Raw genomic sequence first — 144,179 nt, 5'->3', positions numbered from 1 at the left:
GAAGAAAGAGTTGTTAATAGGGAGGACTGCAAGAGGTAAGCACTGCATATGAATACTTGAATGTTTGATGTGAACCGGTTGCATTTGCATTGTGCTTGAGAATGAACGTAATGTAGTCCATATATTGATGGTTGCTTGTCATTTATTTGGCTCATTGAATCTTCATTGAATCTTCATTACTACATTACTACATTATTATTGTTGCTTGAATCCTCCATTATCCCTTCTATTGAATCCTCACGTCAATCTATCCTCCCCGCCTGTACACACATAACACAACCAGTTATACCTTCTAACCCACCTTCACCACTCCATTCTCCTTCACCTGACTCTATGCCATCTATGGTCTAAAACATCACATCCCGTCACCCATTACCTCTCACTAAACAAATTCACCTTCTCACCATTTTCTCCATCCCCGTCAACAATTTATCACCTAACCTTTCACCATACTCACTGCCACCAACACGCACTCTACCACCATCAGTTAACTTTTCGTTCTTCATCTTCTTCCTTCACCTGCACAAAAACTAGAGAGAACAGAAACCCAAAACCAGAACCCACATGCTTAGAACAACAGATTCACATCCTCTCGATCATCTTCTTCACGCCGTAACCCAAACCAAACTTTTCACCACGAACCAACCAATCTCACACAGTACGCCAAACAATCGCGTCTCAAATTAGAAACAGAAAACCAAGAGAATCGGCGATTCGAAGCTCTGAACAGGAGTGTGGTCGCGTGTGGTCGCGAGAGTGGATGAGGGATGGTCGCGTGGTGAGGAGCCGCGGAGTCCTCGCGCACCAGCGGCGTCGCGATTCCCTCGACGGTGACGGCAGGACCGACGACGACCTTGAGGTGGCTGAACCCGCTGACGACGGTATCCGGCAAGCGAGACCACGCGGCCATGAAGAGGATCGGTACAGCCCCTGTTTGGAACGCAATGGAGAAGCGAAGGAGTCGGTGCAGGAACGTTTCGCGCGAGGTGGAGTGAAGGGCGATGGTGTCGCCGGTGAAGCCTCCGGCGGAGGTCGTTAGTGCGGCTAGGTGGAGGTTCGACGGAATGGGCAGCTGCTCGAGAGAAGGGGGCCTGATGTTGGATGGGGTTTACGAATTAAGAAGAGATTAGGGTTTTAGTTGGTTTTAGGAAGAGCTGAACTGCTGCGCGCACCCCCTTTCAATCTTCGCACCCCTGCCCACACTGCATGCACCTGCAATTTTATGTTTTGGACTTGTTTATTTTCTCCATTGCACCCCCATTTTAATCTCAGCACACTCCCATATCTCTTGTTTGTTTTGGGCCTGTTTTTGACCCTTTGTTGTTACTGATTGCAATTTATGTTTCACTACACACACCTCTAGTAACTACTTCCTGCACCCCTAAGTTCACTAACTCCACCACTCATTTGTGTATTATTCCTATTTTAGACTTGTTTTATTTTTATCCCCACTTTTGATAAAGACACCTCATTTACTTCATGCACCTCCCACTAATTACTCATGTACCCCCATATTTTATTTTCCACTTTTATCCTTTTTTAAAATAATTTTATCCTTTTATAAATTTATTTATTTATTTTATTTAAAAAAACAAAAAGAACAAATATATTTGAAAATTATCAAAATTGCAAAAAAAATAGAAAAAAATCTAAAAGATAAAAATGTCCTCTTTTACTTTATTGTGTATGTCCAGTCGCTCGCACCGTGTGACACTTATTTTCTAAAAATACCAAAATATTTTCTTTTCTTTTGGTGTATGTCCGGCCCTTCGCGTCGTGTGACACTATTTTTTCAAGTAATTCAAAAAATATAAAATTTCAAAATATAAAAACATGAACATTTTCAAACAACTACATCTTTTTTAAAGAACTACGTAACCCTGATTTCTCATCTTGAATGAGAATACGTAGGACCAAGGTCAATCCTTGTCGGGCCCAAAAAATTAAAAAAATATATTTGTTTCTTTTTAGCATTTTTGTCTTATTATTTTTGGGGAAAATTAATATTTTGAAAACCACATCAACTTCGCTTTTTTAATTAAAGGTACCGCCCTCGGGCGGGCGCGGTAGGATGCTAACACCTTCCCTACGCGTAACCGACTCTCGGATCCAAAATCTGGTTTTTCGCAGACTTGTCTTATCTTTACGGTTTTCCATAATTTTCCATAAATAACTGTGGTGGCGACTCCAAATCTCTTTCAAACTCGTTTTCTTTTTCGGTTCGTCATCCCGTCGCGATTCCGGTTGCGACACACATATATGCAAATTTCCGCAAGAAATTTCCTGGCAAAAACCTTAAAAGACTGTTATGGAAGGTAGCTGCAACAACTCACCCTCAAGCATGAGAGGCCACAATGAGAGACATGAAAAAGTTGAATGAAAATGCCTTTAAACATCTTATTGCCATTCCTCCAAGGCAAGTTATTCATGTTTTTCTGATTGAACAATATTAAGTTTTATGTACTCATTTTGCTTTGGTGTGACAGATTTTGGTTTAGGTCCAGGTTCATAGGGCAGACAGTATGTGACACACTGATGAACAATATGAGCGAGGCATTTAACAGTACAATCATCAATGCAAGAAGTAAGCCAATCATCACCATGATGGAAGACATTAGAATTTATCTTATGAAGAGATGAGTCAAAAATAGAGTCAACATTAAAAAGGCTGAAGGTTCCATCTGCCCCAAAATCAAAAACAGACTGGATAACGAATTAGAGAAGACAAAATATTGGATACCTTGGTTAGTTATGTTTCCATAAAATATGATGTTATTTAATGTGTATATTTCAGATTTTAACTGTTATATTTTGTTTTGGTAGTTGGGCTGGAGAGAAATTGTTTGAGGTTAACCACGTGTCCATGATTGGTGACAAGTTCGTGGTCAACCTAGACAAATTGGAGTGTATATGTAGAAAATGGACAATCACGGGAATACCCTCTTGCCACTCAATCACTGCTATGAGGTTCATCAATATCAATATAGAGCAACATATACCTCACTGGTTTTTGAAATCAACATATGAGGAAACATATATTCCACTGATATATCCAGTCAATGGACCTATGGTTTGGGAGATGAATTCAAATATTGATGTTTTGCCCCCACCAAAGAGGATATTATCAGGGAGACCTAAAAAAAGAGAAGACTTGAGAGTTGGGAGTTGCATAAGGATTCTACACAACTGAGACAAGGTGGGACTAGAAAAAGGTGTGGGATATGCAGACAAATAGGTCATAGAAGAAATGGTTGTCCCCAAGCCCCAAAGGAGCAGTCAACAATCACAACCACCAACACAAGGACCTGGAACAGAACAACCAATTCAGCAATCACAACCACCAATTGAGAGTCCTGGAACACAACCCCCAATCCAGTCCACAGCTGAAGCAACAAATGATACTCCAATTCAGCCCCCAACAGAAGCTCCTCCTGGACCACAACAACCAATTCAGTCCACAGCTGAAGCACCAAATAATACTCCAATTCAGCCCCCAACAGAAGCTCCTCCTGGACCACAACAACCAATTCAGCAACCAATTCCAACAACTATTCCAACACCTCAAATTAAACCGGGTGCAACACAACAAAGTCAAGCACCACCTCCACGTACTAATCAGAGACCGAAATTGGCATTTAAAAGGGGCCCAATATGGAAGCCATGATTCAGAAACTGAATGTTTTTTCTTGAAGAATTTGGACCTTCTTTTTGTTTTTTAAAGTGTAATTTGTAATTGACTACTTGGTTTATATTGGGCTTATTTTGAAAGACAAATTATTTTGATATGCCCAGGTTATGTACTCAGCACATGATATTCACTTCTAGTTTAATGAATGCATTTTCATCCATCTTTACTGTTATGGTTCATCTTCTATATGCATCCAATTAATTACAGGAGATTAAATTTTAAGATGTAACCACAAGTTGAACACACTTTTCATCACCAACAATTTCACTTCCAATTCATTTAATAATCATTCATTACAACTTCATTGAACACAAAGTACATACCCAAATACAAACCATATTTAACCATTGAAAAAGTTAAACCTTCACGGATTTTACAAAACAAGAACATCAAAGTAAAAAGTTAAACCATCCTATTTTTTTAATAATACAAACAGAAGAAGGATGACAATTAAACCCAACAACCCAATTATCCTAAACAAGTACATCAACCACTTCTCGGAATCAGTCAAATCTTTCTCCAGTTGACGTATTCTTTGGCTCTGTCTAGCAATGGTTGCATCTCTTTCATCCCCATTATCTTCAGTGCACCATTTGAAGTAGTTGCAGCCTTTGAAATCTTCACCAACACTCCGCTATTAACAAAAAACAAAGAAAAAATGATTTTCAACAACAAAACTCAGCCCAAACGAAAATAAAAGTCATATATCAAACCTTGTAGTGAGCGCACCCCCAAAATTGTTTCCCACAATTCTTCGTTGTTCTTGCAACTCTTAACACTGCAATCTCCCCGCAATGGCAATGTGGTGTTCCACCCACTGACCCAGATATAGTACCAGGAGAAGAAACACTGTGATTATGTGACCCACACTAATAAGACGACCATGGATGACTAAAACCACGCGACATTTCCCTAATCGCTAGCGACTTGACCCCTGCAGCAAATAAGCTTCACGGTCACTGCACCAATCCAACAATGAAGAAGAAGATGAACATGGGAATGGGAAATTAGGGTTTTTTCAATGGGGACAATCAATTGAAATAGGGCATGACACGTTACCCACCCATTGCCACTGTACAATTATTCTCATTGACACGTATCCGTTCTGCAATGCCACATCACTGTTCCGTTAACGGCGGCGTTTCTGAAAACTTAACGGGATGGACTACATTGATGCAAATTAACTAATTTGGGTACTAAATAGATGCAAAGTTAAAAACGGATACCATTTAGACACATTCGTACGAAACTGGTACGTTACGACTAATTATACTTTTTTTTAAGTCGGATACATCAGAGTTGGAGGACAAATATTTGTTTTTTTTTTTTTGTGTTTGATTTTGTATTTCATAGACGAGTAAACTATAAAACCTACAATATTTTATGCAGGTTTCAAAATTGACCGTAATTATTAACAAAGTTAACTAAAGTTTTAAAGTCTCCGTTAAACATGAAAGGTTTTAATCAATTAGAATAAAAATATTTTATATCTATTTTATCTTCCAAAATCACCGAAAATATCTCCCATGCATAATCTATTCGAACGTCCATCGTATCAAATCTAAGATATGTTGTGATATTTAACTATTGACATAACATAATCCTGAACATCTAACAAATTAAATATGTTTTATAATTTGTTTTTCACTCACTCAACTTTTTTCCTCTACTCTTATATGGTGTTATGCGGATGAAATAACAAATTATTGAAAGTTGTATTATGTTCCACTAAAAATTAGGATTATAAGTCAATGTATAAATTAATGATTTATGTTGTAATTATATTATATTTTTATCTTTCGAATACTATAATATAAACATTTTAATTTTTATATTATTTTTTAGTTTTTAATTAAAGAAAAAACTTTGCAAACTAAAATGAATTAATAAATTCAAAATATTAATTGATCTTGTTAAACTAGTGTAATTAACTGAAGCAGATACTTGATTCAATTTGACATTTCATTAAGTGCGATCATTATAGGCTCCAATCTCTCAAAAAATAATAAAAATGTATTAACAATCACGCAAATTAAATTCTTAGAAGGAATCAAATAAAGTGTCAACAAACAATCATTTAAAATAAGTGTCTCTATATTCTTATATATTGTTGCATATGTTCTTCATAATGTCCAATAGTTGTTCATAATATTTATCCCTTTCTTCATAAACCTCTTCAAGCTCTACTTTCAGTTGTTCCATTTCTTCAGAAAATTTCTCAAGCTCAACTTTCTGTTGTCTGATCTTTCTTTCGCACTCATCTCTTTCTTCAGAGACTCTCTGAAGCCCTACTTTCAGTTTTCTGATCTTCTTTTCATATTCATCTTCTTCTTCTTCATAGACTCTCTCAAACTGTTGTTTGATTTTTATTTTTCTGTCTGTAAAAATATAGGAATTAAAAGGAAATAAGTCAGTTTCAAATTTTGACAACAATCAAATAATTTTTAAAATCTTCTCACGTCAAAACAATTTTATAAGAAATCTTTAACAAATTATATATATAAAAGAAGCATATAAAAGATAGGATGTGAAATCGTGATTGGAGCATACCTCTCTTCCTCTTTCTTTCATCTGAACCTAATGCTAGGTTTTTGTTTCTGGATTGATCCCTATGCGCCATGTTACAAATGCAGAAAAAAAGATTATGAAAATGTGACGTTTTCGTATATTTATAAATGAATCTCGGGTGCCATTGTATGAATTTTTAACAATAATATCTTAACTGATTTTTCATTCTAGTGATAACCTCACTGAATTAATTATGGATTTTTTTTTATTCTTTGTAATGTATAAAAATAATCAAATTATATATATATATATATATATATATATATTTCTAAAGAAGTTAAATACCATGAGGATTGACTTGTGTTTTTAGTTTTTAGAATTTAGATAAAAATATGATCAATTTAAAAAAAAAAAATCATTAACTAAGATATTTGTTTTCAAAAATTTGGAAGATTATAACCAATTTTAACATAAATATATCAGAGAATATATTGGTAGTTTTTAAATGAATCTTTACCATAGAGATCGATAGAATAATATAGTAGTATTATAAGAGATTTTGATTTAACTAAAAGATCAAAGATTTTAGTATAAGATAAGAGGTTTATATTTTTTATCATATTTGTAACTCAGGAATCTATGATTTGTTACTCAAATTATTCATTTTCTATTTATTATCTGTTTAGAATTTCAAACAATAATCAAACTAATATTCACATTCGATTTAAATTGATTTTTATTTATTGACCATAAAATTATTAAACAGTTTTAAAAGAAAATGAATAGAAACAATATTATAATTCTTTAACTAATATTATATTATTTTAAAATTTCTCATATTTATATATAAATTACATAATCTCGTAATAAAAAAATATAATACAATTTTATTAACATGTTTTGAAAAATATAAGTTTATATTATTACAATAAAATAACACTGTACATCGGTATTTTAAAAGTTATATTTTTCAATGTTAGATGCTAATGAGTTTTAAACATATAATATTGCATTTAAACATAATAAACCATTTCGTTTGAAAAAATTGCTTAATTAATAAAAGTAAATACAAAAAAGAATGACAATACCTTTTTTTTAGTCAAATTAATACTATGATTTATCGCATACAAAAGCCTATATATACATCACTGCCATGAAAAGGTAGGGATCATATGAACATTATATCCAAAATTAAAAAATAAATAAAAATTGTAGTGTCAGAATTTGCTTACAATCTTTTATGAGTAGTTTAATGGGTTAATTAAGGCAAGTCACGAAACCGAGATGATGAAAGCCAATAAATAATTGAAGCTATGAAACATTATTGGATTCTCTCTCTTCAACATTTGATTTTGACAGCCATAGCCATAGAAAAACCATAGCATTCATATCGTGAAGCAGTGACCACTGATACCTTCACTACTTCACAAATTTTTCATTAAAAACACTAAAAAGTTCTGACACACCACTCAATCATGTCGCTGTCGCAACTCCAAAAACTCTTCCTCACAACTCAGAAAGAAAGAGTAAAGAATAACAATAATTTATTTAATCTACTCCTATTATCATCTATCTATAATCTATATACACAAAAAAATGTCAGCCAATGCAATTTAACATCCACGTTGAAAATATAGTGTCACGTGTCACTCTCTGATTCGTCACTAGCCGAAGACCTTCGATGAGACCTATGGAGCTTCTCACTCAAACTAACAAGAACCTGCCACGTGGCGTCGCCATACTCCATCTCCTCGTTGAAAAGTAGGGCCTGCCTCGTCCGCGGGTCCCACAAGTTCCTCTGAATGTCACTCAGGTTCGTCGCTGCCACGCGCTCAAGAATCTTCCCCAACTTCCCCACGTCCCTCTCCGCCACCGTCAGCGATATCTCCGACCAACGCACGGTGGAGGAAAACGGTAACCGAATCCCATCCGCAATAATAACCGGCACACATCCCAACGCAACGGATTCAACTAACCTCGGACTCCACGGAGCCCACCCTAACGGACACAAACAGAACACCGACCGAGCAATTTCCAACTGGTAACCGCTAAACCTGTGCCTCTGCAGGTAAAACCTCCGGTCACCGTTGAACTTCCGCCAAATCTCCGTTCTCACTCGCCTTCACAGAAAAAAGAAATCGGAAAAGAAAACGGTCAATTCTTTTTCAACCAAAACGCATCATTAGTCAATGATTTGACTAAATTAATATTTGTTTAATTAATGATTAGTGGGGTCACTGGTAATTACCTGCTGTAAAACCGTCCACTGATGTTTTTAGGATGCAATTCCATTTTCCCACGGAAAAACACCCAAATTTCTCGCGGGCCGTTAACCGGAAAATTCTCCAGCGTGCTCCGTACACTTTCCGGCGAAACGTAAGGCGGTATCACCACGTTCTCCACGTCTTGACAAGGATGCCTGTGAACAACGCCGAATGTCTGCAACACAATGGAGTTCTTCAAAATTTGGGGTATTCCATTAGCAATGGCCGCATCCTCCTTCAAAGCACAAAAGTCAATCAGAAAAACGACTAACTTTATCAGACAATATACTCAACCGATGTGGGACATTGGCATTTTACCAGGCTGTGGAAACACGCACCGAAGTCGTGGGAAGCGACGAAGACGTGGTCGCGTCCCTTGCTGCGGTTCCAGAAAGGGTATTCCGTGGACACGAGGTTGACGGCGGAGGAGATAATAGAACGCGCGTGCCCAATCGCGGGGAAACCGTTCACGGCGCTGAAGTTGCAAGAGACGTAAACGGGTACGAAGAAAAAATCAGCTTCGTAAGGGTCAAACGTGCGAACCTCGCTCGTTAACAGTGCCCTGTGGATGGCCACTTCCGACGCGAATAAATGATTGCTACACCTCTTGTTTGCGAGCCAACCAGTGTTGAACTTAGGAGGAAGCTCGTACACGAACATCTTCAGATTCTTCAACACCCCTGCAACGAAACGAGTAGAAATAAATTCCAAAACTAAACCATTAGTGAGCTGAAAATGCTGACGAGTGTGTAATGTTACGCCACCTAGAGAGTTGGTTGTGGAGTCGATAACGGCACGGGGGACAGCGTGGGACTCGGAGTTTGAAACATGGGACGATGTGTTTGGAGAGGTTGGTGCCGTGTTGGGGTTGGTGGTGATGAGATAGGACGTGAAGAAATAGAGGGAGAGAGAAAGCCAAAGAACCCATTTGTAATATGTATGAAAGAAACTGTTTTTCTCTTGTAGAGGCTTGTTCCCTGGTTTGTGCAGAAGCTTCATCCCAACAAAGAAAACCCTGCTTTTGGGGGGTTTCTTTTGCTCTGACATTTCTTTCAAAATAAAAAAATTTACGGAAAGACAGCAACCTAGGTTTGAAGAAGTTCTTGAGAGAGGTCTTTCCAATTCTGGTCTGCGAAGAAGTGAAACCAAAGAGATGAAGAAAGGTGGAGGTTTGTTATCATCTCGTTTTTGCAGCAGAACATGAACAAGTGGGGATATATTTAGTTTTATCTTAATAAATCCTTTGAAACAAAAAGATTGCAGCTTTGGAATTCCGAAATCCAATTCTTCTTCCCTAATTACTGCTGAAGGTGCATTTAACTAACATGGAAACGAGAGTTGTTTGTGTTTGATTAAGGGGTCACATGGGGATGATGGATGAGCTTGTAGCTCGGCGGAAGCATCGGTTACTGTGTTGCTTTTGGTCCTCTCAGTATTTGTCGTCTTAAATGATTGGTCCAATCTGCTTTTGGTTTTTCCTCTGTTGCCATGTTATAAAACTCATATTTTATTCATCGTATTCTTGATTATTATATTGTAATAAGATAAGAATTGCATGGTGATTTTAATAAGCACAACATGATATCAAGTGAAATGGTTGGAAACCGTAGACCACGGTGCTTGCAGATAATGCAATAATGCCGAGCAGAGAAAAAAATAGACAGAAAGATATTTTTATAGTTATGAATGAATAAAAGTCGGTAAAGTGGCTTAAATATGTGAGTGGTTCCCATCACATCTAAGATTAGAAACATTAATGGCATGAATCTGGTCATTAAGAGTAAACTAACGGTTGGAAAGTTCGAAAAGAGATCAGAATTCAAAAGGAACGGAACATATTAGAATTTACAGGTAAAATAAAGTTTGTAAGAATTAATATATATATATATATATATATATATATATATATATGAATGAGAGAATGTTAACCGGTGCATTAAGATATTATTTAAGAAATAATAAATATGTTTTGATATCATCATTTTTATATTAAAAGTTAAAATAATTAAATACATTAATTAAAATAGTATAAATGTACATAATAAATTTTAGAAAGACAAAAATATTTTTTTAAATTTTTAGACAATAACTTACTGTTATAAAATAAAGATTATGGAATTTTTAAGGTCTTTACTAAAAAGAAAAAAAAATCAATTAAGTATCAAATTGACACTTTAATTGTACTTTTTTTGTAACATTTTTCTATGTTTAACACTAATTATTTTTGTTGGGTTTTTTGTTAATTTATACTTTTTTATGTTTTTTTAATATTTTTAGATGTTTAATACTATTTTTTGTTGGTTTTGTGTTAATTTAAACTTTCTTATATTTAATTATATTTAATTTTTAGTAACATTAAAATATAGTTATTTTATTATTTAACTAGATTTTAACTTTTATTTGTGAACATTAAATAAAATATTAAATACAAATGTATAATATTTATGGGCATTTTTGTCCTTTAAAGAAAATAAAGTTGCATTAATGGTTATTAGGTCAGATTTTATTTAATATTACACTTACCTATGTATTTTTGTAGGTGTAACACCCCATTTAATTAATAAAGCTAATAAAAGGAAGCGTCACACAAAATAATATAGAAACACAAACTAGGAGTTTAAACTTTACTCCTTACAATATCGAAAGGAAGTTCGAAAAGAAAAAGGGCACACCAATGATGTCAAACAAGTACAATGATAAAACAACAGTATTTGGAAATAAAGTCCAAGAGCAAAAGTCACATGGGCCAAAGCCCTAAAGGAGAGCCCAACTAACAAAATTCATCCCAAACAAGCTATGCAGCGGAACCATCACCTCCCTGTTGACCACGGGTGTTCCTCGCATATGCTCATATCAATAAGTTGATGATCATTGCAAAAGAGAGAACCACACAGCAGAACACACAACAAATAACAGAAGGGTAAGCTAGAGCCAAAATAGTTTTATCATGCAATCAGATACACTTTCACTGTCAATTATACATACATCATCCAAGCATGTTATGACCTTCCAAACAATACACTAAGTCTCGACACGACTTATCCAGATACGTATAATTTAGTCGGATTCAGCAGATGCTTACACTTGTGGTGGATTTCTCTGCTCACCCCCGAGCTAAGTGTTACAAGTGTCACAATCCCTCAATCCCCCACACACAAGGTTAGCCCTTAATGAGTTTCAGGCCTCTACTACTCTCACCACAAGAGTCAGTCCGCTCTACGTGAGACTAACTGACTCCTTAGAGTGTCAGGTGCAACCTTACCTTGAATCCTTACCAAATTATATAGATGGGACACCACCATGAACTCCCACTAACAGGGGTCATGGAATTACGTCCCGACCACTAAAGCACCACCATAAGGTATCACCTCGAGGCTCATGGAATTACGTACCACAGACCAATCATACTCAATCAATCAAGTAATATTTATTAAGCACATAAATCTCATGTCAACCTTTATAACCAATCCTCATTCATAATCAATGTTGAATCCATACCAACTCCTCCTTCCCAAACCATGTATATAGAATTTCATTTCATCTCAATACCATGCCACCTTAATTACCAACCATCTCATACTCAGTTCATGCCAAACTCATGTTAACTCAACATTTCAGCCCATATAATCAAGTCTCATAAGCATAATCATACATTTCATACTTAAGATAGAGTATACCAAGCCAAGCATACAATTAACAACCCAAAAGCATGGAAGGAATAGTCATGGAGTGAAATCTCATGCCAGTCTCACTCAAGCTGCAGGTTCTCGCTTAGGCGAGACTGTCAACAGGGGCCCTATGAGACTCACGAGTTCTCGCTTAAGCGAGCCACTACTCGCCTGAGCGAAACACTCCTCACCCAAAGGCGAGGTTCCTCGCCTGTGCTACACATGCAGCAACGTGCCTTAAGCCCCCACGGGTCCTCGCTTAGGCGAGTCTCTCTCGCCTAAGCGAGATGGTGTCTTGCTCAAAACGAGAGCTTTCCGCCCGAGCGAGAGCTCGAGCGCGAGCTCATACCTGTTTCTGCAAGTCCCTAGGAGAGACTGGGTCGCTTGGGCGAGAACGCTAGGTCTCGCCACTGTTCTTCTTGCAACAACCATACAATCATACCCCAAACAACAATACACGTCCATTCAACATTTTACAATAGCACAACAACCATACATTCATGAAAACAGTGGCAAATGAGCAAGAAGCGGATTTAAACAACAGATCCATAGCTTACCCTTACTTGGAAATAAGCTAGCAGAACATCCCGACGCAACCTCGACACCGAACAATGGAGCGGAGCAGTTCTAGGAACAAAATATGAAGCTGAAAAAAAAGTGGAACAGAACATAACGAGGTCATTGGGATTAGTCTCAAGGAAATGCTAAAATAACACTAGAGGAGGACCATTACGAGCTCAGAAGCAACTTACATGGAGTGGAAGAGCTTGAGTTTGCTTGGAGAGGAGTAGGAATCAAACCCTAGTAGAGGTTCGCAGTTGCTGAAAGAGGAAGTAAGGGAGAACTATTTTTCTGAAATGAAAAGAATGGGTGGGTTAGGGCATATTTGGGTCATTTAGCTCCTTATGGGCCAACCCTTAGGCCCATAAGATTTTGGGGCAACCCTTAAAGATTGGGGCTGAAATAAGAAGGTCTTACAGTAGGATCTCATGTATATTAATTATCCTTAACCAATGTCATAAGGAAACTAGTTAACAAGATATATATATATATATATATATATATATATATATATATATATATATATATATATATATATGATTATAATTACTTGTTTGGGAGACAAGATCAAACATTGACCAAAAATTTAATGGAACATGTTCTTGATAGATAGTATTTGAGAAAGAGAATGAGATTTTAAAAAGTGAATTACTGTTTTTTAGTAAGAGAATTTTGGGTTTTAAAAGAAAATAAGAGAAAGATTTTTCAACATCTAATATAACAACTGAAAAAGAAATTCGAGTAATTACTTTATATATATATATATATATATATATATATATATATATATATATATATATATATATATATATATATATATATATATAAAAAGTAAATTGTATTACTTATTGTGCTTTAAGGGATTAAAGGGTGAAGTTGATATTGTTCTCTTTAAAGAATTAAGAGGTGATTCTAAAGTAGATTAGAGAGCGAAGTTCTTGAAAGTTTGTGATTGAACTGAGTGATGTGACTTATTAAAAAAAATTAATAAATAAAAAATGAGATTATCAAATTATCCCTAATGTTAAAAGTAATATAAAATGTTATATAAATGATTTAGAATAATTTATTTAATTTTTATTGATTGTGTGAATTAATAAAAAATATATTTATAAAAAATAAATAATAAAATTATTTGGTATTAAATTAAATTTGACATTTACCAAATTAATGTTTATGGGAAATAATTTATTTACATTTTATATTTTCTGTTGTTTTGAATAGTAGTCTTTCAAGTATAAAATTTTTGGTTTATTTGATACGAACATATTTTTTTAATTTGATTATGTTTGTTAATAATATAAGTAACGATTTTTAAGAAATTTGTTTTCTTTTGTTTAAATTTTATAGAATTATATATTCTTAACTTTTAAATGTTTAAATGTTTATTGATAATATTTTTTTTTTAATTTTATTAATGAATTAAAACTAAAATTATATATATTTATTTCTTACAAAATTAAAATTGGTAAAATCAAGAAACTAAATTATCTAAAAATTTTAAAACAAATAATATTTTCATATGACAAGTAAAAAAATATATATCAAAATTTAAAGACTACCATAAATTAAAATCATTTTTTTAACTATTTCATTAAATAATTAACAAAATATTTGAAAACCAAATTTTATTGAATAATTTAAGATTAAAAGATAAATTTATGTAAAAATTAAAAATTAAACGTACAAATATTTTTTTATACATTAAACACGATTAGAATAAATTCTAAAATTAATTTAAACATTATAATTTTTATTTTGTTTTCCTGATAAGTAGAAAATAATAGTATTGTATGTAGATGTGAAAAAAGAATAAAGATGATGAAGGTAGAAAAGGGAAAAATAAATATATTGAGGATAAAGTGGTAATTTCTTACCCATCACCCTTTAGTCTCTTCAATAGTAGTGGGATGAAATTTTTTAACAATCTCTCTATTCCACGTCTGTCATTCCCTTGCATCACCCTAAAAAGAACAAGGTGCTCACCATCTATGCCTTACTATCCATTCCTTACATCCACTCAAAAGAATAGGACCTCAGTGACAATCACCGACCAACGATACTTCCTAAACACACCCGATTTTATACCCATTACATCCGGTCTGAGCCCAATTGTATGATGAGTTCGGCCCACTCACCTTATATGAAGTAGATAAGTACCAACGATAATATTACCCAAAAAGATCGGCACTAGATCGGTCGATGCCACGCCAAACCATCTGCAACTCTAGGGTGGTTGAGAACGGATCGACAACGGTCCAGGTATAAGAGAAAGGGGAGAGGCATGAGAAAAGACAAGTAAGAAAGGACAAGTTAGATAGAGCACTTCTAGTTACGAGCATTTGTAAAGTTTATTTCATTTCAATAGAAAAAGAATGTTTGGTCTTGTTGTGTGTAACTTGGTTGGTTGTCGGTAGGGTCGCATAAGATCGACCTCATCATGAACACACCTCGATCACACTTCGACAAGAACACTTATTATTCAAAAATCTTTGAAGATAAACGATTTTTAAAAACACGTTAGATAATCTCTTTTTTTTTTTGAAAAAAAAAGTAATTTCAATTTTTTTTTTCATTTCAAATTGCCTAATCGCTCTACTGTACCATTATGGTACCTTAGACTTGCAGATGAGGTAATATGGCTACTAAATAAGGGTAAAAAGGAACATAAACATCATACTTTACTAGTTTAATGCTTACGTAGTGTTTGAATTCAGGAAATGATTTGAAGAAGAGTGAATTGATGAATTTGAAGAGACAAAGTGGATTGTGGTGTTGTTTGAATTAAATGGTTTGAAGGGATAGAAGAAGAGATTTGAAGAAAATTTGTGTGAAAGTTATTCAAATCGAATCGATTCGTGCGATTCGCACTTGTATTGTACAATTCTAGAGCAAAAACAATACGCCTCATGATTCGTATGTGGATAAGCTAAATCATATCATATTGTACGTTTCGCGACCGATAGTTGGTACTCACGGACCTTTATTACTTGTGGGTAGTGAGTAGGAGATATTTTAATTACCCGTTTATAAATGGATGAGGTGCAAGTATCTTACATGCAAATATTTGTTATATGTAAAAAATTAAAATTAAAATTTAATTTATATTTTATTAATTTAAATTTAATTAAAATTAAATTTTAATTTATAATGGGTTAAATTTAATTAACATTAAAATTATATTTAATTTAATTGATATTTTATTTTATATTTGTTATTAATTTTATTTAAATTTTATTTTAAAAATTTATAAAATATATTTTTTTAAAATATGCATAAATATCCATAAATTTTTAAAAAAGTAATATTTTTTAATTGAGTATCGATGAATTTTTAAATTTTCAGTTAGATTCATTAGGATATAAACAATCAGTTTTTTAGTGCCAAAATAAACAATACGAAAAACAAAATTGTTTTATATTTGTGACCCTTATCATCCCTAACTAGACACCATTATATCATTATTGTTTCTTACATCCTTTCAAGTTTCTTCCTACACTCTATCACTTTAATTTGTTTTTTGGAACATAATAAAACACTTTCGGAAATTCTTTTCAAGAAAGCAATCACTCCTCTCAATCATACGGAAATTTCCGGTAACCTTTTGATGGGGTGAGTCAAAATTTGATAGGGTGTAGGAAGCTACAGCCTTATATCATTCGAAACAAAGGCCCAAAGATATAAGCCCGTTAAAACCAGGAAATAAAAAATATGCAGAAGGACACGTTTCTTAATTACTAACCCATAGTTTACCCAATCCATTGAAAAAAAAAAAAACCTCAAGCACGCTTTTTTATTAGTACAATAATAACTATTAATGCATCCTCGAAAAACATTTCTGCAAAACTACATTCAAAAGTTTGTGAAAATTTTCTTTTAATTAATAATATTTTTCTTAAAATTCCGAATCATCGCAACAGAAGAACTTAATATCAAAGCTGGCATTAGTGCCCCAGGGCTACTTGTAAACTATTCATAACAAATTTCTAATGACTTAAAAAATATTAAAGATTTATTAGTTATTAAGCAATTTGTAGAGACTTTATTACAATATTTTCATTCCTTTAAAGTATCAAATACCTTTCATTTTTATTATAATATATTGTCATTTTTATTTTTCTCAAATATATAACTTTTTAGCATTCAAATTTATTTTTTATGTTATTGCAAAGCTTTTCCGATTTGATGTTCTGATAATTCATTAAATATTTTAATCATGTAGCAATAAAATGATAGTCAGGTATAATTTATTTAAGTTAAACAAATAAAATGGTATTAAAAATCAAATATTTTAATTATATAGCAATAAAATGACAGTGGGGTATAATTTATTTAAGTTAAGTAAATAAAATAGTATTAAAAAAATTATAACTGAGTATAATTTTTTTTATCTGAATAGAAACACAATTTCAGAATAATGCTGACTGACACTTGTCTATGGAAAATATATTTTAATACGTAATTAATTTACAACTATCTAAATCAAGCATAGGATTAAATGAAGAAGTAGCTGAATGTTTGGTGTAACTTTAGATGGAAAAGAATATTAAAATTAAAGAAGAAATCTGTAAGTTAGTCGAGAGTTTTTTTTAATACACATGAATTGGCAGTTTAGAGTTAAATAAAGATAAGTAACATATAATATCATTTTGAATCACTTATCTTTAATAAAAATAATAATAAAATTGGGTGAGAAAACATTAATGATTCTACATTAAATATTTAAGTTGTCTATTCATTGAAGAACCCTTTAGACATAAAAGTCAAGTTTTTCAGAAAAAATTAACTCAACAAAAACCAAACTCGTTCTAAGAAGTTGACATGTAGCTGGAGATGTCGGAAGAATCAAGATAAACATGTAGTTTGACCTATTGACTATTCCACAAATATAATCAATGATAATTCTGATGATGATAAATATACTGAAAACATGAAAGAAAAAAAAAGTTACCCTTTTAATAAAGTAATATATTTTTTGTTTGTTTAGTTTTTTTTTATAGAAGTTATTTATGGAAATATGTTATAATTGGTAAAATTAATATGAAACAAGGATAAAAACAACATGTGTATAAGAAGTAAAAGGTAGGACCATGGCTCTTTAATTATATTTCTAACATTTTAGTTTTTTTTTTTGGTATAGTACGTATTCTTTTACTGCTTTCACAAACATTGCAAGAAAAGAGAAGGTTGAAGACAAAAGGTTAGTTCTCTCTCCATGTCAAACAGATGAACCTATTGACTTCTTTCACTAAAAATGGGTCACACAAATTCAATCAATTCCGTAAGAATTATTAAATAAATAACATTCTAGGTGATGATTTTCAAACCTATTTTTCTTAACTCTAACTCATTTAATTGACAATTTTAGTATTTATTTTTCCTAATTATTATAATAAATTTTTTTATTGATTGCAATTAACTGTATTTACTAAATTTACTAAACTAGTTACATTCATTAGTACTGGTGTGGAGATTGATTAGGCCGGTATGAATCAATTGGACCGATGTGGGCCTTTCATTTTATCTCTGGACTTTGAATACCCAACATATGAACACACCTTAGTTAAGCCCGTCAAATTTTAGTCTTATTAGGAAAAAAAAGTTTTAGAGAGCCTTTGAAAACGTTCTTTATTTTTATAAATTTTTATTGAAATTGAAATTTGTCTTCGTTAAAAGTTTAATACAATTTGATTCTAAATTTTAAAAATAAATAAATATAATTATTTTAATTTAGTTGGAATTATTTTTTTTGTGTTTTACTCTTGAACTCGTTTCGAGTATAAGGACCTTGCACATATATAAAACACTCAATTTATCTTGGTTCTCTTCTTTTTGTGGCTTCATCTGCTCAGCAGCCTTTCTATCTCTCCGTTCGGTTGTTCAGATGATCAGGGTATTGTCGATAGTGCTCTGATGCTTAAGTCAGTTCAAGTTCGTTTGAGTGAATGCAATTAATGCTATAATAAATGCGAAGTAAAAGTCCTTACGAACTTACCTTACCATGGGTTCCTATTTATAGTGTTTGACATGGACCTGTGATTAGAGTTTTCTTAATCACGGTCCAATTGCTTCTTAAACTTGATTACTGACCTGTTTTGCTTTAATTTGCAATTATCTGATTACGCCCGCTCGACCGATGGATCCGTGCGTGCTGTCGAAGGCCACCTATTTAGATTATGGCGACAAAATTTCCCTGATAGATTGGATCATCACCGACGTGGTCGTTCGATTACTCAGGTGTTGCGGGCAGATCATGGCAACTTGGATTGTGAGCTTCCTAAAAAGTACTCCGGAGAGATTTTCATATCAACTACCACTGGATATACTGTCTGTAATAGACGATCTTCGACCGCTTATCCTCGAGCTTTCTGGCCGATGGGTCGGCCAGAGGCGTTGATAGGTCATGTAGTACAAAAATGTTTGTAATGCTTGACATATATTATTTATAATATTTGACATATTTCGATTTAAATATAAGACTAACGCTAAATTGAGAAATCAGACTGAAGAATTTTTCATGATGGTTAAGCCATGTGAACTTTATCCGGAGAAGTGATTAGTGAGGAAAAACAAGTTGTGGAAGCATGTGAAATGGAACTGATAGTCAAGACCATAACTTTTGGTGGTGAGTAACAAAGCACCATTTATGTTTATTCATGTGTCTTGGGATAACTAACATGTCTTGCTGAGAAACGTGTGGGACCTAATCTTATGTACTTTATTCCATTTTGATTCCAAATCACAGTGCCAAAACCTTAACTTTTGGTTTTCGTTTAGACAATGATGTCAATTCTAATTACTCTAACCTTCGCACAGATTCTTTTGGTTACCCTCAACTACTGTCGTTATGATGGAAACTCCTCTCATCATAATCAGATTTCAACTGCATTCATTTTTATGTTTTTTCTTTCTTTCTTTTAGAAATTTCTCCATTAACTAAAACAAATATTATAAAATTCACAAGTAACTAAAATCTTATATTTTAGGATTGTTATTGTTGTTGGTCGATAATTTAAAAACCACAAGATGTAACTCTAAGAGCACCAAATACCAATTCAAATTCCTCACATGCCAAGCCATGGATCCCGTACCAACAAAACCACTATTGTGCAGTCGTTTTTCTCGTCCAGACCCAAAACCGCGTCCACCCACGGATTTTCTTTTATTATTTATAACTATATAAATATCTTAAAACTTCATATATTTTCGTAAAGGGTCAACAATATTCAGGTTTGACAAGACTGCTTAACTATAACTTTGTTTTTCCTTTTACCAAAATTTAACTAGTTACATACTTAGAATTTGATGACGATCCTAGCAGTTTAATTAAAATAATAAAATATTGTTTTATATTAAATATATTTTTAATTTTAAATTTAAACGTCAATTTAAAATTCATCTTGTATGAAAATTAGATATATTTTGATTTTCAAACTTTGAAAATAAATTGATGTAATCAATTTTCTTATCGATACTATTTCTTTTTAACTTGTTAAATGATATTTCAAGCTAAAATTTGAGTTGAAACATGTCAAAACAGTATAAACACGCTATCAAGAAACTTGTTTGACACATAACAAAAGAATAACGTAATTGTGTTAAAAAGATCATATTTATTCATTTTTAAAGTCTGATAATAAAAATGTATCAAAGTTTAAGACATAAATAAATTTCAATTTTATATCAAAGTTCAAAGACTAAAAATATATATAACCATACTATTTCTTCATCTATGAGTATTCTTTAAGGAAATTTAACTATTTTGACCTAATAGTCTACTACTAATACGCATCATATGGTTGTATTTTTCTTACCTTCACACGTAGTGTATAGACATATGATTTATACTTCTTTTTTTAGCAAGTTAAAGTTTTGCATTCATAAGTAATGGTATTTCTCATTCTTGATTAATATCAACATATGTTTAATGAATAAAAAATATCATGACATTCCTCGGCATTTTTTAAACAATTATATGGTCGTTAATCCAATTCTATTTAAACCACTAAAATATAGTTCAGTGAAGAGAGATATGAAGTTAAAGTTTATAAGTTAAACATATTATCAAAATGGAAAAGGTTTATATTTAACAAGCTCTACTCTAATAATATTTCATAAGTATGTATTTGCAGATATTGTTCACACATTCGGTTCTAATAATATTTGTCATGCACTAAAACAATTTAAGATATTTTTTCACACATAGTCTGATAATAAATAGTAAGATGTAAACTTTTTCCCAACAGAGAGAAAGGGACAAAAACGAAAACACAACTGTATATAATATGAAAGAGAGAAAGAAGGAAAAATAATATTGTTGACAAGTGGAAAAAACGAAGAGATAAATAAGACTTTCTGAAAAAAATAGATGAAAAAGCCTTAATAAGTAAATGAGACATTTTTCAAAAGAAAAAAAAACTGTTTGTTTAGTATGTATATAATAACATCATTATATAATTACTACATTTTTGTTTATTTAAATAATAATTTGAAATAAAGAAGCAGCTGAGTTAATATATCAATTAATAGTATACATAAAGGAGTAATTAAAATTAAGAATGAATAATAGCATAATGAAGTAAATATTAACTTTAGTTAAATGGGTGACCAACGTGCGTGTTAACTAACCACCGCTTGGGATTCCAAAGATCTATAAAACATGATATGATTGGAGATGGAATTGACGACCCACCTAAAGACTTTAATAAAAAAGGGTTTTCTCTAAGTGACCCATTTTTCTATTTTTTTTTTTTACTTTTTTTCTGCTTACAAAATTATGTGAGTTAATGGACCCCACACGGTTTAAACAAAGTTGGCATCCATGATTCTCTTGGATTCTTCCCGACATGTGTTACCCGTCAAGACCCCACTCATGACTTAACCACTTATCTTTCCGAATATTAACATTATTTTCATCGAGATTTGGGAATTCATTAACATTAGGTTAAGAATTCTTGGTCTTATTTTAAAATATATTTATGGATATTAATCTGAATGTTTTAAAATATATTAAGAAATTTAATATATAAACATTGAAAATTTCATGGTAAACATACAAAAATAAATAAAGTTTCTAAAGTGGTGATTTAGGTGTATATGTATGAGAGTTAAAAGTGGAGGAGTCAAAAAGGTGTAGAATGTGGCTTTATCCAACCACACTTTTGATACTATAACTGCCACAAAAGAAATTCGTTAATTCTTTTCTACAGTCACTGTTTTCTCTGTAATTAACTTTTGTGATCACTTTGATGTGTAGCGCGCCAAATTATTCTTCAACCGCTAAACATTCCTTGCTAAGTATCGTCTTTTTCTTTCTTTTGTTATCAACACAGGTTATTAAAGCGATTCCCTTTGTATCCTTAACCTAGGCATCCATCAAATATTTTCAGTTTTTTTAATAAACACTTTCTACTTCAAATTCATTAATTAGTTTTTTTAGATAAATAAACGTTAATTATTGCTATCAAAAAGATTACTAGGAACTTAAATAGTTAACTTTGTATCCCCTAAATTCATTAGTATGTGTTTTAGTATTAATTTTTTTTAAAGATAGGTGTAGTTGAATAATTTAAAGTTCCATCAAACTCTAAATATAAAGAAATACAAGTGACCTTTTGGGGTGTGGAAGATAAATAATCTAATAATAATTCCAGAAAAAACTCTCGAGAGTATCTTAAATCCATTTAAGGAAATAAAACCAACTACTTAGTTAATATTTGTCCAAAGTCAAATATTGTCATGTCTATTTTGATGCAATGAACCTAACGATCACTTTTAAATTTAGGGTTAAATATGTTTTTTTGTCACTTAACTTTCACTAAATTTTGGAATTAGTCTATTCTGAAATTTTGAATTAATTTAGTACTTCATCTTTCAAAATACGTGAATTTAGTCATTTTAATCAAATTTTGTTAGGTTTATTTGATGTTTCGTACGTATTTCAGAATTATATTTGAGTTGTTTATATTATTTGACACATTTTTGCTTTAATGTTAAATCAAATATCATTATGAAACGCGCTTGAAATGTTAAATAAACTTAACAAAATTCGATTAAAAGTATTAAATCCACGTATTTTGAAAGTTGAAGGACTAAATTGGTTCAAAGTTTCGAAATGAACTAATTGCAAGATTCACTGAAAATTAAGGGACAAAAATATATTTAACCCTTAAATTTATAAGAATGAGATAAATTATTTCATTTTATTTCTGTATTTAAAACTAAATGATATAAGCAATAAAATACCATCATTATACATTTTAAGATGATTTTTTGTGGTGGAGTAAATGTGACTCCTAAGACATTGATGTCCAAACAAATAATAAATCACTTGACTCTCACGTGTTTGTGTTTATGTCTGCAATGAATTTCTTATCCATGCTTGAGCAACATGGGCATTACCATATTTGGTCGGCAAAGTACAATCTCAAATTGCAACCTTAATGGGGAAACTCTCATTCATATTTTTCTTCTTCCATTCCCTTATTTCATAACACATTACAATACTTTGTAGGCTTGCAAAGGGTTCAAACTCATTCCTTCCCAACCATTTCTGCACTCCAAATTGCCAACCAGATCATACCCTTTCTATATGCTCACGATAATGTGGACCCAATGCTTGTGAAAATAATTCACATAATAAATTAATTAAAGGTGTTGGGTATGGTGTGTGATGTCTTTTCCAAATAAATTAATTAAAGATTGTATGGAATATTATGGCTTGCCTTTTCGTTATTTGATTGATTAATAACCATAATTGCTAGTATCATGCCTGAATAAGAAATTATTATGGCTTCATGACATGCCTAAGAAATACAATTATACACTATCACTCTAATAATAATATACACACCTTTTAGAGCGACCGGTATGCTAACTACTAACTAACATTGAATTTTTTATATGGTGATTGAAGGTTATGAAACAAGAAACCTTGTGGACATGGAATTATACTGGATACAAGTAGGAACATGTCTCTTTGCACGCTTCCTAATTGTGTATCATAGCATATGTCACACCCTAATTCATCAACGCCATAAATTAATTATAGAAAGCCATTAGTGGACAGCACAAAGACCAAAAGCTTCTCAAATTATTTAGTTAATCCTTCGAGTGGACAACATATCAAAGAGATCTCTTTTTACCATATTCTAAAGATTCTGTTTAAAGTTTGTTATGTTTGTTATTGTACATATAGGTAGAAATAATCCAAGTGTGAATCAAAATTTTACATTAGGTAAAAAGGACAAAGTTAAACATTAGATAAGAGAAAAGAGCTATAAATCTATTGTCTTAATATTTTTGGTTAAAAGTGGTGTTAGATACCTTATTTGTGTAAGACTAAAACTAATGTCATATATATAGCACAACAATCTCTCAATGACAATCCATATGAAAAAAATATAATCCATCACATACATGTTGCGAACATTGAGCATAGGAATTGTAGAAGACTCGATAATCTTTTAATGACTTTTGTTGGGAATAACAAATAAGAAAATAATCTCTTCAAAAAGAAGTATACCCTTCTAGCAAAAACATACCCAATAACTCTTTGTGGATAAAACTTGAAACCCTTCTTGTGTAAAGTTTTCTTGCAAAAATTGTAAACGTTCCAATGATACAAAACTACTCAAATTTTCTATACATCCAAGAGATCTATTAAGTTATTAAGGTACGGTGACAATTCTAAAAACATCTTTTTATTTTTATAACACTTTTCTACTATTCTATTTTTATATTACTCGATATGAAATTTTAATAAACATCCACTAAAAATCAGCAACTTTGATATTATATTAAAAAAAACATTGAATCATGATGATGCATTGTTTATAAAAAAAAGTTATAACTATATATAATAACAAAACATACTAATAACCAAACAATGAAGAAAACAAAATATTTGATCATATATAATACTTATCATATTTAAAATATCTGAAACACCAAATAACTGATCATCTATAATATTCAAACTATTTAATTATATGTTATTCTAATAAATACTTGGAGCATTATATATAGTCTTGAATAGAAATAGTTATGTCATAACTATCATTTATAATTTTTGTTTCACATATAAGAACTAGATACAACATAATCCAATTAGAAAAATATGAGAGGAGAAATCTATCTCACTGTTCACCAATGAATATGATAAGAAAAGTGTTGAAAACATAAGCAGGGTTTCAAGGTCCTTCCTGTCTGGCATCTTCCCTACCCAGCAAGTTTATTGACCAATTAAGGTGTCCTTGCACCAATGCTTAAATGTGCCGCTTCCTATGCATTCATTCACACACTTCACCATACACACACATAACTATTCTTTTTTTCTACCTAAATGTTTAGGTAAATTGGTTCCGACAACTCACAAGAATTAAAATCAACTCTTTTAATTTACTCAGATTTATTAACTAGAAGAGAGAAACAACCACACTGACTCTTTTTTTTTTTTTTCTTCATGCTGTTAGGTTTATATAGGAGATTTATTGGGAAGATACAAATACCAATGAGACCTGAGTTCAACCACTTAAGACATTGACACCATTCTCAACCTAAAATCTTAAGACAATAGATTTATTGATCTTTATCATTATATAATGTTATACTTTTTTATTTCTAACTAATGTAAAACTTAAACTCATATTTAGATTTTTATCATATATCAGTGTTATTTTGAGTCATTTTGAGAGGTAAAAAAACCGAACATAGGCACAAGTAAAAACTAGGATGGGACATAAAGTTGCGGCGCCTCATTTTATTCCCTTTGGATTTGGCTTTTTTATCATCAACTGGATTTTCCTGTTCTCTTTCTTCAAAGTGAAAAAATATGCATGTGAATAATTAGTAGGTGAAGAATATGATAAGTCATCAACGAATTAACTAATTTTTACCCTCATCATTTGTTTAACAGCTACCGGTTGTTGTCTTGTAGGTTGGAAACGTACGTACACGTGTCTTGTAGAAGAGTGGATTTGTTACATTATAATAAGATTTAGGGTACCCTACGAACTGGAACAAAAATGTCACCGATGTTCCTACAAATTGCTGGGTTAGGGTCTTGATTAAGTCAAATGGAAGCCCCTTGCTTTCCTTAAGGTAGGACTTTGTTGTTTGAAAGGGGTCCATCGCCTTTCTTTGGACAAATATAGGTGGGAAAGTTTGGTTACCAGCTCCTTTTTCTGACCAATGAAACTATAATAATATTCCTTCACCAGTAATTGATATATTAACAAGCTCATGGAAGCAGACAAAGATTGAAGGGAATAATGTCTCTTAATTAGGCTTTTGTATGTAACTGTTAGCTAGCTTATTAGGTTATTTTGTATCTGCTATCTCTCTGTACCAACTGTTTCTAGTCTTTTTTATAAAACATGAAAAAAAAAAAAAAGTTATGGGGTAATAGTATTCTAAGCACGTGGAGATACTTAAGAAGTCAAAGATGAGTGTGCATTGAGATGTTTCATAAATACATATTTTCTTTCATATACTAGGTTTGTCAAAAAGGGCATGCTGAAAAATTAAGTTGCTTTCTGTTTTTGTAAAGATTGATTCTGAATGAGTCGCATGCATGATGCACACCAAAATGCAAGTCAAGAAAAGAGTTATCGATAACAAGCACGCTTAGCGATTTGAATTATACACGATTACCGTTCAAGAAATGCAAGGGAAACAAGATGATCTTATCCTTCTATATTGCTTGATTTTCCTCTCCTCTCTCCTTTGCTTTTTCTATAACAAAATCAAACGTAACAAATATAGATCATCAAAGAAACTTGTTATTTTGTTAATATAGTATAGTGTAGTGCTTACAAGTGTTATAAGACAATAATATATTGTTAGATCTTTCGAGAGAGGATCATTAGGGAGATACAACACCAATGAACATGAGCTCAATCCACATATAAGAAATTGACACCACTTTTAACTCAAAATCTTAAAACGATGAGTTTATGGGCTTTGTTCTTATATGGTGCTCAACTTTTTCATTTTTACTCAATGTGAGACTTAGACTCACACTTGGATTCTCAATAAATATATATATATATATATATATATATATATATATATATATATATATATATATATATATATTCTAAATGATGACAATGAATAATATCTTATTTTAACAAACTAATATATTAATTTGTTCTAAACTTGTTAATAAAATAAAATCCAACATTATCTTATATGGAACTCGTACTGATAAGTGTTTCACTCTCATAAGGACCATACTCACCATAACAAAAGAAAATGGGTTTATAACAAATCAAGTTTGAGCTACCTACGAGATACATTAGAGGAAGTGTTTATACTTTAGTAAAGAAGAATTAAAAATGTAAGGTTATGTAAACATAGATTTTGGAGGTGAAGTTGATAATGGAAGAAGAACCATTAGTTACATTTTTGTTATTACTGTACACTACAAGAAAGTATAAATGTAGCTTTCAAATATTAATGTTGGCTAAATTATGACACTACTAAAGTTGGCTAAAGGACTCTATCACAATGCAAAAAACATTCGTTTTTCAATGTTAAAAGGGATAAAATTATTTTTAACCTTTTTAATAAATAAATATTTGGGTTCATATTGATTTAGTAATAGTTTAGTTTGCATTAATTCCGCATAATGTTAGACATCAATAGACTTAACTCTAACACCATACGAAAAAAAAAATTAAGTGTAAAATTAATTTTACGTTTTTTCAATAAATAAATATTTGTACTAGTATCGTATAAGTACGAAGTTAATTAATATTAACTAAAATAAATACGATTAGCGTTAATTTAGTGAACTCTAACAAAAATAAATAAGTTTAATAACGACTAAACTAACCCTAACTTAAAAGAAATAAAACAAACATAAACTTAACCGAAGTTCATTTAAATAAATATAAATATTAAAAGTAAATAAAATTAGTCAACTTAAATAAATACTAACAATAAATACATGAAGAGTGAAAAAAAATATTTTTTAATTTATTTAAATTGTGAATTTAGAGACATGATTAGCTGAGCTCAATTATTTTGAGTATTGTAAATATAATTACTTAAAATGTATGTTATTTCCTAAGAGTGTATCTAGTTCTTAGGCATTAATTATGAAAAACAAAACCTTATCATCGCATTCATACATTGATTATTTACTCTTTTTCTTGCGTTCACAGTTGAAAAAAGGGAAGATTTTTTTAATCTTTCTCATTCAGATTTTTAAGGGTAGGCACGTCGTTAAATAGCAGGTTGAAAATTTAATAGAATAATGAATCAATTCTGAGTTATTTTTTTATATATTAAGTGGGGATTAATCTAGTTCAAGATAGAAAACTTTATTGAATAGAAAAATCAACGTAGTGGGTTTTTCCTTTCATCAACGTAGAATGAACTATTTTATTTAAACTAGCAAACAAAAATTCTCTCGAAGTTCCAAGTGTGAGTTAGAAGAAACGTACCTAATTGGAAACTTATATAATTGTTTAATGTGATTATACGAATTAACTTTGAAATCCTTAATAAACTTCAATTTAACTCCAGTGACTAGTCTGTTCAGGCAGCTGCTAGTATATTATTATGGACATAGATGAAAAATTTGTCAATATTTTTGGCAAAAAGTATTATTCCTAACTCAGCTGCTGAAAAAGTCAAGCGAAACAAAAAGTTACAATGATATATGCAAATTCAGTAACATTGTCCATGGATTTAGGGTACAAAAAACTATTGAAATTTTGAAGGAGTTTCCATTTCAGAATATAAATGATAGAACACGATATTACATTTTTAGATGGGAAGATATTTTCACATCCAATAATAATTATAATAGTAAGGGTTAAATATGTTTTTAGTTCTTTTAGTTTAAGTGAAATTTAAAATTAGTCCCTTTTCAAAAAATTTGACCAATTTAGTCATTCATCTTTAAAAATACGTAAATTTAGTCCTTTTAACCAATTTTTTTTAAAGTTTATCTGACGTTTCAAGCATATTTCATGATAGTTTTTGAATTGTTTACACCGTTTGATACATTTTAGCTTCAATGTTAACTCAAATATTATCATAAAATGCGTCTAAAACATCAAATAAACTTAACAAAATTTGATAAGAATGATTAAATCCACACATTTTTAAAGATAAAAAACTAAATTGATATAAAGTTTCGAAGATGAATTAATTCCAAAATACACTCAAACTTGAAAACCAAAAACATATTTAACCCTAATAATAATAAAAAAAAAGCCACTTAACAACTTACAAATGATTTTAATGATATAATAATATATATTAACATTTTAAGTTAATTAAAATACTAACATACTAATTGTTTAGTGATTGTTTTAAATTAGTGGTGTTAAAATATCAATAGCAGTTACTACATAAATGTACATATTGACTAAGAGATACCTTGAAGAGAAAAAAATAGATAATGATATTAATAAATTGGAGATGCGATATAAATGTTGTTGTCCTGAAGATATGAATGAGTCCTACCAATAGACTCAGCCTGAATTTATTACAACTCTACAACATTTCGGGAGACTTCTAGTTTTACGCAAATTTCTTTTTTTTTTTTCAAAGGGAAAAAGACATGATTTGAGTATAATTGGTTTTCCTAAGTTAAATGTCATGTTCATTCTCGTTATTATTATTGTTGTAAATTGTTTTCCACGGTTACTACGGTCACTTTCAAACATTTTGTGTTACCCAATAGTATGCAAAATGGCCAGAAAAGCATAGTAATAGACGTGAAGAGGACGTGTCTGTGATAGTAGCTTCTTGTTCCCGCTTTTACTGCTCCTTTTTTCTTCCCGGCACTACTACTATCCCTTTCCCTTTCTCTTTTTCCCATCACACACACACACATACAATTGAAAATCAAAATACCACTGCCACTGCTACTAGGATTTTGCCTCTCTTTGCCTTTTGGCTTTTTATGTGCATTTCTTTTCTTCCCACAAAACCCAACAACAGTGACATCGACCACTTCTTATAAAACACCTTGTTCCTTCACACATAACACTCCTAACTCTCTCTCTCCATTTTCCTTTCCTCTTTCAAAACGCAGATATTTATATAATTATCCAAATTGGGAACCTGAGAGCATGGACAACCAGCGTAGCCCTCTTATAACTTGGGCTTACTACTTCCAGGGAAAGGTACCTACTTTCTTTTACCCTTTAACTATACACACTTCAATGTATCATCAGCCTTAAAACAAGTTAATGGGGGCTCATAATTGTTTGAATTTCAGCACTAATTTTCCCTGTTGTTTGTGTACAGTCAATGGAGGAGCTGAGACAGTCTGTGATATGCACAACGGTGGAGCTTGAACAGACCAGGGCTGCAGTGCAAGAAGAGCTCAGAAAGAGAGATGAACAACTACTGAACCTAAAGGAACTGCTGAGCAAAACCATGAGAGAGAGAGATGAAGCGCAGGAGAAATGCCGGAGACTGCTCTTGGAGAAGATAGTTTTCCAACACCAACAACAAGCAGCTCCTGTGTCTGGGATTTCTAGCATTGAGGATGAGCCGAGAAGAGGAATTGACTCCAACAATGGCCTCTCATCATCGGATTGTGAAGAGAGCATTGTTTCCTCTCCGGTCATTGACCATCATCTCTCTCAACAACAACAACATCAACATCAACATCAACCCCAGTTACAACCACAATCCATGATTGAGCTAACACCAGACAAACCATTACCAGAAAAGGGGAAGCTCTTGCAAGCAGTCATGAAAGCCGGTCCTCTCCTTCAGACCCTTCTCCTTGCAGGACCTCTTCCCCAATGGAGACACCCTCCCCCACCACTTGAGTCCTTTGAGATTCCCCCTGTCACCATACCCTCACCACCACCACCACAATCACAATCACAACCACACCTCCTCCACCATGATTCCTTTCTTAACATTGACGGTAGCAGCACCACAGCCAACTGCGGAAGGGTTAGTCGGAAAAGGGTTTTCTGTGATGGCTCTGATTCTCCCACCGAGACCAAGTACCAGAGGCTTCTACTTCACTGACTTACTTCCCACAAGTCGGATTCACATATTTAGTTTCTAATTTATATATATATATATATATATATATATATATATATATATATATATATATATATTTATATATATATTTATCCGCGCAAGTTTTAGGATTAGAGGGTAAGAGTAACAAGCTTCTGTACAGTGGTTGTTCACTTGTTCTAGGACAGAACACAAGTTATCGGGATTTAACTCATTGAGAGAGAAGACAAGGATGATGAAGAAGAAGTGCTTGGTTTTGGTGAAGATTTGTCCTTGGCATTTTCAACTCTTTTGCTTCCTAGGGGCCTATATTTGATTTCTTTTAAATTATTACTATCATGTAACAAAGATACTGTAGTCCAACAAGCATTTAGTTTGAGTGTGTGTGGGTGTGAAGTGAGATTGATTGATCTCTGTAAGATCACATCAACAATTAAGAGAAATGGTGTGGAGTTGGTGGGTTGTGGAGATTAGTGTGTCCAACGACCAAAGGGAAGGTTTTTGAGTTCTGCTTGTCGGGTTGGGTGGACCCATAATTTAGGAACACAGGATCTGTTACTGGTGTGGTGTATCATTATGTTAAGCCTTTGTTAGGGTTGTTATCATTATGCAGGTCTAATCTTGTGCTTTTCCAAATACCCTTTATCATTATATTAGTTAAGTCCGTGTTTGGCATCTAAACTTGTTTTAACTTACATGCTTCTATAGTCTTAATTTGAGTTCACAAATATCTGTTCTGTACATGAGCAGAAAATGTTGACTACTATCATGCTCAATGAAAGCATGGCAATTGGGGTCGAAAAAAGAGAGATTCTGCAGACAAACGTAACATGCTGCATTATGGTATAAAAAAGGGGTTGAATTATATTGTGCGCAAAAGAAAAGGTTAAATTATATACCAAGAACATTTCTTATTTATGTAGCAGCAGGTTCCTTGTCCCTCACTTTCTTCCCGTGCCATACATCTCTTTTCTAAAAAAGAACCAGTTACATTTTAATTTTGTCCAACATGTACAGTTCTATATATAAATAAAAATTCATACATAAACAAAAGACAGAAAAATATGAATCTGGTCGAAAAATAATATAAGAATATTCTGCATGTTCTTTCTAGAAAACTCATATTGTTACTGAGGTGTCTTGGCCACACTGTTGGAAAAATCTTGTAACTGAACTGTGCCTGAGCTGTTGTCTTAATCACTGTTACAGCCTAAGGAATGGGTGCAAACTTTTAGCATTACTTTCCTAAAATTGATTATTTTCTCATTGATTGTTTCAGTGTTAATTTTAGCATAACGTAATTTACAATTAAGCACACCAAGATAAAATAGTTAGAGTCTCAATTCCGAGTCTTAAAAGTGCAACCACATGACAAACTTTACTACTGTGCTGAGTTGAATTTTTGAGGTGCCTGATATGGAAAAAAGAATTGTGAATTCGTCCATCCATTTTTCTTAACCCTTTAATCAACCGCTCACACACCGTTTTCCCTCGTCAGTGTGAACCAATTTATGCATGTAACACCAGCTAGTGAAATGTTTAAATATACATTTTGTTCCATACAAGTACAAAGACAATCCTCGACTTTATACATTCTAGACGAGTCCATCTCGACCTTCTAAGATGGTATATGTTTGACTCATAAGTTGATAGTCATTAGTATTTATTATCATATGATACATCAGGCTGATTTTGGAATCGAAGTATCTTCTGCAGACACATCTTCCATTATAGAGTTCGAGGACGAATATCTTTGGAGTTGGAAAGTACATATCCCTTAAAATTGTGATACTTGAAGCATCTTAGAAGATTTTATGGGATCTAGTTGAGTCCCATAAAAACAACATTGTAGGTAATAAGTTTGAGTGGTATGTTACATTACATAGTATTAAGGTAATGTACTAGAGTGATTTTTTTTTTTTTTTGCAATATTGAAGAGCTTAAGTTTTTGACCTCTGATGATTGTGATTTTGAGTGGAAAGAAAGAAATTAAGAATGTGTTACTTTCAATATAGCTAGCTAGCAATGATTTTAAGCGTTGCGACAATGTATATCCTTTGGAGAGATGGAAAAAACGCGCTAAGGCACATTGTGGACAGTGAAGTAAGGCGCAAATGGCGCCACTCATGCATCACTAAACAACACAAACCTTCACACTTCGGTCAATCAATGAGGAACTAATCTGCCATACAAACACAACTAACTTGGACCTAAGTTTGACATTGAGAAATCCAGGTCCATGCAGAGGCCCAATCTACAGGCCCACTTACCAGCTTGCATTCAAAAGGATTCTGAATTAAAAATAAAAGATAAAAGTATGGAAAAAGGGAATAGAGATGATGAGTGAAGTGAAGTGTGGTGTAGGTTAGGTTACTCCAGGGAACGCGGAGGCTTGAATATTTGGTTGATTTTATAAACCAAATTGTTCAAAATATTAGGCAGAGTTCCACGTTGAGTCAATTTTTTTCTCTTCTCACTCAAGTCCATCGACATTGCCACGTCACATTCGGTCTTCAATGCAAACACATTAAATTATGCAAATTTTATTTAAACTTAATTGAAGTAAATGAATATCTTCTTCCAAGGGTTCATATGTTGTTATAAGATATTTCCTTTTTTCTCCTTCGTAAATTCCTAATGATATCTCCCTTCACATTAATTTGTAACTTTGTTGGGGAGATAATTATACGCCTACTTTTAACTTGGCATCCTAATTTACATAAAATCATAAATAGTCTATAGGTTAAAATACTCCATTGGTCAATGTTTTTGTTGAAAAATCTCAAATAGGTCCTAAGATTTTTTTTTTTTAATTTCAATGAGGTCCATATTTTTGAAAATGTGTAACAATTAGGCTCATTCCGTTAGTATGGTGGTAACGGTGTTAAAGATATGTCACGTGTCAGCTTCTCATTTCTTTGAATTTTGAATTTTTTTTAATTTTTTTAATTTTTTTTTTTGAAAATTATTCATGCCTGTGTCACATCAATATTGTGCCACGTGTCAAGTCAGTAAGGTAACACGTGTCAAGTCATTGTTTGAATCTCAATTTGGTCCACATATTTGTTATTTTAATTATATTTCAGTCCATTTTTTTTAATTTTCAATTTCATCCTCTCCAAATTGAGATTAAATTTAACTTTTATATAAATTTTATAATGATATTTTTATTAAACATTTTAATAATATTAAGTTTATTTTATATTTTGTTTTAAAATTTTAGGGTTAAGTATGTTTTTAGTCCCTAAACTTTGGTCAAAAATTGAAATTCGTCCCTGGTCGAAACTTTAATAAATTTTGGTCCCTAAAATTTAAAAAGGAATGAATATAGTCTTTTTAACCCAATTATGTTAACTTTTTTCAACATGTCGAATGTGTTTAATGTTAATATTGGAGTTGTTTATTCCGTTTGACACATTCTCGGCTCAATATTTACTGAGAAATGCGTTCGAAACTTAAAAAAAAGTTAACAAAATTGGGGTAAAAGGACTATATTCATTCATTTTTAAAGTTTAGGGACCAAAATTTATCCAAATTTTGGCTAGGGACGAATTCCAATTTGGGGTCAAAGTTTAGGGACTAAAAACATACTTAACCCAAAATTTTAAAATATTTATTTTAACTTGTTACAAAATTGTTTTAAATAATTTATATACAAATATTAGAGTTGGTTTAAAATTAACAATTTTATAAATTTAAATATAAAATTTTAAAACAATTTTGTAGAAAGTTAAAATAAATATATTTAAAAAAATTTCAAAAATGGACTGAAATGTAATAAAAATAACAAATATATGGACCAAATTGAGATTCAGACAATAATTTGACACGTGTCACCTTACTGACTTGACACATGGCACAATATTGACGTGACACGTGGCATGAATAATTTTCAAAAAAAGTTTTAAAAAATTTAAAAAAAAAATTTAAAAAATTTAAAAAATTTTAAAAAAATTCAAAAAAATGTGGAGCTGACACGTGGCACATCTTTAACACCATTAACTATATACTAACGGAATGGCATAATTGTTACACATTTTAAAAAATATGGACCTAATTGAGACTAAAAAAAATCTTAGGACCTATATGAGATTTTTCAACAAAAACATGGACCAAAACCTAGTCTATATTTTAAAACTCATCCATCAATCTAACCCATTAAGGCTTACTTAGTAATGGGATTGTGGATAATTTCTATGGAGCTTTTAGTTCAATCTCCATTACAGTCGTCGTACACACACATACAAAAATAGTTAATTTAATCTTCAAAATTATGTATTGATTAATTTATTATCTAACCTCATTAAATAAAATCAAGTTAAATCTTGAATTTCGTAACAAATTAACGGGATCCCAGGCATTAGAAACTAAATTAATTGACACACACTGAAGTTAAAAGAATCAAATTAATTGATACTTAACTAATTTAGTATTAAAACTCAAACTAATAAGATATTATGTTAAACATTAAATTATTACGCTCACATTTAAAAAAAAAAAAAAAAAACCTGCTAAACCATGGAACTAGACAAAAAAAACAAGCTGCCCAACTAACTTAAGGCCCAACTCATATAGTCTGTTCGAAACTAGGAAACTAAAGCCCTATGAATATAATTTGGCAATTACTTCTTGCACCGCATATTGTTTTCCTACACCTCATTATTTTGAAATTTATTTATTGAAACACAATAAATAATTCTGATTATTTTTTGGAAGTCAATCATTACTTCCTTTTAAAAAAAAAATTGATGGGGTGGGAGATGAAATTTACGAGGGAGGAAGCAATTGCCATATAATTTACATGCTCCATAAGAAAGTTATAGTGATGTTAGGGTAATCTTTTTCACATTTCTTTTTAGGGTTAAATATGTTTTTCTCCCTCAAGTTTCAGCGAAAATTGGAATTAGTTCTTCTTCAAAACTTTTGACCAATTTAGTCATTCATCTTTCAAAATGCGTGAATTTAATCCTTTTAACAAAATTTTGTTAAGTTTTTTTGACGTTTCAAGCGCATTTCATGATAGTATTTAAATTATTTATACTGTTTGACAAATTTTTGTTTTAATGTTAACTTAAATACTATCCTGAAATGTGCTTGAAACGTCAAATAAACTTAACAAAATTTGGTTAAAATGACTAAATTCACGCATTTTAAAAGATGAAGGACTAAATTGGTATAAAGTTTTGATGAGAGACTAATTCCAAAATTTACTAAAACCTAAGGGACCAAAAATATATTTAACCCTTCTTTTTAAGGGAGAAAGAAAATTAAAATAAATTTTTTATGAGTTAATTCGTAAGAACTTTCTCACGTAATATTTCTTTTAAAATTTTTAATAAGTTAATTTTAATTTATAAAATAGTTATTTTATTTTTCTTTTTTTATAATAGTGTTTATACAAAAACTCCAAACCGTTATTTGGTTCATACAAAAACGATCCATGAGAAATTTGGGAGAGAAAATCGATAAAATATCTTCTTTTTTTCTCTAGATTAAATTACGTATTTTTCCTTTACTTTTTCTCCCTCGTTCGAGAACATAGAAATTTCAAACTCTAAGTAACTATCGTGGAATCCTTTAATGATTCAAATGACAATAACTTAACTTTATCAAAAAAATAATTTTATACCACTTCTAACAACTGCCATCTCAATTGTATAATAAAGCTCAACATAGACTAAATCTTCTTTTCAAATCTTCAAACTTCACCTTTCAAAATTCTGAGAGTACTTGAACTCTTCTTCAATCGGTCTTAAAAGCATTTAAAATTCTACTCCGTATATCTTTTTTTCCTTAAATGTTCCTTCCAAGTTCCATCATTAACAAAATATTATACTTCTTTTTTGGCCAAGTACCATTAATGCAGTTATCCTTACTTCAAGAGCTGAACTTGTCATTAAATTAGTTATCACGAAAAATCCACAGAAAGAGACACAGAAGTTATGAAGAAGTGAAAGAAAATGAAATGCATTTTCATTCTGTGCCTCTGTATGAGATTGGATTAAATGTTTGACGGTGGTATTAAATTTGGTGCCTGTGGATAAGGCAATAAGGTATTAACTCTAAGGAACCGAACAAGGGCCTTATTATTTTTCACTATCCTCTGCGTATGTGGTCTAGAAAACAGTTGTAAAATGTTGTATACTGATATTGTGCAGATAGAATTTTGTTTAATGGCGAAAAAGTTGGTGCTTGCTGAGACGTAGTGAATGTTGCATTGCAATTAATCAGTTTACCCTTGTTGAAGGGAAGAAGCATATCCATTTTGTTGTCACGAGCCATCAGGTTCCTATCTCTGTCTTAGACACTTACACGCTGTTCCTTGGTAGGTTTAGTTGCCTTCAACGTGGGCAACTAGAATGATGGCTACAGCACTTTCTACTTGCAAGTTGCCCCTCAGTATAACAACATTTAATGTCCCTCACCTAAGCAAAAGTTGGCCCCTCAATATAACAAGAGATCAATTTTCTGTAAATTTAAGGAGGAAATATAGACGAGGACGAACCTCCGATCATTATTGTGATCGAACGCTTACCACTAGGTCAAAAACTATAATCATCAGTCATGGTGCAACTCTTTTTACTTAAGAGTGTAACATAAGCTCAAGCACCATGATTTATTTGATTGTGATCCGGTCTACTTGGTCTCTATCACGGAATAATTGATACCACTTACAATATTATTGTCACGAAAATCCTTTAAAACGAGTAATTTCCTTATTTGATTTGTAGGTCTTAGTTAACCATACTTCTGTTTTAATCTAACTTCAATTCTAGAGTTTGTGTGCCTTCGTGATTTGGGCATTGACATATCCAACATTTAATGCTACGCAAGCAGGAAATTCAAAGTTGAGTTTGGTTTAGTGAAGTTGAAAAATGCGAGAGAACTTTTAGCTGTGGCAGTTACCGTACGTTGTTACTGATGTATTAATATGACCTAAAAAGTGAAAATTGAGTAAAGAATGAAGAGGAATATGCAACAACAACCACTGATCCTGTTTCATAGTCCTACTTTGCTCGTTATGACATAGACAGAATATTAACATATTCGTTTCATTCTTACACGAATAATTACCTTTACAGTATATTAGTTTGATGACTGTCAGTGTACAATCTAGAATCAGAGCTTGTGATAAATGTCCATTTGTTGATGAAAAAGTGTGCTGTGTTATCCATGTGGAGTTACTGATACTTATATGCATAAACCAATTTCATCGGCAGACATTTTCGTTGTCACAATAAATATTCCTTCTCTACGATGAGGTATCTTTTGCAGGGACTAGGAAACAATGTCTGCATCAGGCTTTTTCATAAAGCCTATCCTTTTACACGTCTACACTCAAACCAGTTTTTTTTTTAAGAGATTTTATAAACTTAACTTAAACTTATAAAATTCACATATACTATTTAAAATCGAAAGATATACATTTTGAATTTGAAATTAATGAATGGTCCAATAATAATTCGATAAATGACACAATAGATCTTACACAATCAAAAGAATTAAGATTTATTTATTGAAAGTCTCACATCGACTAAAAATAAGGTCAATTCACAATATATAAGTAGGTGTAATTCTTATTTTACAATTAGATTTTGTATGGTTGAATTAGGTTTAAAATCCACTTCTAAGTATCAGTCTTATGCATTAGTAAGGTATTTTGAAATTCAAACGGTATGAAGTATGATGGTGAAAGCATGCAGCTTAATTTAGCGGTGTTTAATGGTAACAGTAGTTGTGCAGGTACAGAGAGGAACAAAGTAGGTAAGGGAAGTGAAACCAATTTGCCCCATCCAGAAACTAAAGTGAAAGCTTGGAATGCAAAATAAAGAATGGCCCACGATATTCATGAAAATTCGTTACCAGTGCAACTTTTCATAGATCTTCGTAAAATAAAGCACAGAGAGAAGATGAAACAAAAGCAAGTCAAAAACTGTTTTTAAGTTGTCATTGACAAGGGCCATTGCTATGTGATGACAAGTGTTGCTTTTCTTTATTCTTTCTTTTTCTTTTCTTTCACAAGTTTTGCACTTTGTTCTGCAATATTCTCAGATCATTCATGCTATGTTACCATTGTTTTGCACTTTGTACTTTCATTGTTGCAGATTCATATTTTCTGCTAACTAAACATTAACATGGGTTGCTTACCCTCAAAGAAATAATAAGTGATAAAGAAAAATTTGTGTGATGTATTTATATGTTTCTTGAATCTATAGATGAATAAATATAAATATATTAAAATATTATGTTATCCTTTAATTTTTTTAAATAATTAATTATTATATCATATTAGTATATTCAAACTCTGCAGTAAAAATAATATTTTTAGAAATATTGATTCAGAATACCTTGAACACTTGTTTCTAATGTACGTATATATCTTAGTATTTCAAATTAAGTATCCGAGTATTTCAGATCAAATAGGTATGAAGACATTCATAAAATGTTTATAAATATACTTACGAATTATCTATTAAAATCTTGAAATCCACACCACAAAAATAGTGTTATGATGCAAAAATAGATGGTCTATGATCTGATAATTGACTCGGGTGACCTTGCCCACTAGAGTACAATTATATGCAATTATAATGTTTTATTTTTACATATACACATACACATGTCCCATACCCCAAATTAAATATGATAAGACAAAGTTTAGTAACCTCATTGGCATAGATGAATAAGCTCAAAAGTAACAGTTTAAAAACTTAGGCTAAAGTATTTTATGAAATAATCCTTATAACTTTACTGAAATTTTGATTGTTAAGTTCTTAAAACTTGCAACAAAATATCAACAGTTTATTAATAATTAAACACTTTTAAAAATAAATGTCATTGACACAATAACTTAGTACTAGAATAACTTTTTATACATTTCCTGGTTACAAAAATAAAATAAAAAATCCTAGACTAATTTCACAAACACTGTAACTCCTGGTACTAGAATTATAATGTGTCAAGGCAATGTTAAGGTTAACGGTCGTTCAAATTTAGGAAAAAAAAAAAAAAATATATATATATATATATATATATATATATATATATAATGTTTAACTTAATAAATTTAAATGGCTATTAATTAAGAAACTGGTGCAACTACATAGACAAATATATTACTTAATCAAGCACTTAAATATTGTTTAAATAGTTTTTAGCACCTAAGAAATTGTATAGAAAATTAAATAGTAATATTGGTTTAAAGTGTGGGTATAACATTGAACTCGTTAAACATACTAACTGAAAAATATTTGGTTTAGTTTTTAGTTTGAAAAATAGGAATAAAACGAAAATGTTTATTTTATCCAAATATAATATCATATGTCTTTGTCTTTAAGTTAATTGATAATTAACCGACATTTATAAGTATGACTTTTGAAGGATTGTTTTACCGTTTAATTGCATTACAATTTATATTTGTCATTATATGCTTTATAGTTATGAAAAACATAATAATAAATCTGCACAGTAAATTTAATATTATAATATTATATAATTATTTGTAATTGTGATAATAAAATTATATTGTAAATATGGCAGTAATTATGCAGAACCAAGAAGATTTCTATTTAACAAATTTTCACTTATCAATAATTTTGTAAGAAATTTTTTTAAACTTTATAGTAATAAAATCTGGAAAAAACGATTGAAAATAAATTTTGAAATAGTGAATTACTTTTTTTTTTCGAATCTTATGTTAAACTAAAGTCAAATAAAAAATATAATTTTCTTATATTTGGAATTGAAACAAATGATCATAAAGTAAAGTTGATTAAAATATAGTTGAAGCAAGATGAAGATACTTTGGAGACAATATTTAGAAAAAACCAAAACAGAGACATTAATGTTGGTATGGATCCGTGCAACCGCGGAGGTTCATCACATGAATCATGGGAGCGGGTGCTATTAGGTTTGCTAATATTAGTCTGAATTCATTGTTTTAGGTACTTTGAAAATTTTAATGGGTGGGTTATGGGTTTTTGTATTATTAACAATTTTGTAATTTTAATTATTTAATTTATTAATTAATTTTTTTAATATGATACATTGAAAAATTATATATTCAATTATTATGTTATATTTAATAATTATAATTTAGTTTTTAAGTCTTAAGCATAAGTTATACTTTTATTATATATTTTACATAATTTATCCTGGTGGCTCGACCCGCCACGGGTTGATCATTTAGTGAGTCAACCCAACCTGATTCACTTATTAGTGAGCCCAAAAAATTTAACTCGACCCGACCCATCTTGACGAGTTAAGCAGCTCGGCTCACGGACTCATTTAATTAAAAAAGCTACAATTTTTTTTTTGGTCAAAACTAAATTATAACTATAATTAAAATCTAAATAAACTTTAATACAAACTAAAATAAAAAAATATCAAATTATTTGTGTTGGCTATAAAAATAACCTAACATGACCCAAATATAAAATCCAACTTAACAAAAAATACTTGTATGACCCTTTATTTGCGGGTTGGTGAGCCAACCCGACTTGTAAGGCCCCATTTCTTTTCTGCTCTAGAGTTGGTGGGCTGCCCTTGTAAGTGGGCCTAAAGGTTGGCCCAACGTATATAAACCCTGCTATGTTGCCCTAATCCCATCTCACACTCACTCTTTCAGAAATCAGCCGTCAACCCTCTCACCAAAAAGAGCTCTGCTAGGGTTCGTTTCTTCATCTCGAACAAGTCCGCTCAAGCTCCGTTTTTGTTTTCTGCTCCTTGTAAGTGATCCCCAATCTCATGCCTTTTCCACGTAAGAGCTATTTTCTGTATTCCTTCACTTAAGGTTCCATAATAACGTTGTTCTGCTACTGTTCAGTCGTTCCGCCAGTTTTCCAGCCCGTCTCTCGAACTGCCGTGCTCCAAGGTCCCGCGTCGAAGTTCTGTTAAGCCGCTTTCCAGGTACGGGAAGTTAGGGTTTTAGTTTCGAGTCATTATTCTGAACCGTGTACGAGTTGGTTGCTGATTTTATGGTGTGATATTTCGTTCTGATATGTTAGAGTGTTTTGCATGAGTAGTTTGGATGAAGAACATGGCTGTACAGTGAAGAACAGTGGCGAGACCTGTTAATCTCGCCCAAGCGAGTCCAACTCGCCTAGGCGAGATGAAACAGGGAGCTCACCTAAGTTTTTGCATGAAAGGTCGCCCAGGCGACTCGCTTAACTTTTGAGCGAGCAGGCAACTCGCCCAGGCGAGAGGGATCTCGCTTAAGCGAGATCCCGTGTTGCTCATGCCCTTGTTTTTGTGCTCTCGCCTAGGCGAGGGGGAGGCTCGCCTGAGCGAGCACGTCTCGCCTGAGCGAGATGCTGGGCGAGGCAGTGCTGTGATTTGGATGTTTGATGTTTCCCGAGTGATCTATTTTGGTTGAGTATGATTGTGTGATGATGGACAGGTATATAATAGAATATTTTGCATGTTTTGGCATGAGTTATGAACAACGTATGACGGGTTGGATATAATATTGACATGTGAAATGAATGAATGGGTTGGAACTAAAGGGATACGTGATTAATATGAGATGAGACCCTAGACTCATGGGGTGGTGATGATCAGAGGTATGAATTCGAAATTTGACGCGTATGAGGAATTAATCTCAGGGGTTGGTATGAAAATGTAAATATGATTTTAATATTCTCTTATTGCTGAATTATGAATGTTGGTCCGTGTCAGCGTATAAATTCCTTGGGGTCTCTAGGTGAGACCTCCGGGGTCGCGCTTCAGTGGTCGGGACGTAATTCCATGGCCCCTGCTAGTGAGTGTTCATGGTGGTGCCCCATCTGTATAACTAGGTAAGGATTCAAGGTAAGGTTGCATCCTGACGCTCCGAGGAGCCAGTTAGTCTCACTTAGAGCGGACTGACTTTTGTGGTGGGAGTAGCAGGACGCCTGAAACTCATTAAGGGCTAACCTTGTGGTGGGATAGATTTTGATTCATCGTAACACTGGTAACACATAGCTCAGGATCGAGCGGCTCAAGATCGAGCAGAGGTATCCACCACAAGTGCAAGCATCCGCTGAATCCGACTGAGTTATACGTATCCGGATGAGTCGAGTCGAGTCGTAGTGTATTGAATGAGAGTCATAACATGTTTGGTTGATTACATAGATGTGAGATGATGAAAATGCTTTTAACTGTATGATGCATATGTTGTTGGCTCTAGCTTACCCGTTTTGTTGCATGGTTGTGTTGTATGTGGCTATTCTTCCTCGCGATGATCATCAACTTGGTTGATGGGAGCAGATGGGCAAGGTTCTCGTGGTCAGCAAGGGAATGGTGGTTCAACAGCTTAGCCATCTGGGCTGGAGTCTTTTTTATTCATGATTTCCTTAGGGCTACGGCCCCTGTATCGTCTTATGTTTTCGACTCTACACCCCTTGTTAGAATTATATCTGTTTTCTGTTGGCAATCGTGGTGTGCCAGGTTGTAGGGGTTACGTAAGGACCCCAAGACTACGCTGCTATACTTTATCGCGTGACGTTTCCTTTAATTTCGATTAATAATTAAATGGGACGTTACACGACTTATCATGAGTTGAACCCGGGTGAATCGGGTCAAAAATCAATCTGTATTAAAATTTATAAAAAAAAAAAATTAACCAAACCCAACCTGAAACCATGGTGGACGGGTTAACGAATTCTAACCCATTTTGACAGCTATATGTAAAACAATATTTTTTGAAACAAATTTTCACTTTAAATTTTAACATAGAAAATGCAATGCAGAAAATGAACTAAGAGTAATTTAATCGGTCTTGTTTAAACCTACTAGATAAATATTTAGAAAGATAGGTTGAGGAGATTAATTGGTGTTATCCTTATTGTGCTTTCAAAATATTATGTGGATATTTTAATTTTTTTTCATATATTTTAAAATATCAAAATTAGTGTTTATAAATATATTTTAAAAAACAAAATAAAAATAACATAAAAAACAATGAAAAATAAAAATTCGTGACTACGATTTTTTCTTCTTCTTATTTTCAGAATTTTTTTAATTCAATGCAATACTTTCAAATCATAATTAGATTTTTAAGATAACTAGTAGGTTATATAAGAAGAGAAATCAAATTAAAATTATACAACTTTTATTAAATATTACATTATTTTGATATTTTAGATTGAAACATGTTTTTCAGAATTAATGTTGGATTAAAAATTTCTTTAATATAGATTATATACATAAAATTTATATTATTTTAAAATAGTTTATTTTTTTATATAAATAAAACATAATTTCTGTTTACTAAATTAAAATAAAATATAGTGAATTATGAGTAACTTGTTCACATATATAAAAATAACTCATATTTTACATTAATCTTATATCTTAGCAAGTGATTTATAAGTATCTAAGTTCCATTTTTACTACCCAATTTCCTTGTTAATGTGAGAATTTTATTGGTGAAACTTGATCCACGGAAATTCTAATTCTTTTTAGCACACAATCTTTAAGCATATTGATATATCTCGTCGAATCTTGAAACATATAGTAATTTTGTTTAGTTAGGTAGATTCAATTCATACAAGTTTTTTTTCTTATATACAAAATATAATCATAGAAGAGAATGATTAAGAAATAAAAAAAAGGCAAAAGGAAAAGTAAGTGTAAGAGCATAACATAAGAAGCATGTGTCCATCAAATCAGCCAAAAGATTACAGGAACTAAGCTGCAACCTTCACTTCACTTCCTGTCTTGTCTCTGTTTCAATCTCAATACAAACTTTCTCTCTCTAAAAGCTTTATATTCTTCACTTCACACTCCACTTCAAACATCACAAACCTCTCTCTCTCTCTTCAATTCTCTTCTTATTCTAATTTATTTGGAACTTTGTAACAGTTCACGTTCTTCTAGGCGCGACCTTTCATAATTTGCAACTAAACGAACCAACGTGACCACATAGATTCCTGTACGATCTTTCTTATTGCTTACTTTTTTTACGCAGGTCTTTCTTTTATTGTTTAATTATTGGGTTGTTATTGCTGATGATTTTCCAGGTTCAATAAGATTTATGGTGGAAGAGAATTAATAATTGGACCCAGTAGCAAGTTGCGGAGAAAGTTTGAATTTTAACGAGATTGTGAATGTGGGCATGGAAGCACGGATGAGAAAGTACCGACAATTGAGTCCAGAAAGGGCCAAAGTGTGGACGGAAAAGTCTCCAAAGTACTATCAGAATCGGAAGGTGCCGGTCGTTTACTATCTTTGCAGGAATAGGCAGTTAGAACATCCTCATTTCATGGAGGTTCCTCTTTCATCCCCTGAAGGGTTGCTTCTGAGAGGTACTTTTATTTTATATTAAAAACGGAAAAGTAGAAGCTTTTTGTGATTTTTGTTCTGTTTTTGTTTGTGGGGTGTGGTTTTTTGAGGGGTTCTCTGTGTGCAGATGTGATTGAGAGACTAAACGCTTTGAGAGGTAGAGGCATGGCTTCTTTGTATTCGTGGTCTTGTAAGAGGTGAGGAAGAAGTTATTTAACTCCTAATTAATCAGTATCTTCTCTTGGTGTTGATTTTGTATAAATGAATAAATGCCGAGAGTTGATTGATAGGGTCTGTTCTTGTACCTTGTTTCTTGTTTCTCTTCTGCATTTTGGGAAAGTCAACGCAGGATGATGTTCATTTCATTTGTTTTCTTTCTCAGAAGCATAGTAATGGAAGAAATCGAGAGTATCTTTTCCCAATGTTCATTGTTTTAGTTGAATGAATTAGTTGAGATTGTTGAGCTTTTGTGTTGTTGCTTCACCCCATGATCTGATTTTCATCATGTATGTTTGTTTATTATGTTATTCAGAAGCTACAAAAACGGATTTGTGTGGCATGATCTCTGTGAAGACGATCTAATTCTACCTGCTCATGGAAATGAGTATGTCCTCAAAGGTTCTGAGCTATTTTACGAATCAAATTCAGGTTAAGAATGTTATTTTCAATGTTCTGTTTGTCTGAATCATGGGGTGTTTTCTTAGCCCCTGTTGAGATCTTATAATGATTGTGGATTTGGCCTTGCAGAACGTTTTGACCCTAATGTGAAAACACAGAACCTGAAGCAGTTGCCGGAACCTGTTTCTTGTAGGAGCCATGATGAGGCTTCAACCTCTTCCAGCATGAATGAGAAAGATACAAGAAACTCCCAAGAAGATGATGAACTTTCGCCGAGACAACAAACCGGTTCATCTGATGTGTCTCCTCAGTCTAGAGCTGGAACAAGTGATTCTCTTAGCTTACCATTGACAGAATACAAAATCTACAAGAATGATGGATTAGCAGATGCTTCAACTCAGACAGAAGAAAACATTGGCAAGCCCGAAACCCAGAAAACCTGTACCAGAGGTGTATCAACCGAGGAAGATGGATCATTGGATCAGGAATGCCATGAAATAAGTGATACTCAAGTGAAAGACAACTCTGAAATTGGTAGGGATACTATTTCTCCACTCCCTTCAACTTCTAGTCCATCATCTTCTGGAGGAAAAACTGAGACTTTGGAGTCCCTTATAAGAGCTGATGTGAGTAAAATGAACAGCTTTAGGATCCTAGAAGAGGAGCGTATTCGAATGCAAACCAATGCAAGGTTGAAAGCCTCAAGCCTACTAATGCAACTGATCTCATGTGGGTCTATATCTGTGAAAAACCATAGTGTTGGCCTTATTCCTTCTTACAAGACCAGGTTTTCCAATTCCAAATTCCCCTCCCCGTTGTTCTCAACTTCTGTTATGTTTGGGGAATTTGACTGTCTGGCAGAGAAAACGAAGGTGATGGGCCTCAAATTGGAAGACAAAGAATATTACAGTGGGAGCGTAGTGGAGTCTAAAGTACTGAAGGAAGAAGGTGGACATAATGTTGTTCAAAAACACTCTTCTTCTTACAGTGCTGAGAGGTAGGTTTTGCTTTCAATTCATTTCTTGCAACATGACAAATTAGCATTAGGTAGAGTTACTGTTTCCATTCCCAAAATCATGGTTTATCACATATTGCTGTCTGGTTTGTTGCAAATGGACCACACTAGTCTTTAATTCGGATAACTCTTGTTCAAACCTTAGGAAGTGTGTTTGAGGAGTGACCATTTTTGTTGCGTGTTATTCTTTCAAAAATAAATAATGCTGGATTGTGACATAGTACACAAATAGAAAATGTCTGAATCTGGTGTTAAAATGCGTATGTTACTTGGAGTGTCCGGATTGAGCCAAACTAAATGAATGATTTTGTAGTTAGAAACACAAAGGATCCTCTGAGATGCTAGTTAATTATCAGTACCAACTCAAAACTCAGATGCATTGACTACACTATTATATACAAAACAACTTTAAACAGTTTAGCAGCATCTGTCAAGTCTAATAACTTTGTCAGTTCAGAACTTGTTCAAGGTGAAAAAGATCATAAAAATTTTCTCAAATTCTTTATTTTTGAAACTTGTTTTCGAAACAGACAATATTTAAGGGAATATACTGCTTTCACATGCTTACTTAGATCTATATTTATGATATACCACAGCAAGATGATTCAAGGGAGGCTTCAAAAGCACAAAAGAAGGGCCTTCATTGCTTTTTAATAAAGTCATTGTTGAAATAAAATAGATATCATTAGAACTTCCAATAGCTAGCATCCTCCCACAGGAGAGATGGAGAAAAGAAAAGTAAAAAAGCAAAAAAGACTGAACAAATGGAGGATTTGGTTCTCTTTAGTTTTCAACTCCTATCATGTGAAACACTTAACTCTGAGAAAAAGGGACCTATGGAACAATAAAGAACAATAAGGCTTTTATGTTTTGTATGCCAGAAAAACTGTCGGGGATAACATCCTAGTTTGATAATATATTTTGCAGTAGAGTTGATAGAACCCCCATGGGAACGAGTAGCATTTCTTACAAAGTTCCACTATCTTGTATCACATGCTACAAAAAGTAACTGGTGATAAAAAAAAAAACATTATGACCAACTTTGTAGGTTCATGTCTGAGAGTGGTGTGATTGATTTTGAGTAGTGGTCACATCCTGGCCAATATCTCATGTGCAACAAACATGCAGGACATCTACAGAGTTGAAATCACAAGACACTGAGGAATTATCATCCCCAGCAAATTCAAAACGCATGATATCTCCCGTTTCTGATGGATCAAGAAATTCCATGGATAGAATCAATGGTTCAGACATATCTTCAACACCATCTAATGGAAGCAGCAAAAGGATCACTGAAACTTCATCAGGGTCAGGGAGAAAGCAATCTAAGAGAATAGACTCATTCAGAGAAGAGGAGAGGGTGATAAAAATTGAAGAAAGTTAAGTGTTGTCTCTATTCTGTTTCTACTCATGTCATTGAAAATTCTTTTTATTTGTTTGTTCTTACACTTTTCAGTGATTGATTGATGAGTTTGATTGAATTCAACAGGCTTGCTTCTGGAGCTCGGGTTATAATCCAGTCTAAACCATTTTGAGACACAGCATGCAACACAGTTCTTAAATATTTTTGTTAGGCAGCCAGCAAAAACTGATAGTTTTCAGTTTTTGTTTGAATGCAACATCATGGTACAAAGTGAAGGTGTGGTCCCAATGGTATCGTATTGCATCTTATAGGGACAGAACCACCTGAAATGAAGTGATTGCACATTTTTTTGTAACTACACATACTCATATATATATGGTATTATTTTGCCTTGCATCTTTTGTTTGCTTAAAGTTAGTGCCTGCTACTTTGCTTGCGTTTCCATCTTCCAAGGCTAAAAATGACTGCACCAAAAAAGTGCATGGTCGTTTTCAAAGGCGTTGCCAATTATGTTAATGTTAGATGTGAGATTGAACCCGACACATGCACTTGTATTGAACATTAAATGTCTGTCCGAAAACTACAGAAGAATATGGAATTGTGTTCCCAAACCAAGTTAATAATCCTATGTATATGGAAAGTCCTTGCTGAGATTCTTAAGGTTATTAATAGTTACTTCTCTCTTTTAAGCTATATGGTAGTGGATTTTTTTAGCAGATAATAGCAATCCGTGGAAATCTTCAAAAGCTTCATGCAAATTGCAAAGAAATAAATAGTGGCGGTGATCTGATCTGGGTTTAGTTAATATGCTTTTTGTCTGTTTATGGGATATAGCTTTCATGTGAATATCTGAATATTATGTATGATAAGAATAAAGTTATTAACTTAATAAATATATGTAATATTATATTAGTAGGTGATGATAATATAATGTTATTAAGTTAATATATAAAATAAAATTATATTTATTAAAAATAAAGTAAAATAGAGAAAAGATGAGAGAATAACTGTTGATAAATAGAGAAAAAGAGAGGAGCAGAGATAAATGATTTTATAACAAAGTTTATAAAAATAACGGTTAATTTTCAAAAATTTAATAAATAATTATATTTAAAGGGTAAAATTGGTATTTTGAAATGTAGAGACGAAAAAATCCTCTATATTGTTATAGATAATAATAATAATAATAATAATAATAATAATAATAATAATAATATGATAAAGAGATAATAACAAATGTTAGATATTGATAACCCTAACAAAAATGATAATGATTATTATTGTGATGACATAGAAAAGAAGAAGAGAGAAAGAGCAGTATTTAAGTAGTTAGAATAGTAATATGTAATCAAACAAATTTGTATACTTTAAGAAGCATGTTTTTAATGCTTAGATGATGTTAATGACAATGATTGAGATGTTAAAAGAGGATCCCTCTTTGTTAGGGTAAGATTTAATGTTGATGCTCAACCATACTTCTCATTGCCTCATGCCTTAGTTAGTCTTCAAATGCGAAGAAGATAGTTTATTTGTGAAATTAAATTTAGTATTTTTAATCATGTATCAATTATTTCTCTCCTCCACTACTAATATTATTTTCAATACTTTATAACAGTAAACAAATATTAAATAACAACTAATTTAGAGATAAAAGTTATTAGTCATTATATAGACTAAATTAGACATTATTTTATAAATTAAAAATTATTTTTATCTAAAATAATATTTATTGTTAATTGATTTGTGGATTAAAAAATGCACACATAAACTACAAAAATGTCAACACGTGGCAACACTGAACGTCAAAAAAATAAAAATTAACGTTGTTATGTACAATATCAAAGTTTAGAAACCGATTTCAAAATTGTATTATAATTTAAATACAAACAATATAATTAAATCTTATGATAATAATAGTAATAGTAATAATAATAATAATAAAATAATAGTATAATAATAATACACTAATTACATTTTTTAACTTATTTTTTAAACACAAGACTAAAGTTATAATCTTATAATTTTATATTTTTTTAATATATTAATTCAGTAACATCATTTACAAATTTTCTCATTCTCACATTTTTTTTTTATTTATTTCTCATTGTCTTCATTTTCACGTCAACATCTTTTTCTTCTCAAATAAACTCCTCCATTTTTATCCTTTAATCCAAACACAACTTTAGTTCTTCCATCCAAACAAGTTTAGTGGAAGCTAATCCTAAGCTAGTTAAAATAGAGTTTGTTACATAATGTTACATAAATGACTTCTTTCCAAATAATAAAGTTTATTACATAAACTGTTGTTTTCGATTATTTATATTTATACTTGAAAATATTCCTTTTTATCTGAATTTTCACTTGCGGTTAATTTTTTCCCTTAGCAAATGTTTCTCGTTCACAGTCACATCTAAATTAATATAACTTTTAGTTTTTTTCAAAACTTTTGCCTATTAAATATGAACTAACCCTTAATTGTATGCTCATGAAAAGTTAAAAACATCATCATTAACATTCTTGAAACTAAAATACATTTTTTTCTTAAAAGTTATGTAGTTTAATGAATCCATCAATTTATGAAAATATACCGAAGGTAAATTCACTCCTAATGAATTCAGAGTTTTTATTTTTAGGATTAAATATGCTTTTATCCCTTAAATTTCAATGAAATTTAGAATTAGTCCCTCTTCAAAATTTTTGACCAATTTAATCATTTATCTTTAAAAATGCATGAATTTAGTCCTTTTAACCAACTTTTGTTAAGTTTATCTGACGTTTCAAGCGCATTTTATGATAGTATTTGAATTGTTTACACCTGTTTGACACATTTTCGTTTCAATGTTAACTCAAATATTATCATAAAATACGTTTAAAATGTCAAATAAACTTAACAAAATTTGATAAGAAAGACTAAATCCACGCATTTTTAAAGATAAAGGACTAAATTTGTATAAAGTTTCGAAAATGGACTAATTTCAAAATTCACTTAAACTTGAAAGAACAAAAACATATTTAACCCTTATTTTTAACATCATAACGAGAATTCACCGGTAAAAGAGAGGATGTTACAATACAAAAAGTGGAAAGAGGAAAAGTTTTAATGTGAGATATTGTATAATAAAACTATATATGCATATGATTAATTTGAGGGTTACTTCATTCTTCTCTATAATTCATATTAGGAACTAAAAAATAATCCAAGGCTTGACTCTGTTTGGTTATACAAAAGAATAGAATGGATCATGCAACATTCCAGACATCGCATGAACTTAAGAAATTCACCATGACAAACTAAAATAAGCTATAACATGACGTACCCAACAATATTTATTCATTTGTACATGCAGAATATTCCTGGTGCTCATTATTTCTAGAACCAAAACCAGAAGAAAAAAAAAAATCCTATTTTTCTATGGTATAACAGCTATGAAGCTTATTAAAAATACCCCGTGTTAGAATGAGATGAATTGAACTATTAACTATAATAAAATGTTTACAGTGAGCCATGGCACGTGTAAGCGTCACCTCACACTGTTGTCTCACACACCCCTTTTCGTGTCTTCCACAAGTATTGTTCCAAAACAGTGATGTTCATTAAGAAATTCAACAACTCTGCGTGTGGTTCTTTCTGATACTTAGCTATCATAAAATAAAACTAAATAAGGCATCAAAACCGTGGTCAATGATGTCAGTTTAGATTCTCCTCCTGAAAAAAGAAAGGGTCAGAGGATCCACAACTTCAATCATCTGATCAAGGTCAATGGGATTATATATTTACTCTCACTTTTCACAGTTACATATGCAGTTCATATCTGCATGTTTTTCTTTCAGTAACAAGTCAATAGTTATAGAAGAAACAGTGGATTCTTTTTTTTTATCAAATGTTTGATAATTTTTACAAAATAGGGAGTATTACTGTGGTGCAAAGTTTGACGGCTGTTATGATTGTGAAATCACTAACTTGCAACCACAGCATTTGCTTTATGAAATTTAAAATATGTGAGGCACGTCATCATGTTCCCACTAGATTCTGTTCACATTATAACAGTAGTGAATTTGCATTTATTTATCCTGAAGATGTTGCAGTACTCAGCATAGAAAGTGACCCTTTTGTGATAATGAACTTGACAATAATACTGGCTTCAACTTCAATCAATATAAAAGTCAAGAAATGCTCATTACCATATTCAACCTCTTCTAATGCAGCATAAAATAGTGCTGTTCAGCATATGATATGAAAATGACCAGCTTTATTTAAAATTGCTTCTGGAAAAAGGTTACTTACTTAACACAGTCTAAAACTTTTACTTGAACATCCACAGTTTTCTCAGCACTGTTTCTGAAAGAAAATACATGCAAGTAGCAACAAAAAACTATCTTGTGTACAAGTAGGTTACATGTTTTGGTCCTTTGACAGATACTAACCAAATAAAAGGCATCTCTACTTAAGTTGATTAACAATGGTGGAAATAAAATAATAGACCTTGGTGACATGAAAGGAAACTCTTGTTATTCCATTCACACCAAAACTATATATTAATAATCATGTCAACCTTCTATATATATTAAGATCAGACCTCTAACTAACCAAGTTGTAACTATGAACGCTATGGATGCAATTCACCAAGACACACCGTCGTACATCAATGATTTTGAGCTTTATGACTTCGTTGACAATCCAAATTTTGATCAGTTCATCAATTTGATCAGAGGGGAGAATGAAGATGCTAACTGTGACTTTAGTTCTGATCTCATCACTGATTGTTTTGTTAACAATCAGCTCCTTCCATGCCCTGCAAACCCTTTTGATCAGAACTATAACAATGCTGTGAATGTCTATGATCAAAGCTCCACGTTTAGCTCCTTTTCATGCTTTGATGGGGAGATAAAGGGAGAAGGAGAAGGAGAAAGAGAAGAAGAAGAAGAAGAACACGATGGAGAACATTTTTCTGAAACAACAACGACAACAACAACGACCAAGAACGATGATTCCAAACCCAAACTGAAAAACGACAGGTCTAAGACTCTCATTTCTGAGAGGAGAAGGAGAGGCCGAATGAAGGAGAAGCTTTACGCATTGCGTTCTTTGGTTCCCAACATAACAAAGGTACGTGTCCCCATTTCGATTAATTAAGCTAGGAAAACTGTTATTATAAAGTCTAATATAAGAGGGTTGCTTGAAACTAAGAACATATGTTAATAAAGTTTTGTTTGGAAGAATTTCTCTATAAACACATGAAGGTAAAATTAACTAAGTTTCTTACTTAAACTATGCTTTTCCTGTAAGTGTTTGTTTATGTTGAAATTTGTCCAAAGGGAGTCTAAGACTAGCATGATTTTTATATTTGAGAGTGAAATGTAATTGATATAGCTATGTACACAGATGGACAAGGCTTCCATAATTGGAGACGCAGTAGCATACGTGCATGAACTTCAAGCTCAAGCTAGGAAGCTGAAGGCTGAAGTTGCAGGACTTGAAGCATCTTTATTAGTGTCTGAAAATTATCAAGGATCAATTAACAATCCCAAAAATGTGCAAACTGCAAGGAATAGTCATCCAATCTGCAAGAAGATCATGCAGGTAGGTTTGATTAAGGAAATTCCTGATATAACTTAACTCCATAATTTTTTAGTTAGTCTTTCTATATGTACATTAATTGCTGCAACAATTTCTGAATGCTTGTTTGTAGGTGGAGATTGTGCAAGTGGAGAAAAGAGGGTATTATGCAAAAATAGTGTGCAATAAAGGAGAAGGAGTGGCTGCATCGTTGTTCAGAGCTCTTGAGTCTCTTGCAGGCTTTAGTGTTCAGAATTCAAACTTGGCTACAGTTTGTAACAGTTTTCAACTTACATTTACATTGAATGTGAGCCTTTTTCCTCTCCTTTCGAATTGAATAATTCTGTTTCGTTTAAATATTGAGTTATTATTTTTGGTCACAGATTAATTCATTGGTGTGTTGAAAACAGATAAAAGGGTCTGAGCCAGAGATTAACCTGCAAAATTTGAAGCTATGGGTGACTGGCGCTCTTCTGAACCAAGGTTTTGAATTCGTGGCATCTTTTTCTGGTTGAGTTAATGCACCGAGTATGACGTGTTCCATTTAAGAGATTGTGATGAACCGTGAAACAATACAAAATGGACGCCACAATCTGGAGCAAGTATGAACCTCCTACACCATCAGTATGATAATAGTAGTATGATATCACATGCTATAACCACCACAACACTTCGTTCTGTGTAATTCTTCAATTTTCAGAACAAATAAAAACACTACAGAGACTAGAAAAACACGAAACCCTACAAACACAAGTGTTCATAATAAGTTATTTTTAAAATTATTTCGTGCTACAAAGAAAATCGTTCGACAGAGACTGGTAGAAAAGAGTAGTGAATATTCACACATTCGAAAATGTGCACCAGACGTTTAATATAGTTAATGACTTCTAAACATCATTAATCATTAGCTATGAGTCTATTATATATTTCAATAATGATACTATTAATCACTAATTTCATACCATCACTTTGTTTAACCACCAGTGAATCTTCAACCACTTATAAAGTAAAGTTAACTCTGTTTACATATTATGTAATTTAATCACGTATGACAATTATCATCTAATGTTATTACGGTTGACAATATTATAAACTTCTAAAGTAACTACCATAAAATAATTCAATGATTTCATAACTCTCGTGACATTACTCTTTTAGTCATATATAATTACATTTAAACTTTTTTTGTAAAATAAAATCAACCATGTCAATACATTTACTTAGTCACATTTTTGGATGGGTGCACAACACTTGGATTTACGTTGATCTTCATTATTTTATAAGGAAAAGAAGAGTAATTCTAAACACCCCGGAATAATTCGCGTATAAAATTCACCCAAAAAATTATGAATCATTTTCAAATTCGAATCCCAAGAAAATTTATCCACTCTACAAAATTTACTTCATCCGATTTTGAAGGTTGGCATTCTCTTTAAACCTTTGTAATGCAAAATGAAGAGAAATAAAATGGAATGACTTACTTTTACAAAATAAATGAGCGAAGATGTTAAAAATCAAGAAATAAAATAAAACGAGCAATGCTTCTAACCCTACGGACTAAAACGAAAGTTCAGTCGTAAAATTACAGTTTGTTTGTTCTCCAGATGACGTAATGCGTAAGCCAACAGTTTCAAGAACACTCGATTTTAGGCTTTCACAGGCTTCAGTTCAACCATTTTTCACCACCTTGGTACACCAATGAGCACGGTATTTTCCTGCCTAGTCCACGCCTGCTCCTTTTATCCTTTGGTGCTTTTGTCATAATAGTGAAATGCACACGGTCAATATCAATGCTCATATACTGTGGTTCACGTTAAAGAACAAGATCAGTACAAAGATATCAGTGAGTGTCCTCGTTATATCATCTTCTCCATCCATCCCATCCTATCTTTCATCACCTACTACTTTGAGGAGCATCACCTGCAAGCAAACTTCGTCTTCATAGTAAGTCTCTATCAGTCGAATTGAAAGTCTACATTTCGAAGATTTAGTGACAAGGACATGACCATAAATAAGTAACATACATATACAAATAAAAACACAGAAACGAGGCCTGTATTTTGGCCCAAGAATTATGTGAAAGAGATAATGAGATTCTTTTATAGCGTATCAAGAGTTACTCCTTAACATCATATTCCAGTAGTACATCAATTAATGGACTTCAATCTAAATTCAAGAGTTGGTTATGCAATTAGCTGTGACACGTGCAAATATAAGCGATCAATCAACACTTACCTCTACTTTGCATGACCTAACAAACTGTACAGTTTATTTGCTTATTTATATTATTTTGTAGTTCTATACAATAAGCTGCACAATATTGGTAGAACGGACGTATCAACTATTCAAACTAAGATAAAGATCCAAGCAGACCCCACAACAAATTTACCGTCAAGAAGGCTAAAGAGAAAAAGGATCATAACAAATGAAGTCTTTTTTAAGAGAGGACACTAAAGATAAATACGAAAACAAATAAGGAACTGCGTCCAGAAAGCATAGTCACATACCATTACTGCGACCATGATGATTCTCTGGTAATTGATGCACATAGCTCAGGCTCCTTCTAATCATGGAGTGCTTTCATTTGTAAAGGGGCGATATCATCCAAATTAATCCAGAGAGCAATAACTGAATCATGAATTTGCAGATACCCACATGAGATACAAGAACGTACGAAGAAGCTAGAAAGCGTACCACAGAGCTGCAAATAACCAAGTGGCCAACAATTGCACCTAATTAAAAGGGTGGAGATTTAAGTACAAACAATGTACAAAAGAAAACATCCATGTTACCAGTTCATGCCTGAGTAATGAACTCCACTAGTTTCCATTACATCTCAGTAATTCAATTGCAGAACATATCCATCATCCACAGAGTTACGTATCCTGCACACATCTCCAATCCCAGCAAAGTCACAAACTCAATTATTTTATGCAAGACAATATTAAACTGTAATCAGCATTAATAGCCTAATTTTTTACCCAACACATTCACCGATTAGTTTTAGACCTTCAAAATTCATAGATAATCTCTATAAGCAAAAAATATGCTATAATATAGCTAATATAGAGTGAAGAAAACTTTACAAATCGGTTTTAAAGGTACCGACTAAAGTTTAATCACAACTTGCAAATATTCTGTCAAGAACACACGAAGCAAAAAAAAAAAAAGAACACTTGTGAGAAGGTTTCTGCTAGTTCTTCAAAGTAGATAGACATGCGGTAGCCTGATTATCAAGACATTCTAGCACAAGTTTTTCACTAGACGGGACCCTGCCACAGTATACTCTTGCCAACTATGATCTCATATACACTTTTTACCTTCCTCCATCAGATGTACCAAGGGCTTCTTTGAAAGGGCACACAATATAATTTGTTTCCTTTAGTATAATGGATCTAGTTTCTGTACTGAATAACTATAGCAAGGTGCATATTTTTGCCCATTAAATTTCCAAAATATGATGTTAGCTAAAAGGAAGAAAGAGGGGGCACAAGCTGCACCTGAGTTTTCGAGAAGCTATTGACATTCATTCCTTTTCAATCTTGGAACGCCACTCAAAATTTTAGTAAGCTTTTACTGTGCTTGATATCCCTCATCACTGTTCCACTTGGACAAGATCTGCAGTACTGTGCCCTTGGCGATCCAGGCAGTCATTTCAGGCTGCTGTTCGAAGGGGTTAAGAGGATGTTTGTTGCCATCTTCAAGCTGGACACCATACACAAATGGTAATTTAAGTGTCAGGAAGCTCTCTGGTGGCAAGATCACCTCACATCCAAGACTAAACTGCAATTTTTTCTCACGATCTGGAACTGAGGGAGGCAAGCATGATGTCTACAAGGTCAAAAAAGCAAGACACAATTGAGCAGATCAGCAGATTTATATAACTTGAAAAGTACAAACACCAACAAGGTTGCAAAATTTGGAGGGTTGGTTTCGTTTTAGATATCGACATTGATTTAGAAAGATTCAAGAAAATATTAAATTAGGGGAATGATATATATATATATATATATATATATATATATATATATATATATAGATAGATAGATAGAACTACTTTGGTTTGAAGATAAACCATTCTCGTTTCTTAAATGTGTGTGTGTGTGCCTGTTTTGTGGATCTCATACCTAGACTGAATTCTACTCGACTTCTCTCAAAATCAATTTTACTCACTGCAAAATTGATTTAAAAAAAACAAAGATTATTCAAATGATCTTGAATACTGCACAAAGCAATTCTCCCTTCCTGAAAAGTTGATTTTTTTCTTGAACAAACAGCTATTAGTCAAGCATCAGCGCATGACAGCCATATAAATTTAACTCCAATAGTTAAACAATTTCAGAGATGGCAGCTAAAATTCACAGGTAACTTTAAAGGCTTTCAAGTTCTCTGTTGATTGTACTTGTACAACATTTTGGTAAAAGCAATACCAGCAATTACAAAGATGAAACAAATGGTGAGAGACAAAATGCTACACATATCAACAAGCTTGGCCTATAGTACACAACAGAAGTTAGTTCCCTCACATCATAAAGCATCCATTTGTTGAGCAGTTTAACTCTATGCATAAAGAGTAGGCTTTTTAATTATGCAAATTATCTATTGTTAATTTACATTCAAATATTTTCAAGAGCTGCACAATGGAAGAATAAAGGCATACCTCAAATTGTACAACAGGGCATGATGCTAGTATCACTGGAAATGCGGGTGTCACCTAAAAAAATATTCATAGATTAGTTTGCCAATTTCATAATAATTTAAAAATAAAAGGATTAAACTCAACAGTCAACATTAATATCAAATGGCACACAAACATAGACCAGCTAAATATATATGGATGAGTTGATTACCCTAGAAAATGTCATATTTTTAACATAATGCAAATATGTGAAAAGTGAAGTTCATAGACAAAGTGTAAAAGACAAACAACCATAAGGAAATTTGTGCAAAACTGTAGGCTTATAAGAAAAGAAATCAGAAGAATAAAATGACATACACACTCCAAAATGCATTTTATTATTAACGGAAAAGAAAATTATCATGCTAATTGAAACATAATTTAATTCTTATACATAAAGTAAACTCCTACCACAAAAATTCTTTTAAGCTGTGAGATCCCACTTGCAAACTTAACCTTTGGTGTATCCTTGTTATTCCTTGAAAGCTTGCAGTGAGGACAGATCATGTAGATAGGCAAGTTTTGATTCAACATGGAGCATGCAAGATCACCACCATCCATGCCAATAGTTTGAGTATCTCCTCCAAAATCCTTCGTAAGATTCAGGGGTTTTGCGAATGTATTTGTTGAAGTCAAATTATATTGCTTTAGCGAAATGTCAGTATGTATTAATCCATCTGAATTTGAATCACCATTAGGAATCATTTCATTAGATTTGTTCACATCTCTCTCCTTATTTGAGGCTGCAGAAAGAATTTCATTTGAGCTTCGATGGACTTTGTTCCAGGAAGCATTCTTGCTTACTTTAGTATGACCTGCCTGATTTATTCCAGAAGGCTCCATAGAAGATACATGAGATTCTTCCGATGATGAGTATGAAGATCCAAGTTTGGAAAGATGTTCTGCATTCAACAGAAAACGGTGGCCACGGGGGCATTCATGCTCAAATCCAACATATACTATTACATGCTTCAAAGAATGTGATTTGTTCCTTTCAACATCATTCAAGTATACAGGTAATACATTGTTACCAATCCGCAAAAAAGGATCACTGTCCCTGCTGATATTGTTGCCATTAGCATCAACATGTCCCTGAGTAGATGAAATATTTTGAGATTTTTGAGATAGTTGATGATCAATGGCTGCATTAACCTGTTCAACAGTCTGGTTACTAGACCTGCTTTGTTTGATACCCTTTTCTGAACCTGGTGTAGGCAACTTCCTTTGTTGAAGAGGAGGGAATCCTGAATCACTGGCCGTAGATCCAGCAACAACCTCAGAAAAAGGTTTTTTCATTTTGAAAATAGGGAAACCTCTACCAAAACTTATCTTTTTATCATCAACCTTCATGACATCTAAAGATGTTCCAATGTCTTCCACTCCGTTCAGCACAGCAGGGTGTGCTTGTATAACCCGAGTTTTCTTTGCATCTGCAATGGATTCAACCTTGGGTGCCCTAATTACAGAGCCTTGCTTCACTATACTCTCTGAAGAACCATTTGGTATTTTCTTTTTCTCTAGGTAAATTGTCCATTTGAAAAGAAATTTTTCAGTGGCAGAAAATCCACTTTGAAGTAAGCCTCTAGAAGATTCATAGTAGCTAGCACCCCCAATACGAAGCAAACTCCAAGCAGAAGGTTTAACAGGCCCTGCAACTTCTGTTTCTGGTAATTTGACTGCAGGAAGTAACTTATCACAGTCAGAGAAGCAACTGTCATCAGCTGATTCAAAATCAAAAGGATCAGGACGTAACTGTCGGGAACGCCCACAAGCACAAGCATGAAGGAAAAAATAGCCACTTGAATGTGGCCTGGGCGAGGCTCCTAAATCTGAATTACTGGTTTCAGCATCATACCTTTGGTGCATGCATGGGTTTCCTGTCAAACTAACAGCATCACATAGTTGCCTTCCTGATTTCCATATGGAAGTGCATTCATCTTCCAATTTTTTTGCAAATAGTTCCACTGAAGGTCCTTTCACCATTGAGCGAAATGCATTTAATGCTTTATCTAAATGGACCACATGTTGTGAAGTAGGATAACAAGCAGGCAAGTCTTTCAAATAAATTTCCTTTGCGGCTGGAATGGCTCTTTGGCACCACATAGTCGAGAATTTAGTGTTCAACCCTCTACCACTTTGTAACCAAGCTACTGCAACATCTAAAGGATTTGTACTCTTCAAAGATCCTTCCGCTGAGGATGAAACAGTATTCCGAGAATGAGGTTTTCTTTTGACAATATCAAATTCATCCAGGGAACCACCTTTTGCACAGAGAACTCCACTCAAGATATGACGACTAGAAGATAACCAAACTTCAAAATTTGGAAGATCAGGAGTACTAAACGTTTTTCCAGATGCAGCTGAAGCAGCAGCTGCAGCTGCTGCAACAGCAACCATGCCAACACCAGCAGCTGAGCCACTGTTGGAATTAATTAGTCCCCCTCTACCTCTCAAAATATCAGATTGCCTGTAAATGAACTCCTTAACTGATATTAAATCTTCTTTGGTTGCACTTTGACTATGGCTTTCAAGCAAAAGGGAATCTGAAGTTGCTTTCCCATTTAACACATCGTCAACAAGGCCACTGGCAAACTCAAGAGACTCGCCTCTTTGATTTGAAAACCGGTCTAATAAGACAACTGTTCTAGATGCATCAAGTGAAAACAAAGGAGCAGAAGTTGAGGAACCCGCAGTTCTTATGCCAGGATGAGTTACTTCAGGACCTGATAACGTCCGGCATTTCTTCACCAGAAAGCGAATTTGTGCTTCAAGAGATGACTGTAGTTTCTTCCTAAATCCACCTTCAGATCGACTTGCAGGGCGTGCCAGCACTACTACCGAACCAGAACCTTTAGCAGACAAGTTTCCCTTGGCTGCTCCACTCAAACTAGACGACTGACTAAGTGAAGTACTATCTGAAGTATCCTCCCCATTTGCACTGGAATTACATAAACTGGAGAAGTCATCGATGAATACAAACAGGGTGACAGGTATGCACTGTCCTGGAAACAAAGAAGCATAAGAACCTAAACCTGACATGAGAGATATGGCCGACACATTGCGACTCAAGTTACCACCACCTCTACCTGGAGAAGAATTGTTTGCTGCTGAAGCAGGTCTAGAGGACGGTGAAGGGTGCGATCTAGCCGGCAAAGGCGGCATAGTTTGGGATCTAACAAAGGGAGCCATTGCATGCTTAGCTGATTGCAGCACACGAAAATTCCTTAAAATCCTAGAACCAAAGTGTGACCCCTCCTGAATATATATAATAACATGACAAACCTGCATTTCTAAGACGTCAATCACACCATCAACCACGCACAATTTAAAATAAAAATAATACAGACCACGCACCCTGTAATTTCACAAAAAGCTAACAACAACAGTAAAATTCAACATACTAATTCACCGAAGGTTAGTGTACTTATCTCTTTCACAGTGTAAATCGAACTCTAATCCCACATACTTTCATTACATGAATATCAAAAACATTACCAGACCTTCTCTAACTATAATTTATCCTATACGATTAGGTTATTGATATTGTAAAAGTGTACATAATAAAATGTAAGGTATTTATAATAGTGAAGAAAATGACATACAGAGAACATGAAAAGCATTCCCTGGAGGTCGCCGAACTCGTGCTCCTCGACGGCGGAATCAAATCCCGGAGGCGCAACGTCCGCAGCCGGGTGAATAGCGGGACAGCGAGTGGAAGAGAACTGAAGGAACAAAATCCCTCTCTCGTGGTCGTGGAAGTAGCTGATTCTCCTCCGCTCGAACCACTCCCTCGCCTCCTCATCGTCGACGAGGAGCGAGGCGTCGAGATTACCGGAGGCAAAGACGTTGGAGTCGATGACACGGTCGAGGAGCTGCGCGGAATCGTCATGCCGTCGCGCGACGAAGCCGACAACCACCACGCCATCGGAGGCGCGTGTCAGCGGCGCCTGCGACGGCGCCGGCGAAGGATGATCGGAGGACGAGGGCGAGGGAGAAGACGGAGGGCGAATGAGGACTCGAACGGGTGACGGCGAGGGAGAAGGGTTTCGTTGCTCCATCTTTCAAATGTCAATGCCTTCTCTTCTTTACTCTGCAAGATTTCGATTTCCAGCTTCATCCCATTCTTCTTCCCTCTTTTTTTTTTTTTGCTTTTTCTTTTTTTGTTTAAATTGTGTTTTTGTTTTCAGGAGTTGGTTTCGCAAGATGCACTTGCATATATATAGAGAGAGAGTAGATAGATGCAGTGCGGTGTTTGAAACGTGGACTTTGGAGTTCTTCGGTTGGAGTTTGGTCTTATGGCTTCAACTCGACTCAAAATTCCAAGTCATTGTGAGAAAACTGAAAAAAGTATTTACAATATCTGATGCTTATCTATCAAATAAGACTTTGTTAACAGTGCAGTTATTATTTTTCTACTCTCTAATCTCTAATAATTTTGCTACTTTAATTATGGAACTACATCATTTTTCTATAAAAATTCATTTTTATTTATTCAGCATTAATCAACAATATTTATTTATTTGAATTTAACTAATAACAATATATCACCACCAATATCTTATTATAACAAAATTTTGTAGAAGTTAAATTTCTAATAAAATTCAATGAAATAAACAATCAAAATTTCTCTCTTTTCTCTCTCTCTATATTTTTTGGTAAGTGATATTTGTAAAATACAATTTTTTTAATCTGTAGTTGGGCGTTACAAACCTGAGATTTAAATCATTTATATTGTGAAAAAAGTATTCCCATTTATATTGTGAAAAAATTATTCTGTATATCATACAAAAATACTTTTGCATCCCATTTAAATTTGTATTTGAAAACAAAAAATTTCTGGACCAATAATGTTGTGATTTTAATTAAAAAAATCACATAAAGTGTGATTAAGGGTGAGGAGCTAGCCTTAAACTCTATTTAAATAATTTGATGATAAACAAGAAGAATTTTTCAACTCGCTTGTGTTGATATAAAGATCAACATTGATAATACTTTTTAATTATTTTAATTCAACTTCGTCTATATCAGTTTCAAATTTACTATCATCTCGCTCATACATATTCACATCAAGATCAATATTGATTACACTTTCTAATTATTTGAATTCAACTTCATCCAGACCGATCTCAAATTTACTAATTGAATTCAATAAGATGATTTTATTCATGGTTTGCTCGATTTCTTATTGTTAAAAATATTTACCTAATATCTTTTTTATTTAAATTAGTTTTTATGAAATATTTTGTTTTTATCTTTCGACCTTAAAAATTAGTTATTATTTTATAATTAGGAAATGAATATAGAGATATTATAAATATTTTATATTCTCCTACCTATATGTTATATATTATATTATATTATATTATATTATATTATATTATATTATGTTATGTTATATTATGTTATGTTATGTTATGTTATGTTATGTTATGTTATGTTATATTATATTATATTATATTATATTATATTATATTATATTATATTATATTATATTATATTATATATATATATAGTATAATATAGTATATGAATAAAATGAAAAATAAATTCATCCTTATAATATATCTCATATTTTCATAATTTATATTGTTTCGGATATAGGGACTGAGTGTGTGTCTAAAACACTCATTTCACTCTTCCTTTTTGTTTGTTGTCGTTCGGTTCTCCTTCTCTTATCTTGCTCGGTGTTCTTTTTTTATCTCGTTCGGTTGTCCAGACAATCGAGTACATGTCAATTAGGCTGCGATGCTTAAGTCAATTCAAGTTTGTTGGGATTAACAATTAATGCTATAATAAATTCAAAGTAAAAAGTCCTTACCAACTTACTTTAAGGTCTTATTTATAATTTTTTGGCTTAAATACATTTTTCGTCCCCATTTTCGTAGTGTTTATTGCGGATGGTCCTCATTTTGACAGAATGTTTAAAATGGTCCTCATTTTGACCGAATGTTTAAAATAGTCCTCATTTTCGCAATTCGTGTTTTATTTGGTACTTTTTGGTGACATTGTTTAAGCCAAATTTTTTATATTGGCCCGTGATTAAGGTTTCCTTAATTGAGGCCAATTGCTTTTTAAACTTGATTACTGACCTGTTTTATTTTAACTACAAATCTTATCTTTCCGCCCCCGACTGACGTTGTCGAGCATGCGTGCTTCGACCGGTCGTGTCTTTGCACCCAAATAGTCGAATAAGAATGGCAAATCATGGGCAGTATTGTTGATGCTCACATAAAGAAGGATCTCAATGTGATTTTCAATTAGTTGTTGACAAATCAAATGTGGTGTTAGGCCGACCGACCGTTGCAGGCGGCCTCCGATCGCTTATCCTTGGGGTCGTTCGGTTTTTGAGCTCTTAATATCACTCCAGATAAATTGTCACGTCAACTGGTCACAAGCTCCCTGTTGTTTGATCATTCGCATGTAGTGCGCGGCCTTGGGCCGCTTATCCTTGGGCCCTACGATACACCTATAAATTTTCAATCTTGTAATATTTCATCATATTGTAATTATATTACTCTTAAAATCTCGTAAGTTCGCATCCCAATTAAATCCACTTCCAACTTCCCATATTAATATGTAGACTTAAGCCAATGTTTACCGTAGGTTTCCTTTAGGATTAATTAGTGTTATAACCCTCTAATTTGATTATTGGGTGGACTTAAGCAAATGTCTACTGTGATTTTTTTTCCGGCTTAATTAGTTATTTAGTCCTTTAATTTGATTTTTGGATTTAATTTAATCTTTTAATTTTTTAAAAAGGTTCAATTTGGTTCCATTATTATTGTTTATTCAATTTAGTCTTTCTTTGTTTTAAACAATCCAATTTTGTCCTATTCGATTTGACTACAAATTAGTAATTTAGCTTAATTACAATATATATATATATATTCTTTTATAATTTATACACTATATTACTCCACTTAAGTACTGAATTTATTTTATTTTTTACACCCCATCTAAATACTTAAATTTTTCACAGTAGAGCGATTTAATGTATAAATTCTAAAAAATTATTTTAATATATATATATATATATATATATATATAAGTTGTAATTAAACTTAATTACTAATTTTGTCTCAAATTGGATAGGACAAAATTTGATCGTTTTAGAAATATGAGGAGTAAATTGAATAAAAAATAATAAAGAGACCAAATTAAACTTTTAAAAATAATTGATGACTAAATTGAACCGACAAATAATAAAAAGACCAAAATAAAACCAAAGTAACAAATTAGAAGATTAAATCAATAATTAAACTTATTTTAATTCATATTTAGAAAATATGTTTTTATTTTTTTTTCTTTTTATTATTTGATTGAGTTTATATAAGAGAAGCACGATTTTTTTATTTTATAATTTTTTATTATATTTTTAATCCAAGCATAATAATAATAAATTGTAGAAGCTATCTGCCTGAGAAGCATTTTTTTTTTTTGCATTTTTTAAAATTGTTTATGCTGTTTTATTATGGTTCTAAAATGGATGATTGTTTTTAGCAATCTTTGTAATATTTTTTTGTTTTATTATGTAGTTGCTGATTATTTAAGATTTTATGAAGTTATATTTTTGTTTGTAATTTATTTTGTTCTACTATATTTTTTTTGTATGGTTAGCAAAATGAAGAATGTAATTTATTATACGGCTTATGTTATAAAAACAAATTGCATAAATAAGTCTTAAATGAAGTAAAACAACATTCAAAGGAATATTAATTTCTAATGTTAAGAAATGATAAATAAAGTTATGTATCAAAGTTTATATTATAAAATGTTTCTTTTCTTTGTTTTCTAGGATTATTTTGAGAGAGATTCGGTGTATTTGAAAAAAATGAAATAACTTCCCATAATTATATGGTTGTACATTATCATTATTTTCGTCTTCGATTCTTTTATCTTTCTCATCAAATCAAACCTTTGTGTATGTATTTGTGAGTCAATAGCAATACAAGATGATATGGAATTGTATGCGGAGGATGGATATAATATTTTATTATACTAATAAATAGAATTGTTTTACAATTTTGAAAATATTTTTTCTTTGATTTATATTTTGATCCAAAGAAAATGAAAAAGAGGGAGAAGAGATAACATAACATAGATATGAGTGAGTGGGTGTGAGGGATTTGCGTTGCAGAGAGTTGAGAGTGAAGTGAAGCCATTCCATCCTGTGTCTTCCTTGCATAATCACTGTCAACCATGGAAGCAGCATTGGCAGCCATGGCTGCCCACACTATTCTCTCATTCCAAGCTCCTCTCTCTTCTTCCTTCCCACTCCCACCTCCTCCTCAATACATAGCCCTTCCTCTCACTTCCAAGAAAGCCGTTGCACTCCTCAAGGGAAGTTCCTCCGTCCAAGGCATTGTCACACTGATCCAGCAAGACAACGGTATGCCACTGCCAACACTTCCTTTCTTCCCTTCTCACCGTTTTAACCACCTCTTTATGCTGTGTTTGTAGGTCCAACAACTGTTACTGTTCGTGTTTCTGGTCTTGTTCCCGGCCCTCATGGTTTTCACCTCGTGAGTTTCAGTTCACGCCTCTCTTGCTGTGTTTTTGCTATCCCTTTTTCGAAATCACTTTCCAACTTGTGTTGTTTTTTTTCTCTTGCAGCATGAGTATGGTGATTTAACAAATGGGTGCCTATCAACTGGTATTTTAAAGGTCTTGGTTTCGATTTTGGGTTACTAGACCATGGTTTGGTTCCGCTAATGAAGTCAGGAGTATTTGCTTTTTGAATTGAATGGCATATGTAGGGCCACATTTCAATCCGAAGAAACTCACACATGGTTCTCCGGAGGATAAAATTCGCCATGCGGGTGACCTGGGAAACATAGTTGCTAATGCCGATGGTAATGCCTCTTTCTCTTCTGATTTCTCTTTCTTTGGAATGGTTTTTAAACCTTCCATGCCCTAATTTTCCCACTACTGAAATACAGGAGTCGCAGAAGCAACAATTGTGGATAATCAGGTACTCCTTGTGTTTTGATATGATTGATTGTCTTTTAGAATGTTTACACTTGCAATTAAACCCTTGCTCCTTGTGTCTGCGGGTTTGACTCTCAGTTGTTTGTTATTTTTTAAGACCTATTAAAAAATACTTAATGTTAAGACTAATGGATTCTTCTTTTTGTATTTAGCTGATTACATTGGCATCCTTCTAATTTGTTTTAAAATCACAAACTTTACAGTTACTTTTCTTAATTTTCTTAGAATATGTCAGACTGATACTCCCTCCCTGTTACACAAGAAACACATTACATCTTGTACTACTCCTATGAGTGTTGCTGTAAATCGGAAAAGACATAGGTGTCATATGAATTTCAACAAATTACATGAGGTCAATGTAATTTGGTTTATTGCATTTGTGAGCTGAATGAGATGTTTTTGTCTAAAATGTGCAGATACCACTATTTGGACCCAATTCAGTGGTTGGAAGAGCCTTAGTGGTTCATGAGCTTGAGGATGACCTTGGAAAGGGTTAGCACTTAGCAACTTTGCTATAGTCTACAGAGGAAATCATTGACAAGTTTCAGCGCTTTATCTTAGCCAATTAAGCAGCAGAAGAATGTGCAAAGGATACTGGCTTACCATGGGACCAATGTCATGACATGAGCAAAATATTGATTTTTCCTATTCTAGCTATATTTTTTTGTATCTAACAGTGCAATTTCGGGCTTCTACAACCTTCATTTGTGTTCAATCATTATTAGAGTATTTTTACTCTAGTCTCATTTATTTATACTTTTGTAGGTGGGCGGGAACTTAGTTTGAGCACAGGAAATGCTGGCGCAAGATTGGCCTGTGGTATGACTATATGTTATTTGATTCACCTTTTGTTTTCATGTTCGACTATAACTAATCTTCTATGACTTTGTATCTTGTGATTAATTCTGTTTCTTTGATAGAATGTCCATCACAATAATATGCCCAATGACCTTATCATAAAACCTTTTCAAAAAATATATAGATGGTGCTTGTGTGATTCAAAACGTGTAACTTTGGAAAGCAAGTTGTGAGTATGATTCTGCTTGATAAACTAGGTCTTGATACAAATGATGATGATAGCTAAGTTGATCAGAACATGCTTCATTGACAGGATATTCACATTGCAAGTGTTAGTGCGTTCTCGTATTGGATATAGGGGATGTTGGTCGGAAGTCTTGATAGAAAATTATCTTATATGGGATTTTTAATAAAAGCAAGATGTATACACCTCAGATTCCCTTTTCTTTTTGCATGTTAAAAAAATTGACTTATAAATTAAATTATGAAATCTCAATTAAATTTGCAATTGGTCTTCAACCTAATATTTGGCTTGGAAAAGCTTTGCCAGCGATTACCGTTGCTTATCTTCTCCATGGCTTGGACAATCTCATTACGTGGTTTAATTATCAAACTGCTGTTTATTTTATATGACTGCAATTGTCACAATGTTCTAAATTTCTGCATCATATCAACGCTACTTCCCTTTAATATGATGAGTTTTGCACTTTCTTGTTTGCAGGTGTGGTTGGTTTGACTCCAGTGTAAACACAACTAGTGTTTTTGTAGCAGATGTGCTTTATCTGTTGCTTGATTTCATGAATTTACCCATGTAAGCTCTGAAGCATAACATCCTTCTAAAGATGAATGCAAAATGGAATCCTGAAGACATGGGGTACCAGATATTTGTCTAATAAAAATATACTTCTAATGAATTTCTTGTGAATAATTCACTGCTGAATGCTTTTACTGCAGTGTTCCAAGTATACACTGATGTTTATTCATAATGACTCTATATTGTATGTATATAGAATATGACTTTTGTAGAGTTTGGCCTGTGGAACAGCCTATATATATAATGGTGTAACGATGATGAGTTTAAACCATGAGAGGATTTGCTCAAAGCCCCAATATATTGGGGCGTGTCTATGACAGTGTCATATATAGAGCATCTCTGTTGATATGGTTTGTGGATTCTTAAACATAAGAAATAATTCTTATGCGGGTACTTTGTTAGAGTAATTGATGTGAATGTGATAGTTTTTATGTAAGAACAACTGCTTACATAAGTAAACCAATTCTAATAGTTGATGGAAATTGAGAGACAATTGTAAGGCCTATTGTAAGTTCTTCAAGAATTGTTGGAATTCCTAAATTGTATGGGACAATATGAAGCGACTTCTTTATATTTGTAAAAGCTATTTTCTATTAACTCCTTCAAAATTTTATTTTTAATTTATACATAAATTAATTTTAGTTTATGAAGAAGTATTTTGTTATATTCTTATTTCTTTTTCTGGAAGTGCATAAATAGACTATTCTTTAAAACAGGCCTATAAGGTGTACCAAAAATGAGTTAATAAATTTCTACATAGATGCACCATGAGATGTTCTTATTTGCCTTTCAGGAGTTACTTGTGCTTAAATGTTTTTGTTCAGTTTGTAGTTTAAGACTTTTTGGCTCAAATAGATGGGAGTTTTGGGCTTTGAGTTTGATTCAAGCCTTCAAATGGGTGGGTGGAATCATGTTTCCTTTTAATGGAGTATTCGTCTGTTTGTTTTTTCCTTATATATTTTCAGGTCAAGGGGAAGAGTATGGGATTATAATGTAACTATTGATTTCATCTCAGCTTTTGTCATGTGGGTTGACTTGCAAGATGCAAACAGGCCTTTGCCAAAAACATGGAGTTAAGTCCATAGAAAAATAATCTTATGGGCACACTCTGGCTCTAACCCAATATAAACTTGTGTATACTTCTCTGACCATGATGTTACCATGTCTCCATTTATGTTTATTCCTGTTGGGCTTTACAGCATGAGGGTTGATTGATGTAAACCCATCTGTGTTTAGTTTGACTTTAATCCATACTTGGAGATTATGAGCTCGATCGTGTCATCCACTATGACCTTGCATGCAATTTGGTTAACTGAATCAGTTGTACATGAACAAAGCAATGGCAGCCTCTGTGAAATATATTCTACACAACATCTCTAAACAAAGTGAAGGGTCAAAGAAAAGGAGAAAAAAAACAGCCAAATGTGTTCACAAGGCAAGTACCACTTTTAGTCCCCACCCAACTTCATCTATACATAATTAAATTTACATGTGGAATATATAATATATATATATATATATATATATATATATATATATATATATATATATATATATATATATATATTGCTATGTTACTATCATAGTTCTACTGAAGAACTGTCTATTTCGTGGCTTAAGAATTCTTGTGTTGGCATAATTAAATAATGTGGCTTTGAAAGGGTCAGGCAACTCCTTTCTCCGTTATTAATTATGAGTAACCACTTGTGGTTAGAAGTTGGACTTAGAACAGAACAGAAGCAACCTACAAGTAGGTAGCTACCAGTAGAATACAGCCAGAGGTAAAACCCGCTTTTGTACTCGTGTAATCTTGCATTCACAAATGTAACTTTCTAGAGTTTAAAACAACAAATTCAAATGAAGTCACCTAACCTCAAATGCACCAACTTTAATGATATTATGATCATATGATAGCTAAGGCAAGAAATTAAGAGTGCTATAAATCATAAAAACCTCCTTCAAGTCTTAAATACAGTTCCGTGTTCATGATTGAAACTTGAAATCACTAGTGAAACAACTACTCTATCCCTGTTGCACACAAAATGATAATTTTATAATCTTTTATCATTGTTTCACATGGCCTTTGAAATTAAGTTTGAGGGCAGTTGTTGGCAAATGGTATGACAATTTCTTTATTTGCAACAAAAAATTGGTTATGTTTGTGATGTTCTGTAATTAAGTAGGGTATTGGTGTGACCTTGCTGATGCTGTTATAAGATGTGGTGAAAATTTGATGGAAAAGTTTGGTCACGAGGCAGGCATGAGAATGAAATTAAAGTATATAGCAGCTAGCTAAGCTAAGCTAAGAGAGTAAAATAGTTGTGTTCTCTGGAAGCAATAAACCAGACAAATATAAGGTTGAATATGCAGAGTCATTTTTTTTCAAAAACGGTTCAATTTTTCTGACCCGTGACCCCCTTGTTTCCACTTTCCAATTGTGAATTAACTTCATTCATTTCATTTCACACATAACCTCCACCATTCAATACTCAATAGTGGATGTACACATAAATATATACACTGATACCTTTTCTTTGGTTTCAGTTTCCACTCATTATTCAGTACCTAACTGCCTGAAGTGGCAGTGTGAGACACTTTTTTTTTTCTGCTGCGTGTGAACCGGACATGAACAAGTATCATCAACACTTTCATATGGAGAAAGGACAACAATGTTAATCTTGCGAACAGTTTAATTGCAAGAGTGGTTCATAACCCAATGGATAACAGTTTTTTATTTGTCAAAATTTTCATGTGTGTACATTTCTCTCAATTGTGTATAGTCAATTATGAGACCAGAAAATTTATTCAGAGAAATACCAGGTTCTACCATGTAACTACCAACTATTTGGTGGTTAGGTGTCATATTTTAATTGAGATTTAAATATTCTTTACAGAAGATAAACATGCATCCGCCAAATTAGATTATTTAACCTTCATTTAAATATTTAACATAATTAATGTATATTCAAGATTTGAACTTGAAATTATTAATGAAGTTAAAAAATTGACACTTGATGGTGGTTTGGTGGTTAGTAGGAATGCGAAAAAAGAAGTATTTTTTATGTGAACCGATTCTAATTATAGCATATTGTTTACTCATTTTAATAATCAAATCCCAAAAGTGATTATCAGTGAGAAAAGAAACCAAGAAAAATAGAGTTCTCCTTAGAGGAGGAAAGGATTGATCACACTTGTGCTGTGATGAGTTCAGTTTTAGAAAATTAAAAACCAGAAAAAGACAACTCAATAAATAGCAAGTTTTATTGTTCCATGCTTTCATTTTCGCAAACCTTTGACTTTTTGTTTTATAGTCATTTAAAAAGGGATATGAAATCTTAGAAATCCCTTTCTTATTAGTGTAGAGATTGTTATTTTAAATTTTTTGATTTGTTTTGGCAGATGATTAGAAAATATCTGACAGATGTGCCTACACAGAATGTATTAAACTACTGTGGGGTTGTGAAAGCTGGTTGATTCAGTTCTATAAACCAAAAACATTGCATAAAAGAAAGGGATGAGTGGAGAGAGTGTTTTTGTTTGTTTATTATAACTATAATGTAATGAAAAGTGATGTGAATGTTTCATGCTTAGTTGCAACAAACAAGGTTGTCTTTACCATGATTCAGTGGAGTGAGTATTAGGTTTACTGGTTTTGTTTGTGCTGTTTCTCATGCCTTTTCAGACAAGCAATGCCAAACTAATTGCACTTCCACCTCTTCTACCAAAGCCTAACAAAGTCTTTATAATTTAACTATTCCCTTTATTGCAGGGTAGTTGATTTTTGGATACAGAATTTTAATATTAAAGATAATTATGGAACTTTAATTTAAAAATACTAAACTTAAAAAAAAAAAAAGGAATATGAAGACATCGTTCATATAATTGCAAATAGAACTTGTGTTAGTTTAGAGAAAAGAGAGAAGGTGGTACTCTTAAACTAACAGTCTACCTAAAAGATAAACTCACTTTTTCTAACTTAATGAAAAAAATTCCTATTTTTTCCTAATAATTTTTAAGAGGAGTGCTTAAACTTTATACTTTCATGAAAGAATTTTATCTAGAGACTTGACAATTTTGTTAAATATAATAAAACAATTTGATGTAATTTTAAAAAGTATTTATGATTGATGGATGCATATGACATCTAATCCAATATAGTTAAAAATCTAATTAAATGTATAGTCTAGAAAACAGTTTAGATACACTTTCTAGAAAGTATTGGAGAATCCAGTTACAAACGCATGTGGATGTTTTCCTTTTTAGCAAAATCATATTTTAGATACTTGGTTTAAAACATGTATGGCTATAGATGATTTGTGTTTCTTTGTAAAAACCACAGTTTATTTTTCAAAGCAAGCTTTTTGCAAACTTTATGTGAATAAATCGTTTAATCAATATATTTATACATATAAACATATTTGAATATCGTTTTGTATGATTTAAAGTTTTAAGATTGAACACTTTAAACGCTTTTTTAACAAAAGAAAAAAAAGAAAAGGAGAGAGAAATGGAAAAGAAGAAAAAGAAGCATTAAAACAAGAAAACAAAAGTTAAAAGAAAGAAGCAGAAGAAATTGAAAAGTATTTGCATCCTATATAAAATGAATAATAAAAAATCAGAGGTGAACGAATTTTTAACAGAAGTTTAGAAGAACAAAATAGTAAACCATTTTATTCAAGCATTATTTAAATTCGATTTCTTTTAATTGAAAATATTTTCTCCACAATTTTTTCATCATTTTAAACTTGTTCTATTTAACATTTTCCTTTTCACGGTATGAATTAAATCTCGTTATCATCATATTGAAAAAAAAAACTAGATAAATCTACCACTACTAGACCAACTCAGTAAATTTAAATTTTAATATACATGATTGTAAATTTAATTATATTTCCTTTCTAAAACTTCCTCCTCCTATAAACATGTAATTAGTCATTAATATATATATATATATATATATATATATATATATATATATATATATATATATATATATATATATTGGGTATAAGGATTATAAGTTATTCAGTAGACCTGTTCGTCAACCGATCGAAAGTACATGTTAAAGGTGTTTCGATGCAAAAGTCATGATCATTAAAATCAATAAATATTGTAATTAATGTGAGATCAAAGTTTATACAACCATATATTTGATCTATATTTATAGTTTTTTTAATGGGCTTGTTTTTTTTTTGATCAGCTTTCTAATGGGCCTGTGATTAGGGTCGGATTAATCACGGTCCAATCACCCTTTAATCTTGTTTACTAGCCTGTTCTTGTTAATTAAGTTACTAATTTTGTGGACAGTCCAACTGACGAGCAATTAGGAAAGTGAACATTGCTCGCAAAAACAAACGTGCTTATTTAGTGAAACGAAACAATATAGAAGAGATTAACACTTACAAGAAGTGTTATTGTATGACTCTCATTGATTTGACCGACTAACCCTGTATAGCCAACCGGTCCATACAATATATATATATATATATATATATATATATATATATATATATATATATATATATATATTAGGTGTTTTAGATACAACCAACTTGTTTGGTTCTTATGAGTGGTTCAAAACATTTGTGTTCAAAGTGACGTGTGAATTGTAAAAGTGGAGTTGGAGTATTAAGTCCACTACTTTCACTCTCCTCTGCTAATTGCTATACCGTCAAATATATATCTCAGGAGCGTGTTCACCACTCATCACTGCTTATGATTCTCATACTTTTATTATTATTTAGAAATCACATAAAATGAAGAGCTGAATTTATGAGTAACCAATAGGAGATGTTCCTTTTGCATTCTCTTTCTCTACTTCTGAAAACGATAACTCACTCTTTCACAATTCAGCACTCACTTTCATCATTAAGGTAAATAGGAGTATACCACCAATCATACGTAAGATCCAAACATCACCCTTTTTTTTTCTTCTTCTTATTTTCTCTTTTTTGCTCTTCGAGGAGAAAAAAAAATGAATAATAATTGAAATGTTTGAATAATATTGGAGCATGGTGTTTGGAGAAAAAGGCTGCGTGGTCAGAATTAAGGGATAAGGAAGAATGGTGTACTTTCCAAACCTCCTTTTCTTGCTTTTGTTTTTTTCTTCTTCCACTAATTATTAAATTTTATTTTTCTTTCTCCTTTGGAAAAGGAAAATGGTGGAAAATGTGAGTAGCAGGTTATGTTTTATATCCAACCAAATCCTCACGTTACGTGCCTCACACAAAACAAGTTAAGTTGCCACATTTAATTTGCTACGCTAAGAATCTCTCTTTCTTTATTCACAAAAACCTCACTGTTCATTGAACCTTCTCCTTCTATCACTGCTGCAAATGCATTCCACTAACCTCTTTTATATATATCACTCTCTATAAAGGATCCAAGCTTCTTCGTTAATTCTCTTTCTACTACATGCACTTGCTTCTGCAAGTTCATGCATCATAAATAATAATTGGTATTTTAATCCAATGTTCGTTGGGAAAATAATACTTTTAAATGTTACTGTACGAGATGTTTAAAATGAAGAGTTAAGTGCAACATAAAAATCTCGTTAATTACATGAATCTTATAAATGCAAAACACATCATAAGCTTTACTATGTTATCTTAGCGGGAATTAAACTATGGCGACCTTAGTGGTAACGCTAATGCTAATTTGGATTCGGTTTATAAACATATCAGAGTGGAGTAGCGGTTATAACATAATTAATAGCTAGAAATCAACTCTTGTGAACTAACTATTTTATAAGAGTATATAATTCAAATTTTGCAATCCAACCACTGAGTTAGTCAAATTATTTCTTTTTTCAAACAATTTGTATAACTAGTTAATGTAATTGAACATTCATTTATTTTAAAGTGTTAATTTCATTTCATTTTTTTATTCGTCCACCATCCTATTTGAGTTGGACAAACTTTGCTTTTAATTTTAGCATAGAATGATTCTACTCGACTTTCAATTCAGGTCGATTCCATTTTGTCCTTCGACACAGGGGAATTCTACTAAATCTTCAGCCTAAGACAACTTGGTTTGACCTTGATTCTTCGATTGCGACACCTTATTCTAAATCTTTCAGCCTATAATGATTCAACTCGAACTTCAATCTGGGTTGATTCGGCTCAACCCTTAGCCCATGCCAATATACTTAACCTTTACCAGATCAGACACATATCGACCTTCAGAATAATTTGACTTGATTTTTTGATTGAGGTCATCTTAGCTTAACCCTTTGGCTCGGACCAATTAGGTTCATCCCTTGGTCTGAACTGACTTGTCTCGACCTTCGACCAAAGTTGACTTGTCTTGATCTTTGACCTAAGCCAATTTGCATTTATTATTTGGCTTGGGCTGACTCTACTCGATTCTTCGGCCTAAGCTGACAAGGCTTGATTCTTCGGTTTGGAATGACTTGGATTGATTCTTGAACTTGGGTTAACTCAACTCAACCTTTGGATTGGGTCACCTCGACTCAACCTTGGGCTTGAGCTGACAAAACTTTACCTTTCAACCCGACCTACTCGACTTGACCCTTAATTCAGATTGACTTGACTCAAGATTCGACTTAGGTCGACTCAACTCAATTCTTCGGTCTAGGTAAAAAGTGAGTTTGACTTAACTTAGCATGAGACGTACCTGATTCGACTCGACTTGAGGTGGTCTTGACTCAACCTATTTATCTTAACCCGAGATCAATTCACAAATGAAACTTTTATTACTATTTTAACCTTGTAAACTTTTTATTATGTAGTTTTTTTTTTCTAAGTAGACTTTTATTTTTTCCCCTAACTCGGACTCGGATAAACTCTAAGTTCTTTGTGTACAAAAGAGACAAATCTAGTTCTATTTATCTTTTAATTCAATTAGTACATATTATACTATTTTTTTAAGTTAATTATAAATTTTTATATATGGTATATTTATATAAATAATTATAAAAACCATATTATTTATTAATGAGGAATTCCTTTCATTATACATGAATTTAATTCAATTTTAAAATTTTCTCAATAACCTTCAACTAATTAAATTAAATTAAATATAATTATCATTTTTCTATAGATTATATAAAATTTACTTTGTAAATTTAATCTGAGTAAAAAAAATTATGGTTAAATTACTAAACTTTAATGTATAAAAGAAAAACTTATTTTGTGCCTTATATTTAGATATCTTTAGTTAAATTAAAGTTAATGTCAGTTAGAAGATGAACACATGTTAGTTCAATAAATAGTTAAATTTAAAAATATCACTTAAAAGAATAAAATCGATAAAATAATTATTTTAATATAAAATAATTTTTATTTAAATGGTAAAATTTAAAATCTAATATGGATATAAAAAAGAGAAATCTTATTTATATATAGATATAGATAATACTTTAAATTAAAATTAAAATATTAAATGTGCACGCACATTGTAATTTGGTGAAGAATTTCATATTTACAACAACTGATTTCCTGTGTTTGGATATTTAATCAATGTATTTAAGAGTATCCTTTTAAAAATCATTGTATTGAATAGCTACGAAAGCGAAAAGATTCTAAAACAGAAAACATGAAAAAGAGAATTATGAAGTGATAAGATTTTAATAGTAACTTAATTGGGATAAGGTTTCCTATTAGCACTGTGTAACTCATCTATCACACATTTTCAATCTTTATCTTCACAAAACTATAAATTAATTGACGTCCTAATTACACCAACATGAACTCAAAATAAAAGGTAAACGCCAATTTTTGGATCTTTCTTGTCATACAAATATGACAATTTATTTTATTTTTTTAAACATATAATTGCAAGAAATATACCATTGTTTACTAAGACTAATCTCTTTCAAAAGATTTGAAGACACTCGAAGATTACTTGTCCTTTTTTAATCAGATTTTTTTTTTTTTTACATATAAAGTGTGAGTTGGAGTTGTTAATTGTTTTCTTAAGGAACTCCACCATTAATTAAATCAACCACTTATTATTACATGGCCACAATTTCTTTTTCCTGTCCAAAGCATGCACCTATTTAATGACAATTAAATTTATTGCAGAAGTGCTGTATATTGATTGACAAATATATCAAATTATTAAATATGTATTAGGATTGTTTTCATTAATATATATATGTTTTCTGGTTAATAGAAATTTCAATGTTAGTATTAACATCAAACTAAGGCATTATATTAGCATATTATTTAATAACTTTTATGTTAGTGTTGGAAGTCCTACATCGACTACAGATAAGGTCAATTGACAATATATAAATGGGTGCAATCTTCATCTTACAAATCTATTTTGTGGGGTTGAGTTATGTTTAAAACTCACTTCTAACCACTAGTAAACCTGCATTTTTATTTAGTATGTTGCATTGTACTAGTATAAATTTGTATATTTATATTAACAATTAATTTTATTATTAGACAAAAATTATAAGAATATAGATATTAATTAATTTAAATTATAAACGGTAAGCACATATATACTTTCTTTTTTTGAAATTATGTAATGGTTATTATATTAAGAAAACTCTGGTTTTATATCTCTTGAACTGTATAGGAATATTGAAATTGAATGCATAGAAATTAAAGAATTTATTTGATCCAACCAACTTGCTTGATCTTTGAGCAACTAGAAATTAATTAGTAGATCCATAACATATAGCATGATCTTAAGATGTGGGTCAACGATACATGAACCAGATAATGAACTACTTTAGTCTCTCTGCCACCAAACAAATCCTCACACCAAATGGAAGATGGTAACTACTAACTAGCACACAAGTAGCAAGTGATGTCAAAAATGGTGAAATCAGTATTTATAATAAAAAAATATCACTAAAATATTTATTGACATATCTCGACAAATAATCTTATCAAGTTAAATAATATACTCAAATAAACATAATTTTAATTTAATTTTTTACTTTTCGCAAGATAATATGAAATAATTGTAATTTTTTTAATTATCACTAATATTATTGACTCTTTGTTTTTATAGAAAATTTTCAAAAATGATAAATTTGACGATGGTTTTGGGAGACCGAGATTACTCCATCCTTTATTATGTATCATTTATTAGTCATGGATTTTAAAAAAGTATTTTTGAGAACTAAGATGAATATATTAGAATTTTGAAAGTGTCAAAAAACATAAAATATACTAAAATTAAAAAAAAATTATATATTAATTTACATAGAAAAAAATGGAGGGGTTAAGGCCTCGTATAAGTCTTCATTGGATTGAAGACATGATTAGAAGTGAATTTTTTTCTTATTTCTTTGTTGATAATAGTAGTACTAGTAGTATGTTATTTTTCTTTGGAATTAAGTAGTAGAATATATTACACATTAATGAAGTAGTATATTTCTCACCAACTAGTGGACCATGTCTTAGTAAAGACGATTAAGTCAGTGATTTGAGATCACTTAATGAGTAACATAAGATTTTATTAAACCAATAGTGCTGGACCACTCTCCATGAATGAATAATTCTTCAAACTCTTCCTCTAATGGAGTCTCTATAACCCATATACTAATAATATCATTGTTTTTTTGTTTTTTTTTTTGTCTTTTCCATCTTTTAAATTTTCATTTATGATCACATTTTCATCTCTGATTTTATTTTTCTGGTGAATGTACTTGATGTAATATAATGTATTGTGTTTACAATGTCTTCTTGAATGTTTTCTCATTAAGGTATCTTTAATGCTATATTCTTCAGTTTGAGGTATTTCTTTAGACAGAGAACAATTTATTGTACTTAAAAATGGAGTGGAAATTAACATATATAAATATGAACATATATTTGAAATACGAAATCTTTTGTTTGAATTTTTAAATCGTTTTTGTTGGAAAAAATGATTTGGAGTTTTTCTTTAGGTTATTACTTGGTATGTATAAACGATAACAAAAACTATCAACAATTTCAAAATATGGAAAGAGCATTAACACTCTAATTAGTTGTTAAAAATACCAGACTAAAATATATTTTCTAAACCTGTTGTTGATACAATCCAGCTAGAAATATTATGTAACAAATCAATTTCTATATAAATAGATCTAAAATATCCATTTGAATTTTAAAAAATGGAATGACCTCATATGTTATGAATCAGTATTACATTTCTGGTATAAAAATATTATAAATGTTCAACCAAAGCGTAAAAGTACCTAATATGGTAATAAAATAAATTAATTGAATGGTATAAAATGTTGACAGTTGGTAAAATATACCTTTTTTTTTATTATCAACTTGTGCTCGTAAGTATTTTTGTAAACTATTTTTTTATTTTCTATTAAAAAAAATAGTTTAGTTATTAAAATTGTTTTTAATAGATAAATAATATGGATCTTTAAATTATCTTGAAAAGTATCTAATGTCAAAATTATATCAGAAACACTATTAGGTGCCATTTAAAACATTTAATTAATATTTCGGCATAGAGTGAATAAAAATAATAATTTAATTTTATCGATAAAAAACAAATAAATCATGGTTACAAAAATCAAAATTTTCCTAAATCCAAATTGAAGCCTATGTATTATTTATATATATATATATATATATATATTAATTATAATATCTGTATTAACATATAGTTTATTTTTTATTAAATAAAAGATTACGCGAAAGGAATATATTTAACAATTACCTTTTTTTAACACATGTGTGACCTTTTAAAAAAAATGCTTACAAGAGCCTCAAACCGGTTCAAAATCACATAAAAAACAAAGACAAAATAAAATCAAAGAAGCTCGTAGTATTACACAAATGTAACATTGTTTTTTTTGGTTAGGCAGAATATTAATAGATAAAGTATTCTTTAGAAACCAGATTAAAACCAGCTTTCAAAATTCTCATTCTGCATGAAATCATTAACATTTTTTGTTTTGCCATAAATGATGATTATTAAGAGAAATATATGTTTAAATTGAACTTAATTTTACAAAATGAATTATAAAATTAAACTTGCATGTATTTATATATCATAGTTTAGTTTTATTTTGAATGTATGAAAAGAAAGAATTAATGAGAAGATTAAGCCTAAGCGAGGAATTTAATTAATAAAAGTAGTAGGAACCGTCCTATAGAGTGCTTATGTCATATACTTGTATGCTACATATACCATCCTTACTCCATGCTTCTTTCTTACCCGAATCCTATACTTAATCACATGCTACTCATGTCCTTTTCTTTTCTTCTTCCTCTCCTATTTTTAATATTTCCTTCAAAGCCACCACCATCTCCATCTAGATTACTACTTTTCTTTCAAACTCAACCTTTTTCTATAAACATTTTACAAAAACAAATAATCATACATTAAATTTATCAAACAATGTTTTTAATAATCTTGTAAGGTAGTTTATCTAGTTTAATGGTTTATATAAACCACTTAAACCACCCACAGATATCTCTTTAAATTCGAACATTAACTGCAAAATGCAAAGCATGTTTAATCATTGATGAATCATACGCATGCAGAGAGTGTGCTGTTCTCCAGCACAAACTGGCGGAAAATATAATATTCTTTCGTAAAAAGTACTTCCACCATACACACAAATAAATAAAAAGAAAAAAAAAACATTAATTGCTGCAGTGAAACAAGGCAAAAAAAAGTGTGGCCATGATTGAAGCGTGGCTCCACACGCTGTTAAAAGCGCGTGACCAAACACAAGAACTTTTCTTGTTTGCAACACTTCCAAGGTTAGAAAAGCAAGGAAGATTTTGGGTGGCTGACTATTTGGAGTAGCTACTGTAACATATCATAACATAACAAACCCTCTTCTTGCCCATTCACTACCGATATATATAAATAAATAAAAATAAATATATATATATATATAAAAGCTGTTCACACACTCCTCCTCCATATAAATTGTACATGTCTCTGTGTCTCTTTCTCTCCACTACTACTGCATCTCTTATTGCGAAGCCAAAAACCTCTGTGGTGTTCGTAGAGTTCACTGTTCGATTGTCTTTGTTGAGTACCATATAGGAAATCTAATGTTGTCAGAAATATTAGACATGGAAGGCATGGCGGCGGAGGAACTTGTCTCATGCAACAACGATCCCACCAACATAGCCAAAGGGAAGCGGACAAAGCGGCGCTTGAGGCCTTTGTCGCCTTGTGTTGTCACCGCCGTTACTGCCACGGCCGCCGCCGCCGCCATGACATCAAGCTGTTCAAGTGCTTCTGGCGGCGGCGGAGGGTCGTTTTCGTCTATCACCTTGGAGGAGGAAGAGGAAGACATGGCAAACTGTTTGATTCTCCTGGCACAAGGAAGAGGAGGAAGCGATCCTCTTCATCACAAGGACCTTTGTGATGACGTGAAGACAGAGAAGGGTGCCACCAAAATTGAATTTTATGTTTACGAGTGCAAAACGTGCAACAGAACATTCCCGTCTTTTCAGGCACTCGGTGGCCACCGGGCGAGTCACAAGAAGCCCAAGGTGGAGGACAAGAAATCCCCACCACCGTCGTTGCCGTTGCCGCCGCCGCCACCGTCTTCTTCGTCGCAACTGTTTAATTTTGAAGAAACGAAACAGAATCACATGAAGATTAGCCCTTCCGTTTCGCTTCAATTAGGGTGTGGAAACAATAGGGGTGGCTTAAATTTCCTTGGGAACAAGTCCAAGATTCACGAGTGTTCCATTTGTGGGTCAGAATTCACATCGGGGCAAGCATTGGGTGGTCACATGAGGAGGCATAGGTCATCTAACAACAATAATACTAATAATACCAATAACGTTGTTACAACAACAACAACAACTTCTGACGGTGCCGTTGAGGTTAAGCCTCGGAATGTTCTAGAATTAGATCTCAACCTGCCGGCGCCGGAGGACGATCTCCGGGACTCGAAGTTTCAGTTTCCGGGGAATCAGAATTCCATGATGCTGTCGGCTGCTCCGGCTTTGGTGGGATGCCATTATTAGAAGCCAGGGTGGGAATTGGACGGAGAGGGTGAAGAAAAGTTATATTATTTGATCAATGATCATTGTGAATTATTAGCTCTATTTTAATTTACAATTATTCTTAATTATCGATTCTTTGGATTATTTTTTTTCCGTTTATCAATAATTTCCAATTTGGATTATCTACTTGTTCAAGTTTTGGAATACTTTGAGTAAGTAAGTGGTTAGTGTTCATGTTGCCTTTCATTCACGAAAAGTGCCATCGATCGATCGAGTCATACAGCATCTTCATTTTTTCCTTTTATATTAATTTTAATGTTTTGGATGTTTCTCTTACCAATGAATTCATCATAAGAAGAGTAGAAGATGAATGGAGCAGTGGAATGGATTGCAGCATATCCACAACCAAAAGTCATGGGATAAGCTTCATCTGTTTGCCTTTTTATCTATATCATTATCACTTCAATAATATACTTAAACAATTTCTCTTTCAGTCTCTGTCTTTCTCACTTACTCTAGCTACTACCACACTCATTTTATGTTTTTGTTATGAGTAACTAAATTTGATATTTTGATGAGAAAAAATAAAAAAAAAAAAATGAATACAAGTTGTGGTGTGATTATGTCATGGGAGTTGCGGCCATACAAAAGTTGATGCTCCCAAGAAAGATACTGGTGAGTCTGAGACCACAAAGAAGAGTGTGGTCCAGTATTAGGACCCATCAACCATACTCTCTATCTGTCTTTCTAGTTTGTAGTTACAAAGTAGAGGGTTATTATTTATGCACTTCACAGAATGGAGATGAGAAAAGGACATGAGAAAGAAATGACAACATTTTTATTTTATTTTTCTCTTCCATGAAAAATAACAAATGTTTTTAGTTTTTTAGTAACGTGTCTTAGGGTGACAGAAGGACATAAATGTCGACAGATGGAAGAGTTTTGAAGTCACTTACAGTGGCCACTTATCTAAAGTTAGTTATGTGCACGTTTTGGTGAATGCTGGTAAGCGAAGCATGTGGACACATACGTTGCGTGAGGTGTCTGAATGCATAACAAATGAGAGAAAGAGAAGTAAGTGATCACTCATTCACATTAGCACATGTAGAGCTTCCCAACTTCCTTCCATCTTCTCTAACCTCCCCCATTACATTTTTTTTTTTTTTATATTTATATATTCTCCTTTCTCTAATTTATCATTTTACAATATTCTTATTATAATAATAAATCATTGCTTTGCTTCTTTTGTTAATTAATTAGGCCTATCCTATCCTAATTTCTGCTCACTCAACATTTCTTCCATCACTAACTTCGCCATAATATGTGGACGCGCAATACCCTTTATTTTTCAATTCAAAAAAAACATAAACAAATGTAAGATCAACCACAACATAAGCTATGTGGTTTCTGTACCAAGTTTTGGTCTCAGAATTCCTCAATTCCCAGTCACGCCCAGACAATGGTGTCATGAGATGTCCATGTCCTTTTCTGTGAAAAAAAAAGAAAAAGAAAAAGAAAAGGAGGAACAACGAGTATTTTGAGTTCTATTATTTTAATCAGTTTATATATTTCCACGTTATTTGTAACTTTGTATAATACATCATTTTCACACAATTTTTCGTTTTGGATAATACAACACACCCACACCACACCTCAGAAATGACATGTGTTCTTACAAACACATTAGTGAAAGTTTTCACTTGCGTAAAATTAGAGCATTGCCCTTTAACAATTTGAATCAAAAAATCATACTTTAATTCTCATTTTTTACTCTTCTTTTTTGAATCTCTCACATGATTTAGTATGAATTATTGATCTAAAAATAATAATAATAATCTACATGTCACGTAAAAAAATAAAAAAAATAAAAATCATAATATGATTGTCCATTTGAATTTCTTTCTTATGTAATACTTAATTTTGTCGTTATTATCCGATTTAAGATTTGTATTCTCAAACACTTTACACCGATAAAGTGAACAAGAATTTTCCAATCTTAAAGTTGTTTGGCGTGCCTTCTGATCTGAGGAGTTGAATGGCTGTGATTGAATAGTTTGGAAGTATGTGAGTTGTGTAGGAAAATACTCAACCAAACTGAAGAATGGAGTAATTTGAAGTTGTTATGGTGTTTGCTTCTGGGTATGTTCATTGTAGTATAATTGTTACACTCTTTCTTGGGATACAAAACAAAAAACTTCAAATGCATGAGTTATTGTTTTCTGTGTCTTTATTGTCCCATCACCAAAAAATTGGGCACCCTTCACTTCTATTTGTGTTATTGGTGTTAAACAAATTTCCATTGAACTGAATCACAGCTTCTTCATGAATTAGTACTGATCCAACATGATTAGGTTCAAACCATCAGAACCAAACCATGATCGTTATAGTTTATTATTACTAATTGGGTTTGGTATGCAGCGAGGGAACAATAAATGTGGATTTAAGTCTTGCTTTTTTTGATTAATTTAGTGGTAGTTCTTACTTTGGTGTGGTATGTGGCTACCTAAGATCTACCTCACTGGTTTGTGTTTAGTTGGCTTAATTTCCATGGCTACAAATTGTTCACACTCTGAAACAACCTAAGAGTAGATATTTCAACATTGTTTTAGAATCTGGGGTATAAAAATCAACGACACGTGCCTGTTTGGTAGTACAAAAATAATAGAAATACACTTTTAATATATAATTTTTTAAATATTTTTCTGTTTATTCAAATTTATTGAAAATTATAAAATGTACATTCTCAGTGAATATATAAAAAAATTGTTGAGAGTGTGTTTCATGTTAAGTATAATGTTTGAGTTAAACAATGTTGTGAACCTGCACTACATCTTGTTCTCATTTTTATTTCCATGTTTTTCTAAAATCTTCTTTCTTTTTCTTTTCTCTTATTCTGATTTATTTAATTAAAATTATTAATTTTTTTTATAATGCCAATACAAAACAAATACATATTGTCTAACGTTAGAGATGATTCTACGTGGCTTCTAATTACACGATATTGATAATAAACAAAACTAAAGATTCAAATATTTATAGTCGTTGTAATTTATATTTTTATAGACCACACGTAAAATTATTTGACTTATCTTATATTCTTTGAAATATTTTAAAAAGTTTTTTTCTTTATTGTGTGTGAAAGAAATTCCATTGGATGATGTCATTTATCTTATATTCTTTGAAATATTTAAAAAGTTTTTTTTCTTTTTTGTGTGTGAAAGAAATTCCATTGGATGATGTCATAAGAAAGAGTATTATGTGAGCATGTTACTTGTCATTGTTGTAAACATTTAATGTATTTCAGATATTAAAATGATCAAAATCATTTATGAGGACTTGAAGAACAAAGTAGCCAAATCATAACAGCTAAAATAACCAAACTAGTTTATTGGGAACAGAAAAAACAAAAATACTTAATTTTTAAGATAAGAAAACATTTAATACTCTTTTAATGTAAATCAAAATTGAAACTCACATAGATCTAGAAGAAATATAAAATAAATAAGAACTAATTCATTATGTATGAAGAGATATAAACTAACATTAATAATGCAAAACTAAAAATAAGAAATAAAATGTTGCTGCCCAGGATCGAACTGGGACCTTCAGTGTGTAAAACTGACGTGATAACCACTACACCACAGCAACAACTTCTGCTAATCTAATCCTTCATTCTATACTACGAGATATAAGAGATATAAACTAACATTTTTAATGCTTAATTAAAAATAAAAAATGTTACTGCCCAGGATCGAACTGAGGACCTTCAGTGTGTAAGACTGACGTGATAACCACTACACCACAGCAACTTTTGTTATTCTAATCCTTTACATTTTATATGTTTTAATGAAATAATAAAGCCTTAAAATAGTGAAAAATGAAATAATTTTAAGTCAATTCTTTAATATAATGAGAATAAACCAAAATATGTTTGTAATTTTTATCCAAATATATGTATTAATTTCTGGGAAATATTTTCATTTGATTGTAAGTACCTTTCTTGTTAAGTCATTTTTTTTTTCTTGAAGAAGAACATTGATATTAGCCTAAAGAGAAAACTATTACTTGTTTCCATGTGTATTGGGAGTTAAATAAAGTAGTTACATAGTATCTTTTTTATTTTAACTTTGGACACATTTTTTTACCCAACCTCAACCATCTTCTACTATTCCTATAATATAAAAGTACCAAATTGTCGTATTTTAACACTTTTATATTTAATTTAAAACTATGTTTTGAATTTATGCATCATGCAATTTAAGAATATATTTTGAACTATTCAAATTTAGATTATAATTATGGATAACGTAATTTAAACATATTTAACTACATGTAACACAGTAGTTAGTTTGGGATTTTAGTCTAGCATTTATGTCCCTACTTTCCCATATTCTTCTTATTTTTTCGTTGAATTAATTTTTATTTGTACATCGATTTTTTTTTTTTTTATATTTGTATACTAGGGAGTTACGGGAGAAAATAGAAATAAAGGGGGTGCCACGGGAGAAGGGAAGATGTAGAGAAAGTGAAGGTTGTGGAAGAAGAGAAAGAGAATGGTGTGAAATGGAAAAATGAAGAAGTTTGAAAGAGAGTTATAAATAACAAAGCCCAACACTAAGATCCATTAAAAAATAATTTCCTTAAATCTGTTTCATTAAAGGTTAAATATTTATTTGATTCCTTAACTTTTCGGTGAATTCTGGAATTTATCCATCTCAAAATTTTGAAGCAATTTAGTTTTTCATCTTTCGAAATACGTGAATTTAGTTATTTTAATCAAATTTTGTTAAGTTTATTTGACATTTCAAGCGTGTTTCATAATAGTATTTGACAACATTAAAACAAAAATGTGTCAAATAGTATAAACAATTCAAATACAATCCTAAAATGTTTACGAAATATTTAAATAAACCTAACAAAATTTGATTAAAATGACTAAATTCACATATTTCAAAAGAGGAAGGACTAAATTGATCCAAAATTTCGAAATGAACTAACTCCCAAATTCATATAAAGTTAAGAGACCAAAAACATATTTAACCCTTTCATCAAATATTCATTTTCTTAAATATGTTTTTTTTTATTTTGATCCATATTTTAATCCATTCTTCATATCAATCTTCCATTTTGCTTATATGAATCTTAAAGAATGAAAAATCCACATTTTCAATCTTAATTAGCAGCTATCATCACATTAAGGATACAATAAATGTTGATTATGGAAGAAATTACGTATAATTGTGTACGAATTTAGATATTTTTGTTGAATTTTCCTGTATTATTCATGTCTTCAAAATATATTGACGTCATTGATTTTACAATTTTAAAATATAAAAAAAATTAAAATATCAATATATTGTACCTTTTAATATTCTACAAGGACCGTACAAAAAAAGTCCAGTAAAAAACACATTATCTCATAAAGATTTTAATAGATAAAACACCTAGTCATGGTGTAATGGATAAGATTTTAAAAATTTGAAGAGATTTCTAAAAATATATATATTTAAAATAATTTTATTTGTATGATAAGTTTCATTATTTATTTTATATTTTTATTCTCATCAAATTTATATCCTCGTAGAAAATTTTAAAAGTAACCATATTTCTTAGGATTTGGCTTTTCTAAAATTTTAAATAATAGTTATATTATTTAATATAATTAAAAAATAAATAGTTATAAATTATATATATGCAAAAGCTGTTTTCAATATAGTTCGTATCCTTTGAATCTTTAAGTTAGTTCTATAATTATATAACTTCTAACTACTTCGCGCATATTATATTCTGTATTTTTAGGATTTTCTTTTACAGATCCTAATGGAATAGAGATTTTTAATCAATTTAATATTTTCAATATAAAATTTAAGACTAAGATTTTTCTTTCTCTCCATATTTTATATTTTATGAACCCTTAAATTAATTTTCATAAAAATCTGAAAGTTGTATTTTACATCAGAAAAAAAAAGTTGACAAACCAAAGAGTCATAAAACAACTAGTTCTTATTTATTATAAATCAATTTATTAAATTTTAAATAGATTAAAAATTTTAGGATTAAATGAAAAAAAATTCAAAACTGTTTAAATACTGAACTTAATTTTATTATATATATATATATATATGTTATACCAAAAGAAATAATTGTCTAATAACGCATTATTAATTTATTACTGTAAAAAATAAGGTAAAATTAATAAACTTATTATTATACATGTAGTTGTTTGTAATTAAATAACTAATCGCACAGAATATTTTTAGTATTAATTATATATTAATTTTATATGTATTTGACAAATATAAGAATGAATGTATTACCTAATTAATATAATACTATAAGTGTAAGGTCCACTTTATTTTTTGCCGCCTTTAATTAAAAAGATATCCCAAATTAGTTGAGTTTAGGGCTGGTCCAAAGGGATCTAAGAACCCTAAACTGCCCTAACCCTAACCACTATGCTCATTTTCGTAAAACAAAACTCTTACTTCCTTTTTGAGCAGTTGCGAAGCTCTACTAGGGTTCAACCATTGTTTCTCATCAAATGAGTCCAGACCAGTTTTCTACTCTTCTTAAGTCAGCTTCCAACTCATGCTCTTGCTCCATTCTGTTCATTCTTCGTTGTCTTAATGATCTCGTTTTAAGCTCGTTCCACTGTTTTCCAGCCCTCGAATCTATTCCTTGAGCTATTGTTCATCACGGTTCGGGTATCGAAGTCCTCTGCTAACCCCTTTCCAGGTAAGGGAAGCTAGGTTCTTTTTCGCATTTTTGAAATATGTGATTACTTTTCGTTTCTGTTTTATGCTTAAATGATTGGAAAACGTTAGTTTTTGTATATTTCTGAGTTAGGGGTTCAAATATTCATGAAACTGTGATGTTTGACGTCTTTTCTCGTATTCTGATGCGTCGCACAGTCGCTAGGCGAGTTCCTTGGCTCGCTGGGCGACTGTGTATTTTTCTGATATGCGCAGTTTTAGTAAAATTGACTTTCCTGACTCATTAACCGTTGGATCGAGTTGATATTTTAACAGCTAATCCTTAACGCATAATTCTTGACTTTGACCGGTCGGATCTTGAATCAGAGCTCTGTAGTGAGAGCAGTTTTTATCGCAAGATCGCTGTAGTTTGGTTGTTTCTTTGATCTTGAATGGTTATTATTGGCTTGAATCTAATTGTTATATTAAAAGCATGTGATAAATGATCATGCATGAGTGATGTGATTCATGGATTGTGGATGATGGGTTTGGGATAAATCTTGGCATGCGATTTCAATGAAATGGTTGGTTATATATGTGGTCATAAATTCGGTATGAACAATAATGTTACATTGATGGCATGGTATTGGTATGAGGTGAAGTTCTATATCCCCGAATTGGGAAGAATGTGATGGTATGAAATCAACATGAAATATGAATATATGAATGAGGATGGGTTACAAAGGATGGCGTGAAGTGTTAAATGCATGATCAATATTATTTGTTTGTTTGGAATGTGATTGGTATGTTGTTAGTACGTAAATCCACGAGTCTCTAGGTGAGACTTCATGGTGGTGCTTCAGTGGTCGGGACGTAATTCCATGGCCTCTGTTAGTGGGAGTCCATGGTGGTGCCCCATCTATATGGTCTGGTAAGGATTCATGGTAAGGTTGCATCCTGACACTCTAAGGAGTCAGTTAGTCTCACTTAGAGCGGACTGACTCCTGTGGTGAGAGTAGCAGGAGGCCTGAAACTCATTAAGGGCTAACCTTGTGTGTAAGGGAATTGATTCATTGTAACACTTGTAACACATAGATCGGGGGTGAGCAGCTCGGGGGTGAGCAGAGGTATTCACCACAAGTACAAACATCCGCTGAATTCGACCTGATTATATGTAATCCGGATGAGTCGAGTCTGAGTCTAGTGTATTGCTTGAGAAGTCATAACATGATTGGTTGATGAATATTGTTTTGGATTGTGTAATAGCATGTGACTGCTTGATAAACTGTTTCTACTCTATCTTACCCTGTTTGCTTGTTTGGTTGTCTTGTATGTGGTCCTTCTCCTTTTGTGATGATCATCAATTCATTGATGTGAGCAGATGCGAGAGGCACTCGAGGTCAACAAGGAAGAGATGATTCCGCTGCATAGTCTACCTGGGCTGGACTTCATGTTTTATTTGGGCTTTTCTTTAGGGCTATGGCCCATGTACGCTTTACTCTTTAGTATTCTATTAACTTTCGTTAAGTCCTTGGATTCTTGGTTGTATCTGGCATCACGGTGTGCCTTAGTTTCTCCTAGTATTTTTGGATATTGTAAGGAGTAACGTTTATACTTCAGGACTTGTCTCTAAATTTCTATATGTGTGGCATTTCATTTAAATTAAAGTTATTATTTAAATGGGGTGTTACATTAATGGTATCAGAGCAGTTCGTCCTTAGGATGACTTGAGGTTGTGGGTTTGTTCATGCCTCGTAGGCGTGAGTAGTCATGTCTAGTCGAGTGTGTCAGTAAAACCAAAAGTTTTAAGAACAGAAAAACGCCTTGATAAAGTAATGAGGGTGCACACTCATGACTAGATCAAAGGTTGTTTTTCCTTTCTTAATCCCAATGGTTTGGGGAAGGAAGGGTGACAGACGAAAGGTTTGGATGTCTGTAGATGATGGAGTGTTGCCTTGTATGTTCTAGTTTGTCCTGTTACGCCCCTGTGTTTTGTGTCTTGTGTCTGTAGCGATGAGGGAAACTTGACCTACTCACCCTTACAAGGATTTGTAGGGTGTTTGAGACAATCTCTTGTCTCAAAGATGTGAAGATGTAAAAGGTTGTATATCGATAGGTGATGAAAGTTAAGTCTTGGTTTAGAGGGCTGGCTGAGAAATGAATTTGAAGGTTAAGAAGCAACGCTTTGGGCCGCGAGAACTACAAGATCGAATTTTAAGATCGTGTACCACAAGTTTTACAAGAAGAGTTGAGTTTAGGGATGGGTATAAGAGAAGATATCGGTGCGTGCTCGTGTAGCAAGGTTTGGGAAATCAACTAGATTTTATATCTTGACAAGGTCTGGGGTTTGAAGTGGAACATTGTGGAAGGTTTGAGATTAAGGGTAGAGATCATGAAGTGTATAAGGAAAGCAAATAGGTAGTTGGAGGCTTACATGAGGTAGACCCTTGAAGATCAGTCAAGTATGATGATGTTATCTGAGAAGAAAGTATATTAGGGGTTATATATATCAGATCAATAGTAGTAAGAAGTAGGTGGATCTTCTCAGCAATAGCATTCATCCAAGTCAAGAGTAGAAGGAGTGTTCTAAGTAAGGTGGCTCACAAAAGAGAAAGGTTTAACCTGGGATATGAGATGGGTGGTTTCAAGTATCAGAAGAAGAAACACATAGTTGAGTTTGTCCTGGTGGGGAAGGATAGTTAGTAATGTCATGATGCAGGGAAATAGGAAAGGAAAATAAAATTTTTGAGTAGTTACGAGAGTGTTTGCGATGATTAGTACTAAAGTGGTTAGCACAAATGGTCTAATTCAAAAGATACATGTTAAGAATGCGGTGATTAGATTATGGGTTTTGGTCTCGTTTAAGGTCGTATATTCCTTGATGTCTCCAGTATGATAAAGGAGTCATGGTGATCTACAAGAAGGAGCTGAGGTTGAGATGGTGGTTTTGCTACAATTGAGGCCAAGTGAAGATTCACTCGGGTGTGTGGTTCTTTCGTGGGGATCAAAGTATTTAAACTCAAATCCAATTTGAATTATTTCCTTTACAGGGTTGGGACATAATCTCAAGGGTGGATTGGTTGCTTTCCCAATCTCATTTCGATGAGCTGGGACAACCAACGAGGTGGTGTTCTTTGATTTAAAAGAGATAAGTTAGTGATCGAGTATGAAGTATAGAGCAAGCTAAATAGTAGGGGCAGGTTTTCATGTGAATTAAAAGTCGTCTGACAAAGAAAAGTGAATAATAGACGCAAAGGATCTCGGTGGTAGAAGAGTCTATAGACGTGAACTAAAGTAAGTACTAGAATTTTGACCTTGGTGTGGTGGAGTTCACTTTTGCATTGGTGTCTGAAGAAGAACTTGTGTTAATAGTTTCCAAATGGAAGGGTCCTACTGAGAGTTTGAAGTGAATACGGAAGTGAAAGAGATGTTGGAGAAGTAGTGGCTTATACTAAGTATAATCACAAGGATAGATTGTTCAAGGGTAAACGTTGGATAAGGGAAGATTGACTTTTCGGGTCTATGGTTTTATGGAGTGGAAATCTGATAAAGGTAAGGAATGTCAAACATGTTAGCGGTATCATCAAGATTTAGCGGTGAGTTTTCCAAGCGCGAAAAGGGTCTTTGGAATGTTCAAGAAGAGTATGGACAAAGACTGGAGTGACTCGTAGGACTAATGGTTTAAAAATGGTGGATACGATGTTGAGAGAATAGGATGTTAAGGCTATGCAAAGGGGAGTTCAAAGGGTTTTGTAAGTTACATATGAGTTTTGGAGGAAGGATTCTCAACGATGATTGCTTCCTTGGCGTGGCAGACATGAAAGAAGCATCATTTTGAGTAAACAGATAAGTGACTTTGCATGTTGATCAGAGTAGCGCCATAGGATGACGACAAGTGATACTTATGAAGGGTAAGAGGTGCGCAAAAAGAACTATCTTACTCACGACCTAGAGTATTACTACGACAACCAGTTCTTGTTAAACAACAAAAGTTTCATTCTTATGACTATCAATTAAAGATGTTCATAGAATCATTTAGAGTTGGAATTATGGGGTTACTCAGAGAAAGTTGTGCAAGAGTAGTAGGAGATGGTTTGAGTTATGATTTCAAGTTAGAGTGCCAACTTGGAATTGAGAAAGTGAGAGTAGATGTTTAGCCAGAGAATGGAATTCAAGATCCGTGATTTGACGAATTAAGAGTAAGGGTTGATTGAGAAACATAAGTGTTTGGGTTGGAAAGAGAATGTGTGAGGAGATTTCATTAAATTAGTCATCTTACTAGAACTAGTGAGTCTCTCAACAAGGTTGAAAAAAAAAAGTAATTCAGAAAAATCTTAGTTTGAGAAGTATCTTAGAGTTGATAGGTATAAATCAAACTAGAAATTTCAAGTCAAGGTAAGACCTGATTCTAAGGCTTTTGTGGAAGGATAATTACAAGTTAGTAGATCAGAAAAGAAGGTGACATACCGAAATGAATTTGGTGGCCGTAATAGAGGAAAGCTTAATTTGGATCCGGAATGACTTGGTTGTGGACTTTGTTACCATTGGTTGAAGTCAGTAAAGGAGGCAAGATGTTATGATTGTCGTTATGCATAAAAGTGGTCAAGAGTGTAGATGGTAAGGCAGTAAGCCAAAACTCAATAGTGATCAAGTCAGTGGAGTGAGGCATAAAGGAGTGAACGAGGTGATGGGAAGTGATAACGAACATGCTATAGTTTGAGACTTAAAGTCATATGAGACTTTGATAAAACCTACAAGAGGTAGTGGGGAGCTTATGAGAGGTGAGTCAGTATGTCAGATACAAGTTAGTTGGGCAAGTATGAAGGAGCATTCGATTTTTAAGATTGCATGTTGGAAGTTATTTCGAGTGTAGTGACTAAACCAATTTACGCTATTGAACACATGTCGCTTAGCATATAGGCAAACTTTCCAGTAGTTATAGGTGTTGGAGTCATCAAATCTGTCATGTCTGAGTGGTGGTTGTCATAGGGCGTGAGGAAAACGTAGTTTTCTTCGTATCACATCAGTGAATTTTTGAGGACAAAAATTTTTGTTGTTGGGGAGAATGTAAGGCCCACTTTATTTTCTGCCTTTAATTAAATGGGATACCCCAAATCAGTTGGGCCTAGGGCTGGCCCAAAGGGGATCTAAGAACCCTAAACTACCCTAACCTAACCACTATGCTCATCTTCGTAAAACAGAACTCTTACTTCCTCTTTGAGCAGCTGCGAAACTCTGCTAGGGTTCATCCACTTTTTCTCATCAAGTGAGCCCAGACCAGTTTTTTACTCTTCATAAGTCAGCTTCCAACTCATGCTCTTGCTCCATTCTGTTCATTCTTCGTAGTTCCAACTAGGGTTGTCTTAATAATCTCGTTTTAAGCTCGTTCCATTGTTTTCCAGCCCTCGAAGCTATTCCTTGAGCTACTGTTCATCACGGTTCGGGTATCGAAGTCCTCTGCTAACCCCTTTCCAGGTAAGGGAAGCTAGGTTCTTTTTCGCGTTTTTGATATATGTGGTTACTTTTCGTTTCTGTTTTATGCTTAAATGATTGGAAAACATTAGTTTTTGTATATTTCTGAGTTAGGGGTTCAAATATTCATGAAACTGTGATGTTTGACGTCTTTTCTCGTATTCTGATGCGTCGCACAGTCGCTGGGCGAGTTCCTTGGCTCGCTGGGCGACTGTGTATTTTTCTGATATGCGCAGTTTTAGTAAAATTGACTTTCCTGACTCATTAACCGTTGGATCGAGTTGATATTTTAACAGCTAATCCTTAACGCATAATTCTTGACTTTGACCGGTCGGATCTTGAATCAGAGCTCTGTAGTGAGAGCAGTTTTTATCGCAAGATCGCTGTAGTTTGGTTGTTTCTTTGATCTTGAATGGTTATTATTGGCTTGAATCTAATTGTTATATTAAAAGCATGTGATAAATGATCATGCATGAGTGATGTGATTCATGGATTGTGGATGATGGGTTTGGGATAAATCTTGGCATGCGATTTCAATGAAATGGTTGGTTATATATGTGGTCATAAATTCGGTATGAACAATAATGTTACATTGATGGCATGGTATTGGTATGAGGTGAAGTTCTATATCCCCGAATTGGGAAGAATGTGATGGTATGAAATCAACATGAAATATGAATATATGAATGAGGATGGGTTACAAAGGATGGCGTGAAGTGTTAAATGCATGATCAATATTATTTGTTTGTTTGGAATGTGATTGGTATGTTGTTAGTACGTAAATCCACGAGTCTCTAGGTGAGACTTCATGGTGGTGCTTCAGTGGTCGGGACGTAATTCCATGGCCTCTGTTAGTGGGAGTCCATGGTGGTGCCCCATCTATATGGTCTGGTAAGGATTCATGGTAAGGTTGCATCCTGACACTCTAAGGAGTCAGTTAGTCTCACTTAGAGCGGACTGACTCCTGTGGTGAGAGTAGCAGGAGGCCTGAAACTCATTAAGGGCTAACCTTGTGTGTAAGGGAATTGATTCATTGTAACACTTGTAACACATAGATCGGGGGTGAGCAGCTCGGGGGTGAGCAGAGGTATTCACCACAAGTACAAACATCCGCTGAATTCGACCTGATTATATGTAATCCGGATGAGTCGAGTCTGAGTCTAGTGTATTGCTTGAGAAGTCATAACATGATTGGTTGATGAATATTGTTTTGGATTGTGTAATAGCATGTGACTGCTTGATAAACTGTTTCTACTCTAGCTTACCCTGTTTGCTTGTTGGGTTGTCTTGTATGTGGTCCTTCTCCTTTTGCGATGATCATCAATTCATTGATGTGAGTAGATGCGAGAGGCACTCGAGGTAAACAGGGAAGAGATGATTCCGCTGCATAGTCTACCTGGGCTGGACTTCATGTTTTATTTGGACTTTTCTTTAGGGCTATGGCCCATGTACGCTTTACTCTTTAGTATTCTATTAACTTTCGTTAAGTCCTTGGATTCTTGGTTGTATCTGGCATCACGGTGTGCCTTAGTTTCTCCTAGCATTTTTGGATATTGTAAGGAGTAACGTTTATACTCCAGGACTTGTTTCTAAATTTCTATCTGTGTGGCATTTCATTTAAATTAAAGTTATTTTTTAAATGGGGTGTTACAATGAGTGAAAATAAAAATCCATCTATGCCAAAATCATTTGCTTTTGTTATTATCTAATCTATTTAAAATAAATTTTATTAAATATTCAATCCAAAATCTATTTTATTAAATTTAGATTTTAATCTTATCTATATTTTAATCTGGATATTAAGAGTTAGTCCATACCAAAACTTAAGACGGGTTGTTCTGGATCTAAAGAACAAAGTTTCATTTCCTTAGGAAATCAAGTATGAAAAAAAAAAAAAAAAAAAACTAAACCTAATCTATTGTTACACCGAATAAAAAACAACAGACATCTTCACGAAACCATTGAAACAAGCTCGGTTTGAGAAACTCATGGAACAAATTGGATGACTAGCTTAGGGTTAATGGATTAAAGGAGTTGTTGTAGTTTGTAATCTAACTAAACTAGGTTATGTTATTTTAGCTACAAACAGAACAACCATATAAATACATGTTTTTTGCAATCATAAAATCATAATTGATTGATGAATGAGAAAAATACTTTCTTTTTACAACTATTTATCTACGTATTCTTCCCCTTTCTTTGTGTCCCTTGTGTGCGTGAGGTGCCCACAGAAGCATGTGTATGTCCTGCATACAGAAGAGAGAAGTGAGCACAAGAACGAATTAAGATAGTCTAAGAGATTGAAAATGTTAGCTTAAGATACTAATTAATTGTTGGCGCTTTGCCATCTAACAATGGTGTCTGTGTTGATTAAAATTAGCCTATTAAACATCAACAAAGATTGAGTGAGAGAATGATGCTTTCAATCAAAATTGATATAAGTGATATCGTTGATCAAATTTGAGTTGATGATATAGTGTTAAGTTTTTTAAAATATTAAATTTTTAAATATATTTAATTTTGAAAATATTTAATTAATTACGATTAATTGAGAATGTATTGAATTTAAAAAATAGTTTATGTTAACCATTCGTAAAAGTAAAAGAATGAAATAAATTTACTTGAAGGCTATATAATCCATTAAAATTTATAAAATAACTTTTACCAAGTTTTAAAAACGACAATTGTAAAACCACCCAAAAAAATAATAATTTGTTCATTACACATGGAGATAATTTTAAAAACCATTTTTAAAATCCCTATATATACATGCATGCAGAAATATTAAAATTATATATTTTACCCAGAAATATATTTTTATAGTAATAATATTAACGAGGAATGAAAGATGGCATGACTGATATGAATAATTAGAAGGCTGCATGAGTTTTGACTGTTTAGCAATGGCTCCTTCGGTTTAGGTCATCTTATGAAGCTTGCTTCTTGCATTTTCCAAGCATGCATGACGCTATTTGACATGTCTTCATTTTTAACAAGATTCTCCTTATGAACACTTCAATTCAAACTTTCGAATACGTTGACCAGATAAACCTAATCCTAAATCAAACAAATGTCTGCAAGTACAAAATAATATTAAATATATTTTCTATCCACCTAACATGTGTGTTTCTATTTTTGTGACTGCAAATATTTCAGATACCATTGGTATTTGCACAAACACTTTCTGACACTGTTCAAAACCTCTTGCAAGTTACAGGAGTGAATATAAGAAAAAAGAAAAAGGAAAGTTATGAACATGAAACAAAATTGATTTCAGCACACACATATATATATAAGTATATTATATTAATTTTTTTTCTTACTTTATTTGTCTAATTGGATTGATTCAAACAACAGTGCCTGAGTTCGACTCCATAGTTTTAGTTTTGTTTTCAAGGCTGTCTCAGATTCCTCTGGTTCTTGTATAATCACTTTCGACTGTTACAACTTTTTTTCGGAATCAACACATATTATTATGTTATGTTCTTGGTAAATTGCCTTTTCATAGGATGATCAAGTGTTTCAACATTACAATCAACACTTCAAAGTCGATAAACAAAAGAAAAGGAAAATGATTTTTATTTATTTTTTAAATAATTTTTCATTTTTATATTTTTTCATTCTCAATATTTCAAAATTACTCTATTGTCATCTTTAATGTGATTCTCAGAAAAAGTTGTCAAAATTTAATAATCTTTATCTATAAAAAAGGGTTAATATTATTATTATAATGACAAAAATTGTTCCCAACAATTAATTACAAAAGCAAAAAGAAAAATATTTGTTTGTTAGAAAGAAGAGATAGAAGCATGATAGGGTTTATAGATCTAAGCAACCTATAGGTATAGCTATATATAATATAATAAAAATTGATCAACATGTTAAAAAACGTATTGCCGGGAAGTCCAATAAAGTTATACCCCATTGGTCTGTGTCTGTCACTTGCAATTTCTTTTGAATTTCGAATGAACAATGACCCCACCTTCAGATAGGGTTCATGCAAGGGAGGTCGTAAGTGGGGAAGAACTTCATGTTTCATCTCTCAGTTGACTTCTCTCTCTCACTCTCTCTCTTATTACCATCACACACTCTGCTTAATTTTTGCTTCTCACACATTATATTTATATATATATCAAGAACCAATCTTTATCAGCTAGCGTTGGAAAGAAGAACAAGGTAATCAATTGATCAAATCAAGCAATGATTTCAAGGGTCACATCTAGCTTCCAAAATCATCTTCAGATGTTCCCTGAGCATGAAGAATTGGTGTCACCCTCTGTGGAATCTGGGTCAGCTTCACACTCCAGCACCCTCCTCTTCAATCTCTCTATTCTGAAGGACAAGGTGAGCGAGGTGCAGACCCTAGTGGGTGTTATTCTCTCCCCAAATCAAACCCTTCCCGAGTCAACTTCCATGGCCATATCCAGCATGAACTCCACAATCCAAGAAATCCTAGTCACTGCCTCATCAATGATGTTCGCCTGCCAACAGATGGCTCACACAACCCCTTCTCCAGGTATTAATAACAACACCACCACTACATGCACCAACAAACTGCACCACCTCAACAAGTTATTATTGCCTCACTCAAACGCTAATAACACAGCCATAGATATGAGTGAGGGTTGTTTATTTTCTAGCACCGAGTCAGAGACGCTGGACTGGTTTACTGAAAGCTATAACAACAACGATAATAGCAATAGCACTAAGGAAGATGATCCAGGCGTTGTGATTACTGAAAACAACATGATTATTAGGGAAGAACATGAACTTAACGAAGAAGGGTATAGAGGGGTTTCAAGAAACAGTGATATAATCGAATTGGATGCTGCGGATTTGTTGGCGAAGTACACGCACTATTGCCAGGTTTGTGGGAAAGGGTTCAAGCGTGATGCGAATTTGAGGATGCACATGAGGGCTCATGGGGATGAGTACAAGACCAATGCTGCATTGAGCAACCCAATTAAGAACAAGGGGAAGTTGGTGTTGGGTATTGGGCTCCCTTCCTATGTGGAGAAAAGGCCCAAAATTTGAGAAGCCCATGTCTCACTTAAACCTAGTGGAGAGGAGGCTATAAAATAAAGAGAGAGGCAGAACAATAGAGTCGGAATACACTGAAAGCCCTAACACATAGAGGGAGAGGTAGAGGGAAAATTCTGTTCACGTTTTTCACATAGCTGTCACAATAAATTCGGCGCTGCGGATTCGTTCACCGTTGGATCGGGCTGAAATTTTTACAGCAGGTTCGGAACTCATTGCTCTTCATTCTGACCGGTCGGATCTTTGATACGAGGTCTGAGTTGGGAGATATTAATTTCGCACTGCAGCAGTGATTTGTAGAGGTTTTCCTCTCTTGTTCTTCTCTATTTGAAAGCTTTGTTGCTTTGTTATTTGGTTGGGTGTTGGCACTAATTTGTGCTATTGATTAAGACTCTTTTGTACTCTTGTTGATCATAGTGAAGCTATTTCTTTGGTCTGGACGACTCGTGGTTTTTACCCTTGATTTGAGGGGTTTTCCACGTTAAAAATCTTGGTGCCTTTATTTGTGCTTTTGGTGGTTTATTATTGCTGCTCTTTGATTATTGCTCCTCATAGATTCTTGCAAGTTAGGGGAAATTATATCCGCTGCATTCTCTGGTATATTGTTTGTTGTTGTTTTCCCCATCAGAGTGGTATCAGAGCTCTTGGTTGGGCTATATTTACTTGCTTGAATGATGGAGGCAAATGCAAAGATGGTTGCTTTGAATGGTACAAATTATCATTTGTGGAAGGGCAAGATGAAAGATTTATTATTTGTCAAGAAATTGCATCTTCCGGTCTTTGCTACACAGAAGCCAGATTCTATGTCTGAAGAAGAATGGGACTTTGAGCACCAACAGGTATGTGGTTTTATTCGGCAATATGTTGAAGATAATGTTTATAATCATATTGCTAATGAGACACATGCCAGAGCTTTGTGGGAGAAGATTGAGTCTTTGTATGCTTCTAAGTCGGGCAATAATAAATTGTATTTGTTAAATTGCTTGATGAATTTGAGGTACAGGGAGAATTCTTCTATTTCTGATCACTTAAATGAGTTTCAAGGGCTCCTAGATCAATTGTCAGGAATGGGCATAAAGTTTGATGACGAAGTTATGGGATTATGGTTGCTTAATACTCTACCAGAGTCTTGGGAGGTATTTCGGGTTTCAATTACGAACTCTGCCTCGAATGGTGTTGTTTCTTTTCAGATGGCAAAGAGCGGTGCTCTTAATGAAGAGATGAGAAGGAAGGCACATGGTTCTTCATCTCAGTCTGAGATGCTTGTTACAGAAGCTAGGGGGAGAAGTCAGAAAAAGGAACATAAAGGTGGTAGAGAGAAGAGTAGGAGCAAGTCCAAGTCAAGATACAAGAATTTAGAGTGTCATTTTTGTCATAAAACTGGGCACATTCAGAAATATTGTTTTAAGTGGAAAAAGGAGAACAAAGACAAGAAGGGCAAACAGAGAGAGAATGATCATGATGATGATGATCGTGTCACTACTGCTACAGATGGTGATCTTGTTCTTCTTCGTAACTTTGAGTCTGTTAATCTTGTATCTGATGAGAGCATGTGGATTATTGATAGTGGTGCTACACTGCATGTTACACCTAGGAAGGAGTTCTTCACATCTTACACTTCTGGTGATTTTGGAGTGTTGAAGATGGGTAATGATGGTGAGTCTAAAGTGATTGGTGTTGGTGATGTTTGCCTGCAAACCAACATGGGAGTGCAGTTGTTGCTTAAAGGAGTCAAACATGCTCCAGATGTTCGTTTTAATTTAATCTCTGTGCAGTTGCTTGATGATTGTGGTTATGACAATCACTTTGGTTCTAGTAAATGGAAGCTCACTAAAGGTAACTTGGTTATGGCCAGAGGGGAGAGACAATCTAAATTGTATTGGACTAAAGCTTTGGTTGCTAAAGACAGTGTGAATGCTATGTATATGGAGGCATCTTTGTGGCACCGGAGGCTTGGTCATATAAGTGAGAAAGGGCTTAACTGCTTAGCTAAAAAGGATGTGCTTATGGGATTGAGAAATGCAGAATTGGAGAAATGTTCTCATTGCATGGCTGGTAAACAAACCAGAGTATCTTTTAAGAAGCATCCACCCTCAAGGAAGTCAGAATTACTTGAATTGGTGCATTCTGACGTTTGTGGCCCATTAAAGGTAAAGTCATTTAGTGGTGCAGTTTACTTTGTTACTTTTATTGATGATTGTTCCAGGAAGCTATGGGTCTATGCTCTTCAGCGGAAAGGTCAAGTACTTGAAAAGTTCAAGGAATTTCATGCTATGGTTGAGAGGCAATCAGGCAAGAAGCTGAAATGCATCCGTAGTGATAATGGTGGTGAGTACCGTGGACCTTTTGATGTTTATTGCAGGCAGCATGGTATTAGACACGAGAAGACTCCTCCTAAAACTCCTCAGTTGAATGGTCTAGCGGAGAGGATGAACAGGACCTTGGTTGAAAGGGTTACATGTATGCTTTCAGAAGCAAAGTTGCCTAAGCACTTTTGGGGAGAGGCATTGCTTGCAGCTGTGCATGTTATTAATCTCAGTCCCGCAGTTGCTTTGAATATTGAGGTGCCAGACAAAATTTGGTTTGGTAAGAATGTTAGATATGATCATTTGCGTGTCTTTGGTTGCAGGGCATTTGTTCATGTTCCTAAGGATGAAAGATCCAAGTTAGATAAAAAGACAAGGCAATGTATCTTTATTGGCTATGGTGAGGATGAATTTGGCTACAGGTTTTATGATCCTGTTGAGAAGAAGCTTGTTAGAAGCCGTGATGTACAATTCATGGAAGATCAGACCATTGAAGACATTGATAAGGTGGAGAAGACCACACCCGAGAAAGACAGTAATCTCACTGATGGTAATCCGATGAGGTTGCCCGCTCACAATTTGGAGAATGTTGAAACGGAAGCTCAAGACAATGAGCAACATGGTGATGTTGATGATCAACAGTTTGGAAGTGGAGTAGATGTTCCAATTGATGATGCTCAAGAGGAACATGATGATGATGACGATCTTGGTGATATACCTGAATCACCTCAAGTCCAACTCAGGAGGTCTAATAGACAGAAACAACCTTCTACAAGGTATTCCTGTGATGAGTACATAACCTTGACTGACGGTGGAGAACCTGAGTGTTTTGAAGAGGCTTTGGATAGTGAAGAGAAGAAACAGTGGCTGGATGCAATGCAAGATGAGATGAAATCTTTGCATGATAATCACACTTACGACTTGGTGAAATTGCCTAAGGGCAAAAGGGCATTGGAAACTAGGTGGATTTTCAGGGTGAAACAAGATTCAAATTCTACACTTCCAAGGTACAAGGCCAGATTAGTGGTGAAAGGTTTCAGACAGAAAAAGGGTGTTGATTTCAATGAGATTTTCTCACCTGTGGTGAAAATGTCATCCATCAGAACTGTGCTAAGTTTAGCTGCTACTCTTGATTTGGAGGTTGAGCAGATGGATGTGAAGACAGCTTTCCTTCATGGTAATTTGGAGGAAGAGATATACATGAAGCAACCTGATGGTTTTCTTGTTAAAGGCAAGGAAGAATATGTGTGTAGACTAAGGAAGAGTCTATACGGTTTGAAGCAGGCTCCAAGGCAGTGGTATAAGAAGTTTGAGTCTTTTATGTGTGAGCAGGGTTACATGAAGACTACTTCTGATCATTGTGTCTTTGTTAAAAGTTTTTCTAATGATGACTTTATTATCCTGTTATTATATGTTGATGACATGCTTATTGTTGGAAAAGATATTTCCAAAATTGACAGGTTAAAGAAGACACTTGGCGAGTCTTTTGCCATGAAAGACTTGGGAGCTGCTAAAAGGATTCTTGGCATACATATCTCACGTGATAGGAGAGAAAAGAAGATTTATCTATCACAAGAGCAATACATTAGGAAGGTGTTGCAGAGATTCCAGATGGAAAATGCTAAAGCTGTGAGTACTCCTCTTGCTACTCATTTTAAACTGAGTGTTAAACAGAGTCCTTCAAATGAAGTTGAGAAGACCAATATGAGTAGAGTTCCTTATGCATCTGCGGTGGGCAGTTTGATGTATGCGATGGTGTGTACAAGACCAGATATTGCACATGCTGTTGGTACAGTTAGTCGATTTTTGTCAAACCCAGGTAGAGAGCATTGGAATGCTGTGAAATGGATTTTGAGGTATCTTCATGGTACAGTTGATATGAAGCTTTGTTTTGGAGGTGATAAACCTACTTTGATGGGTTACTCAGACTCAGATTTGGCTGGGGATATTGATTCCAGAAAGTCCACTTCGGGCTATTTGATAAAGTTTGCAGGGGGAGCTGTGGCTTGGCAATCAAGACTACAAAGGTGTGTAGCGTTGTCTACTACAGAAGCAGAGTTCATTGCTATTACTGAAGCATGCAAGGAGGTGTTATGGTTGAAGAAATTCTTGCAGGAGCTTGGTTTTAGGCAAGATAACTATTCATTGTTTGTTGATAGCCAAAGTGCTATCCATCTTGGTAAGAATCCAACTTTTCATTCTAGATCCAAACATATTGATGTGAGGTATCATTGGATACGTGATGCTTTGGATGCTAAGTTGTTGGAGTTGAAAAAGGTTCATACAGATGATAATGGTGCTGATATGATGACTAAAGCATTGCCAAGAGGAAAGTTTGAAGTTTGTTGTGAGATCGCCGGTTTGGCGGTTATCTCCACATAGTTGTGAGGGGGACATTGTTAGGAATCCAAGTGTGATTCTAAGTCCCACATTGGCTAGAAATGAGAGAGTAGAGCACTATATAAGAATAAAGACCCATAAACCCATTGCCTTAAGGTTTTGGGTTGAGAGTGGTGTCAGTGTCTTATGTGGTTAGGCTCAGATCTCATTGGTGTTGTTCTCCCTAGTGAAAGCCCCTCTATAAAACCTGACAAGTGGTATCAGAGCCGATGGTTAATACCGGCTCAGACGAGTGCAGTATGGTCCTAGTATCGAAAGTCTTCCTGACAGTGTGGGTCAGGTAAAGCGTGTCCCGTTAAGAAAGAACGGCGGTACAGAAAAGGACAGAGAAGGGGTACTCGTGGTTGGGAATGCTTCCGCTGGAGGGGGAGTGTACCAATGTGGTTGAAGGGACTCACCCTTGAGGGGGAGATTGTTAGGAATCCAAGTGTGATTCTAAGTCCCACATTGGCTAGAAATGAGAGAGTAGAGCACTATATAAGAATAAAGACCCATAAACCCATTGCCTTAAGGTTTTGGGTTGAGAGTGGTGTCAGTGTCTTATGTGGTTAGGCTCAGATCTCATTGGTGTTGTTCTCCCTAGTGAAAGCCCCTCTATAAAACCTGACAGTTGGAAGGGGAAAGCGAGTTTTTGATGGGTGTGAAGCCAAAGAGATATTCGTGTCCTCAAGAAGGGTGTAGGTGGAACCAAAAGCACGCCAAGTTTCAGCCATTGAAGTCTATGATTTGTGCCAAGAATCATTACAAGAGAAGCCATTGCCCGAAAATGTATGTGTGCAAGAGATGCAACCAGAAACAGTTCTCTGTGCTCTCTGATCTTAGGACACATGAGAAACACTGCGGGGATCTGAAGTGGCAGTGCTCCTGTGGCACTTCCTTTTCTAGGAAAGACAAACTCATGGGCCATGTTGCTTTGTTCGTGGGACACCAACCACTTATCAACAACAACGTTGGTCTCTCGTCGTACTCTGCAAAATTGGAGCACCACACATTGCAAATGCAGATTGATGCTGCCTCAAGATGATGGTGTTCATATATATCAAGAGGTGCTCTCTCTCCCACCTTCACAATGCTGCTAAATAAACTTGTATGAGAAAAAACAATGTACAATAAATTTAACTTTCTTTGTAAGTTAATTAGAAAGTTAATTAACTCGTGCTTATTATTAATTTTATAAAAGTTTTCTTGCTAAGATTTTCAGAAAATAAGGTGCATAACTTACAAAGGTTTACTTTTTTTTTTTTTTTATAAAGTTTACGGACAGTTTTGTCTTGAATTAGTTTCCTTGTCACCTTTTTCGTCTGTGATGATCAGTTAAAATCACATGTTAATTATATGTGTATGTATAGAAACTCTCATGCATAGATTTTATATCGCTTGGAGATACGAGAAAATCTTAGAATGGTGAGTGACTTGTCTTTTACTTTCTGAATAGGATTTTTTTAATCAATCCCTAATTGTCATGTTTTTTTTTTAAATTTAAATATAAATTTAAGTCTGATTGAATAGAAGATCTATAAAGGCATTGTAGTTGTAAGTGATATGAATATGTTATGAGTTAGACTCTCTCTAGTAATTTTTCTTGTTTTACACAAATTAGTTTGTTATAACATTTATTAAGAGAGTAAATTGATGTAAATTTTATTTTTAAAATCAAATCCAATTACAATGTGAGCAAATTAATATTTGTGTTTCAATGATGCATAGTCTAGAACTCGATACAAAACAAAGTACACAATTACAAAAATGAGTGTCATATTAATTGGTACGATAAAATAAAATAATAATATTAGTACTAATTTAATGATTCAGCATTTGAAAAAATATATATTTTACTGTGGGAGATAGCATAAAGGACTAACTTTTCATATGTATAGATTATTTTGAGTGAAGTGATAAACTTATTAAAGGGGAAAACAGACTTAGGACAATCTGAGTGTAGACAAGTTTTTGTCGGAATTCCTTTATGCTGTCTAACATTGTACAGTGAATTATAACTGTACCCATTATTTATATGGCACATGAAGTGTATAACATATGACATGTAAAGTAATAGTTAGTTCATGAGATGTCATTACCATAAGTTTAGTGTTTATGACTTAGGTTTTGTTTGTTTATATAAGATCTTTGTTTTTGTGTATTATATATATTATCGAAGAGGAACATATGAACTCAATTGTGATTTTTGTATTTGTTTCTATGATTTGTGGAGGATGATGATCAGTGACGGAATAATGCATTGACAGAGGGAAGTCGATGCTCCCCAATTTTTTTTTTTTTGAAATTTATTATATATATATATATATATATATATATATATATATATATATATATTTAAAATTATATTTATATATTATTTATATTAAATTTATATTATGAAAATTATAATAAAAGATAAAATAAAAAAAATTAATGGAGATATTGATTTATAAAAGAGATTAGGATTTTTTTTTTGCTATAGGATTTTTTTCATCGTAAGAATTATCATGAGTGTATGAGGATAAATAAATACAAAGAGATAGATTGGAAACTAGAGGTTGGAAAACATAGATTGATATTGAAGTAATTCTCTCATGATCTCTCATAGATCAAGGTTACTATATTATTATGATTTATGTATATTAGATTTATGATTCTTCTTAGGATGTTTCTCCAAATTAAATTTATCTTAAATTAGTATAAACTTAATTATGATTTTAGGGATTCTTTTATGAAATTAGTATGAACCCTAATTATACTTTTTCCCAATTATTATAACTCTTAATTATGAAATTTAGGGATTTAGTGTTTTCTGTTGTCTATGGTAATTTTTTTTTAAGTTTTGAATTTATATCGTGTTGTTTATTTAATTAAAGTGGTATAAGTTTTGTTATGTCTTGTATGGTGATAATTGTGATTTCTGAATATAAATTTTATCTTTTTTTTAAATGGGTGAGATGTGATAAATTTATATTAGAAAAATTATGATAAAGAGTAAAAAAATTGATTTTTTTTAAAGAAGAAGGTTTGTGATAAAGATGAAAAAAATGCATATATGTTAACTAAACTTTTCATGAGAAATTTCATGAGAACCAAGAATTCAAGACAATGAAAATCAAATTTCTAAAGTTCCTAGAATTATATATAATGAATTGAAAAATTCATTAGAACGCGATCTGAGAAAAACCTCTTCAAATTTGACAATACCCACTAAATCAAATTGTTGAGGTACAAAGGGCTGATCTAAAATGATATTCATGGTTTGGTATCATGATATAATAGCGAATAATAGTCATATTTTTTTGAATTTTACTATTATGTGTGTTTGTTTTAAGCAGAGAAAATGAAGAGAAAAAATAAAAAACTTTTTTTTCTAACTAAAAAAAATTGTATATAACAAATTTAATTTGACACCCCTAAATTTTTTCTCCAAATTTCACCACTGATGATGACAGAAAAGGGTCACATTATCTCTACATGAAAAATATAAGAATTCAACTAAGTCGAAAAAAAATATAAGAATCAAATTACTAATTAAACATTCAACTCACACGTGATTACCTTTTGAACGATGTTAACATCACAGTAAATCAATTTAACACATAATAAAATTGAGTAAAAAAAATATTATAACTAAAATGAATTAGAACCTAAAAGTATAAAAATCAAACTAGTAATTAAACCTAAGTACAAATATTGGGTACATTAAACGAACCATCCAAAATAAATAATTATATTTAATAAGTGAAGAGTCTTAACCAATAAATTTAAAAAATCAAAATAATATACTCAAATTAAAAGTCTAAAATGTCTAATCTCCATAAATATAACATGTTTTCTAGTAAAATGAATTTCTTTTAGTGGACACCAACTTTATATTGTATGTAAACAAATAATATAGAACAATGGTGTCTTTCTTAATCAAAAAACAATATTAACACTTGACTCTGGTCTCGGAGAAAAAACATTAATCGGCTGAGAAAATTGGAGAACCGAAACTACCCCATCCCAAATAAATTTTGTCAATTTGTCTAGTTCTAATTCACTCGGTCTCATATTATAATATAAACCTACCATTTCATATTATAATTATGAAAAACATAGGATTAATATACAATAATGTTTTTGTCTAACATATACATAGTCTATGCCATAAGCAAACTTGAATTCAACATGCTTTATGTGTAGCTACTCCACCTTCTTTTTTTTTGTACTTGTAGTTGATGAATCATTATTAATTTATTGTTTCTTTTTTTTTCGAATAATAATATTATGACTTTATTTTTTGACTTCCATTTTTTATTCTTTGTCTTGACTCAGTGTGAATCATTAATTTATATACTACTATTTTTATTCTTGAAAGAATCAATGACCTATATTAAATCATATTAGAGAGTAAAAAATGGAAGTCAAAAAATAGGAATTACAATATAATTTTTCTTTCCTTTCATTTTTGACGAGAAAAAGAAATAGATTGCTCACTTCAAAATTTCTTGTTCAGCCAAATTGATATAAAACAAGCATAAATGATTCTCTTTAGGTAAGTATACTTGTTTAATATCTATTATATTTAGTATTTATTATGTACTTCACTAATATCTATTGAGTTGAAATTTTTGCAGTTATTTTTAATTTTCACGGTTGATATTGTGATATATTACCAAATAATAAAATCTGTTGAGAAAAATTTACTCAAGAGATTTAACAATAATCAAACATTCAAACCAAGAGAAGATTAACCACACTTTCAATACTTCAATTCTAACAATCTCTTTTTTTTTTAAGTCTTAAATGTTACTTCATAATAAAAGGTGAAGTTAAAAATGAAAAAAAAAAATATAACCGAAATAATGAGTTAATATAAGAAAAAACCGTAGAAATATATATATAAGAACTTATTTGTAAGCTTGGAAAACAACTAAACTTTCAACCCAAGTTGATCTAAATATTAATATGAAATCCTAAATAACAAAAGTTATATCAAAATAATCACTAAATTTCTGTACTTTTCTTTGCTCGTTTGCTTGTGTTCTAGTCCTACCACATTTCATTTATGTTTTATTTATGATGCTTACTAATTTTTGAAAACATAATTAATCTGTTATTATTAAGTTTGGTCACGTAATTGTAGTTGTCATCAACAAAGTGTATTGAATCACATCACATTGCCACGTGATGTTGATAGTGTGGACAAGACAAATTAAAATATCCCTAATTAACCTTAATTCTTTAAGAACACATACGCTCTAACTTTCAGGATTTTATTGCACCTTAAAAAATTCTTTTACCACACACATAGAAGATTAAGATTAGAATTAGATAACGATTTTTCAATAAATTAGCATGAATTTCTCACCTAAATAAATTATATGGTATAAGTAACACGATAATAACATTAATATATCATTTAATCATATATTTTGTTGATAAATGATAAAATAAATATTATAATATCAATATATTTATAATTAAATTGTTGAGATTTTAACCATATATTTTTTTAATATAAAATAATAATTTTAACAAATATTTTTTATTTAACTATTTTAGACTATTTAGACTAATAATGTTAAATAAACGTTAAATATATGTATTGGGCAGGTAAGTAGAATTATCTTTAAAAAGTGTCAAATTAGATCTTATATAAATAAACTCTAATGGTATGCTTTGTATGAAAGAAATAAATTACATAAATGTAAGAGAGTGAAAAGAAGAAATTGTAAAATCAATTAAAGCAATTGCTTGGATCCTTTTACGGTTTTTTTTCCCATGGAGTACTCTGAATCTTTTGCAATCAATGTCATACAGTAAATACAAATATGATAAAATAATACACTACTTATAAAAATAATAAGTTATACTAAATAACACAAATACATTAACATTAAAAATAATAATAATAAATAGTAAAATAATACGTTTCTGCATGTTCAAGCAGCTGGTGATTGTGTAATTGCAGCCACCATGTCTAATGCTACACAAGGTTGATCAACAGGTACCTGTTGCACTCACCAACCAAATAAATTACTCAAACAAACAAAACATTATAATTTCACACTGTTTATTTTATTTTATTTTTGTACTCATTTCCTTAACTAGTTTTTAATTTTTATATAAATATATGTGAGTATACATATATACCATTATACAGGGTTTTTAGTAAGTAAATCATATAATGTGAAGGTTCACTCTGAATTTGGATTGTTTATTGCAGTTTCGGTACTATCATTTTCTTATACTTTAAAATACACTAGTGTATACTATTTTAATATTTTAAAATATATTAAAAAAGATTAAGCTATCAATGTTTTAAAATATCAGTATATTAAAAAAAATTAATATATTTTAAAATATCAAAATCAGTATATTTTTAGCCAAAAAAAAAATCTAACAGTGAATCCAAATTTCAAAAATTATGCAGTGGTTATGAACTATTTCCACTTACAAAATGACCAGCTCCAAGGATCCAATAGAAATGCAGATTTTTGAATGACTTGAAAAACCCTTTGGTGGTTCTGTCACTTCCACAATAGATAGGGGTTCTGTCTTTTTCCAAGAAACTTTGAAGTCCTTCCCACCTACAAAATAGATCCCAGAAAAAGAAAAAACATCATAACTCACATAAATGCTTGGTTTCACCAATATTGAAAAGATCCATAAAATATATATGATGCATAGTTGCTTACTTCAGTTTCTTAAGCCAAGCTTCTGTTCCCTTGGTTGCACAAATGAGATCAACCTATAATAACCACAAATCACAATGATCCATTCAGATTACATACATGTTTTTTCTGTGAGAACTTCTGCTATTGTAGGTATACCATTAAATTGCGCATTACTTTCTAAATAGTAGTTTAACTGTTGATTATCTTTCAATTTTGATTATATGTGGTTGCATGATCCAAATTTAATGTTATCATTTCTCACACCACATGTGAATTTGGGGATGAATACTACTTTGAACCCACAAACACAAAAATTGGGATGAACAATGGTCTCTGCACATTGACAATATATCAAACAATTGAGATGAACAATCACATAAAAGAAAAACAAAAGATGGTCAAATTAGGTTTCCCAGCAATTTGCTTAAATATACTGATACAAAGGTTATATGTAGGATCAAAATTCAAAGTGTGCACATAAACTGTTTGTAAAAATGTTGGTGAAGGACACTTACTTGACCATTGTACACAGTCACGTTGACCCCAAGTGTCAGCAGCTCATCAACCTAAGAGAATTAAACTAGAGACATCAAATATAAACTAAAAGAAAAGAAATTACCCATTTTAATTAATTCAATTCCTTTGAGCCCAAAATACATAATCAAATTGTTTTAAGCATATTAAAATCTTCTTACCTCACTGATTCTTGGCTTCATAAAATCAGCTGCAAGACTCTCGAAAACCTCCCAGGACTGCACTTCGTATCTGTCATCAGCACAAAAGTTGTTGTGAGATCACGAATTTGAATTGGAAATTGAGATAATTTGACATCATAAACTCACGTAACATTCTCAGGAATAATATTTAACTTCTTCCTCACGACACCGTTTAGTAATTTTTCAAGATCATCGTCCTCACTACCAAGAGTTGAAATCTTTGACTTAAGATACTTGGAGTATCGCATAATTGCCACTTCTTTCGATAATCCCAGCTCCACTGCGTTTAAGCTGTTTGAATCACTGTCTGAATCTTGTAGAAAATTATAGAAATCCTGAAATATTAAAAAATAAGAATTTTAGGAGCTGTGGTACAGAACATTTTTACAATTACTTTCAAAATCTACCACAACTCCAAAAGTTAGCCAATGACATGAAATATTATTTTCACTTATATACACTATTTTAAGTGATTAAATAAATACACCAACGTGATTAATGGAAATAAATTATAGTACCACAGAATTGCTGCTAGCGATAATCTCATTCTCAAGATCACCCCATGAATTAGTTGCATTAACAAATTGACCTGCCTCAAGTTGCTGCTTGATCTTCTCAGCTATACTATTGTAAAATCATATTTATCTATCAGATAATATAGACAATGAAATCAAACTCCAACATTTCATCAATTTGTCTATTTGAGAATGTGGAAAAAAGATACACCTGTTTGCTTTTTGCAGTCCATTGTCATCAAGTCTTGATAGATCTTTCAGTAGAGGACCCCATGAGAACTTCAAGGTAGAAAATATTAAAATTGTGAAAGTTGTAAGTTGAGTTTTAACCTTTGACTACAAAAATATTTGTACCTACCACAAAATCTTCTGGGGAGATCCAGGAATCTCCTAATGCCACACCTGAATAAGAAAAATAAAGTTACTATACATATAATATTTCACATGTATAATTAATTGATCTAAGGAACAAAAAACAAAATTCACCATATTGATGGACATGAATTGTTATCAGTCTTGGATGATGTCAGAATGGAAAGAACATATACCTCCAAGTGTAGCCTTCAATGTTCCATGTTGAATAGCTTTGAAAGCTGATAATGCAAGAGCTACAGCAAATTTGCCACCATAAGACTCTGCCACAATGAACAGAGGACTCTTTTGGAGGTTGGCATCATTGTTGAATAATTCAGCTAACAAGGTTGTCAAGTCTATGGTTGCTTCTTGGTCAGTTTTGGCATAGAGATCCGAATCTTCAACATAACTGTACCCGGTTCCAACAGGGTTGTCCTACATAGTACATGGCACATTGATTCAATGTCATTGTCATTGAAGGATGTAAGAAGCACAGTCAAAAGCTCATTAGAATGCAAAATCAAGTGGAAACTGTAATCAATTGCTTCAAGGAAAAAAAACTAGAGTTAATGAGCTACCACAAACAAGAGATCTGCTTTTCTCAACCAAGTGGAATTCCGGGGCTTCAAATTGCCATCCAAAGGACCAACCTCTCCAAAATTTCCAAACCCAACTCCAGAAGCACCCTGTTAAATATTTCGAAACAAATTGATGTTATATAATGGCCCAATTAAAAAATAAATATTGGGAAGTCTGTTATAATGAGAATAAACTTTGATATAATTTTCATAAACTAATTTAGTCAACTACTATGAGAAAAAAAATGATCTTTATCATTTTCTTTTTCTAATCTCAGATAATTGGTTTAACTATAAAAAAGAAAAAACACATACTGGTCCTCCCTGCAACCAGAGAATGATTGGCCAGGGCTTGGAGGGATTATCCACTCTGTATGGACTTCTGTATAGCCACCAGAACAAATGAGCTTCTGTGGTAGCAAAATTTAAAGCATAAAGGTAAGTAACTATTGCTAAAAAAATTTCAAAAAACAGTCCATGCTAGGTTTCTATTAGGTATCATGAGAAAGAAAAAGAAAAAAGAAAAAAGACAGAAGAGATTACTGGGTCTGATTTGCACATATCCCCATTCCTCTGATCCGTCTTCAGTCCTTGAGCTGCTGCTACTGCTACATGTTACTGATCCTCCGTGAAATAGTGTAACAAGGAATAGAAGAGTGACCAGAAAAGCTTGAAACTTTTTCATCTCAGTGAGTGAGTAAAAAGAAAAAAAGAGGTTTTGGCAATTATGCAGGAATAGATCGAAGATGGATAAAAATAACATTTCATATTCTGATAAGACTGTCTTGTCAACGCAACGTGCTCCATCCCTTGTGTTATGACCCTTCACTCTCACCAAATTCAATTAAAACTGTACCAACGGAATTCTTTTTTTTTTTTTTTAAGTTTGTTTTATTAGAGATTTAATTATTATTTTTTTTCATTTTTTTTTCTAAAATCTCAAATTGGCTCTTAAGTTGTTCTAAGTTTTAATTTGGTTTTCACTTTTAAAAAAATAATTTAATTTAATCTTTTCGTTAAATTTTTTAAACAAATTAATGATTTTTTTATTAATATTGACATTATAAATATATTAATTACATCAATAAATTAAATCATTTTTATTAATAAATTTAATTTTGATGAAAGATCTTTGTTATGTTTCAAAAAAAATTAATGAAAAAATTAAATTATATCAATTTTTAAAAATTAAAACCAAATTAAAATTTAAAAATATTGAAAGATTAATTTAATATTTTTAAACTAAAACACATCGAATGATTAATTAAACCTATATTAAATTCATCGTCCAATTTAATTAAAATTCTACTACCTTTCGGTTCAAACTAAGTAAAAATAAAATGAGTTAGATTAGATTTAATTCCACAACATTTTTTAAATTTTATGAAAAAATATTTATTATTAATGAATTTTGAATATTAAAATAGATTAAACCTCAAACACTTACTACTTATACTGATAAAAAAAAAATCGTTATTAATGATTTGATCTTTAGCATAGAAATAAATTGCCTAAAAAATGAAAAAGAAGTTTTTACTTCCGTTTGTGAACATCAGTAATGTTCTGTTTATAAGTATAAATATAAACACACACACTAACACTTATTCTAAATTTAATTACTTTTTTTAGTTGACTATCATTTTTAAATTATGATGATAATTATTTATAATAAAAAACTATCTGTAAAATAAGTAAAAATTAAATAATAAAATTGTAAAAATCATTTATATTTATTTTATGATTATACTTGCAATAATCATAATATTCTTATCATAAAAAAAGAATAATACACGTCCGCTGATAAAAATAAAATAAATTATCAACCATAGAAAAAACAAATGAATGAACAGATTGCTGTTATCTCTAAAATTTTAAAAATATTATATTAATATACTATTTATTGATATTTTATAATTAGATACAATTTTTCTGATTTTCTTTTATAAATTTAGAAAGAAAATTAAAATAATTGATGAAATCATAATTTTATGTCAAAGTTGTCCTCTATCGTATAAAAAAAATACGTTTCATAAAATTATAATCTTTTTCACCAAAAATATTGAAATAAGTTACTTCTTTGTAAATATTTAGTTCGAACTTTAAAAAATAGGAAGAAATTCTTCAATTTAGTTTATATTTTATTTATAAAAAAGTCAATGTTTCTTATTTTATTAAATTATTTGTGACATTATTTAAAAGGTCAACATATATTAATAATTTTGAACTTTTGTAAACTTTCACTTTATTTATTTTTACTTATTACATCTTCATAATCATGATCAGAGGGTAGAAATTTAAAGTTATTAACATATGATTACTTTTTAAAAGGTGTCAAGACTAATTTATCATAAGAGATAACATTGATTCATTTTAAATAAAATAATGATTGAATCAAGGACAACAAAAATTAAGAGATCACATTGAATAAACCAAGCAAACAAGGACAAAAAAAATCTAGATTTAATTAGTATTCTTGTTCAAACATTTGTGTGATTTATTCCTTCCGTTAATTTTGTGTTAATACAGTTTTGAAGTGACTATATATCGTATCTTAGTTTTTCTGTTTTTTATTTATTTATTTACAAATGAACTTAAGAATAATGAATTAGGATAAATTCATTCACACATTTACACATGTCACATAAGTAAAATTCTCTTTAAGTTTTTCATCATTTTATATCTTAGTATGGAAGACTTAAATCACTAATGAAGCAGAAGATTTTTATATTTCATACAAATTTCATCAATTTCAATAAACATTATCTTTATTTATATTTATATATATATATATATATATATATATATATATATATATATATATATCATTTAAACTAAAACATATATCAATAAAATATACAAATTAATATTTATTTTACATTTATAAAATTATCCATATTCATCCACTTATCCATTTAAAGAGATCAAAAGAAATTTTGTTTTTAACTTGAGCCAAAAATCTCCTCACTTGAGTTAAAATTTCTTGCTTTAAGTGAAATTTATGCAGAAATTAAAGTTGAGTTATTGTATTGTTTTTCTTTGAGCAGAAATATCCTACTTGAGGAAACATATAAAAAAATCAATCTCATACAACAAAACAAAATAAGTTTCAAATGTTTTATTTAAATTCACCTCACCAAATATAGCTTTCAAACAAGTCAAAATAATCAATACAATGTATAATTTTTCCAAATATTATTATTCTCCAAGTTAAATTCAATCTTATTGTAGGCTACTTCTATACCTCTCAAACAAGTGAACAAATCCTAAATATTTTACTTCAAATTTTCACAACAAATAATTCTTTTCAAATACATATGCATTCATCAAATACAAAAATGATGACACATTAAGTTCTATTTATTCAAACTATACAATGTCGTCTTAATCTCAAAAATTATAGCAAGTTTAAACAGCATAAATCTCATAAAACTCATGATAGAGTGACTACATCACATTCAAATTAAGATTATTTATCTTAAGGTTTTATACAAAACATAAATAGTTTCTCTTATATGCAATATTTTGTCCTCAAAAGCTAAATAATACACTATCTAAAACATAGGAACTTAAAACAAAATATAAAAATATAATAAAATTTAAGTATGAACAAATTGATTTTCTCCCACTAAAATTCATGATAAAATTATAAGAAATAAAAGATGACATGAAATCTTGGGAATAAAAAAAAATCATCATATTTAAAAATATGATCGGATAATAATGATCTTTGCATCTCAACTACTCCGATATGTTATCCAATTCTAAAATAAACGAGACAGGAAAATATAGAATAACAGAGAAGAAAACAGGAGAAGTACTAGGTCTTAGGGTTTATTAGAAATTAGAATTAGAATTCAACATGCTAATGAAATAGTGATTTGATTTCAGAATACTTGTTTTATTAACTGATAAGATGTTTATTTGATGAGATTGAAGTAGTGTTACAAATTATGCAAAGCCAAGAACAAGGCTACACTACAACATGTCCTTCCATCACTGTAACAGCCTTTCCACGCAGAAACACTCTCTGTGCGCCTTCATCAAACTGGATATTCAGAACCCCTCCTCTGGCTGATGCCTATATCAATATCATATGTTTATATCAGTGTATAGTAACTTCACATCATTTTGGAAAATATAAGGTTAACTCGAAAGGTTTTAATGACTTTTCGCATTAATCGGATACTAACAATGAATATTTATTGATATAAACGATTATGGTTAAATATGTTTCTGATCTCTTAAATTTAAGTAAAATTCGGTATAAGTATTTATTTAAAGTTTGTAAATTTAATTGATCTCTTAAATTTAAGTAAAATTCGGTATAAGTATTTATTTAAAGTTTGTAAATTTAATTTTTTTAACCAAAATTTTTTTCAGTTGAATTGACGTTTGAAATATAATTCATGATTATTATAAAACGTAATTGAAACGTCAAATAAATTTAATAAAATTTGATTAAAATAATTAAATTTATGAATTTTTAAAATAAAAAACTAAATTAGGTGAAAGTTGCGGGGAATTAATTCCAATTTTGATCGAAATTTAAGGAATCAAAGTGATTTTAACCCAAAAAATTTATTTGGATACACAGAATAAGAGTTCCCACCTGATAAGCCTTGAAGTTGGTCTTCCCCAGCTTCTTGCTCCAGTAGGGTGTCAATGAACAATGTGCACTCCCACAAACAGGGTCCTGAAAGGAAACACGAAGTGAAATGGAGCATTGGACTTCTTTTGATATCACTCTCTGCATTGTTCTAAAGCTTCTTCTCTAAAATGGTGAAGTGATTTTGGAAGAAGAGAATAGCATTTTCTTGAAGGGATTACACAGTTCCAGAAATGATGTGTCAGGAGCATGGAGTTTTAAATCAGAAACATGAATCTTTCTATAGATAAGATTCTTGACCACTTACCTCACTGATTCCAAGTTTTGGACAGAAGAATCTACTCATGAAATCAAATTCTGAATCTGAAGGAGCCACCCCCGAAACAATTACCCCTGTTGCAGGGCATTTAACTATTGTATCAAGTTGTGGCTGTAGTTCTGAGACAGCTTTCCCAGATGAGAGTATAACCTGAAATAAAATTGAATGTTTCACAATGTTCAATGTGCACAATTGCTCAGAAAAAAAACACACTTTTTATTTTAATTCTAAGAATCAAGCAGGTTAATAGATGGTTAACACTGTTTTGTATCAGACAATAACAGAAATAGAAATTACGAGCAAGCAATCTCCAATTGTTGTCCTTTTCACATCAACTATGGAAGCACCGTCTAATGCCTCAGAAATTAGTGAAGCACTCTCATCATAGTTGAACTCTTTAACCGGATCAACAGGAAAATCCAATTCAATATAGAAATCTGTGAGATCTTTCTGCAAGTTTGAAGCACTGGAAGTATGAATTGCTGGGATCTTTTTAGCTACCAGTACTCCAGATAGCGTCTCAAATTCAATAACATCACTATCCACCGAACCAGATGAAAATAGTACGTGCGCAGTAGCTAATGTAGCATGACCACAGAGTTTAACCTGCAGAAAATCCAATATCATATCATAAGTTAAGATTAATAATACTCTACAAACCTATCGACATTTTCAGCCAGATCATCGGTCAGACGGTCCAATCATATGGTCGAAGGTCGCTTATCCTTGGACTGTCTGACCGACGGTCTGGTTTGGAATGTCGATGGACCATACCGTATATACAACTCAAATATTATCATGAAAATATGATTAGTACGAGATATTAGGTTACCTCAGCAACGGGCGTAAACCATCTGAGGCGAAAAGTGGGGACAGAAGAGTCTGAAATTGGAGTAATGGGAGTTATGAAACAAGTCTCAGAGATATTGAATTCTGCTGCTAATGCTTGCAGCCACTTCTCCTCTCTTTCATCTTCCAACAAACACACAGCTGCAGGGTTTCCCTTGAATGCTGACTCGGCAAATGCATCTACCTGATTATCAAACTCACATTCACCAAACAGAACATCCTAATTCCTATCAACAATCAACAACCGAATTAACTCACAACAAACATACCACAAAGTATTTCACAGGTTTCTTTGCATTTGACAACGTAACAAATGCCATGTCTCTCCTCCACTCACTGCTAAGACTGCTCAAACCTTCGAAGCTTTCCCCAACAGCCGCCACCAAAGTGTTAAGTGCTTCTTCCCATTTATCACTTCTTAAAGAATGTTAAGTTTAAAATTTAACTATTTTTTTTATCAGATCACACAACTTAGAATCAAAAGCGAAATTGGTTTTGTAGACTTATAATTATAGTTGTCCCTTCATGTAAATAAAGAGGTGTTTGTGCTTGGCCAAAAGTTTATAGAATAATTTATATTATAAAGTGTTAATATCACTACTTTTTTTCTAAGAATATGGGAAGATGAGAAAAAATTAAAAGAATAGAACTTGTTTTCATATGCACACTTTTCATGGGTGGTAAGTAGAAAAACTCTGCATAAGCTTAATAAAAGAATTAATTAAAGGAAATATCAGATATACGCTTCCTTTTATAAGCATTTAAGTATAATATTTTTAACATTTTATTAATATTTTATAAAATATTAAATAAAAATAACCTTATCCATTATTTTGAGTACGAACGTAGCATGTGACTTAAAACTGGCACATGGTTTCTGTACCCTGATTGGTTTAACAAAGACGTGTAAGAAAAAAAAGATAAAAGCAAAAAATGAGATAATTTTAAATTATTTGGGAAAGGTGAAAATATTCCTTTTGAATGTGAAAAAAAAAAAAACGTACGATAACATAAATACTACGAGTAAAAAATGTATAAAAGTAAGAATAACTTCAAAATTCAATTGCATAACTCAGTTTCCTCAACCCTTCCATAAAAATGGTGTGTTGATATAATATATTTAGAGCCATCAATGTTGGAGTTTAAAATTCTGTCATATATGTTTTACAAAATTAAAAGGATAAAAAATTAAATTAAAAAATGTTTAGTTAAAAATAATAATAATAATATGTAGTAAAAAGTAATATAATAAATTTCACAATCTTTCAATTTTTATGATTGAATCATCTTATAACTCAGTCGTGATGTTAGGATGGTAGTAGGCAAATATGAATAGATAAATGTGAAGTATATAAAGATGGGTTGTTGAAATAATGAATTTTATACAATTCCAGAGATCTCGATCAAATACAAATATAATTGTAAATATGAATAGGAAAAATAGCCACAATTTCAAAATTTAATGTTAAACAATGCTATATGAAATCCCATAAAGATGAATACCTCACCGGATAAGCCTGCAACGCATTATCGTCCTCACCAATACTCTCACATTCTTTTTTACTCCAATCTGTTCCCTATTTTGTTTGCATTCACCAACCCTCATTGCTCAATTATTATTTTATTTTACCGTTCAAATTTCTCACACCATCCTACACACCACTTCTCTCTATTATAATTTTTTCTGATGTTTGAATTTGATAAAAGAAACTGAAGTTGGAAAATAAAAATAGATTTTATTATTTTATTGTAAATATTATTATTACTACTATTTTATTATTTAGTGTATTTTTAAATTCGTTTAATTATTATTATTATTATTATAATAAGTAAAAACGTAAATTCTAATGAAATGTTTACGAAATATCTTTCTGTTGGCATGCTACTTTAGTACGTAATCTATCCATTAGAAAATTGTTTATATAAATAAACTTGTCAACAATAATTTATATTAATTGCAGAATCAGATGCAAAGTTTAAACTGATTTTATCTCACTGTCAATTAAAAATTCCCATTTTAGTGCGTGAACCAACCGAGGGATTTTACATTAATGATACCGGGAAATACATCTCTGATTGAAAGATACATGGGAGAAAGCAAAAAAACTAGAGTAAATAAAATAAAGGAGGTTAAAAGCAGTGGGCAGTAATAAATGAATTTTATAACATAAACCAAAATTTTGGCTAGTTTCACAAAATCTCTTGACCTAGCTTTTCCTCTATTTTCAACTCTAACCTCCTTTGATTCCTTTGCTACGAAAACAAATAATAACAGCTAGAGGTGGTTGTCAGTATTTCTGTACACCAAAAAAGACAGATCCCTGTACATACTAAACATTTGATCTGCAGCCAGCAAAGCAACCAAGAAAAAAAGTCTACAGCATATTGTTCCACCAAAAACTTTACACAAAATTCAGAGTGCAGGAACAGGCTTATGTAACACCGAGGTCCCTTGAAATATCATCATGCGATAAAATTTCTTATACTTGTTTATCTGTAACCACACCACAAGTTAGTCTATATAAAATGAGTGGAAACCATCGAGAATCTACAGATGAAGTTAATACATACCTCATCTTGAGCTAGCTTTGTGAACCCAAATTTACCGGTCCATATCGATTCAGCTTCATCGGCAGCTGGTAGCACAAGGTTCTTCACATTCAAAGAACCAAGTAATGTCTCAATACAAGAAAATAGACACTGAAAATAACCCTGGAAAAAAAAAGTTCAGTTAGAATATTTCCTGGCATTCACAGAAATCCTTGTACTAGAGTAAAAAAACTAAATAACCTGTCCTTGTTGATCAGAAGTAGTTGCCACCAATGGAAGCTCAGCAATTTCTGATCCAAAGACACGAAATACTCCAGCGCAAACAATATCTCCACTGCAAAACAATAAAAATATACTTTGTAAGTAACAATTCCAACCAAAGTTGCAACCCACATAAACCATGCCGCCCTGATATACTTACTTGACAGTAAGCACTGCACAGTACATCCCACTAAAATCTTGACCTCGAATGTTCCTTCTGAGGAAATGAAACAAACAAGAAAATTCATTCACATCCTACATATACATAATATATAAATAAATAAATATAGATAGAATACACAAAAAATATACAAGGCTTACCCAAACAACATTGTCGGAATGAAATCTCGGCCAGATGTTGAATCAACTATAGGATCAAACCTTTCCTGTACAAAAAAAAGATTCATACTAACTAAAATTGCACATCCATCAAACTTGACATAAAATAAATGTCATCGTCAAAATATAAATGAAAAATATACCACAATTTCTATATACTAAAAACAGAGTAACTGATAAAATGTTCTCCTTCTATAAATATTTACAAGACCGTTTTCAGAAATTTTGTCAAACTTTTTCAGAAGACCCCTTTGTAGTGGAATAATGCATTATTTTTTATTTCCTAAAATAGCATTAATTTATTGAGGTGTTTACCAAAAATATAATAGATATTTGAAATGAATGACATGAGTCTCTATGAGTAATCTGATTTAAGAATATAACTGCTCACGATATGAAAGTCTCACTCAAATACTTTAGATTTTTAAATATGATATGGAACAACAATACTAATTATTCCAGATACTCTACTATTTATAAATTCTTTGCCTGTCAAAAAAAAAAACTTATTATTTTCAACTAATTTACCTCACTTTATGGACCAGTGAGAAGATCTTATAAATAGAGAAGAAGGAATAGAAAACTAAGATTAATCTTATATACTCACATGGAAGATAGCAACAGCCTTTGAAAGCCTTTTCCTATTTTCAACAGAATCATCTAGTTTCCAATTTATAACCCTCCATTTAACATCAAGGTCACCTCGAATGTCTACATTTTTCTCTTCGTGCTTCTTTTTAATCAAACTTAGAAGAGAATCTGGGACACTCTTTTCCCCACAAGCTGCCAAATCCGCCAGAGCAGAATGGATTTGATTGCAAGATGTGCCACAAAACCAATTCCCCTCAGGCAATTCCTGTAAATTAATATCCGTTAAAAATATTACTTATTACAAGAGGAAAGAGGAGAAAATCAATAAAGAAAAACAAAAGTACCTCAAGGTTCTGCATGTTATGATCCTTCAAGCAGCCAACATGATATTCTTTCTCACACTGCAAGAACACTCCCATCAGAACTTTAAAACGTACAATATAAAGAAACTTGTCATTAAGACCTGGCTATCTAAAAGACAGAAAAAGCAAATACCTGATCACAAATAATTACTGTCCGAGGACCAAAGCTTTTACTGAAATTGTGACGACTGTATTGAATCAAAGCAGGAGGAAGGTAAGAGAATAATGTGTCAATGCCAGTGTATTGAATCACATGTATAGAAACTAGCAAATATTAAAAAAACACAACAGAGTATTCAATACAAAAGAAGAATTTCAAATGGCCTGCGAAAAAATTCCCACGTGAGTTCACCACACCAACTAATAAATGAGACTAGTGTTACATTGGCAAGCTTTCAGTTGGTTACTGAAGGGATAAAACGACCCCAAAGAGAAGTGTTACCTGCACAAGGCACATCCACCATGGTCAACTTCTACAGTTCTGACAACACGAATACATCTTGGGTTCATTTGTTCCAAAATATCAGTGCCTTCAATCCTTCCAGCTGCCAGAGCATTCACATTATGTTGCCCCTGCCTATCTTTCTGGAAAACATTCTGGCAATACTTACAATACCAAGTACCACTGGGAATGCATGGCAAAGGGACACAGTCTGAAATTGTAAAATTTTATAAAGCCCGTCATAACAATGACTATAAACACTAGCATCAAGATCAAGTCTCTGGCCAAAAGAATTACTCATAAATTAAACAAAAGGATACTACGAATTAAATCCCACCACCACTGCCAACAATTTCTTTGAAAATTGAAGAAAAAAACACAATCTCCATAATTCCCAGAGGTGCGAGACTATCCAAAAAGAAAATCTTACATAAAAAATAAATAATACTGAAAATGATTTTCTCATATTTTGATAAAATAAAACTGGAACCATTTTCAGGCAAGAGACAAGATTGTCCATTTCCTTGGTCAAGAAATGACCTGCTAAAAGCACTAGAAAGTGCTTAAGAGTATCTTACAGAAGGCATACAATGAGGGATCACCATAATAAAACAAAAAATAAAAAGCGATCTCCATAGCTTAAATGTCAGTTCAGATACATAACATTGGTTTTCCTAAAGTATGTTGACACAATTAAAAAGCGCACTTACCAAAATAACAAATTTTGCTATTGATTTTGATTATAAAATAAATCCACACTGAAGAATTTATTTAAAAGCTTACAATCACTTTAAAAGTGTTATTACAGAATTTTCTAAAGATTGTTGGGTGCAAAAATATCCTAAAAACATTTAAATAATAGTATGATTTCTAATCATTATGGCCTTTTGTGCCCCATATGCATCCAGCAACCCTGAGAAATTCTATACAGATCCTACATTCTTTGAAAGAAGCTTCACCACATTTTGTTTAATAGTTTTGGCTGGCAAGATAGCATTACTGACATTGTTTCAATAGATCAAAGCTAGTTCAGTTTCCGTATCTAGTTTCTTGTTCAGTTTAAAATTTAATTCCTGGATGTTATATACCAATATTCGAGGAGAGCGTAAAGGAACACATGTCAATAAAGAATAGATTAACACAGTAAAAAGCAAACAACGTTTCACCTATGTGAAAAGCTCTAGGGCATCCATCACAACACAAAAGATCCCCTCCATCTTCACATATGATGCAGAGATCATCATTATCATTGTTGGAAAATCTCCGGTCTTTTGATAAAGAGATGGACAACTCATGGAGTGAGATTCCATTAGATGTGTAAATGTGCAGGTAACTGCAACACAATAACATAATTTAAACAAGGAAATGACGACAGTAACAAATATTTTTCCTCACAAATACTTAATCTGTTAATCTAATTATATTTTTACATACTGTACTAGAGCTAGAAAATATCTATAGAACCCAAAAGAAAAACATTGAACTTGAGTCGAGCAATTTAACGCAAATCTAGATAGAATACGCTGGCACACCCTATAATTGCATCCAATAACAATTTAAACGCATTTAATGAGGAAGACAACAAATAAAACTCATGATGAGCATATTAATGCAAATCTAGATAAACAATGCAAATGCACCCTGCATCCAATAATAAAAGTTAAACAAGAACTCACGGCTTTCGTCGAGATGCCCACCCAGCATGAGCTTCAAACTGAGAAGCACTGACCTGCTCAGTCAATTTTTTTTACAAAAAGGTACAGGTGTTAAATATCTGTCATAGCCTAATATGTGGCACAATATAACATATAATAACAAGGAAAAGCACCTCACTGTTGCAGCAGGTACAAAATATCCCATATCCCTTTTTGTAACCAACCAGCAGTTTCTGAACACAAAACAAAAGTACAATAAGGAAAGATAAAAGCCAAAAAACAATAGGAAAAATAAAACAGAACCAATCTTAATCACAGCTACCTGTCCGTGAGCATAGTAGGCTACTTCAGTTCCATCTGGCAAAACATCTGCTTCAAATACCAACTTATGCAAGCGCAGATCCCTTTCAAATATTAAAAATATACATGAATTAAATCCTTGATAAGTCTAAATCACCAGTATGTTAAAACATGTAAATATAAGCAATTCTAAATTTTAAGTGAAGCAAAATGTTTAGAAAAGTGATTTACAAATACACTTACTTCCTAGTTAGTCTTCCCTGACTCTTACCACGAGATGTACTGTGCTTCATTCCATTCTTTAATGAATTTGGCTTCATCCCACTGTTTGATGAATTAAGCTTCAACCCACTATGTAGCAAATTTGGCTTCATCTCATTGGTTAATGAGTTTGGCACCTCGCAATTATTTAGCGACTCAGGCTGCACCCCATTGTCTAATGAATTTGGCTGCATCTCATTGTCTAATGATTTTTGAACCATTACTGGCTCTGGTGATCTGAGATAGATAGGATGTGTATGCATTAAATAATCATATGCAATGCATTCGGTGAACTTTGATAATATTATTATCACAACGCACATTACATAGTCTCTTACAGAAACATACGTGTGAGAGTAAAAGTGACATGAAACAAAATAAGTAGTAATCCTATACTATAATAGCCTGTCCATTTATTAATAAACAAGACAGGGATGGTAAAACGGTTGATAAGTCTTACAACTTAGAAATTATCCATCACTTTAAAGGAAGGAAAATGTTACCATATTCACCCAAATCCTCATTTCTCATCCTTATAATGTAAAATCAAGTAGTCATACGTTTATTAAACAAAAATTTAAGTGATACCTTGGTTGAACTGGTGATGAAATCTTTTTGCTACTTGTTGTGGCTGTTTGAGGGGGACTTGCTATGCAAGCATCGCATACGAGCTTTGACACACCCTTGCATGCTCCTAAAAGAGACATCAATATCAGTTGTTACATGGCCCGGAAATAAGTATCAAAGCTGCAAAAACATTGGGATAATCAAAGAAGAGAAATCAAGAAGCATATGCATTTCAAACCTCTGCAGTGAAAACAGATGGAAGATTTGTTCATAGTGAAGCCACCAAGTAGTTTTTGAACGGCTTCCTCCATTGACTCCAATGACAAATCGCAGCAGGCATTCATGACATCACGGAGGTTATTTCCACCATTCCCACAATCCATGTAAATATACTCTGGGGGACGTTTATTTGCACTGCCAGCATGCAGCTCAAACACAGTGGGTGTGACCACCTATTTCCACAAAAAAACAAATAAAAAGCACAAATTACAACCATAATCTGTCAGACACTAAAATAAAATTAAAAATTAGTATAACTCACTTCAATCCCCATGCAACTCTCACAAAAACACAGAATCCCAGAGTTCTGAATCACTCCTTGAAGCCCTGTTTCCCCATTTTTTCGAGCCTAAAATGTCGTCAAACAAACTCAAACATCAAGCAGAAAGTCTTAAATACAAACATTCAAAATCCATTATTAAAAGAAGCAAAGATTAATATACCTTTGATCCTTTCATGTACCTCACTGTCAATCCGTCAAGAATGCCCGTAGCCAGAAGATCCTTCAACTTAGTAGGAAACTTCCTCAATCTAGAATTCGAAAATCTGCCCGAAATAGGAGTGGTCATTAACACCGAAGCCTCGGTTTCTGATTCCCTCTTAATAACATCATCAAGTCCAACAGCACCAACATTTTTCTCGTCATTTGCTGCCTCGGGTTTTTCCTTCAGTGCCGACCGCGTAAACCTTCTCACAATCGGAAGCCTCTCCAACCACTTTTTCGTTCTCTTCTTATTCTTCTTCCCCTTGTCATCATCATTCTCCACAACAAGTGTTTCCCCACTAGGAACCTTATCTCCCGAAACACCCTTCTCCGATTCTTCATTAATTTCGCCAAGAGGTTGTGCCGTCTCATCCACAACCTCTTCCTTCAACGTGTCAGCCACAACAGGCTCCTCCTCATTAACACCACTATCCAACACCTTCGGTTCCTCTTCGCCCATGACAATTTCTAACGCCTTCGGTTCCTCCTCGCTGATAACAGTTTCCAACACCTTCAATTCCTCTTCGCAGATAACAGTCTCCAACACCTTCGGCTCCTCTTCGCCGATAATATTTTCCATGGCCACTCCACTCTTCGCTTCCTCTTCACAAACCAACATTGCCGCAGATTCTGACTCTCCCGCATGATTATTCTTCGGCTCATCATCGCTCTGAAGATCCACCACGTCGCTCTTAGCCTCTTCCTCGCTCAAGACGTCCTCCGACGTTTTGGGCTCGACGGTCTTCCTGGACCGTTTCCGGGCAGATGCCGCCTGAACAGGAGGGTCGGGCCGGTTCTTGCTGGCCCGCGTTCGGCCCAGAGAAGCGCCGCAGATCTCAGATTGGGCCTTCATTGCGAACGCGAACTCCCTCTTGAGACCAGTCCGGACCCTAGAAAGCAACACGAACTCGTCGGAATCGGTGCCCTTGGCCATTGATTGAAGCTATTGGCAGCAGAAAAGGGTCAATAATACCCGAAATTTATGGAAGATCCGAGAAAGTGTGCGGATTGCACATGCGAATGGGGGAGTTTGAACGAAAGGAGAGGATTGGGTTGGAAAGGGAAAGTTAGGGTTTGGAGAAAAAAGGGTAAGAGTGAATAATTTGGGATTTGAGAGTCAAGGGAGAGAAAGACGCAGAAGAAGAGATGTTAATGTTTTCTCCAATGCCCAAACTAACCCTGCGATGATCGCGATACCATTTCTCCAGATTTTGATTTTCCATTTGGCCTTGTGTTTCGTGATATTCCAGTTTCTGATATCTCATTTATACGTTCCATAAATTTAAATTTAAATTTAAATTAAATACATTATTTATTTGACCAATTTTGAAAATTTTTGCGGCCTATCCTTCACACTTACCAATCATGAGGTGTCCACTAACAATTTGCAGTTACTGAGATTATATTATCATAATAACAAGAAGAAGAAGAAGAATATTTATAATAATATAGCATGCAAAGATATATATAATTCTTAAATTTGAATCTTCGACGTGAATAAATTGAAACTGGGAAACAAATCTCTTCTAAAGATTACTAGCCGTTTTTATTCAGCTGGTAAATTTTTTCTATCGATATATAGGGAAAGGTTTATATCAATTCATGATGAAATATATAAATTACGATATTAAAAGATGTATGATAAATTACTATTTCAGTTTCTAAGTTGCATATAAAACATATATTTTTATTTTATATAATTAAAAATTATAACAAATAAATCTTTTTGAAATATGAATTATGTTGGTACGATAATATATAAGTATCTATCACCTATATAAAGAGAATATTTCCTCTTTTATTTTCAAATTTACTTTATTTCCTTTTTTAAAAATTTATCCTTAATTATTATTTTAAAAATTAATTATTTATAAACAATTTATTTCTCATTACTATTTTAAAAATATTTTTTATCTTTAACAGATATTTTAAAATTATTTTTTATGTATTTATTTTATTTTTTTCAATTTTACATTTAACAATTATATTAAAATTAATTATATATTTCAAAAATAAATATTATTAACTTTAATTCAAATTTTGTATGAAAACTAAAAAATCAAACACATAACACCTCTAACGATAATAAAATGATTATAGCTAATATTTTTAATATATAAATTATTAAGTATTTTTTTATTTCAATATAGAAAACTAATTAAATTTATATTTTAATTTAATTAAACAAAATTCAGCCAGCCAATATTTTAACATGTTATTATTATTTAATGAATACTGATAGCGTAATCATAACTTTTCTACTAAAAATATTTTTAACATTAGGTTATGTTGTTTTGTATAAAGTGGAAAATATGCATCATGTGTATAATAACACTATTTAATATATTTTTTAAGAATAATGAAATAGAGAAGGTGGAGATTTTTTCCTGAAATAATTTTTTTAATCAAAAATTATTTAAATACACTTATTGAAATATTATTTCTTTAAATGGATTTGTTTATAGTTTTCTGTTTTTTTTTCTAAAATGGAAGGAAAAATAAAAGAAAAATAAAAACTAAAATTGAAATTGAAATTTGTGAAAAATAATTTAATATAGTTAATTAAAAATATTGAGTTTAAATATTAATTATTTAAGTGAAGGAGCAACATAAAAGCTAATCTATGATTTCTTTTGTAATATATTTTAAATTTAAATTTTAAAATTTTATTTGTTATTATTTATTTTTTGATAAAATAAAGTATTATCATAGAAAATGCTTATGATAATAATAATAAGAAGAAGAAGAAGAACAATGATAATAAAGTTGTAAAATTTTAAATTAGTCTTTTATTTTTTGTCCGTCTTTCTATAAACTATTATAATAGTAAAATCTTGTAATCTAAATTATGTTACAAAATTAATATTTTCATTTTTTTACAATAATACTTTTTATGAAAAAAAAATTTAAATGGATGTTTAAAAATAATTTTTAAACATTGTTAGCGTAATCAAAACTTTTCTAATAAAAAATATGTTTAACATTAGGTATGTTGTTTGCAAAAAGAGGAAAATGCATAATGTGTATAATAACATTATTTAATTTTTAAGAATAATAAAATAGAGAAAGTGGAGTTTTTTTTTCCTAAAATATTTTTTTAAAGAAAAATGATTTCAATAGACTTACTGAAATACTATTTTTTTAAATGGATTTGTTTATGGTTTTCTGTTCTTTTCTAAGATGGGAAGGAAAATTAAAACTAAAATTAAAACTATTGAAAATTAATTTAATATAATTAGTTAAAAATATTGAGTTTAAATATTAATTTTTTAAGAGAATAAGCAAATAAAAACTATATTATAATTTATTTTTTTATATATCTTAAATTTTAAAATTAAATTTTTTATTGTTGATTTTTTGAAAAAATAAAATATTATAATATAAAATGCTTGTGATAATAATAAGAAGAAGAACAATGCCAATAATGTTGTAAGATTTTAAATTTATCTTTTATTTTTTATCCATCGTTTCTATAAACTATTATAATAATAACAACTTTTATTCTAAATTATGTTACAAAATTAATATTTTCAATTTTTTTAAAATAATATTTTTATGAAAAATATTTTTAAATTGATTATAATGTTCTTATATGAATCATTTGTACATTATATTATAATGGTTGACTAATCTTAAAGTTGTAAATCTATTAAAAACGTTTTGTTTATATATATAATGTGATAAACCAAATTTTTTTCTTTTTCGGAACATGGTTAACCATGTTAATTAATTCATTATATTAAGTTAGATAAAGTTTTGCAGTTTTTTATTAGTACCCTCACCGTAGATAACATGAATATGTTTTTTTATAATTTTTATAAGGATTAAAATAATTTATTTTGACATTTTGACACCAAATTGTGAGGTGGATCTTGAAAGATGTAAAATATATTCTTTATGTATATATATATATATATATATATATATATATATATATATATGTATGTATGTATGTATGTATGTATGTATGTATGTATGTATGTATGTATGTATGTATGTATGTATGTATGTATGTATGTATGTATGACATGTATGTATGTATGTATGTATGTATGACATGTATGTATGTATGTATGCATGTATGTATGTATGTATGTATGCATGTATGTGTGTATGTGTGTATGTATGTATGACATGTATGCATGTATGTATGTATGCGTGTATGTATGTATGCGTGTATGTATGTATGTATGGATGCATGTATGTATGACATGTATGCATGTATGTATGTATGACATTTATGCATGTATGTATGTATCTATCTATGTATGTATGCATGTCTGCTTGTATGTATGTATGTATGCATGCATGTATATATGTATGTATGTATGTATGTATGTTTGTATGTATGTATGTGTGTGTATGACATGTATGCATGTATGTATGTATGACATGTATGACATGTATGCATGTATGTATGTATGTCTGCATGTATGTATGTATGTATGTATGCATGCATGCATGTATGTATGCATGCATGCATGTATGTATGTATGCATGTATGTATGTATGTATGACATGTATGCATGTATGATGTATGTATGTATGCATGTATGTATGTATGACATGTATGCATGTATGTATGCATGCGTGTATGTATGTATGGATGTATGGATGCATGTATGTATGTATGACATGTATGCATGCATGTATGTATGTATGTATGTATGACATGTATGCATGTATGTATGTCTGCATGTATGTATGTATGCATGCATGTATGTATGCATGCATGCATGTATGTATGTTTGTTTGTATGTATCTATGCATGCATGTATGCATGTATGTATGTATGTATGTATGTATGTATGTATGTTTGTATGTATGTATGTCATGTAACCTAAGGTCGAATGACAGGAACATGCGAGAGTCGATCAATTGACCACATGTCATGTGAGACATCTCCTAGTTGCCCGCAATTGAACTTCCGAAAGGATTCACTTGAGTCATTTACACTCGGTGGCGGATCTTGACCAAAAGTTTTGGAGGGGTCAAAGTAATATAATTCTTTGATCATTTCATTGGATTATTAGTATAATGATTAAAAAAAACGACTCCTCTACAAAACAATTGGATCGTTAGATTGGATTGTTAGTATTTAAAAGATGTGAAGAAGTATAGTATATATTATTTTCATCTTCACATGTAACTTTCCTTTTATCACTTTAAAAAAATGAATCTATTATTTTATTATTAATTAATATACTTTATTTAAAAATATATTGAAAAATAATTTATCATAATCTAATAAAAAATTTAGTGACTTAATTATTGGAAGAAAAATACATCATAGTTTAGTCACAATTTAAAATCGGTTATAAAAAAATACATAGTACATTATTTTTTTCTATTATGATCATAAAAGATGAACATACAAAAGGCTTATGAAAAAAAAATAATATTAATAGCTATTAAACTAATATTTTATTATCAAGTGAGACAAGAGATAATTACATTTTTTTTTTATTTGAGAAATGAAGGAAAAAAATAAAAAGTGAGAGCAAAAGTAATGAGTATGTATCTAACTTCATTTTTTTTTTTTCTTGAAAAACAAAAAGAAATCATATAAAAGTGAGAAATGAGTACAATTTTATGAAAAACTAAAAAGGGAATAAAAAATTCTTAATTAATATTTGGTTTAATTGCTCTCTTAGTTACTATTTCCAAAATTATTGTTGGTCCTCCCGTCTTTTTAGTCTCAATTTTTGAGTCATGAATTGATATTTAAGATGAAAATAGAGACCAAAAGAGTAATTAAACATAAATCTTTGTATTCTTTCTTATATCTGATTTTATGTTTTATTATTTATTAACATTAAATTTTATATTTTATAAAATAAATAGAAAGACATACAGTTTAATTTCCATTGATTTCTAAAATATATTAAGTATAATTTTAGAATTCAAAATTTTTAAAATTTTCAAATATTATATATATATATATATATAATTTTTAAAATAATCAAAAATATTTGGGGGGTCGTGACCCCTCCTTGTTCCTTAGATGTTCTTCCACTGTTTACACACCTTAAGTGGCTCAAAAAGGCCGCACAGTTAACAACATGTCACTAGAAATCTCACCATGTTGTCGCCAGTTCAATTGTCCACCTGATTCCACTTGAGTCCCTTATACAATTTATGTATGGTGCCGAGTGGCACAACCAATATTCAGTTAGTAGTTTCATGAACCTAAACAAGTTAGTAATCGGATTTAGAAGGTAATTGGGTTATGATTAGACCAACCCTAATTACGGGTCTGGAAAACTATAAATACAGGTTAAAGATGTGGTTGCGGGAACTCTTGTCTCGCTTTAATTAAAATATTTATTACTTTAACTAAATGACTTAAGCTGACTTTAGCATCGAAACACCGTACATGTACACACGATAAGTTGACGTACAAATATACCGAATGGACATCAAAATAGGAAATTTGAAAATCTTACTTATTATCTTATTAGACGTTCGACCGTTACACCCAAAAAAATATTACAATAAACTATTATGTTCTATTATGGTTTGAACCCTTATATTAAAATCATAGAAAAATTTACTCATAGTACTATATTTAATTATGGTTAGAACCCTTTATTAACATTGTTGAAAATTTTACTTATAATTATAAAAAAGGGTTTTACTAACCAATGTCCCAAGGGAACTGGTTAAGGATAATTAATATATATTAAATCATACAAAAATAAATAGATAAATGTGATATTAAATAAAATTTAACCTAATAAATAGTAATGTAATTTTATTTTATTTAAAGAACAAAAATGTCCATAAATATTGTACAAATGTGTTTAATATTTTAATGTTCACAAATAAAAGTTAATAAACAATTAAATATCTATAACATTTATAACAACATATAAAGAGAATATCCCATTTTTTGTCCACATTTCGTTTTTTCATTTTGACCCTTAATTATTATTTTAAAAATTAACTATTTTATAAATAATTTACTTTTAATCGTTATTTTAAAAATTTATTCTTAACCATTATTTTAAAAACTTATTTTGTGTAAAATTTTTTGGTTTTATATTTAGCAACTATTTTCAAAAATAATTATTTATTATTTATTGATCTTAACTCAAATTTTCATAAAAAAAATGTGAACGCACATGTACCTGAATGTTCGCTAATTAAAATAACTACATTTTAATGTTGTTAAAGATTAAATATAATTAAATATAACAAAGTTTAAATTAACAGAAAAATCAACAACAAAAATAGTGTTAAACATCCAAAAATTTTCCAAAAAAAAAATAACAATATAAGAAATTTGAAGTTAACAGAATAACAAAAGAAAGTAGTGTTAAACATCTAAAACTTTTACAAAAAAAAGAAGAAGTTAAAGTGTCAATTTGAGACTTCATTAAATATTCAAAATTCTTATTTTGTATCAAAAAGTTATTATTGAAAAATTTAAAAAGATATTATTGTCTTTATAAAATTTGTTATATGCATTTATACTATTTTAATTATTGTATTTAATTAATTCAATTTTCAACATAAAAATACGATACTAATACACATTAATTATTCATTAACTCGTACCTAAGGACGCTGACTAACATTTAAAAGAAAAGTAGTATAATTTATTAATTACACAATAATGTAATTAGACATCATATTGGTCTTATATTTAGGATAAAAAAGCATATATCGATTTCCAAACACTCCATCCATAGTTGGTGATAGTTTCAGCCCTGCACTACCAATAACATGGTGAAACCAGGAAAAGCTTCCTGAAACTTTTGAGTCACATGTCTCTGTAGCAAGGGTATCAAGTGAATCATGAAAACGTGACCAAGAATCAAAGTATATCATTATTCTAAAATTGAATAACCATTTTTTTTCAGAAATCAACCACTCTCAGTGTTGCTAATATCCAGCAATCACCGAAGAAAAGAGAAAAGCTTTTATTTCTGAGTAGGGGAATAAACTCATTCTTGACCATTGCAACTGTGTTAAGAATATATAAAATACCAAACTGGGAAAGTTGTGAAAACTTAGTACCTTTGTTCAATTCTACAAATCAAGAGTAAAAAAAACTGGACGATCAACTTTACCTGAAATAAAAATAAGTAATTAAACTTCTTTTTCGATTGAATTCATTGAAGATGTATCTAATTTTCTAAGGGTAGAAAAGACAAACCCATTTGAACAGTACTGGACCTAATTTTACAATCTGGGATTGAGAAATAGTGATCCGATCCAAGATGCATGAACATTGGATATTGACCAAAAAGAAAGTGAATAATCCAAAGATAGTTGTAGGTTGAATTGTGTCTTAAAAAGTAGGAGCACTAATTAAAAACCCTAGCAAATAGCACAAAGGTGAAGGGTAGTTGGTGGTGGGGCTTCACCGGTGACAACCAATCTTTTGAATTGAATAAGCTTTGGAGTAATGATGAGAGGACCCATCAAAATGAAAAGAAAAAATGCAATGATTAGAGGAAATAGGCATCACAAGCAAACCAATATTGATTACCCAAAGCAAAGTCACATCTCGTAACACGGTTTATCTTCTAAACCCTTTTGTCCATCCCCATCACAAATCACACAAATATTCATTCATTTGCAATCTCAAAAAGTTCAAATATTACTTCTTTTCCTGTATGTTGGTGCAATTGCACACATTAGAGCCCTATCTAAATATATGCCATTGGATTTAATTCACTTTCTACAATAATGTTATTCAATCACACATCAAACTTGGATATAGTTTTATAATACATATGCTAAACATAAGTTTAAACTATATTATATAAAGCGGATATAAATCAGGGATAATAATCGTATTGACGTGAGTTTGAGCTTTTCATTGTCATGTAAGAAGACAATTTTATTTCCATCCTCGTATTCGTATGAATTAAATATGAATTTTGAAATTAGTCAATTTTGAAATTTTATATCAATTTAGTCATTCATATTTCGAAATACGTGAATTTAATAATTTTAATAAAATTTTGTTAAGTTTATTCGACATTTCAAATGCATTTCATAATAATATTTGACTTAACATTAAAACAAAAATATGTTAAACAATATAAACAATTCAAAAATACAATATTAAAATGTGTATGAAACATCAAATAAACCTAACAAAATTTGATTAAAAAAATTAAATTCATGCATTTCGAAAGATGAAAAACTAAATTGGCCCAAAATTTTAAAATTTACTAATTTCAAAATTCACTGAAAGTTGAGAGAGAAAAAATATATTTAACTCTATTTATACATTACAAGAAAATATGGTATATATATATATATATATATATATATATATATATATATATATATATTATATGAAACGTTTTACAAATGACAAAGAAAGTAAAAAATATTAAATGTGTGCTTCCAGAATAAATCATAAAACTAAGTACCGGAAAAAATTATATAAGTTATTAAAATTATTTAATAATATTTTAATAATTTAAAACAAGGACATGTATGTATAATTTAATAATATATTTATTTTGTTTTCATACTTATATTCAGTTATTGCAGGGATTTCGTCAAAGAGATATGTTTCCATAATAAGAGACAAATTCATCTCTCATTCTCATACTACAAACCTCATCTTATAATTCATATTGAATTTCTAATATAAAATTTATTTTTAAATATGATATAAAATTTGTTTGTTCATTCTTCAACATAGAAAAAATATGAGTTAGAGATTCTATACTAACAAAAAGATAATATCAAAATCTACTATACAAATGAATGTAAATTTCACTTAAAAAATGGATTTCACACTTTTAGATTTTTTTTTATATTTTTAATTCCAAATGCAAATCTAATCAATCAATTGAAAAAGTTATATATATATATATATATATATATATATATATATATATAATTATGTTTTATTTATTTAATTTCCATGAATTTCCATTTGTTTTAGATTAAATTGGCAAAAACCTTACCCCTAAAATTAGTGATACATGATGCATACATGATACATACCCTCCATTCATGATGAAGCTGCAAAGTGTTTTGTGGGGCTTACAATACGCAGATGTGTCCAGTGTAACGGACCAATTCCATGTGGCCCTGCTTTGAAATTAATTGAATTTAGTATTATATTGAAAGAAAAAGTTTGGTGCAATTAAATATTATATCTCTATTTAGTCTTATATTTAACTTTTGAAAGCAATGTTTATTTAATTATCTTTCAGATATTCATGAGGCTCTGATAAGAGAAAATAGACCAGACAAAATTTATTTGAATAAAGTGTTGGAAATATCATTTAAAGATATGGAGATAAGGGATTGCGCATCTTAACATTTTAATTATATATATATATATATATATATATATATATATATTCATTCTAACATATTAACACTTATATCATTAACACAAAAAAATTAGTCATTCACTTTATTTAATTTATATTTAACAACAAAATAACTTACATAAAATAAAGTTATAATATTATGATATTTTTGTAAATAAGTGAAAGTATAATTCATATGACATTTTGATCGATATATAATAGATAATTTATGTTAGATCTCAAGTTCTCTTCCTCATTTATTATTGTGCGAAAACATGCCAAAAACACTCTTGTGAGTCATGACTTATTCTAAAGTGATACAAATGATGCTGGTTTGGAGATTTTTTTAGACTAAGTATTATACTTTTGTTGTGGACTTCCCATATGGTAACTTTCTATTTGATCTGTTCTGTCGTTGAGATTTATTTGCTAAACTTTGTATTATACTTTTGTTGTGGACTTCCCATATTGTAACTATTTTTTAAGAATTCAGTCATGACTTTGCATGAAAATTCCATTCATTATATATTGTGTTTGTAGTGATAAAAAAAGTTTTAGTCTTTTGGACTTTCTTGGCTCTTAAAATCAAAATCGAACCATTGTTCATTTCATTTTGACCACCAATAAGAAAAACTACAAAGAATGGATATATTTTTGAACTTGTTTCAATTTTTTGTATTATATATCAAATGATTTTTTTTATAAAGTTAAAGAAGAGTTGAACATAAAAATCAAATTTAGGATATAAATTGAACGGTTTAAAAAAAAAGATTAATTTGCACAAGTTCAAGATTATTGAAGTCAACGATGAACTGAAATTAAAGATTTTAGTCCTTGTTCATCCTCAATTTCTTTGTCTAATTGTCTGATATAAATTTACATTGCATATTTTTCATGTACCTAAATTTACGTGTCCTCCATAACGTTGGAAACATTTAAAAAGAAACCCCTTCAATGTTAGTGTATATATATAACTTTTGAATGAAGTAATTAAGCAAATGAAGCTTAAAGTCTGTTTTGAATCAAGTAAGCGTATGCATCTTAAGTCTTTGTAGGTGGTTCTGTTCTGTGCCCTACATCATTTCACATCCACTTCATACTCAAATAATATGAATTTTGGCATGTTATTGGTTTGGTGATTTTCAGAAGAGCACACCCAATCATTTTATCTTTGGGTACCCCACTGCACCAATTAACGCCAATTAGATAAAGTTCAAAAAACGAGATTATAAAATATGAAGAGCATGAAAAACGATTTTTTTTTCTTTTTATACAATTTAAATTTTAGCTTTATTTTTCCTCTTCCAACTTTGTAAACAAAACTAGAAAAAACAAAAAAGGCTTCAGCTCATTCATTATTTTCTTTTTATCAAATACCAGTCCCTTTTGTTTTTTCCAATATATAGTTGGTATTCAAGATTTCTTTCTTCTGTTGGGCACATGATTTATAGATTTTTCTAGTCCAATTAATGGTAGATCATCCATGCACATGGAGTTTTTTTAGAAACCATCAAGATATTATTTAAAGTGGAGTTACCATTAACCAAAATAAGTCCAGTTGAAAAGTATACGTAGTTAGAATTGGAATTGGTAAGATGAGTTGGAATTTGCGAGTCAATCTGGCCTACCACGAGTTTAATTAGGTTGGATTGAAATTTTTTTATAAATTTCAATACTGATTGATTTTTAATCCGATTTACTTAGAATTCGGCTCACCCAAGTTGAACCCGTAAAAAACCAAGTTAGGTTGACTCACTAAGTGATTAATCCGTGGTGAATCGAGCCGGACCGAGCCGAATTATCCGTTTTGACAGAGTTATATATAAGTCTCTAACTATATATATATATATATATATATATATTCATATTGCACGTTCATCTACGAGTAAAATATCACGTTTGAGTTGTGATCGATGGTGAAACATGAAGACAAAGGAACATGACTACTCCCGCGTCTTTCGGAGCATGCATGCAATGTGTTCGGAGATTTGTCAATTAACAAAGACAATCATAAACCAGAGGCAGAAAAGTGGGGCAAGACAAGGGACCTTAAAATTTAACAGGGGACGTGCTTTTGTTGTCTATGTTTTTTCTTCGGGGGAGAGAACCACTTTTCCAATTTTACTTAATTTCTAATATATATATATATATATATATATATATATATATATATGTTTATGTTTATACAAAGCAAGCTTATGATTACGTTGAAGCACCTTTAGTAGACATGTTTAGCATCTATATATGTTTATATAACTTTTTCTTCAACTAGTTGATACTAAACTAACCCATATCCGAATCTATCCACTGATTCTAAGAACTCAAATAAACCAATGTTTTAAAGTTAGTTCTGCCTCCACAAAAGCATCATGTGTAGGATGCAGCCTTTTTCTTAACATCATCATCACCATACCTTCTTCTTCCAAAGCCAGCTAAAGACTTATTTTTTTAGGCCATTTAACAATTCAAAATAATTAAATTTTATTTTTTTATTTACTTTTTTAATATATATTATTATATTATTTAAGTAGATTGTAAAGTAAAAGCATTTTTTAGGAGGTTTTAAAATATTATTATTTTTTACCTTTTTTTTAATCATTATCAGAGAAAAAACACTTTTTATAATGATTTTTTTATACTGATTATAATCTACACGGTATAATAAGTGAAACCATACTATATTTGTAAATGTTATAAGACTTTCTATACTGATATAAAAAGAAGGGTTAAATATGTTTTTGGTCTCTCAAGTTTTAGTAAATTTTAAAATCAGTCTTTTTTTGAAATTTTATACCAATTTAGTCTTTCATCTTTAGAAATGTGTGAATTTAGTCTTTCTTACCAAATTTTGTTAAATTTTTTGACATTTTAAACGCATTTTATGATAATATTTGAGTTAACATTAAAATAAAAATGTGTCAAACGGTGTAAACAATTCAAATACTATCATGAAATATAAAAGAACAAAATTCACGCATTTTTAAAAATAAAAAATAAAATTGGTCAAAAAATTTGAAGAAGAAATAATTTCAAATTTCAGTGAAATTTGAGGGAAAAAACATATTTTATCCTAAAAAAAATTTCCTAATACATCCTCATATTATATCGTATACAGCCACAAAAATCATCTCATAATTAATTAACTTTTTATTGAACACTTCTCTAAATAGTTCTAATTCTTGTTATGTACATAGTTTAACCCTTACTTAAATGGCCACACTCTATATTAGACCAAGTTTGCAATATTTAGACGGTGGAAAAACATTGACTAATCTTTACCTACTCCATGTGATGATTAATTTGCCTCTTTTACAGTTATATATGTCATATATATGTCATATATATATATATATATATATATATATATATATATATATATATATATATATATATATATATATATATATATATATATATATATATATATGATTGCAGAAATGATCTAATGATTGACAATAATCTTTTTTACTGTGTGAAAACTGGTTGATTGATTAGCTTTTCCTCTTATTCCGCGTTTATAACATTTTCTTGGACCTAAATTTTATACTTTAATAGTTTATTTTACAAGTGAATTTATAGTATTAATAGCTAAACTAGACCCCCACTTTGTCTTGGCAACTTTATTTGACCTGGGGTAAGTGTAATAATTCAATCTCGATAATTAAATGAAGATAACATATAAAAATAAAACGTAAACATGCATGTATGATGAAAAGCCATAAAGGGGTTTTGGTGCAAGAAAATAATAATTAAAGTCATAAATTAATTATGTCTACTGTCCTAATTAGTTACTCAATTTTGTGACGTTTTAACCACAGAAGGGGATAGTATCTAATTCTGTTAAGGTTTTATTTATGGAAAGGAAAAAACTAGAAGCACTTTTTATTTTTCTTGAATTGTGCTTATCTGAAAAGTTAATTTAGTCTAAATTCAATTCAGTTATTGTGACATGTTTCTGATTTGGCGTGACGTTTCTGATTTTTACTGTCGTGAGATGCCTGTGTTTGGTGGAGAAAAAAACGACAACATTAAATAATTAAATGTTCTGGTTGCAAGGAAAATTATAGAAAAAGATTTGAAGATGTGGAAGTATAACTGTAAAATATAACATGTTGAGACGGCGTCGTTTAGGAATTGGCTTCCACCAAACTTCACGTTCGATTTAAGATTTGGAACGTTTCGTCAATTGCCCGGAACAAAAGAGAAAGCGCCACGTGGCATCGGAATGATAGCTGCTTTATATAAGGAAGAAAAGTCTCGCAGACGCTGACGTGTCCGCATATATCACTCTTTTCTAAATTCGCAGTTCTTCCCTCTCTCTCTCTCTCTCTCTCTCTCTGTTTCAGTCTCTACTGTGTCTTTGATTTTTCATTCTCTCTCTCTGATTTTTTTTTTTGAGATTAGGTTACTTTTTCTTTACTTCGAAATCGAAGGCGGAACTTCTCGGGTACGTTGCTTTTCCATGTTTCATGCTCAGTCTCGCGCTTCAGTGGTGATTTTTTTTTTTTTTCAATACTCAAATGTTTTACACTCAGTTTCTGTGTGGAATAACATTCCTATCACGCTTTTTCTTTGCTTACTATTGAAAAATCGAATGATCTGCAACTGTGTTTTGCTTTCATGGAAAATTTGAGATTCTCATTCTTTGAGAATATTAGCTTAGCATTATAGCCAGTATGAAAACTCTCAAACTCATGTTGATTATTTTTGTTATTGACAAGCTATTTTTTAGAGTTTTTTTTTTTTTTTTAATTTTATAAGCACTATTTTTTTTTTACAGAATAAGAATTGGATGATTTGGTATTCCTTAATTATTATTATTATATTTGATTTTGGCAGGCTAAGGTAAGTTTGAGTAAGCAGTAATTCCTTTCAATTGAAAATTTTTCGAAATTCAGAGTTTGAGTTATTTTTCTTGACTAGACTAATACTGACGACGACGACGACGATGATATCAGCAAGAGGAATGATAATGGAAAAAGTGATTCAAATCCATGGAAATGTAAGGCCTGTTTCTGAGTAACTTTGATTTCTCCACCTGATATGCAAGTTTTAGTGCATTTGGGTCAGATGGATTGAAAAGATCTGTGTTCTTGTTATGAAACTAAATTAGAAATGGCTGTTGCGGGTGTGCATACTGTCACTGCGCTCGAATCTACTTTCCTGAGGGAATCCCTTTCTCAGTCATCTGGGAGGGAAGGAGATGGAGGGAGGGGAGGCACCCGGTCGTCTTCGGTCTTGCAAATGTGGAGAGAGATTGAGGATGAGCAGGCAGTAAGACCAGTTCAAGGAAGACCTGGGGAGGTTTTACTTCAACAAACGAGTGATGAGTTGGTTGTGGACTCCTCGCAGGAAAATATGCCATATAGCAACCAGAGAGAAGGACATGTGATAGAGGATGCAGGTTTGGGTGAGAATGATTCTGAGACCTGGTCACAAAGTCAGAATGAGTTCCATGACGAACAAGAGGAATTGAACAATTCTAACCACGAAAACTCCTCTGATTTTGGAGAAGTTGAAAGGGAAAGAGTAAGGCAAATATTCAGGGAGTGGATGAATAGTGGTTCTAGGGATCGTGCATCGAACAATTCCCAAGGAAACAGGGGGGAGTGGCGCGGGGAAATTGAGCAGGAAAGGTGCGGAGAAACTGATCAGGAAAGGGCGAGTATCATAAGGGAGTGGGTGCAGACGAGTGGCCAGCAGAGAGGTGCTTCTTCTGGGGAAAATAGGGAAGAACAATCTTCTGAAACTGGTACCCAAATTGAATGTGTTCGTGATGGATTTGTTTATCAGAACGAGGGTCAAACTGAGCATACACGGAGGGGAATCCGTAAACTATGTGGCCGGCAGGTGCTGCTTGATATGCTTAAGAAGGCCCAGATGGAAAGGCAAAGAGAAGTACAGGAATTGTTGGACCATCGGGTTGTATCTCATTTCCCCCATCGTAATCGTATTCAGGTTAGTGTACGAAATGAATATCTTTAGGCCTTATTTCTTTTTACCCTTGCGGCATCATAGTGTATGATTTGTGGATGTTGAATATTCCCCATCCCCCCCCCCCCCCCCCCCCCCCCCCCCCTATTTTGTAAAGAAGTTGAAGCGTAATAATTTCATCACAGGCATAGTGAATGGAGAATTGTATTATGTGAAGAATAGAAAAATTTATAGTATATGGAGGAAACCTTGGAGAGAACAAATGGGAAATACCATACATTTGAACAATGAATTTAAATCTAGGACTTGGTTTGAATCCAGGCTTTGCTGTTGCAATTGATGATTGTTTGTTAACATATTTTCAGGCCTTGCTTAGAGGCAGGTTCTTGAGAAATGATAGATCGAATGGCAATAACAGGTCCACTTCCATCGCAGAAAGTGAATTAGGCTTATTGAGACAGAAGCAGACTGTATCAGGTCTAAGGTATGCCGTTCATGTTGCCATTAAGTTGGAAAGAAACTAAATTTATTTTTTATGTGAAGTATTCTGGATTTCTTTCTTTCTCACTTCACTTTTCTATTTAACTTTCTTCTTTTCTATTCTGGATTCATATAGCTGATGCATACTGAGTTTCTGCTATTCCCCCTACCCGTATTGGTACACACCTGCTGTATT

The 144,179-nt window shown here is 31.8% G+C and overlaps 12 protein-coding genes, 1 long non-coding RNA gene and 2 other non-coding genes across 34 annotated transcripts in view; 8 read left to right on the top strand and 7 right to left on the bottom strand.

Moving 5' to 3' along the window:
- Positions 1–7,498: 7,498 nt before the first annotated feature.
- LOC114184222 (putative glucuronoxylan glucuronosyltransferase IRX7) lies at positions 7,499–9,965 on the bottom strand. Of its 2 annotated transcripts, XM_028071504.2 has the most exons (4): positions 9,225–9,955; positions 8,779–9,140; positions 8,445–8,695; positions 7,499–8,316 (listed from the first exon to the last, which is right to left on the bottom strand). In XM_028071504.2, the coding sequence occupies exons 1-4, from the start codon at positions 9,505–9,507 to the stop codon at positions 7,836–7,838; spliced, it is 1,377 nt and encodes a 458-aa protein (XP_027927305.1). In that variant the 5' UTR covers positions 9,508–9,955; the 3' UTR covers positions 7,499–7,835. The 2 variants fall into 2 exon arrangements, with proteins under 2 accessions (XP_027927305.1, XP_027927304.1); XM_028071503.2 differs by having other exon boundaries at positions 8,779–9,965.
- Positions 9,966–29,557: 19,592 nt separating this feature from the next.
- On the top strand, positions 29,558–31,379 carry LOC114183436 (uncharacterized). Its single transcript, XM_028070457.2, has 2 exons — positions 29,558–29,836; positions 29,961–31,379. The coding sequence occupies exons 1-2, from the start codon at positions 29,783–29,785 to the stop codon at positions 30,699–30,701; spliced, it is 795 nt and encodes a 264-aa protein (XP_027926258.1). The 5' UTR covers positions 29,558–29,782; the 3' UTR covers positions 30,702–31,379.
- A 12,962-nt stretch (positions 31,380–44,341) lies between these two features.
- Positions 44,342–48,352, top strand: LOC114186104 (protein SOSEKI 3-like). 2 transcript variants are annotated; one of them, XM_028074125.1, is made up of 7 exons: positions 44,342–44,610; positions 44,699–44,983; positions 45,088–45,157; positions 45,493–45,608; positions 45,708–46,575; positions 47,722–47,973; positions 48,083–48,352. In XM_028074125.1, the coding sequence occupies exons 2-7, from the start codon at positions 44,794–44,796 to the stop codon at positions 48,126–48,128; spliced, it is 1,542 nt and encodes a 513-aa protein (XP_027929926.1). In that variant the 5' UTR covers positions 44,342–44,610; positions 44,699–44,793; the 3' UTR covers positions 48,129–48,352. The 2 variants fall into 2 exon arrangements, with proteins under 2 accessions (XP_027929926.1, XP_027929927.1); XM_028074126.2 differs by lacking the exon at positions 48,083–48,352 and having other exon boundaries at positions 47,642–47,882.
- Positions 48,353–52,528: 4,176 nt separating this feature from the next.
- Positions 52,529–54,420, top strand: FRU (FER-like regulator of iron uptake). Of its 2 annotated transcripts, none has more exons than XM_028073488.2 (4): positions 52,529–53,063; positions 53,340–53,537; positions 53,647–53,820; positions 53,897–54,035. In XM_028073488.2, the coding sequence occupies exons 1-4, from the start codon at positions 52,557–52,559 to the stop codon at positions 53,915–53,917; spliced, it is 900 nt and encodes a 299-aa protein (XP_027929289.1). In that variant the 5' UTR covers positions 52,529–52,556; the 3' UTR covers positions 53,918–54,035. The 2 variants fall into 2 exon arrangements, with proteins under 2 accessions (XP_027929289.1, XP_027929288.1); XM_028073487.2 differs by having other exon boundaries at positions 52,530–53,063; positions 53,924–54,420.
- A 552-nt stretch (positions 54,421–54,972) lies between these two features.
- On the bottom strand, positions 54,973–62,468 carry LOC114183788 (uncharacterized). 11 transcript variants are annotated; one of them, XM_028070929.2, is made up of 8 exons: positions 61,794–62,467; positions 61,278–61,473; positions 58,603–61,193; positions 58,174–58,227; positions 57,014–57,344; positions 56,306–56,398; positions 56,021–56,214; positions 54,973–55,433 (listed from the first exon to the last, which is right to left on the bottom strand). In XM_028070929.2, exons 1-5 carry the CDS (start codon positions 62,247–62,249, stop codon positions 57,087–57,089), a joined length of 3,555 nt encoding a protein of 1,184 aa, XP_027926730.1. In that variant the 5' UTR covers positions 62,250–62,467; the 3' UTR covers positions 54,973–55,433; positions 56,021–56,214; positions 56,306–56,398; positions 57,014–57,086. The 11 variants fall into 11 exon arrangements, with proteins under 11 accessions (XP_027926730.1, XP_027926722.1, XP_085529750.1 ...); XM_028070921.2 differs by having other exon boundaries at positions 56,306–56,408; positions 58,603–61,473; positions 61,794–62,468; XM_085673624.1 differs by having other exon boundaries at positions 56,021–56,141; positions 56,306–56,408; positions 58,603–61,473; positions 61,794–62,468.
- A 3,790-nt stretch (positions 62,469–66,258) lies between these two features.
- On the top strand, positions 66,259–69,004 carry LOC114183307 (superoxide dismutase [Cu-Zn], chloroplastic-like). 2 transcript variants are annotated; one of them, XM_028070279.2, is made up of 8 exons: positions 66,259–66,580; positions 66,652–66,713; positions 66,805–66,844; positions 66,948–67,043; positions 67,131–67,162; positions 67,596–67,671; positions 67,945–67,998; positions 68,699–69,004. In XM_028070279.2, exons 1-8 carry the CDS (start codon positions 66,391–66,393, stop codon positions 68,722–68,724), a joined length of 576 nt encoding a protein of 191 aa, XP_027926080.1. In that variant the 5' UTR covers positions 66,259–66,390; the 3' UTR covers positions 68,725–69,004. The 2 variants fall into 2 exon arrangements, 1 of the variants encoding a protein (XP_027926080.1); XR_014995241.1 differs by having other exon boundaries at positions 66,260–66,580; positions 67,596–67,794; positions 68,699–68,845.
- A 1,081-nt stretch (positions 69,005–70,085) lies between these two features.
- Positions 70,086–71,561, top strand: LOC146886526 (uncharacterized). The gene is made up of 2 exons (XR_014995242.1): positions 70,086–70,226; positions 71,336–71,561. It is a non-coding gene; the product is annotated as an uncharacterized LOC146886526 (long non-coding RNA).
- A 10,061-nt stretch (positions 71,562–81,622) lies between these two features.
- LOC114183578 (C2H2-type zinc finger family protein) lies at positions 81,623–82,877 on the top strand. Its single transcript, XM_028070652.2, has one exon. It carries the CDS (start codon positions 81,787–81,789, stop codon positions 82,714–82,716), a length of 930 nt encoding a protein of 309 aa, XP_027926453.1. The 5' UTR covers positions 81,623–81,786; the 3' UTR covers positions 82,717–82,877.
- A 3,394-nt stretch (positions 82,878–86,271) lies between these two features.
- Positions 86,272–86,343, bottom strand: TRNAV-UAC (transfer RNA valine (anticodon UAC)). Its single transcript has one exon. It is a non-coding gene; the product is annotated as a tRNA-Val (tRNA).
- Positions 86,344–86,431: 88 nt separating this feature from the next.
- Positions 86,432–86,504, bottom strand: TRNAV-UAC (transfer RNA valine (anticodon UAC)). Its single transcript has one exon. It is a non-coding gene; the product is annotated as a tRNA-Val (tRNA).
- Positions 86,505–98,895: 12,391 nt separating this feature from the next.
- On the top strand, positions 98,896–105,813 carry LOC114185550 (protein SENSITIVE TO PROTON RHIZOTOXICITY 2-like). The gene is made up of 2 exons (XM_085673113.1): positions 98,896–99,842; positions 105,216–105,813. The coding sequence occupies exons 1-2, from the start codon at positions 99,060–99,062 to the stop codon at positions 105,627–105,629; spliced, it is 1,197 nt and encodes a 398-aa protein (XP_085529239.1). The 5' UTR covers positions 98,896–99,059; the 3' UTR covers positions 105,630–105,813.
- A 4,475-nt stretch (positions 105,814–110,288) lies between these two features.
- Positions 110,289–114,219, bottom strand: LOC114183404 (serine carboxypeptidase-like 51). Its single transcript, XM_028070416.2, has 13 exons — positions 113,956–114,219; positions 113,728–113,822; positions 113,413–113,520; positions 113,029–113,269; positions 112,839–112,882; positions 112,692–112,759; positions 112,484–112,589; positions 112,092–112,300; positions 111,945–112,014; positions 111,765–111,815; positions 111,271–111,323; positions 111,030–111,162; positions 110,289–110,583 (listed from the first exon to the last, which is right to left on the bottom strand). The coding sequence occupies exons 1-13, from the start codon at positions 114,173–114,175 to the stop codon at positions 110,515–110,517; spliced, it is 1,467 nt and encodes a 488-aa protein (XP_027926217.1). The 5' UTR covers positions 114,176–114,219; the 3' UTR covers positions 110,289–110,514.
- Positions 114,220–117,289: 3,070 nt separating this feature from the next.
- Positions 117,290–119,647, bottom strand: LOC114183894 (uncharacterized). The gene is made up of 6 exons (XM_028071067.2): positions 119,456–119,647; positions 119,170–119,370; positions 118,635–118,943; positions 118,326–118,487; positions 118,022–118,105; positions 117,290–117,490 (listed from the first exon to the last, which is right to left on the bottom strand). The coding sequence occupies exons 1-6, from the start codon at positions 119,504–119,506 to the stop codon at positions 117,383–117,385; spliced, it is 915 nt and encodes a 304-aa protein (XP_027926868.1). The 5' UTR covers positions 119,507–119,647; the 3' UTR covers positions 117,290–117,382.
- A 1,679-nt stretch (positions 119,648–121,326) lies between these two features.
- Positions 121,327–128,519, bottom strand: LOC114184228 (uncharacterized). The gene is made up of 18 exons (XM_028071511.2): positions 127,237–128,519; positions 127,056–127,142; positions 126,753–126,966; positions 126,536–126,641; positions 125,930–126,184; positions 125,709–125,790; positions 125,560–125,619; positions 125,408–125,460; positions 124,898–125,064; positions 123,732–123,942; positions 123,423–123,477; positions 123,272–123,328; positions 122,944–123,192; positions 122,319–122,383; positions 122,158–122,214; positions 121,977–122,070; positions 121,758–121,898; positions 121,327–121,680 (listed from the first exon to the last, which is right to left on the bottom strand). The coding sequence occupies exons 1-18, from the start codon at positions 128,209–128,211 to the stop codon at positions 121,600–121,602; spliced, it is 3,009 nt and encodes a 1,002-aa protein (XP_027927312.1). The 5' UTR covers positions 128,212–128,519; the 3' UTR covers positions 121,327–121,599.
- A 13,305-nt stretch (positions 128,520–141,824) lies between these two features.
- The window catches only part of LOC114184870 (uncharacterized), a 5,350-nt gene continuing 2,995 nt past the window's right edge, over positions 141,825–144,179 (top strand). For 3 of the 6 annotated variants that reach the window (XM_028072243.2, XM_028072242.2, XM_028072238.2), the window contains exons 1-3: positions 141,825–142,016; positions 142,493–143,527; positions 143,869–143,987. In XM_028072243.2, the coding sequence (XP_027928044.1) occupies positions 142,685–143,527; positions 143,869–143,987 (962 nt within the window). In that variant the 5' untranslated portion in view covers positions 141,825–142,016; positions 142,493–142,684. Of the gene's footprint in view, positions 142,017–142,408; positions 143,528–143,868; positions 143,988–144,179 lie in introns of all 6 variants that reach the window. The other 3 variants (XM_028072239.2, XM_085673798.1, XM_085673797.1) reach the window with 3 other exon arrangements.

This window comes from Vigna unguiculata, chromosome 5 (assembly GCF_037176805.1).
Source record: "Vigna unguiculata cultivar grain cowpea cultivar isolate G323 ecotype 2 chromosome 5, ASM3717680v1, whole genome shotgun sequence".
Lineage (NCBI taxonomy): Eukaryota > Viridiplantae > Streptophyta > Magnoliopsida > Fabales > Fabaceae > Vigna > Vigna unguiculata.
Note: the sequence above shows the minus strand (reverse complement) of the source record. Positions and strands in the feature narration are given on the sequence as shown.

What these genes read in the sequence shown, in the direction of transcription:
- LOC114186104 (XM_028074125.1), top strand. Translation starts at nt 44,794, where the DNA reads ATGGAAGCACGGATGAGAAAGTACCGACAATTGAGTCCAGAAAGGGCC. An exon ending in TGAAGGGTTGCTTCTGAGAG is followed by an intron (nt 44,984 to 45,087) that starts GTACTTTTATTT and finishes CTCTGTGTGCAG; the next exon opens with ATGTGATTGAGAGACTAAAC. An exon ending in TATTCGTGGTCTTGTAAGAG is followed by an intron (nt 45,158 to 45,492) that starts GTGAGGAAGAAG and finishes TATGTTATTCAG; the next exon opens with AAGCTACAAAAACGGATTTG.
- LOC114183404 (XM_028070416.2), bottom strand. Translation starts at nt 114,175, where the DNA reads ATGTTATTTTTATCCATCTTCGATCTATTCCTGCATAATTGCCAAAAC. An exon ending in ATTATTCCTGAGAATGTTAC is followed by an intron (nt 112,015 to 112,091) that starts GTGAGTTTATGA and finishes TGCTGATGACAG; the next exon opens with ATACGAAGTGCAGTCCTGGG. An exon ending in TGAAGCCAAGAATCAGTGAG is followed by an intron (nt 111,816 to 111,944) that starts GTAAGAAGATTT and finishes TAATTCTCTTAG; the next exon opens with GTTGATGAGCTGCTGACACT.
- LOC114183894 (XM_028071067.2), bottom strand. Translation starts at nt 119,506, where the DNA reads ATGGCATTTGTTACGTTGTCAAATGCAAAGAAACCTGTGAAATACTTT. An exon ending in AACCTGTGAAATACTTTGTG is followed by an intron (nt 119,371 to 119,455) that starts GTATGTTTGTTG and finishes TTTGATAATCAG; the next exon opens with GTAGATGCATTTGCCGAGTC. An exon ending in CAAAACTTGGAATCAGTGAG is followed by an intron (nt 118,106 to 118,325) that starts GTAAGTGGTCAA and finishes GTTTCCTTTCAG; the next exon opens with GACCCTGTTTGTGGGAGTGC.
- FRU (XM_028073487.2), top strand. Translation starts at nt 52,557, where the DNA reads ATGAACGCTATGGATGCAATTCACCAAGACACACCGTCGTACATCAAT. An exon ending in TCTGCAAGAAGATCATGCAG is followed by an intron (nt 53,538 to 53,646) that starts GTAGGTTTGATT and finishes GCTTGTTTGTAG; the next exon opens with GTGGAGATTGTGCAAGTGGA. An exon ending in AACTTACATTTACATTGAAT is followed by an intron (nt 53,821 to 53,923) that starts GTGAGCCTTTTT and finishes TGTTGAAAACAG; the next exon opens with ATAAAAGGGTCTGAGCCAGA.
- LOC114183578 (XM_028070652.2), top strand. Translation starts at nt 81,787, where the DNA reads ATGTTGTCAGAAATATTAGACATGGAAGGCATGGCGGCGGAGGAACTT.
- LOC114183436 (XM_028070457.2), top strand. Translation starts at nt 29,783, where the DNA reads ATGGACAACCAGCGTAGCCCTCTTATAACTTGGGCTTACTACTTCCAG. An exon ending in CTTACTACTTCCAGGGAAAG is followed by an intron (nt 29,837 to 29,960) that starts GTACCTACTTTC and finishes GTTTGTGTACAG; the next exon opens with TCAATGGAGGAGCTGAGACA.
- LOC114183307 (XM_028070279.2), top strand. Translation starts at nt 66,391, where the DNA reads ATGGAAGCAGCATTGGCAGCCATGGCTGCCCACACTATTCTCTCATTC. An exon ending in GCCCTCATGGTTTTCACCTC is followed by an intron (nt 66,714 to 66,804) that starts GTGAGTTTCAGT and finishes TTTCTCTTGCAG; the next exon opens with CATGAGTATGGTGATTTAAC. An exon ending in CAACAATTGTGGATAATCAG is followed by an intron (nt 67,163 to 67,595) that starts GTACTCCTTGTG and finishes TAAAATGTGCAG; the next exon opens with ATACCACTATTTGGACCCAA.
- LOC114185550 (XM_085673113.1), top strand. Translation starts at nt 99,060, where the DNA reads ATGATTTCAAGGGTCACATCTAGCTTCCAAAATCATCTTCAGATGTTC. An exon ending in TTAAGAACAAGGGGAAGTTG is followed by an intron (nt 99,843 to 105,215) that starts GTGTTGGGTATT and finishes AAAACCTGACAG; the next exon opens with TTGGAAGGGGAAAGCGAGTT.
- LOC114184228 (XM_028071511.2), bottom strand. Translation starts at nt 128,211, where the DNA reads ATGGCCAAGGGCACCGATTCCGACGAGTTCGTGTTGCTTTCTAGGGTC. An exon ending in GGTACATGAAAGGATCAAAG is followed by an intron (nt 127,143 to 127,236) that starts GTATATTAATCT and finishes ACGACATTTTAG; the next exon opens with GCTCGAAAAAATGGGGAAAC. An exon ending in CTTCTGATCAACAAGGACAG is followed by an intron (nt 121,899 to 121,976) that starts GTTATTTAGTTT and finishes TTTTTTTTCCAG; the next exon opens with GGTTATTTTCAGTGTCTATT.
- LOC114184222 (XM_028071503.2), bottom strand. Translation starts at nt 9,507, where the DNA reads ATGTCAGAGCAAAAGAAACCCCCCAAAAGCAGGGTTTTCTTTGTTGGG. An exon ending in GTGCGTGTTTCCACAGCCTG is followed by an intron (nt 8,696 to 8,778) that starts GTAAAATGCCAA and finishes TGTGCTTTGAAG; the next exon opens with GAGGATGCGGCCATTGCTAA. An exon ending in AGTGGACGGTTTTACAGCAG is followed by an intron (nt 8,317 to 8,444) that starts GTAATTACCAGT and finishes TTTTCTGTGAAG; the next exon opens with GCGAGTGAGAACGGAGATTT.
- LOC114183788 (XM_028070921.2), bottom strand. Translation starts at nt 62,249, where the DNA reads ATGGAGCAACGAAACCCTTCTCCCTCGCCGTCACCCGTTCGAGTCCTC. An exon ending in GAATGCTTTTCATGTTCTCT is followed by an intron (nt 61,474 to 61,793) that starts GTATGTCATTTT and finishes TTAGAAATGCAG; the next exon opens with GTTTGTCATGTTATTATATA. An exon ending in GCCCTGTTGTACAATTTGAG is followed by an intron (nt 57,345 to 58,173) that starts GTATGCCTTTAT and finishes TTGACCTTGTAG; the next exon opens with ACATCATGCTTGCCTCCCTC.